Source organism: Nyctibius grandis, chromosome 12, assembly GCF_013368605.1.
Source record: "Nyctibius grandis isolate bNycGra1 chromosome 12, bNycGra1.pri, whole genome shotgun sequence".
NCBI lineage: Eukaryota > Metazoa > Chordata > Aves > Nyctibiiformes > Nyctibiidae > Nyctibius > Nyctibius grandis.
In genome coordinates, this window is record NC_090669.1 from 19,581,014 (window position 1) to 19,702,801 (window position 121,788).

Sequence of the window (121,788 nt, forward strand, 5' to 3'; positions counted from 1 at the left end):
TGGATAATTAAATTGACAGTAAAGGGCTAGATTCACCTCTTCATTATTCAAGTCTTACTCAGTTGCAGCATTATTGATTCCAGTAGAATAATGCTGCAATCACCCAGGAATATGTGGTAAATCAGGCAGTGGACACCCTTGATTTGTTAAGCACTTTTTATAATGTATTGCTAGTTCATCCCAGCCCTTAGAAAGCCCAGCCGTGATCCATGCTCCTGTTGTGCCACAAATTGTCTTGGAAGACTGAGTCACATATTATTGGCAGTGTTTTATTCTTTATTTTCATCTTTGTCTGTGTAAAAGTTGTTTCTCTTTTCTTTGTCAAGTTTCATGAAAGCCAAAAGGGGCCATTTCTCATTAGGTGAAATACCACTAAAGCAAATGAACTATTTGGAGCATTTCTTTGCTATGTGAATGTAAAATAAGGTTCATGATAAGTAACACACATGCATGAAGACTGAACCTAGGAATTAACTTCGGATAAGTTTCCCAAAGTTTTCTGTGCTCATTTCCTCTGAACTGTCTAGAAAATTATACCTCTTAATGGACAGTACCCAAGGAAACTAATTTCAAATGGATAATCATTCCTGTGTCGATCCAAATGAATTTTGCATAAGGGCTGAATCACTTAGGTTTGAAAGGTTTTAGGGGATTAAGATGTTGTGTGGCGTGGGCAGAGGAAACGGAGAGCTGAATGCCATGGCTTAGAGCTGAGTGCTATTATCTTTCCACGTAGCAAGAGATTGATTAGTGAGACATGCCCAGGTAATGCGAGAGTCATGCTTGAGAGGAAGACAATCCCAAGTCTTTCATAACCTGATCTGGAGAGTAATTCCCTCCTAATTGCACTTCTGGTGATCAGTCTCACCCTGAGCAGCACCACACACAAGTTGAGCATTTGAGGAATAAGTTTTTCTACCGTCTCTGAGCACTGATCCATTCAGAGGTGCCAAAACTTTTTATGGGAAACACATGCAACCTTCCCGTCCTTGAGTCCAAACCAAAGGGCACATCTGTCTAACTGCCTGCACATCAGGAAGAAAATTTGGTCAGCGTTTTTGACCTCCCCGAGAGCCTGGCAACTGAGGGAATTAAAACAGAATCCCTGGTGATAATCAGCATGAGGCTGTTGCTGATAAATGGAAGTTTTCTTCAAAAGTACAAACTTGCTTTTTCTCTCTTACCCTGCAGGCAGATTTGGACTGTGCATTTTGATGTTTCTATCAAAGTCAAAAACATCTTGACAATGTAAAACCTTTTGTGAGATAAAAATTGGAAATTATATAAATATTTTTCTTACCAAGTGCTTTTCATTTTAAAATTCCAAAGCATTTACGAATCACACCATATTCACAACTTATATTAAAAGAGTCATTTCAGTGATCCACCTCAGGATCACTGAGGTACCACAAATACCCAATATATAGTATTGGGTACAGCTATACACACATAACATCTACTATTTCCAAAGACCCTCTAAAACCTGATACTGGACTGTCCTTTGAGTGTCTAGGTTGGGGTTTTTTTTCCCATTTTCATGCATTTCTACAGTCGGTAACAAGAGATGATTAAGAAAGAGAAAGCTTTGCTTCAGAGTGAAGCTTTCTGAAAGGTGTCTGCATAGGGATAGGTAACAGAGAAATTTTTTCTCTGCCACCATGTGTTAGGGAAAAATAACACACATTTCAGAATATGAGGAGGGAAATGGGCAGAAGAAGGTGTTGCAAATTTGCTGGGAAGGAAAACTGAAGAAACACTTAACCAGATGTTTCAAGTAGCATGAACACTGTTCTTACGTGCTGAGGAGAATGCTCACTCGGGGGATATGTGTGTCTAGAAACGCCATTTATTTTGGAGCTCACGCGGTCGTGGGCATCTATCTGTGTGCACAGACACACACCTGAGTTACTGTGCACGCTAAAGTGTCTGCCATCGGGCGATGCACTATTGAAAGAGAAAAGGTAATGTGGTTACAGTCCAGAAGTTCTTTGTTTATCTCTTACTGTTGTAAAATTCTTTCTTTGTCATCCCAGGCATATCACTTAATATCTCCGTGCCTTGGTTTCCTAGTCATAAATCAAATAAATATAACTACTGCAGTCTTGTAAGGAGAACTCTGTTTATAATACTAAGATATGACAGCAAGCTCCCATTCGGGGGGAAGGACAGGAGGTATTAAAAAGTTGATCTTCAACTAACTATGCTGGAGGAGATTGTTTTTTAATAGGTGGATAAGTTACTAGTAAGACTGATTATCGAAAGTTATGTAGCTCAAGAATAAAATACAGCAATGCTTCCAGTTTTCAAATAGAAAGGAGAAACAGTGTTAACATTACATTAGCTACTGTGATGAACTGCCAGATTAAAATGTGAATTGCTAAGCAGGTGAGGCGGGTTTGAATACTGAATGTTGTTGATTTTTTTTTTTCCCCCCCTCTCCCGTTAGGATTTATTTCTCAAATCATTTAAAACTAGTGAAGGAAGGTATGAGATTTTTTTTTATAGTTGCTACTGGTGAGATTGATTACTTCATCTTGTTTTTTCTAATACCATACTGTTCAAATGAATTACCATACAAATCCAGTTCTCCACTTATGATGCATTAAATGTCAAAAAAAAAAGAATCATTCCAATTATATTTCTTCCCAAGTCTTGAGAGCTTATGTTAAAAAGCAATATACATAAAAGACACTGTTGTGCATATAGGACCACCCAGTTGTTAAAAACTACCCTGAAGCTCTTCTTAATAACTTAGCTGATTCCTCATTGAGATCTGTGTGTGTTTTAATCAATGAAATGTTAGCCTCATTCAGGCTAAAATACGAAGATATTATGTTTTGGTCATACTAGTATGAAACTAGTAGAAAGAGACTATGTGCTTGCATTGCTGTGTCTGCAAACCCCTGGGAAGATCCCCATCCCCTGGCCTCTGAATAACTGTTTCACTTTTCCATTTGAGAGGAAAGGAGAGAATTTTTCCTCCTTGTGCTGGTTCTGGGGATTCCACCATCTGCTTTGAGGACAATTATATTAGGCTGACACTGAACATTTTTTAAAAGCCCACCATCAGGACTTGGCGTGCAATGGCACAGGGATTAGGAAGGTACAAGTGCCCCCTGCGAGCTTCCCCCCCAGAAGCTGACATTCTGGGCCATTACCTCTTGCAAACTGATCACTCTGTTCTCAATTTGTATTCCCTACCTCCTCCTATCCTACAAAATCAGGAGAGCTTATCAGCTGCAAGTGCTGAGATACTGGAGGGTAAAAATAATCAGAAAGTGTTTCATTCACTGTAAACTTAAAATTATCAGCATACTGATTCGGAAAAGGTCAGACTCTGAGAGGCTGGGCAATGGATGGATATGTGATGCACGTTTATAACCCAGCTCCTGTTGTAAACACTACAAAGATGCATTAGTTAATGATAAAATCAAGGGAAATGTCTGGCAGGATAGATAGAGAGACAGAGATGGAGCTAGAGATATTAGAGAAAATGGTAGGCATTAATAAAATTAGGCTGAACCTGGGGAAAAAGAGACTAATATGTCCACTGTGGGGGACTAATCTAAGGGAAAACAGCCATAAAGCAGGAAGAGATATGAATGCAATGAAAAGCAAGTGTTTGGAAAGCAGAAATGCTGTTTGGTTTTATAATATGATGAGGTAGAATAAAGCAAAACATAAAATCACTGCATTCATGTAGTCCATCCACCAAACTAATCAAAAGGTGCTTGTAGAGATATTTAAAAAGGTGATGCTATGGATCATGGATTAAATGGAAGTAGTGTTAAGTTTTTAGTTCTTGTGGCTTTGGATTTCACTGTTTGAAAAAGATTTGCAGAATTTGAAAGGAGTGGGGTTGGCAAAGTCGTTTAAAGACATGAAAGGTTTGTCTTATAAAAAAAAGGGGAAAAAAAGAAAATAAGAACTTAAAATATTATCAGTGACATGACAACCATCCACAGTTGTTGAATGGGTTTTAACATGAAGCAAAAGGAAATATTGCTTTGAATGATTCAGGTAAAGACACAAAATTTCAGTCTGAATTCTTGGGCTAGACAATAGAAAATGTCTTAAATAAAAAGGTCACTTAGGGTTCTGAAGAGAGGGGAGCTTTTCCAGTGTAGCTGCTCTTCTACCCAGAGGTTTTGTCCTGCCAGGAGGCGTTAGCAGCCAGCGGCTGGTCTGGGTGAGTGCAAGCCCTTGGTGTAAGCAGGAGAGAATGTTGTCTGACAGAATGACTTTTACCCTTGGGTCAAGTAAGGGCAAGATACACTGCTGTGAACTGTAAAAGTAACGGTCCTGAAGGGCCAGTCAGACAGAGAGGAGGCGCTGGAAAACAACAGTATCCTTCAGTCCTTCTGAAGGCACTGAGGTGCCTCCTGAAGCTGTGATGACAGGAGGTAGCTGTGTAGAAGCTGGCAGCACGTGTTGGGTATTCCCCCAGTATTGGACCTCCCCGTGCTGTGGAGAGGTAAGTTGTGTGGGAACTCAAACACCCCCTTCTCTCTGTCAGGCAGTACAAACACCAGTCAGAGCATTTTCACATTCACTGCTCTCATTTGTGCTTTGAAACCTCTTACATGGAGCTTAAATGACAGATACTCCTGTTTCTGCAGCACTTTTTTCCTAGTCCCTTTCAATAATTCAGATTCATCTACACCTCATTCCCATCGTCCTTTTCATTCCTCCTTTGATAATTAAACAACAGGACATGAAAGATATGTGAGATGCTGAGATATTACCGTGGCTCAAAATACACCTGACGTTTGAGTGAGGTAATTTAATTACCATTTGGTCTCTTATTGCTTGCCTGGGAAATAACCAGGCCAGTTGTGTTATGTATCAATATATGGCAGCAAGCAAGAGGGAAAAGAGAATTTTCACGCTCATTGTGGCTGCAATATTTCTTCCTGTATTGAAGTCAGAATTCCTGTAGTTCATTTTAACCATTTCACATGGAAAAATACAATAAACATGTCTCCATGCACCCCTTTTCTCATGGTTAGCAGAAATTATCATCAGATTTAGATGCAGTGTTTTTACCCTCAGTAAAAATTCCTTGGTTTAGACATGGGCTGCAGAAACTTTAAGTCCCTGGTAATTTCACGTTAGTGCATATGTTTTGTTCACAGACTGTGCCCAGGACACATTCTGTTTCCAAGATGTGGCTGTTTAGAACTTCCCTTTTTTAACAGTGTTGTAGAAGGACTTAAGTAAATGGCAGCACTTGGCTTAGATCCATCTCACTTAACGAAGGAGACTAACTTGAAATACATTCATTCCGGGCTATTTATTTGGATAGCAGAAAACAAGGAACTACTTAGTGGGTGATAGAGATCTCGGAAAGGCTGACTCCCTCCTGTTGCTTGTCCTTCTTTCCTGGGTATATAGCTGGCCAAAAGGGACTGTCTTTCAACCTTAATGACCTCAAGTAGGTAACTAAACTCAATGGATGAGTCCAGGCTTTGTGTGTGGGTGTTGATTTTCCTTCTAGCAATATTTAGTCTGCTAAAGGGATCAGAAATATGAAAAGATTTTGATTAGAATGAAATAACCCGAATTGTTACAAGCTCATAAAGTACTACAGGCAGCAGAAGTATCGGTAAGCTTTCTCTAGTATCACTCTTGATGGGCTCCTTCAACTCCCTGGTTACTAGTCACATACCTAATGAGTTTTCAGAGCCCTCCACACTCCGATTGCTGCTGTGGTTTGTTGGTGCTGCCGTTTTGTACTACTACTGCGGTAATTGTCCTTTTCAGAGGAACTTTCACCAGCCCATTTTCCTCTCAGGAGTCATCTCGGTGTATCAGTCCATGTTGATGGAACCAGGCAATATAGTGCATCTTTGTGTTCACTAGGTGACAGGATAGTGTAGTATTGCTTGTATTTCTCCTCTGAGCCCTACTGATCATATGCTACTGCAAAAGCTTGTAAAATCAGTGCAGATCTTACTCCTTTTGTCTGTAAATGCATCAGCAGATAAAAACAGGGAGAGCACTTGAGGTGATGTGATCTAAACACAAGATTAGCAGAAGGCATCAATTGAAAGCACAGTCTACTCTGAACAATGACTAAGGAAAAAATTGTACTGTTTTACCTCTGATTCCCTACTTGAACTCAGAGTCAGAACTGCTGCTCGTACTGGCGATGATGCTCTCCTCCAGCTTTGGGGAAGCAATCCTGCTAGCAGAAGCTATCTGCTGAAGCAATCCTGCTAGCAGAAGCAATCCTGCTAGCAGAAAAGCAGCTAAATCATCTTCCTTTTTGTGCATTATCAACAGAACTGGTCACTGAGTTCAGGCAGAGTTTGGTGATGAATGAGAGCTAAAAGGGACCCAAGGGCATGGAGGGCGTAGCTTGGACTACAAGTTCTTCATTACCAATGATATGAGAAGGAAAGACTAAAGCTGACTGGAAAAATCAAAAGTGGTATCGTGTTTTTCTGGGTTTAGGATGAGATCTGAATTTTAAAAAACAGTTTTGTGAAGCTTTGTATTCCAATGTATTTTGGCTGGCTGCGAGGCTTTGGAAGGACTAGTAGATTCCAGATTCACATTCTGGTAGGGCTGATAATTATTTTACTGTTACAGACATTTTATTATTTTCATGTAAACTGATATTATCTCACAATTTATGTTCCAACTCGGTATTAGAATACAACCACCTCTGCAGCGTGTCCACCTTGCCATGTGTTTCTCTGATGTTTTTGCTATATTATGGCTCTGATTTTCAGCAAAAGCCAATGTTCTGTTATATGAATACTGTCTTGAAATCAACGCTGGCTCTCTGGTATCTGAGACAAGATTGTTTTTGCTATTACTTGGTCATTAGTGGTGTTGCAGCAGAGCTTAAGAATCCAAGAAAAAGACTTGAACACTCTCTTGTTTGGTAAAAACACAGGACAAACAGATGGTTGTTGTCTCAGAAAACTCACCATTGAAAAAGATGCAAGAGCCTAAGCCAGGCACTGTGGGTTTGTTTGGACTTCAGTATCATATGAAAACATTTACCATTTTCAAGGCAAAATTAGGTCTCTGGTTTCACTGACTCTTGAGTGAATTCCTATAATTGGCCAATTGCCTGATACACATAATTTAAGTTTGCCTTTCTCCCAGGATTATTCTGTTCATTTCAGTTAGATGCTATCCTGTTAATTGTGAGTAGAAAATGTTCATATGGACATGACAAGCAAAATCTGTCAGCACTTGTTCAAGCAAAAGAGGGACCATATGTTTTCAGGCCAAGGCGAAAGCTGAATGTTTTAGACTACAATGAAGTAATGCTGAGCTGCAGATCATATGTGGAAAAGTCTGTAGAGAAGAAGTGTTGGTATCATTCATATCTTCAACTTTCAATTCACTTCAGGCAGTAAAAGAGTCTTTGGCTGATATTAACACATCTTAAGCTAATGAGTCTTTTGAATTGTGGTCCCTTCCAGAATCTATTTACAATGGACTTAATTGTCTAATAGTTATATGTTTGAACTTCATCCTTTAATAATCAATTCCACTGATAATTCTTTGCTTTTCTGACGCTTTGTCCTATTAGATTCACACCAGGTATCTTTTCTAGGGTCTCTTTATAGTACGAGCAGATTGCAGTTATGTAGTCAGAAGCTACACACCTTAATAAAAGATTCAGTAGTCTTCAAAATACCTTGTTTTAAAAAGATTTGAATTTCATTACATTTACAGCTCTAATAAAAAGTTATGTGTGACACTTAGTGTTTGTTCAATAAGTCTTTTGATTTTATGTGCCCAGTATATGGAAGCTGGAGTGAATTTGTTATAAGGGACAAACTCTTTTGGTTGGACATGCAATATGGAGATACAAGCGTTCCCATATCCTTGTGATCCCATTAAATTCAAGCTTTTAAAAATCAATTTTTAATTACTGATCCCAAGCATGCCCAGAATACAGAATGCTGATTTCCTAATGGTCCTTTTAGTGTTGTTGGCATAGCAAAGTGCTTGTGACCATCTCACCCAGCACCGCTGCCCTGCTTGTTCCTCAATTCAAGATGGTCCTTTATCATGCCCTTCATAGGATGAGGCTGTGGGGGACATGTCACAATATCAGCACGTTTTCCGTCTTTTCTTCGGATATACTTTGCTACTGTTAAGTTTGTTTAGGCTGACTTAATGAAGAAAATAGAACCTATCTGTCCTTTTGATTTTACAAAGAGTTATATCATTTAGTATCAATGTGGACTCTTCAAGAATAGTCTCATGGCTAACTCATTTGAGATGCTATATTCATGAGAAAAACCCCAAAAGTGCCACTTGGCTTATTATTAACATTTTCATGACATTACTCGTAAAAAAAAAAAAAATCCAAAGCAGGTTTTATTATTATTATTATTATTGTGTTTGATCATTTTTATGCAGAAACCGTAACCTCCTCAGTTAGTTGCCTCACAGTTCAATACATAATTATCAGGAAAGTGATTTTATTGCTGTGCCTTGTGGCATGTGTTACAAATTAAGAGGAAAAAAAAAAGCCAAATTCATTTGTGCATAGATTAGCTTTGAGAGTACATGAGACTATTCCCATAGTTTCATCTTCTTAAAGCAGTTACCTGCTATGCTGTTAATTTGTCCTGTTGGGTGGGGTCAAGGAAATCTAGTTTTAATCCTTCAGTGCTTAATCTACGCCGTAGCTTTCCTTTGTTACCTGAGGATATCAAATAACATGTTTGGGCTTAGCCTCATTTGTGCTTCCTGAGGCTCCTGCTCTCCCAGGCATGCCCTTAAATGAAGATCCGACCCTTTGTGCTTTGGTTTCCCCTCTGTAGACTGATGATGTTTCTTCTCTCTGTAGATTTACAGCCTTTGGGAGATGATCTGTCTCTCAGTATGTGTCTGCACAAGACCTAGTACATAAGGGGCTGCTGCTACTAGGAAACTCTAGGAGATCCTTGACAAAGAAATAATAAGAAAATAACTTTTGGAGGAAACTCTGTAATATTTATGAAAAGAGGGGGACTCGGTACCTCTGAATTTGTCGAAGACAGCAGTACAATAAACCAATTAAAGCGATATACAGTGACTTCAATCCAAACAACCTAAAGCAATCAGGTATTAGGGAAGTTTGCGTTTGATATATATAGAAAAATGTGTGATAAAATTTGGTGCAGAAGCACTCACCCTGCAGTCCAACATTATTTTATTGTGTAAGTTGCACTTCTCCCACACCAAAGTCTCTCCATAGTAGAGCAGGAAATACTGGGTTTACACTAGTGACACCAATATTTGATTTTTACACTAGTGTTCACTGCTGAATCTTTCCCTTCTCTGTGCTGGTAGGTAGCATTCTCATTTTAGGGAATTCATGCTGCATGAATAGGTGAGCCGCAGTCTGATCAGAGATTGAACTCTCATGCAAGCTAGCTGCAGAATGACAATTAACATTCTTCATTTAAGAAAGACAATTTCACAGATCTTGCCAAAGGGTGATTTTTCTAGGGTGGATGCTACTGTCAATCAATATTTTTCATTGCTTCATCCTTTGGCAGTTTGATTCCACTGTTGCTAATCTTATCGTTTGAAGGAAAAGTTGTTTCTTACTTACCTGTTATTAAAGTTGTTCTGGGTCATTTGACCCATGACGGGCACCCTTCTCTTTCAGAGGGGGAAAGTTTGGCTTCTAAAATGACCTAATCCAGTGATTTATCCAGCAGGAACTAAGTGGGCATGTTTCCAAAGCGTTTGGGAGGCAGTTACCTCCCAAACGTACCTGGGTTACGCCAGCTGTGGGTAGGTACCTTCTCTGGCAAGAGTTAGCCCTCATCTCTTAGGCAAACAACAAGAGGAGAGAAGGCTGGAAAGTTGGGGTCACCTCAAACACCTGTTAAAACATCCTGTGCTGTGAATTTGTCATTTTTGTTTGGAATCAGTAGAGCTGCATGACAGAGGATTAGTTTTCTTCACTGGCAAGTCTTAGTTTTGCTCAGTTTTTGGAACCGTTCTCGTCTGACGTTTAATGAAGGAAAATACCTCTCTTCCTAAAGGCTGTTTATCTTCCTTTTAATATACAGTCCTGCTGCTGTCAAACATCTTATTAATAGCTTAATTAAATAGCAGTGGTTTGATTCAGGTCTTCTCTTGGGTCAAGAGCAGCAAGAGATCATCATTAAAACTAGTGACTCAGTCATGGAAAGAATCATTCCGGGAGAGGAGGTTTAGACGTCTGTCGTCAAAGAGCCCATCTCTTCAGTGGTATCGGGTTTGTTTTGAGATCAGCCTGGTTGGTGTTGTTTGCCTAGCAGATGATCTTGCTCTTCTGCCTTGCCCTTGCATCCCTCCTGCGTGCCTTTGTGCCCCATAACAATGCCGAAACCCGAGGCTGGGGCTTCCTTCACACCCTGTCAGTGCAACAGCATCACAAGGTGTCGGATCACAGTTGCTTGGTTTGCAGGAGAGCAGCACTGGGTTTTGGTAGCAGTCACAAAATACATCCAAAGAAAACAGGTAAAGAAGCATTTTGTTAGAAATGAAAATGTTTTTCCTGCCTTGGCAAGGATCAGTTATTTACTGAGAGGAGTATGACAAATACTCATATTTATGTCATTTCCAAAGCATTTTATTTTTGTGCAGTGTACATACAGAATATGATGTATAAAGAACATTTCCTCAGAGCCGTTTTTGTATGGATCACTTTCATGCACGTTTTATAAGGGTTGTTGTTTACCTCTGCTGTGTAACTCTGCATGGCTTTTTTTTTTAATTCTTATTACTTATGTTGATCGTATCTGTATGTGTGTGTAAATAAATACACATATGCATACCCACTGTAGGATATAGACATGTCACAAATGATGAATGGTAGATCATAGCTGATTTTGAGAAATGCAGGAGGCAAAATCACTGCTCTGGCTCCTTTAAGAAATCTTTGGGCTCTCACTAGAACAGGAATGGGGAATTTTCTCTTTAACATTTCTGCAGGACTGATTCACAAAATGCAGAAATCATTTTCTGCATAACATTTCAGTGTTATAGTTTCCTGTAAAGAGATTTAACATCCTCCACAACATTTTCTATTTCAATACCATTATTTTGAGAGAGTGAATGCTCTTATAAGGTAGAGAAATCAGGGGGGAGTTATTTAAATGGCTGATGGATTATTCACACCGGCTTGTCTGGTGCTAACAATCAAAAGGGTTGTACTGACTGTGGACTCAGAGCTCACAAGCAGCAGATTTCAGGCTCAGTCCTAATTTTGTCCTTTCAACTTCCATGTTCAATGAAGAGTTCAAAGTTCCTTGCAAAACTACATCTGAACTTTACTAGTTTAGATGTGCTAGCAAAACACCAGCCAGTGCAATTGGTGAGGCTATGGCTTATGGCTAATATTAATGTCTCATTCAGTAATTATCTTATGAAACAGGCAGATTAAGCAATCATATGGCCACACAGATGCAGAGCGCTGTCATGTGGGCGACATTGGCAGATTATGCTTGTATTAAGCATTTTGTCTCAGGAAAGGTGAGGAAACAGAGTCAGTCATGTAACACGGCTCCTCACCCCTTTTACTTTCCTGTGTTAAGTATCTCTGGGGCAGAGCGTGGAAAGGTTTTGAAAATTGCGTAGAAAGTCTTAGTGAACGAACTGATGCTGTAAAAGCTAAAGCTTATCTTTGATAGAAAAGGGAGTCGAGAGAGATTGCTGTTCTGAAATGACATTCTTCCAGTCTAAGTTGCTTGTCTGGGTCTGTTATCACAGGATCTGAGTATCTCGCCAACTTTAATGCAAGTACCGTTGTGATCTCAGGAGGGATAAGGAACTCTTATCCCCATTCTTTCTATAGAGGATAGAGGTGCAGAGGTTGCACCTTTCCTTGCCTACTGGAGTGACCTATGGTGCACTCCAGGATCCTCGTCCCCTCACTATCCAGACCACAAACCCTGCGTAGAACATGTTGTACCTCCTGCACGCACAGGTTTCCTTCCTCAGGAGCCATGGTGCGAGGAGGAGTCCCCCATGTTGCCAGCTCTTGCTGCAGTGCAGCCAGAGGGAATACCTGGATCAAGGCATGTGGAAGTGCTCCTGCAGCCTGTGCAATAGGCAGAGCGCCAGGGCAAGAAAGAATGATACCGCTGCTGAAAGTGAGACTGAGGTGGGGGGGATGGATGGTGGATGATGGAATTACAACCCTAAAAACCCACACTCAGTTTTCGTCCCCTTTTGGAGGTAGCTGCCTTCTGTAGGTACTTGAGTTCTTAAGTCTCCCAAGGAGCCCAGTGCTTTGCTTCTGCGTCTTCACCCCATGCCAAAGTCCAACAGGGACCCAGAAATGAGATGCACCTTCCACATGCCTCTCTGCAGAGCATTTCTCGGTTCAAAATATTCACGTGACCCATCCAGTTCAAACTCATCACAAAGTGTAAGGGTGGGAATCACTTTTTTTATGCAGAGGGTGAGAATGACTTTTTTTCTGTTGCTGTTGATGCTAACTAGCTGTGTTGAGAAACAAAGTCATGTCCAATGGTTGGGTTCCTGCCATCATGTTTCAGTAGGGTCAGGGCTGAACATGTGGCTGCTTGCTGCAATCAGAGTTGCCTTGCAGGATACTACTTATCCCATCAGCTTTTTCAAAGATCAGTCTGTTGTTTGGCAAAAGCTGCTTTCCTGCCTATGCCGTACTGGTCAGAGCAAAATCAGCTCCAGCAGAGCAAATTAAATGAAAGAGCAAAAAGCTTCATGCAGGCATGAATAGTGTTCACTCTGGTGCAAAGGTCAGTCCTCCCTCCTCACACGGCTCTGCTCACACTGGGTGCGTACTCTGACACTCTGTGGGTGCAAATGTGAAACACGTGGCACCATAGGACTATGCAAAGAAAAACAGCAAGCATGACATTCAAAGTAACTGTGTCTATATACATATTTTATACGTTTTATAATGTATACGTTTTGTAGTCTAAACATTTGATAAAACACGTGGGTTTTTAAATTTCTAAATATTTAGATTTAAAAGTTTGTAATGAAAATTCCAAGGGTTCGTATAAAACCCTAAAAATTAAATGATCTCTGAAATTTCATAACTTGGGGAAATTTGCCCTCAGTGAGTTCAAATTCTAGGAATTGTATTTCTAAACCATTCTAGAAAATTGCTTACTCTTGATTAATTCTTCCTGATTAATTCTTCCCTATGAGCTCTGAGTTCTTGTTGCTGTGTGAGAAGTAATAGTACAAATTTTTGGTGCTGGTTGCAGCTGTATCAAGGTGAATCTTTGAAGATCTAAAGGATTAAAGTAAGTCATATACCCCAGGATTCTAGAAAAGAGAATGGGGGAAAGAAATAAGGAATAAAAAATTGTATTCAAAGGCCTAATGTTGGAGGAAAGCCTTTCAAATGTGACCTACATATTAATTCAGCATCACTCATGTGGCTGGAAGTGAAAGAAATGCTCCATTTGTTTTGAATGCTTTGGGTTTGCATTTGAAAGTCAAACTGCCAAGGTTAAACTAGCCTTTTATTTGCTTGGCTTTTTTGTGTCTTTATGTTTTCAGAGTCGGGTAAACTTTGTTACTTTAGTTTTAATAACATATCTGGAAGATGTTTGCTCATGTGTTTTCTATATTCAGCGTACCAGCATCAACATTTTTTCATGGATTTGTGGATAATTCTGACTCCTGTGTTTCTGGAAAACATAAAGGCTGACCAATAAAAATCAAGTGTGAGAGGGGATCTGTATGTCTCAGTTAATAAGTATCTAAAGAGAAGAGGTGATTTTGGACTCAGTCCTTAAAATGTATTTCATAAAGTAAGTGTTCCCTGTTAAAAGGTCACCCATCAAGACTTGAGAATATCCTTCTTGGTTGAGAGAGGGGCAGTTCCCTTCATAAGCAAGTACTCCCTCATCTGAAACCCTGCAAGCTGGCTGAAGTCTGGTTTGAAGCCTGCTCCTGGGACATGGCAATCACCAGTGCCTGGCTTGGGAATTCCCATCGAGGAGGGCTTTCTGTATCTAGGTGCTCCAGTAGCAGCTGTTTTTAATGACTTGTCTCACATCTCTCTCTCTTTTCTCTCTCGACTTGCTGTAAGTTGCTTAAAAAGAGGGAAAGCGCTCTCACCTTAGGGTCTGTAGCTTTATATTTTCAATAGATCTGCCCTCTAGTCAAACCCAAATGTGACTGGCCCGTTGCCTCTTTGTGAGTTTAACTAACACCTTCCATCCCCCCATTTGGATACTCCAAGAAAGAAAAGTATGTGGTGTTAATAAAACACAGGAAGCCTCTGGCATGTGACTATATGACCCTGAAGTTTGAAGAGCTCTAGAATCAAATCTGGGTCTAAATTTTAAATCTAACCCTTAAGGTCTGTAAAATGAGCTGACCCTGACCCTTAGTTCTCTGTGTGCCACTAAACAGTGAGAAAGGTAATTTCTTATTGTCATGCCTTTGTAAGATATTCAACAGGGAATGCTTTATTACCATTCGACTAAAGCTGTTATTTCTCAGTACTCACCTTTTTGCTGAACACACATTTTTTTCTGTTTAGCTTTTTATATATGTTTTTTGCATATGTTAGAACTCTCTTTTTCTCTCTCTTTTTTTGGTGAATGTAGAAGTATCCAGGCCAGCAGGGTGGAAGAATTTAAATATTTAGTATCATGAATATTTTAGTATCTTCAGGATTATATTTGAGTCTGAAAAGAATGAAAAGGAACATGTACTTCTGCCCATCTCTCAGACTGTCATGAGCCTGGGCCCAGGAACTACAGACTTGCTTAGCAAAAGAATCACAACATTTTAGAGTTTATACTATTAGGTGATATTTGTTTAACTGTAAGGAGTTTTAGTCGTGCAAGCTGTAGTGTGTAAGATTGTGACAATGTACGTGATGCATATGTGAATGTGTTATGTATATGTGTATATTTTAAAACATAAACCCAGTAAAACCAATGGAAAACTTTTATTGACTTCAGGACCACTGAGAAACTGGAGGTGACTTTGTGGTGCTTCTTGGATGGGTTGTCTTGACCAGGGCTCGGTCTCACTTTGTACTTGTGTTCCTGCCATTTTTCACCCTGTTGCACAAAATATTCAGAAAAAGATATTTCACCTTCCAGACCTCCCTCCCAGTTAGCAGGAGCCTGGGGCTTCACTAGGTTGAAGATACGCTTTTTGGTGTGCTCCTCTTGCCCCATCCCTACCAAGGACCTCTGTGGAGATGCTCTGAGCACGTTGTGGTCACCACAGGTGTGAGCCAGCACCTCCAGGACCCTGCACTGCGCCCACGTTATCCAGCACTGATCAAAACAAAAAACATCTTGAGGACTTTTAAAACATTCCCAGTGTTTTTTATTATGTAGCTTTTCACAGAATCACAGAATGTTAGGGATTGGAAGGGACCTCGAAAGATCATCTAGTCCAATCCCCCTGCTGGATTTTGTATCTATCTGTCTTTAAGATTCAGTACAAATTGGTCACAGGTTTTAAATTTGAAAACAAATTCAATAACTTCTTCATTAAAAAAAGTGTCATCTGGTATATTATCATTTTGAGGGCTAGGAGCAAGTTAATAGCTGTGTAGTCCCCTAGAAAATTGGTAATCTCTGCTCATCTGAAGCTGTTGTTCTACCCAAGAAGGACTGCAATAATGACACCTCAGAGACAGGTGGTTGTTCCAAGCGTGGATATTAGTCAAGCTGCCATCGTCTTAAGTGGGATTTTCTAAGTGTTCAGAAGAGAAGCAAACTTTACTGGTGCACTCGTTATGATTTCTAGTGCTCAGAGATTTCTAATGACACTAGCAGTCTCAGGAACAGCAGAACAGTGAGCAAGGCAGAAGTTAATTAAATTACTCTGTTTGACAAGTTCATCAAACTCCTACATTACAATAAGTGATGTAATGAAACCCAGTTTCTGGTCTGAATGCAGAGTTCTGAGCAGCATTGGAGTCCATTTACGTGGTAGTGTTAATATTCAGCCTTTATAATAACTTAATGTGGTTTATTTCTTAGTGCTAGTTTTTGTTTGAAATCAGAGGAAGGAGTTATATTTTTAACCATTATTGTCCACTTAAGATAAGATCTGTGAAGGAAAAAGGGAAAGCAGGTGCACAAGCAGACTCTAGCTATATAAGCAGGGAGCAAGACAACCCGTGACTGCACTGTTAAGTACTGGAACTGCTCAGTTACAGCCTGTCTTCACAGGGCAGTGGGTGTCTTCAGGTTACTTGCTGACTTCTGCTGACCCATATTGGACGTGGAGCTGATCTCTAGATTGGTTTTCTGTATACCTGACACTGGCAACACAGTGCTCATTAAGCAAAAAGAAGCTAATCCTTACCTTTCTCTGTCTGACGTGTTCTTCTGACGGTTCTCTGCCATCATTAAACATAAAAGCATTTGTTTCGATGACGAGGAATTATAAGGGTGCCCAGGCATTCATTTGCAGTTCAGTATATCCACAGGCAACAGTTACTGTAGATTTTGAATGGAGTCGTGTGACTACAGCTTAGTCTAAGAAGTATAATTACATCTGATACCTTATTATGCCACTCTTACCTGTCAACAGGCTTCTGCAGGGCATGATTCAGCCAACATTTTCCTCTCAAATGCATGGTGTTCCTGCAGCATGCTAGAGTTTAAGTACTTACAATACAGAGTATATGACTGCCTCCCAGCATCAGTGCTATTTCAAGCACCCATACTGCTCTGTCCTCCATTCTGAAAGCCGGGCTGAGAAACTTCAGCTTGCTCCATTAACAGAACTGTGAAATACCTGTCTCTGTGTCTCCGTGCGTACATGAGTACCAGAGAGAGCTTTATAACCGAAGCGATCTGTAGCATCTATTCTGATCTGTGTAACAGGGTCAAAACTTTGATTCCGTTGGTCTTGTGTCAATCCCACTAGCTTGTGGCCACCCAGAGCATTCACTGCTCTCACTGTGAGTTTGCTCAGTGGTTAGTTTTCTCACTATTATAAATCTCCCATTGGATTTTGTTATGTCTGTTCATGTATTATATCAAGAGTAAATAATGAAATTGTAAAACAGAAAGAGGTAGGTAGATCAAGAGTACATTGTCTGTTCCAGTGATGTGCTCCAAATAAAAAAAATAATTGTTTCTTTTTTTCCACTCCTTCATTGTATGACTTTCTAAAATAAGTGACATAATGGAGCAAAATGAAATACCTCGATTATAATTTCAGCCTAATGTGAGTACCTCAGAGGGACAGAACAAGGGGAATGTGATAAATTTTGAAACGCCAGCAGTCTGGCAAGTACCCAGATCCTAAGCTACATGCTGGCAAAAACTACATATGCTGGGGAAAAATGTGCATGTACTGTAGTTTTTTTCATTAGGATGGAGGACAGTGTGACTGTGGAGGTTTATAAACATCAGGTGGGACTGAAAATTACGTGTGGATTGGAATAAGTAGGAGATAAGTCTTATTGTAAAGCATTTTAGTTTTAGACTGTCCCACAGACCTCTGAGTGCCTAACAATTTGCTTTTACAACAACCACTTTCGTTAAGAAACCGAGGGAGGAGGTACTTAATGCTGCACTTCACATGAATTACTTCCTCGAGGAAGACAGGAATAGTTAACACAACCCATATATCCCCTGTTGCTGGGTGAGACTCTCCTTGGGAGAAATACTGTTGTCTTTGAGCAGTTGCAGATTCATCTTTGCCTAGAGGGACTGCAGAAATCTTCCAGCTATACTTAACGCAGAGTAACAAAAAATAAGGACAGAAAGAATATCTAGAGGCCACATAATCCTGACTCCAAAGCAGGCTTGAACTGTTTCTATCCCATTGTTAACAGATACTTGCCTAAGTTGATCCTCTTGCTGGCCATTCCCCCTCCCTTGCCATAATGGCAAATTGAGAAAGTCCCGTGTTGATCCATTCCTGTGCTGCAGTTGTTGGGTTTTTTTCTAGTTCACAAACTCGTTTCTGCAATCCAAGCCTGCTTTTTCTTGCCCATCACCAGTGGATGTGGAGAGCTGCAAAGAGAAGAGCAGTCAGCAAATCATCTTGTGTAGCTTAAGGCTGTTGTAACTTCTTTCAGTGTCTGGACTGAACATTCTCAGTTCCACATCTTCCTTGTAAGTGATGTTTTCCAGCTCTCATCAGCTTTATTGCTCTCCTCTTATTTCATGAGATACGCTATAATATTCTTTACACCCCTGGGCTACAGCGTATTTTTTTTTCCACGGATACCAAAACAGTTCAGATTGTAAAGATGGGAACTTGTGGTGTTGTGCAGCACCTTGCACAGCAGATTGGGAGCCCACAACGAGCAAACCAGAGCTTTATCCTGCACTTTCGGAAATAATGGAAATTTTAGTACCAGCTTAGGAAAGGATCAAACCCTTGAGGGTGTTTGCCGAGTGTTTGCAACAGTTCAGGCAACCCAGTAATATGCTGAGTCTGCAAAGCAGAGGCTGGCTTGCATAATGTATTATTGTGGTTAGGAATAGCTGTAATCATTTTTGAACACAGAATAGCTGGCAGGAAAACGCCTGGATTGTAAATGATCTTTATAAAATTAACTGACCCCAGTCCAATTGAGAATGTATGTTGTGACTGCATCTGGAAGCACTCTCAGGGGTACTCTTACTTCTCACTTTCCCAGCCTCGAAGACATTAGCCTGCATATTGTTGCCAAGTATCGTATATGGAAGACAACATAAAGTCTCATTCATTCATTTCGTATGTCAACACAACTTTAATGCGAGCACTGGAGCAAGATTTAGAGTCATCCTTTCTGGAAATCCAGCAGAGGAACTGAACTTGTAAAACTTTTCATTTAAAGTGTACAATTTTTAGAGTGAATATGAGTTAAAACTAGCAAAAGACTTCAGAAACTAGAAACCAGAGTTTCATGCAACTTGTGTAGCTGTCACTCTGCTTCAAGGTACTTAACACACATTTTAGTCCCATCAGATTATTAAAATAAATTGGACTAACATGCCAGATAGGAATCTTAGTATCATGGAGATACTATGTCACCCTACTGCAGTGGTTTATATTATCAATGCAACATATTTTTGAGGAATAAGATAAATCTCATAATACCTTTGCTATTCGCAGGAAAAAACCTCATTCTTCCCACATGGAAACATTGTACTACCTCCAGCAGTACGTGGTATGACCAGTTCACATGTAGAATATGACATGGTTTCCCAGAGAAAGCAAATACTTCAGTGAGCTGAAGATGTAAGTTAAATGCAAGGTAAAAGGCAGCAATAAGGAGCATCGGCAGCAAACACAGTCCTGCCTTGCAAAGTTGAGCCACCCCGTGAGATGGGTGCTTTTACTCATAGAGCTCAGCATCTTTGCAGGGATCCCAACTGGCCCCTGCTATGTGGACAGGAAGATACAAATATCATGGCAGCAACTTTTTGTCTGATCCTTGTTAAGTTTAGGATATGAAAATTATCTGTATGTGTCTGCTTCTAGTAATAGATCAGAAAATAGGTTATTCTTGTTACACAGTTATGTTGGAAATAGACATATTTTTACTTAATCATGGAATAAACCAGTGCAGCCACAATTTTAGGTTTTCTTTCTGCAGAGATGTTGAAAGGTTTTGTGAAAAACCTGTTACTGATCAGAGCTGCTAAATCACAAAGCTAAGGCGGGGCTGAATTTATTTTTCTGACATTTTTATTTCAATAATATGAAAGTTAGGAGAAAATTTGGCTCTAGGCCTGTATTTAATGAGAGGTACCAAGGCACTAAAATCTTGATAGCTGATTGCCTGTCTAGGTATTATTTCTTTATACCTATGTACAGCTTTTCATCTAGCCATTAAATGCAAGAAGCCCATAGCATCTCTTTATATATTTACTATCATTTGAGCTACTTGTGTAATACCACTTCTTTGTGTAGGACCAATTGGTTATTTTGTCATGGAGCGGAATGTGTCCACTCATTGCCAATGCTGATAGAAATGTCCTTCAATATTAAATTAAAAATATGTGATTCTGTCATAATCTGTCTAGACCAGTGACTTTCATCCTTCTGTTGTCTGCTGCATCATGACAGTTTTCACATCTTGCCACAATTTCATCTCCATTTGAGGTATGCGCAGCAGCACACGTGGCAACCAGAAATAGCCCGACTGTCTTCCAGCAAAATGTCAGTCACCCGACAAAGCTAATAAAAAGCCCAGTACCTCACTTTTCCTGCGCTGCAGTTTCCATCTCACACGTCAGGAGAATGTACATCCAAGGCTGTAGGACTGGCCATCTGTTCTGCTTACACAGTACTAGTACTTGGGAGTATTGAATTACTCAGTTGCTCTAATTTTTATAGACATCTGGAACTGGTGGCCATCTATTAAAAAAAAATGCAACCACGTAGAAAAAATGAAATTGTGCTGAGTGCCCTCCCCAAGGGGTCATGAGAAATTGCAGGACCAGCATTTCCTGGTATCATCTATCTGCCTGGTGATATGATAAACATGCAGCATAGTCACTGGGGTATTTTTTTATAACAAAGAATATTTTTGTCCCATAGTCTGCCTCAGGGCATCTTCTCAACATTTCAAAGAAATTAAGCATTATATTTAATTCTAGGGAAATTAAATATAAAGCCAGAGGGGATGACATCAAAGTTCGTAGGTCTTACTAGTTTGTTTTCTCAATGACACAATAAAGCACATGATGAAGTAGCAGAAGACAATCAAGAGACTGATGAGTGCAGAAAGTTAGTGAAATCAAACTGAGTGACCTCAGTTATATACAGACAAACAGGTCAGGCTGTCAAAGCCTTTATAATGGAAGTACTGTAAATATATTTTAGCACTATAGTATTAATTGGTACAAAGGAACCCCAAAGATGTTCTGATGCAATAAGACAGTTCTGTATTTCATGTGGATTTACCAGTGAGCCAAGGGGACTTTGGCCCGTCCCAGTGGTCAGAGGAAGATTTCATGTGTCGGATGACATGATAATTCAGGTGCCAGCCCTCCTCTGCCCAGCTCCGCTGGGATCAGCTCTCCCTGGCCTGGAACAGAAATGGATGTTTGCGACTATGGAAATATCTGCTCACAGTGAATAGTTGTTCTTCCTCGGTGAGGAGTGGAGGAGCAGGCAGGTGGTGTGGGCTCCCCGTGAAACACGTTCCTCAACAGTCATCGGGTCAGGGCTTCCTTTGGAAGTACGGCAGGAAGAGGGCCCCGAGGTAAAGTGCTATTTAATGTCAGTGCGAAATCAGGGTGGGAGAAGAGGGTACAGCAGCAGGATGACTAATAACTCTTCGTTAATTGCAGCTTCAGTAGACACACTCTTGCAGGAGCACGCACAGACACTCCTGCAGCGAGCAATCAGCGTGGTCCCTTGTCCCATCTCACTTGATGTCACAGTTTCCTGGGGAATCGAGCATCTGCCGTGGGCACTTACTGGATAAAGTTGTTATCCCTTTGCATGTCTGCACAAAGGCACGTTTGCACTCTCACAAGGCGTCTAGAGAGCACTGGATTTAAAATACGGAATAAGCACACGCCAATATAAAGAACAAGTACATTTTTTGAGTATTGAAACTGTTGGAAGGTGTTTGCAATTTCCTCTTCAGTGCTTGAAACGATCAAAATCATCTACAATCACTTTTCTTTCTAATACAGAATTTGTTTCAGTTTGACTGTGTAGGCAAGTAGAGCAGGGAGTTTTGTTGGAGAGGTTTGGACATAATTACCTTAAAATTCGGTCTTGCTGGGATATTTCCTGCCAGCAGCTCTGGTTTAGGAATGTCCTTGTTCATGTACTTAAATTTAAGTCAGCACGTCAAATGAGCCAACAGGATTTCATATGGATGGAGCAGGTACTTAACAATAGTATTGCCAACACCTGCTGTTAAATCACAAATTAAGCTTTCTAAATTATTACTGGTTTATAAAAAAATGAAGATATTCTCTTACTTGTACCTCCGGCTTGGTCTGAAAGGCATATTTAGATTTAAAGATTTAAAAAGATTTTAAAATCTTTTCATTGTAACCATGAAGTCTTAGTTTTGAATTTTTTAAAAAATTTTTTATTTAATATAGGCTAAAACTCTCACGCCACCAACTTACTGGACCTGAAACTTAAAGAGAGGAATGCACCAAAGGGTGGAAAATAAAATTGGAAAGACTGGCTACATGGCATAATCTTGTGTGCTGCTCCTGTGAAATCTTAAAGCACAGATTCTGTGCAATGATGCTGCAATGAAAATGCTGCTTGCAGGCTGGGCAGGTGGTTTACACCTGTGGAGCTGGCGATTTCTGCCTTTTTCCTTTATTTAGCAGCAATGGCTTTAGCTGAAACATTTTCACACAAAGCTACCTCCTGTGGAGAGAAAGTGGACACCTGGGTAGGAACCTGTGAGACCTCAAGAGGTGGGTTTTTATGTTTCAGAACTGGCATTTCTTCAACTATGTTGCTGTGCAGAGCAAATGTTTACATGGGAGCTCGTGAACCTCAGAAACACGGAATCCCCCTTTACGAGAAACATTGCTTGTGGGGGCTGCTAAAATAATCATATTAGAAATTCACGTCCAATCTTTCCTCTGAATTACCATAATTTTATTGCTTCAGGTTTAAATATTAACTGTTGTAAAGTAAGACAGGCATCTATATCTACTGCAGGATATTAGTCCTAATAGTGCAAATTCGAAGTGACTTACCACTTGCTTTACGTAAGGAGGTGCTTGTTCACATATATATTAAATATTCATATATAGATGTTAAATTTTCAGTTTACTTTTCTGCCTTTATCGTAGCACAGCAGTTAAGTACAGGCTTAACGTTCCTCATGTGAGTTGTTTCTTGGGCTTGGCTGCTACTACACATATTTAAAACTAACGGCTCGCTCACATGCTTTGCTGGATCCGGGCTAAGGCGCTCGGTGCATTTGAAGACTGAACCCTCCGTGAGCAAGCCACAGATGGCAGTTTGTGCCAGAATACATGGGTTTATTACTCAATATCTCAGATGGCTATTTAATTTGTTACCACTTTTGGCTGGAAAACTAGCTGTTAGTGTAATCAAACGCCTGCTTTCTGTCAGGCCCAAGACATTTATTTTCATTACTGTGGTTGCCTCAAACAAACTAGAGGACAAGTGTTGGAATTAACATCTTTGGAGATCTGTATGTCCATCTGGTGTGTCAGTTTGGAATAGATCGTTTCTTCAGCGTGGAAACAGGGCCTGACGCGTCCTTCAGGAGGTGTACGAGCAGGATACTTAATAATAGTCAGGGGAAAGTTGCCTGCCTGAGGACCGGAATATTTAACTGAATTTGGAAGGGTCTGAAGGAATTGAGGAGTCCAGGAGGCACTGAAATTAAATGGAAGTTTTCACCCTCAGCCCCCTCAGTCTCTCTGGTTATCATTTTTAGCTATGTTTTCAAATTACGTTCACAGTGTGTTCATTTCTCAGGGCTCCTGTCCCGCACAGTCCTCGGTGGGATTGCCCACCTCTGGCTCCTGCCTTCCCTCTTGCTCCCCAGCACTCCATCGCAGGGCTCTCATCCCTCCTGCTTTTTTCCTGGCTGCAGCTGCAGGGATTTGAAAAACAAAAGCAGCTGGAAGGACCTAGGGTATTGCAGACTACCTGCAGCTCAAGGCAAAGGGGAAAGATAAAGACGAAAGAAAATCAAAAGAAACATAATAAAATGAGAAGAGGAGGAGAAAAAATCATATGGGATAGAGAAAAATTAAGGAAAAAAGATTAACATTGAAAGAGTCTGAGGGATGCAGTCACCTTTCTGCAACATCTTTCTTTTCCCTAAGGCACTGAGTAAGGTACTGCTAACTGGGGAATGAAAAAAAAAAAGGCAAGGGAAACAAAACTGGTTAAGATATTTGTTATTTCTTAGCTGAAAATGTAATTCTGTGATGTTATTCTAAATAACTCAATTTAAAAGTATTAAAAAATTAGTTTGGATAGAAACAAAGGAGAGGTCTGCCAATGGTTGCCTAAGGCTGCAAAAGCCTACAGCCATCCAAGCTCAAGAAGGCAACATTACAAAATAAAAGACAAAAAGCAGGCAGGACATGGGGAGAGAGGTAGAAGCTAACACCAAGTCTGTGGTGGCCAGCAGAAAACGTTTTCAGTTGCTTTCTGTAGGGAACAATGTGTATTAGGTGCAAGTATCTGCTGCACAGGCACTGACCTCCCTCTCAGTTCCTGGAGGGCAGCTGGAGCCCGTGATTTGTCACAAGATATTGAGAGTCACACCTGTATCAGCATGTCCTAAACCCCTGCACTGAAGATTAGTTGCCTTTTATTTCTCCTTTCCTTCCATCCAAACCGGAGGCTTTGCACAGATGAATGTGCTTTTCTCACTCAGAGCAGTGACTATAAAGCAGGGGCGGACAACGTGACGGATGCCAGTTTGTTTGTAAATGGGAACAGCAGGAGTATCTGCTCATCTATTATTTCACACGCTTATCTAGGAGAGAAGGAAAGTTCCCTAGGTAAATCCACTCTGTTGGCCCTATTGACTGAATGTTTTATCTGTGGGAAACTGTCTCATGTTTACAAGTATCACGGACAAATGTAGTAGCTGTAGAGTTAGAAAACAGTGAACGGGGATGAGATGTGGCTTCATTAAGCTCTTGAGAGCTTTGTAACCTATTTCAGCAGTCAAAGCTTCGGAGTCTCAGGCTGAAATGCTCATCACGGAGCGGTCTGCTAAGATCAGCTTCAATTCCCTTGTCATATGTGTGACTGGGAAGAGAGGCAGCTTCTCTGGGGGTGGCCTCCGGCTTCTGTGGAGGAGGAGGTTGAATTGCACAACGTTACCATTCCTATATTTAATCATCTACACATGACAGATGCCTTCCACAGGGTTTGGGGAGCCTGTGCTAACTAACACAGGGAGGATTTCTGTAAGGTGGCATTTGAAACATATAAAACATTGTGGTCTGGGTTTCACTGTAATTAAGAGAAAGTATATAGCAGGGAGCAGAGTCCCATCTCCTTGACTTCCTCAACAGGAAGGGAGCGTGGGTTTGGTATTAAGGTGCTGGAGCAGCCTTTCCCAGCATGTAGCCTCTGGCCTTGCCCGTGCTGTGGATGTGCTAACTTGCATGCCACAAGGCAGAGAGCTGTAACATGTGTAAACAGACCTTTTTTTAAAAAGAATCAGCCTCTGAAAAGCTAGAAGGAAAAATATCCTCCTTCCAAAACTGATCCCAATTAACTACCAAAGAAATGTGCAACAAGAGATGAAACAGAGATGAAACACATCTCTGTTGCCCCCAAAATCTTTCTGCAAGACTCGTGCCAACTTTGCGTTTCCTTTTTCTCTGACCACAAAGATGAAAGATTAGACCCGAGCTGGACAAGCCAAGCACTGTGCTAGAATAGGGATCAGGCCGTTCCGTGCCATAGGGCACTACATTATTGCTATTTGTTGACGTGTTCTGTGTAATTTAAGAAACCGACTGGTTTCTCTGGCAGTGAAGTCATATGGGTGTCTGGGATTTTCTGTCCTGTACTTGATTATTTCTTCTGTCTATGCAGTAAGAATCCAGTCTGTCACTGGATTATGTAAATTTACTTAGCAGAGAGATTTTAAGACTGAAACAACTGTGTGAGAACTGTCTGCTGAACTCCTAAGGTCCTTGGGTCTGTGAAAGTGAAATGTTGTTGGGGGGTTGAATAATATATAGTGCACAACACAGCCAATACACAAGAAGCCAAACAGTGAAGACGAGTGACTCGTTCCTTTCTGTCTTTTCCTATCATGCCTGTGTTATAACAGCGATTTTTTTTATAATACAATTTGCTGAGGAGTTTCTCTGGGTTGTTTCTCTTTTTACAGTGTAATGCCCATGTTTACTTTTTTATGTCTATCATTGGCAAAAGACGCTGGAAAATGAAAACGCTCGGATCCCGAAGGAATGTTTGAGGCTGAACTAAAACACTGGGGAAAATCTTTGGCCGGTCAGGGCAAAGGGCCTTCCATAACCCCCAAAGTGGCCTGTGGTGCTACTTGTTGCTCTTTCCTATGAGTTTCACTGGGGTTGGAGCCTGACTAGGAAGGTCAGGAAATACTGTGCGTTCTCCAAATCCATAGCATTTATAACAGCACAGCTGGAAGCAGCCAGAAAAAGCTGCTGATGGATCTCCTACAGTTTATTTTCTTTCACAGTAGAAAAATAAGCAAGAAGATGACATGAATATACCAAAATATACAGCAACTGGGGTTTCTTTTATTTCTGTTTCCTAGTACGGATTCACAGTCTTCTCTCATCCCCCTCTTAGCTCAGGAAAGTCAATTACCGTCCTCCAAACATGACCCATATCGCCATGATCCTTTGGAGGAGGAAGTGTAGCAAATAGCACAGATGTTTGTGGGATGACTCCACAGCCAGAGCTTCTCCAAGTACACTCATGTATTTAGGTGGGAGTACGGGGGTAGCTGTGAGTGACTGCATGGATGTTTTGACCTACCATGCAATGTGATGTCTTCCACTGAGCTCTGGTCGCAGTCTTGCTCTACCTCCCAGTCATTTGATGGATTTTCTTGTTCTTGGAGGTTGTTAGTAGAGGCAAAGATGGAAAGGGCAAGACCTCGGCAACAGATGGTGGCTTCTTCATTCCAATACACCCAGGAGTTTAGTAGAGCCAAACCAGACAGTGATACAGCAGATGTTTATAGCTCTTTCTCATTTTAAATCAGATTGTGGTGATGCAGTGATTCACTCCGCTAGGGATTGTCCTAAAGTAACAAAGGATATTGTATGTGATAGCTCGTTCAGGCAGCACCGTAACAACAAGAGTCGTGGCGTCTGCTTCCAGCTCTTCCCAAGCCAGACTTGCTAAGCGGGCGCTGATTACACCCCCATAATCTCTTGCTGCATCTCATAATTGTTTGTTCCACCCTTTGCTCAAATGACATTCAATGCAAAGCATGGGAAAACATTTTACTTGACCTTTCAAAATTAACCAAGTGTTTTAAAAAATGCACAAGTTAAATCTGCAGCCCTGTAATGTAGAGACAACCAAGGACAAAGCACACAGAGCTCTCTAGTTCCATTTAGCTGTGCGACTAATTCATGGTAGCTGGGACACACATGCCGTAGGTTTGAAATCCCTTGCAATGATTGAAACATGATAATGGCAAAGCCTGGACTTTCAATGAGAACCACAGGATTTATGAAAAAATATCCCAAATTAATCACCTATAGAAAGGTTGAAGCACTGGTCTAGAAGGTCAAGAGATCAAAGGTCAGTCTCCAGTCCTGCCAGCAACCCTTGTTGTATCTTTGCCCAAGTCCTATGAACTATCTGTGATGTAGTTATAAAAATGTGGATAAAAGTAAAATGAGCGTTTTTTTCTAGTTAAAGAGTCAATATGAAAAAATTTGTCAATGAGACCAAATTAAATCTAGAGGAAGTAGCTAAATCACTGAATGAACTATTTTCATTGAGCAATATTGCATTTTCAGGATTTTCTGGTTTCCTAGAAGACCCCTTTTTGCAATCACCCAGGCTGTCCGTGTGCCCCGGCTGGCTGGATGAACCCACTGATGGAGTCATGAAGCTTTCACAGCAACTCTGGATGGGCAGGGCATGCGTCAGACCTGTGCAGGCTCTGTCTGTGGCCGGTCACTGCAGAAATACTTGGTCGGACAGGATGGGAAGGAAGGTGTGAAGGAAAGACATAGTATAGGTGTAGTCAAGAAATCCCAGAAACGCTCTCTGGTTTCAGTTATAAAAGTCAAACCCAGATACATATATTTCATTAATGCTTTTATTTGTAAAATCCCTTGGTGTTTACCCTTCTGACCACCTATCGAGTGGGTGTTTTAAAGAAATATTTTCTTTTAGAAAAGTTGTAAAGAAAAGATGTCACTTTTTTTAGATTGAGATTTTAGAGAGTAACGGGAAAAGCCAAAAACATTACAGTCGATATGGGGACAGCTTTTGTCTCTGTAAACTTCCAATTTCCATAAAATAAAATCGTGTAGCAGTATTTTCCTTAGTCAAACCACGAGGAATGTTTCATATTTGTAAGATTCCTGTGTAGAAACATACGTCTACTTTATTAAACAGATAACGCAGCCAGCTGCCCTCCACTGTTCCCTGCCTTCCCCTGGATATCGCAGGGGTAATACAGTGCCAAGGTGCAGTCCTTCTCCCTGGCTCTTGGTCAAGTTGACTCTTTTAATTCAGACGCTGTAATAGAGGCAACTGAGTCCACAGACCTATCGATTCCTGAAGGAATAGTCACTCGGAGAAATTCTGACCTGAAATTAATAGAATTTTTCCTTTGGTGAATGACACATTTTAAAAGTAATTTCTTGGCTTAATTTTTAATTGTTTTTAAGATCATTTTCTAAATAAGAAAATTGGTGTTGGTCTAGAAGGCATTAATTTTTCATTTCAAAATTTTAGATAAAATCTCCAGCTCAAAGAATTTAAATGCTTCAAATAGGAACAAAAAGTTTTCAAATTACAGGAGTGAAACTTTTCGGCTGCACAGAGCGGATGACAAGAAATCTGATTTCTGTTCCTTAACGATTTTCAAAGTGTTGATAGATTGTCCTGATGCACAACATGAAACATTTCCAAAATCTTACAGTTCTTCAGGGAACAGGAAAAATCTTCCCACTCAGTTCTTGTCACAACGGAGGTATTTCATATTGGACTTTAAAAACACTGACAGATTTCTTCCTTCAGTCAAAGGAAGGCAGTGTGAGTTTATATGTTTCAAAGAAAATTGATATTCTGGCAGACTATGTCTATGTGTGTATCTTTCAAAAATGCAGTTGTCATCCGATGCAGTTGTACTATGAATCATATCCTGAGGAGTTATATAAGGTCTGGGCTATGATTAAGATTTAATTAAAATTAATTAAAATTTGAAATTTGGGGTTACTTCCAGGGAAAATTTGAATCTAGTGAAAAGTTAAATATATTATTATTTGCGATTTAATTGCAACAATTGCTGAAAAGCTGAAAGTCCTAAAATTAGGAGCCTAGTTATCTGAATTCAGTATATTTTATTTATAAACACCAGTGTACAGTGGGTGAGTTTAGAGAACAGCTTTTCTGGCCTGAATTTAGAAAACACTCGATGCTGATAATAAATAAGAAAGGTCCCCTTGGTTACGTAAGAAGAGGGAAGCGTCTCACTGAATAATCCCGACGGATTATACAGTCCCAGTGAAAGTCCAGTATTAGCCACAAGCCAATAGCTTCACAGCTGGAATGAGGAGCCGAAAGTCAGCTAGTGGGTGGCACTCATTAAAAATAGATCTGCTGAACAGCTAAGACGATTATTGGTCCTGATTTGCAGGATTAGACACAGGGAGCAGTCTGTCAGGCTATTTCTTCACTTGACCACACAAAAAACTTCTTCAAGGCGCGGACAAAAATTGATTGTCTGGCCGAGGAGGGAAGAGGGCAGCGTTTGGGAGGAGGAGAGGAGAGACACCTTCCCTCTGCTCGTCTGACTTTACGCTCCCTTGCATGGCACGGTTTGAAGCCAGAGCTGAGCACATAATCAGTCCTGCAGAGATTTATACGGCTTAAACACTGTAGATGTAAATTATTAACATGATCTGCCTGCCTGATGCTGTGAAATCTTTGCAGCTGGGTTTATATTGAGTTTATTGAAATTGCAGGTGTAACAGGGAATTGGCAGGTTCATTTCTTGGACGATGAGGATGACTGAGGGGAGGAACGATCTGGATACGTGAGATAGGCTGAGCGTAGCGGATGCAATTCATAGCTTGAAATGAGGCCTGCCAGCAGGACTACCTAGCGTAGTGGCTAGCTGAGCAGAAATAAAAGTATGCAATAATCCAACTGGGAAACCCTTCTTTTGCTTGTTTCTGTTTCTTCTTTATGCTCATTTGCAAAAGTTCGTTTTGCAAGAATGCACTTAGCAAATATTGCAGAGGAAGAACAGATTTCCACTCAGGAACAGAAAATGATGCACTCTTTATGACTAAACATACAGACTGAATAACCACAGGTATTTATTTCCTAACAATCCATTTCCCTTCGTTTGCTGAGACAATGGTAGAACAAACAATTTAAAATAATAAGAACATTCAGAAAAATTACGTGTGCTCTTTGCCAAGGAGGAAAAGTTTCATTCATCAAAGAAATTACTACAGGTAGTTTGCCCAGATCTTGCTAATTTCAAGAGGTACAAGGAATTTCTCATCTACTCTTGTGTGTGTTGACCAATGGCAGATGAATATTCTGTTGAATCATTTGAGCACTGAGCTTCCAACTGGCCATTAATTTAACTGCTGGACAATCCCACCTGTACGTCAGAAATGCAGATTCAGGCAATTTATTTGGTAATCATTTCATCAACACTTCCTGCTGAATTGCAACATGAATTTTGTTTTACCTGGGTTTATGTCATCCATACGTACAGCTCAGACTAACCTTTCAGTTTAAGTGGGTGTAAAAAATGTACTTTTCTAACTGGGTTTTTAATGCTACCATCTGTGGCTTGGAGAAAATATTGAAAGATCCTTTCCACTTTAATTCAGATACTCTCTCCTGACAGGGGAGTGTTGCTCAAAAATACCTAGCCATCAACAGCAGTTGATTCCCCCATGGCAGAAGCAGGTGGATGCGAGGGGGATCCACATCTCAGCGGCACCGATAATAGATGACAAGCCCGCAAACCCGGTTGTTGAAGCCATTACAGGCAAGAGCACCTCCTAAGCCTAATGGCTGCACACAGAATGTGATTTGGAGACAAAGTCACTCAGTGCTCTCCCTGTAAATAATAATAAGATACAAAGGATCTGTGGGAATTAAGTTCTTAGGAGGCACTGATGTCATCTCTGCAGATTCAGGGCACTGTTCACTTGCTTTTGGGAAACATTTTATAGTTATATAATGTTCCTCAATCCACGTTCTGGATCAGCTTTGTTCCATCAGGCTTTTCCCATTACTCTAATAACTTCTGTCCCCAGCTTCACAAGTTTGTTTGAAATATGCAAATGGCTTTTAAAAAAAAAAAAAGCCAGGAAAGCCAGCGTCTTCTAAACCATGATCGTTGCTCACATGGAGATAAATAATAGGGGCTGTTTAACTGAGGGCAGCTTATTTCTTATCTGCAGAAATATTAATGCCCTCCCTGTTATCTAATTCAGCATAATGTAAGGGGATTTAGTGGAGATTAAGAGAGAAAGTGGGAGAAGGATTTATATTCTTTTGGGCCATGCCTTATGCTCCCAGGAGTTTTGGCATCACTTCCATTAGAAGAGGTGATTGCTCTCTGAGGAGTTAAACAGAATTGGAAAGAGAGGCATGCTCTTGCACTGGAGTGAAAAAGTCCTGCGGAAAAAAGAAGCAATTGTTCAAGTTTCAGACTCCCTGCCCTACTGCTGGAGGGAAATGTCTTTGTTCTCAGACCTGGATCCTGAGAAAAGGCTGGTACACCGACAGCACTTAATTTTTAACAGCTCTGTTCCTCTGCTTGGAACAGAAATAAGCTCTGCAGAGGTTCACTCCCTCTGGATCTTACAGCCTGGCCAGACAGTGACAGAATACAATTCTATAATATAATATTATTGAATCAGTAAAATTATATATACAGCTCTTTAGGGTGCTCCAGGTTCTGGGAAAGAGAAAGGCTGTAATACATCCAGGCTATATATTCAATCCATTGCCCGAGTGAATGGATTAAGATTTATGAATATGTATCAATTTTATACAGGGAGAAACTTTACGTATAGATACGGAGGAGCTGTCTCAGAAGTATGTTTCTATTTGTCCTGAACAGTTTGATGTGATTTGTGGTGTACCTAAGGATCAAGTCCCCACATTTACCATTGCAGTAAAGAATTCAAGGAAGTCTGTGTACCAGAGTGCCAATTTCTAGTAACAACATGAAATATTGTAAAGTATCACCTTGTTTTCTGGAGGTTGCATATTTCCAGAAGCATTTTGGAGAAGTGAGATGAGTCTTTTCGTTGCAAAAAAAGTACTTATCAAGAATAAGTACTTCTTAAGCAGAAAAAGGCTTATAGAAGGCCAGCCACTATTCTGTGTTTTAGTGAGTTTTCAGCTGATGCCAATAACAGACTCATGTAAATTGTACGGGACCCTGATTGTGTTGAACAGCCTACACAGTTTTCTTTAGCATCACTGACAGCTTCTCAGATTGTGTGTAAAATGCAAAGCTGACATTTTTCCCCGTGGATGTGACATTGGTAAGTATGCACAATTATACCTTGATGAGGGTAAAAATATGATACCTTCAGGGCAGAATGAAGGCACTGGGCTATTTATGACATTTGATCTTACGGTTTTGCTGAATGTCATTGCTCATTTTGATTTTAACTGAGCAAAAGCAGGTTGGGAACTCAATAGTTCTCATTCTAGGCTGTAGAGTGAAACAAATACCCGCTTTCCACACCCCCACAGATATAGCAAAGGATGTTTGAAGGGCAGGAACAATCTTAAAATGTGAATTTTCATTGAGGAAGACTACCTATACGGTAATCCTTCTGCATCCTGTGAGCGTAGAAGTCTGAGTGTCCTTCCTGGGACTGCAGCAGACTTCTGGCCATGGTCCGTTATCGCTGTCATTCGTGACCAGGGGTCATGAACATTAGCTGGTTTGAAGCAGGTTGGGGCTAAATCCATCCCGAGCACTGGATTTTACAGCCTACTGACTTTTATTCCTTATTATTCTAAGCAAAAGTAGTAATCCTCTGGGAAGTGAAAGATAAAAATAGTCCTGGATAAAATAATACAGCTGTAACTACGCTGTTCACTCGTTTGCATTCACAAATGGAAACTATTGTGCTTTGTAAAAGTGAGGGCTGCAGCCATTCGCTGGTCTTCTTAATCCACACAGTGATCCCATAATCCAGGTTGTGTTTACTGGCTTCTCTTTCTAATCGGTTTGGAGTCGGCATGATTTCTTCCAAACGTTAATGAAAACCAGAGAGCACTTACTCAGGAAAGCAAATGGAAATAAAATCCACGTTTCCAGCCATTAGTACAGCTAGTGTCCGACTTTGGTTTTATGTCGCAGTATTATGTCAAGCTCAGCTTCCAGTCTTTGTTCTTTTCTGACCTGGAATATTAGAGGAGTTTGACGTGACCAAGAAAATACTTGCTTAGGAAATCAAAGAAACAGCTTCCTATGGAATCCTCAAATATAAATAACTTGTTTTGTTTGTGTTTTCTTTCCAAGAAATATGTAAATTACATGCCAGATTTCTGAATTTCCTCAGTTTATCACCCCCTTTTCCCTCTTCTTCGAACAAGGGCAACCTTCTTGTTGGGCTTATCCCACGAGCATCTTTTGTACCAGCCATGCCACCCCACTCCACTGTTGTTTATTCCTTCCCCAGTGCATGGACGTCCCTGCATGGACCTGCAAAGCCACTGGGTGGATTCTCACCAGAATCCCTTTTCTGGAGCAATCTCTGCTGTAACTCCAATTCAACATCTACTTCTGTGCGCATTTGTATGTTTTTATTGCAGCTCAGTGTCAGAAAATAAGTGAGATGCTCTCCTCTATTCAGTTTCTAATACCTGGAGGTCCTCAGAGGAGAGGTCTGGCAGACTCAGTAAATGAAGTGGGAATTCAGTGTTGTGATAAATGAATATAAGGCTCAACTAGCCTCACTATTGGGGTAAGCCAGTCCATGACCAGGCAGTGGTGTGGCACGGCCTTGCAGAGTGTGTATCATTACCTTGGCCTCTATGGGTCCTGTCTAAAGACTGGAGACACATTTCTGGTGTACTCACAGCGGAGATTTTCTGAGGGGTGGACATTTCCCAGGAGCACAACCTCATTTAATATGGCTGAGGACACAGTTGGCAAGAAAAGCGGTCTGTGTTCATTAACCTGATGGAAGAAAAGAGGTGTTTACCTTTTGCCTAATTTCCTCTTGATGTATTTTCCATCTGAAGGCATGTTCATGACTTGTGGTTAATTTGTAATCTTCTGTAAAGTACCATATGTGAAGTAATCTGACTTTCATCGAATCTGAAATGAGAACCCTAAATCATGCCTCCATTTCAGTAGTCCGCAACAGGTTTCTTCAACACCACCTTATTTTAGTCATTCCTGACTGAATTATGTGTGGAGACGCTGAGTTTAATTGTGATATTCCTGGCAAAGAAGGGGAAAAAAAATCAGAGGAAAACTAGTTCTGACAATCCAATTTGTGAATTATAACTGTACACTCTAATCTAATCATGTTTCTCTTTCCCCAGATGTGGAGAATTTTAAGAGTGCCTCATTACCGACCACTAATTAAATCCAATGTGAAAGAAATGTTGGCTGAAATCTTGCCAGCGTTGAAGTTTCTGGCAAAGCTCCCATTGACTTCAGTGGAATTCAAATTTTGCTTTTTCGGTTTTGGACTCTTCTGAAGATAATCATTATAATTAGTTATTATCTGGGATCTCCAGTTAAAGCTCAGGCCTCGTAGCGCTGGGCAGGTAAAGTGGGTATTTATTTTTTAGATCATTACACTTAATGTGACAAGCAGAAGAAGCTGTTGAATGAAACAGCTAGGCAAGGTGGGAAGAGGAGGAGAGAGAGAGCTGACCTTGAGACTAACAAAGTTTGTAGTAACAGTGAATAGTTTATTAGAAAACGTAACATAGTGCTTTCCTTTCACCGTGGGTAAAATGTTCAGAAGCGCCTGCCTGTAACCAGATGATTTATTTCTGGGGCCAGCCAGCCCTCTTTGAGGACAGAGGCTTTTAAGAATGTGTGTTTGGGTCTAATGAGAAGAATTATCAGTCCCAAATGAGAAGGGCTCAGTGGTTCATATAGGAGCCAGACATCCCAGGCAATCCTGGCTGGAGTTAAGGTGGTGTTCACACATACAGATGTTACGACAGGAGTGGGGGCTCACACAAGAGGGATCTGTAATAACATCCATAACACATATGAGAAACGAGTAAAGAATGTGGGCTCTGGCTTGAGGAGGATGATCTGCATGGACATCTGTAAGAGCTGCTGCGATATATGTGAAAATCCGTTATATTGTTGTACTCAGATCTGTGATATTTACAACTGTGTCCTGGCTTGATTACATCTTTCTTAATTGCTTTCTAAAACTCATTTAAATTCCTCACTGGTTTGTTTTTCTCTTCCCCGTTGCACTCCTTGATCTGTGTAATTCAATTAAAAGGCAGCACGAGGGCAGTATCTGCAAGAAGTTTATTTCTGCACTTTGTTGCAAACAGAAGTTCTCTAAATGCTCAGTTTCTGAAGCAACATGTTTTCCACTTCTTTTTATTTCTCTGCCCCTTAGGCTGCTAAAACTTTGCTTTAAAACTGCAGTGTGGATTAACAAATGTGTGCTCAAATCCCTGCCTGTTGGTATAAACTCAGTTTTCCATTAGTGACAACTCAGGCTAACAGGACAGATACAGAGCGTGTCAAATTTGGTTTCTTGGTTTTCCTACTTTGCTCATGGTAGCACTGCAATGAAGGAGGTTTTTCTAGCTGTGTTTTACCTTTCTCTTTCATCAGCACTTTTGGATTTCTTGTTTCATCTGTAAGGTTAATGCATATGGAAAAGGGTCTCATTAGGTCTCCTTTCATGGCACCACAGTGTGTTTGCCACCGTTGTTGGTTTTTTGTATGCAGGTTTCAATGTGTCCCTATCAGCTTCTCCCGTGTTGTACTCGGAGATGAAGGTCTCGGGCAGCATCTCCTTGCTGGCTCTGTAGGGTGATGAGGGAACCTGGGAGAGGCAGAGGAGCATTACCATTCTGTGATTAGTTTGAAGAGCAGATATGTTAGGCTAGGACTAACTTTGAGAAAATGCTTTGAAAGTCTCCACCAGCTCCAAGGAGCTTGTGAGAAGGTATTTCCTCGGTGATGCTGGAGGTCAGACACCTCCCATCAGTCGGTTTCTCAGAGACTTAGTAAATATTTTGTTTCTTACAAGCTCTTTCTGAAGTGCTTTTCCTGTATTTAGTGTACATCATGATTTTTTTCCAATTATGCTTTAAATATAACTGACTGCTTGTTTACATCATGGGTTGAAGGGATATGTGTGCCCTTAACCTGTAGTGCCTAGTCTGGCTAACTACAAACCTGTTCAGTAATTCCCTTTCATTTGTGCTGACTGTTTCTATCTCTGAAGAACGATCGCTCACCATGACGATGTCTGCAGCACTCGGCTGTGGAACATCACTGCGTGACCATCAGAACAGGCCTTTCATTTCAGCTGTAGTGTGACTGCTTCCTGAGGAAGGGTAATGGCTGTGGTAGAAATTTATCCTAAGTAGTTTTTGATGATATTGTGTTAATGCAGCAGCTGTAACTGCTATAGATTTACTGCTTCTGTCTATCATAAAAGTGTGGATAGATTTTTCTTTTCATGTAGGGGAGGCCATGGGAGAAGTCCTTTGTCTCAAGCAGTTCATATATCCAGCTGATGTTAAGAGGTCTCCTAATGTCTGTGTAGTGTCTTCTATTCTCAGGTTGATATTGAGTGTTAAAAATGGCAGTACATCAATATCAGGTTATACATTTAGAAGAACCAGTATGCGATAAAAATAAAAAAAGCCCATTACCTTTCATCTGTCCTATTTTATGTCTGTGGAGACAAATCTGAATCAGAGGTTGTCAATGGGATGTCAGGTGCACAAAGTCAGTGCAAAGCTTTTAGCTGACATTAATCAGTGCTGTAAGAGGCAGAAAAATAGATGATGACCCAAGTACCTCATAGTGTCTACACTGGGAAAGAGTGCAGCAAAACAGGAACCAACCTGTAGAGCTGAGCTGCGGCTAAGGACCCAGATGTTGCTGGGGACCCAGTCTCCACACCATGGGACTTTATGTATGAGCTGCCATTTGGAAGCAGGAGTTCTCAGAAAGCTGCTTAATCTCAGCTTGCCTATCCAGATGTTTTCATAAGTCATTACGTGGGCAACTGTATTCAAGCAGCAAAGACTGTACATCTTCTTCCTCCTATTAAGGAAGCATCATATGCATGAACATTGCAGTATCTTCGTTTAAAAAAAATTATTTTGATTGGGACAATTGCATTCTTTAAAAATGACTAAGACAAATGTCTCGGCAGAGATATCTCCCAGTCTAACTCTAAAGTGGGTCTGAGCCCCCAGGCCAGTCCCAGTTTGCAGTGCGGTGCCATGCTTTCAGCAGGTGGAGGATCCTTGTATTCTGGAGCAAGGCTGTTTCTGTTGTGACATTGTGTGCACAATAAAACCACTCATCCTTTCAAATTAAATCAACAGTTGTAGCAAAATGGCTAACAGAATTGCAGTCAGATTTTCAATTGCCTTTAAAAGAAGAGAAAATGCTATGACATTTGAGGATGACACTAACAGCATCGCTAAAATAAATTAAATGAATGTTATCTATTTTTCTGAGTGGCTTTTAGAGGCTTTAGAATGCTTTCTGGGTTGTTACTGCTGAGTAGTATTAACAAAGTACCAAACATCTATTTCCACATAATTCATCTTCTGCAATATTTGATAGTCCTGAAGTAATGGAAGAGTCAGTAGTAACTGAAAATGGAAGAAATGGAGCATCAGAAAAGATAGGATGCTATCAAATAAGAAAGTAAACAAGTTTCTGAAATTAGAAAATGTGAGTTTGCAGCTTCCAGTACGTTACTCAAACAGGTGTGATAACGCTGTGCGGGGTTACAAGAGATTTAACCATAGTTGTTAAGCTGCAAAGAGCTTGTGTAAACAGATTTAGGGAGCACGGAGTGACAGTCCTTGTTGGAAGGGGTGGTATGGGGAGGGCCAGGACGAGAAGGGTGCAGGGCTGTTGCCCCAGGGAGATGTGGGCACGCATGGCAGGACAGCAGGACCTGCAAACGGCACTTCTCTGGTGCAGAAGTTCACCCTGTGCTGCTCCTCAAACGTCTCTGCTGAAACCACTCAATGGAAAAAGGCAGATGAACAAAATTGAAATCATCTGCAAAGCAGCAGTAATTGAGGGATATTTTAATGCAGCAGTTTTAATGGCTTCCCATTTCCTGCTAGGGAAATGTGTAACTAATTAAGTCTATGACATTCATTTAACTCAAACAATAAAAAATGCTTCATGTCATCAGAGGTATTTACTAAACATACATTTTCCTGATGAGGGGAGGGGAGAGTCTGTAAATGAAACGTGAAAATATCTGTTTATCGCCTTTCTGGATTCCAGCTAAAGCTGTTGTTGACACCGACTGGGACTAGTGGCATTGATTGGGATTAGTGTCTGCAATAGCAGGACTTCTTTGAGACTAGGAAATAATACTGATTTTAAAGTGAGGACTTGTGTTTAAAACTAGTCAAGGGAATAAGTCTTGTGCCTCCAATACCAAATCTTGGATAAGTGTGTGCTTAATTGCTCTGTTGCTCACTTGTACCACGAGAAGAGACCTCAACGTACTGCGGGACTGAGGGGGAGGAGAGCTGGGATTGCCCAGTGCTGTAAGGCAAGTAATGCGTTACTCAGGCCTACAGTGGCCTCTTACGTGAGGGCTGAATACAAAGTACCAAAAAAAAAAACCACCTGTAGTATGAAGTCCTGGAAGTTTCAGAATAAACAGTCTCCACTTGTAATCTGAAAATTACAGCAGCGTCTAGGGTTGAGTGAGGATTGTCCCTGCCTTTGTACGAAGCTGAGGGATTTGCTTGGTGTCTCCTCACATTACAGGGCAAGTGTGCCAAGAATTTGACACCTACACTTCACTGCTGGCCCACGTCACATACCTCCCAGCAAATCTCATCATGTCTGGTCATGCAGAGTGGCAGGGGACCCTTGAGCATATATTTTGCTTAGTCTGACCATTTAGCTTCGGTGCTCGGCACTTCCTGATTTATGTCTGGTTTCCCAGCAGAATCTCTTGTGTCTAATTGGAGATCATTCCAAGTGTCACAACAGCGACCAAATCTGGCAGTTCAGCTGAGCACCAAAGTAATGAGTTAAATAATGCACCTTGGAAAAGTTAATCCTTAAAAATCTGTTATCTTGTTTTCCGGGTCAAAGCAGAACTATATTTAACCTTTTAGAGGAATTCAAGAGTTTGGGGATGGGGGACAAACAGAGGGCAGAGCAGTTATTCTGTGGGGTGTGCAATCTCATCTCATGGTGCAAAACAGACTTGCTCCTACTGGGGAAGATGCAACAAAAATTGGATTTTGTTTCACTTCTCCCAGATCTTGTCGCAGCAGGTGACAGCCAGACACAGAAATAAAACAAAGTACCATACTGAAGAGATATTAAATCCTCCTGCCAACAATTGGCTTCATTTTTCTAGTTATTGATTGCTGTCAAGGTGCTGTCTGGGGAAGGATACAGAATCCTGGTTTATGGCAGCTCACAGAAACACCGAATCTTCACATTCTTGCTCTGAGCACATTTCTATTTTGCCACTTAAATTCTCCCACAAACACCGTTAATTTATTCCCTAGATCAAGTGGTCCAGGTAGGCACAAAGTTATACCCTACCTCCTCTGGGACAAGAAGGAATGCTGATGGAAATGTCCTGCTGGTCAGGCCATGTCATCTGGAGTTACGTCACTGAGAACGTGTGTCTGTGAGTCCTTTATGCGAGGAGCAAGGCAGCATGTCACATGCCTACAGCAGAGACACTCCGAGCAGATCAGAACCCTCAAAGCCAGCTTTTTCTTTACTCTTTGGTTTTAACAGTGACCTCAGAGAGACACACAATTTGTCACCTAATTCCCTAAGCCCTTTGGGTTGTCCTATGCCATATGTGCCATACAGATGTGAATATAAAAGCCATCCCAGTCTCTCCCATCTGGAATCACTTCTGCCTAACCACTTCTCCCAGGAGGCTAAAAGAGCCCTTCTTCTCCAAGGAGATGAAAGAAGTTGGCAGCAAACTAGTCACGCCAGTAGTTGTAGCAATTTCAGGGGTTTGTCTGAAGCAGTCACAGGACAGCAACAAAATTCCTGCATTCCCCAGTCCTCGCTACTAGCCGACAGGCAGAGCCTTTTCACCAAATGCAGGGAAACTTTCATAGATCAAAACCCCATTCACTGTTTTCTTACATTTGTTCCATTTTCCTCGACCTGTTGCACACATGGAGACACAAGCTAGCCCCGTGTACAACTCTTTCTTTGATCTGTGCACCAGAAAATCCGTGTCAAGTCAGCTGCACATTTCTAAGGAGATTAAATTTGCCCTTGTGGTTCATCTGAAGCCTGGCAGATCTCCTTTGTGTGTTTTGTGGTCCAAGATCCCAATCCAGCAAAACCCTACAGCCCATCTGTAATTTTAAGCATATGAGCCCTCCTTCCATGGGACTTACTCCTTTAAAGTTAAGCACACGCTTAAAGCCTTGTGCAAACAAAATGCTCTGCTTTTGTACACTTACGAGTGACCTTCACCTGAAGATTACTGAAATGCTCTGGGCTTGTAATTTGATTTTTTTCTTGGGACTGCTTTAGAAAAGTGAAAAATGCCTGCAGTCTTCATGTGAATAGGGGGAGGCCCTTTGATGTTTATATGCGATGGAGACATAAGGACCTAAGGTAGCACAAAAAGCATTAGTTCTAAAGGCAAGACAAGGACATAGCTTAGAGGTTTTGGGAAAGTTGTAAGAAATTGTGTGTGGCAGAGTATCTCCTCTTTGGCTCCATGAGGTTACAGGTTCATTTTCTCTTTCCATGACTCAGCCTAAGTTCAGAGGAAGATACGTAGCAAAGAGAGGGACCTGAGGTGCAGGAAAGTGCAAGGACTTGAGGGAGGATATTACCAAGGGTCGAAGTGACATGGGACTTGTGGTTGCAACCAAAACAGATTGCTTTTCCCAGCAGTAATTGGGGAAGGTCTATGTGGGGGATCTAACACCAATCCCCCGGTTCCAGGAAGCAGCTTTACCACAAAACCAACTTCTGACAGAGGTAAAGGCTCTGAACCAACTCGAGGTCTGCCAGGCTCAGCTCCCTCCCGTAATTAACAACAGAAATGCAGTGTTCTCTTCCAGATCTGAGCTATTTGCCTACGTGTTGTTCAGCCTGGAGAAGAGAAGGCTCCAGGGAGACCTTATAGCAGCCTTCCAGTACCTGAAGGGGACCTACAGGAAAGCTGGAGAGGGACTGGCAGTGTTCAAGGCCAGGTTGGATGGGGCTCTGAGCAACCTGGTCTGGTGGAAGGTGTCCCTGCCCATGGCAGGGAACTAGATGTTCTTTAAGATCCTTTCCAAACCCAAACCATTCTATGATTCTGTGGCAAGGAAAAGAGCTAGAGAGACCATGTAACATTACCACCCAGTGGTCAACATCATAAGAATGTGTTTGTCAGCTAATTTGTCCAGACTTTTTATTGATTGCAAAACAAAAGTGAAAGGCTTTCATGCCTGCTGAAATGGATGTCTTGGTACATTTTTATAAAAACACCTTTTTTGCTTTGGGGTGCTATATGTAGCCAAGCATATCCTGCAAGCTATATTTGAGTGTCATTCACAGTTGAAAATAGTCTTGTGAGGTCAGTAGCCAAACACAGAAAGGAACCACCCTCAAAAGTATTCTTCTGGACTGTGCACATCCTCTCTCATCAAGGGAAATATTCCAATTTTGGTGCAAATCATTTATCTGGTAAATGGCAAATGTCAAGGTAAAATATTATGAAAGGAGTGGGAGCAAGAGGAAACTGTGTCTACTTTTCCTCTCCTTTTGCACTGTTTTGTCGTCTTTTCGAAAGCTGAAAGTTCTTTCAAAATGTGTTTCCTCTGGATAAACTGCATGTTTATTTATGGTTTCTGATGAGAATCTAAGCCACCGATAGCTTTGATTTGCACATTTATTTGGGGTTTTTGCAAGAAAAATCGAGAGCAGTTGCTTGTGTGAGTCTGAAATCTATTACAAGCGTCTCAGTTCTTGACTAGGGGGTGTTCAGTGAAATACTTTATCTGAAAAATGAATTGCTCCTTTTAATCCTTTTGACCTGCTAGGAAAAAAAAAAAAAAAAAGAAGAAAAATGTGAAGTGAAATGAAATTAAATGAAATGAAAAGCGACAAACCACTTTTTTTAGTTCAAATGGGACTGAGGGAAGTCTAAACTGATGGGGGAAAAATCCTGGCTGGTGTTATTTGTGGGATCTGCAGCCTGGGAAAGCTGAGGGAGATAATCTCAAGAGGACATCTTTGATTTAGGTCCTAGGGCTGAGGGGATAAAGGGATCTCTCTGCTAACATAAAGTTAGGAATAAGAAGGGATTTTATATCATTTTGATGATATTGATAAAGCCATTTTGACTTCTTGTGCCAGTGGCTTTAATTGCTGGAGTGAGACAGCCCCGAGGGCTATGCTAACGCAGTGCCTTCAACATCGATCCTGCCCTGATGCTCCAAAACCCAGGTCTAACCCCCTCGTCCTCTCCTGTGTCTGCACTGCCGTATTTATTCACCGCACAGAAGTAAGTGGCACTGTAGCTCTGAGGAATCAGGAGATTTGTGCGTGTTGCCATCGATACTACATTTGGTATTGAATCTTCAGCCCATAAAAGTTGCAACCCATCCTTCTGAAATACAGTGGCAGGAGCTGACCTGATTGAGCCACCCCTGCTGCACATAGCTAGAAAGGAAGGGAGGCAAGTTGCCATGTTTTGTCACTCCTTCCCCCTAAATAGCCTTTGCTTTGATGTTTCAGGTGGCCTTAACATCCATCAACAGCTACAGCGCTCAATAACTTATTCAGTAAGCTGATGTTTGTAAATAAAGCGGAGATTTTAATCCACCGTAGCAAAAGGTCAGTTTGAAGAGGAGGAATGATTTACACACAGATTCCTTCTCTGGTCTCACAGAAGAACTGAGCAGCTGCTCAGGCTGTAAAAGTCACAAACTTTTTTTTTGCACAAAATCAGAAAAAAAATTAATTAGCTAGATTACGACATATTGCTGTGATATTGAGGAAGCAATGGTGGAGAGGAATTTCTGGCAATTGGTGTTCTCTTTTTAGTAAAGCATCTTTTGTAAACCACTCCCATGGTCTTTATTCACAAACCTTTAAAACTCTGGGAGCCCTCCTTATCCCCAAACATCTCTGCCATTGCTCTCGATGACCTCCACGCGGGAGCTAGCTTGAGCACTGAAATACCATTCTTCCTCAATGATTTCCTGCCAGAGGTGGAGGTCATGGCAGGGGCCCCGCAGGGAGAGGTGCTCCCAGCAGCTGCCTTTTCTTTCCCTGAGCCACAAGCTCTTTGCTGACAGTTTTCTAGCTTTTGTGATCTCTGGAATTCATCACTTTCAGAAAAAAAACAGCATCTGTGCAGGAAACGTCCTTGGTAGCTCAGTGTCGAAGGGCTGCGTACACATAAACCACGGATAACCGCAGTAAGCGACCCAGAGCTTTCCTCCAGGTCTAGCCCTGATGACAGGAAAGGGAAATCTCCCATAAATTACCATCGTGCTTTTAAAAGTTTGTAAGCAAACAACCATGAACCTCCTTTGTTCTTCACAAGGGCCTGCTTGTGCAGTGGTCCCGATAGCTGCTGTGTGGGGAGGGCAGCCCTTGAGCAACAGAGGATGCCCATGTTCAAGGTCTTCCATGAGTGCCACAGCTATGGGGCAAACAGACATCTCCCCAAAACCAAATGTTGTGAGGAAGAGGGAAATGGCAAACTTCCTTAAACCAGGTTGTTTAAGAAAGAAGTCTGCAGTTGGCAAGAAGGTGGTTTGTGGGGACGAGCAGTGAGCCCAGTGTTTTGCTGGCGAATTCAGAAAGGTTTGTGTTGGTTTGTAAAGCAGCACAGGCCAGCGAAGGAGCACCGGGGTCCCTGCATGCCCATGGCATCTGCCTGTATGTCTGGCCTCACTACCAAAAGGTTTATGCAGGTTATGTCTCCTCCAACTCTGAATGGCCATGATGTCCTCAAAGCCCATGCAACTGCTGATGCCGTGAGTACCCAGCACTGCCCTGTTGTTTCCTTCTTCTTGTACGTCTGTCAGCAACTGTGTCACTGCTGGTTGTGGATGGCGAGGAGCAGCATGGAGCTGTCTTACTCTACAGACTCCTGCAAACGTGATTTAGCCAGCTCTGAAGCATGGGAACCGAAGGGCCAGATCCACACCATACTGCCTGTGTGGATGTTACAACACATCCCTGTAGCTCTCTTCGCTGTCAGAGAGGAAACACAGCTCTAGTGCTGGCTGCTAAGCCCATTTTTTAAAAAAAAAGTCATTATTTTAAGCAGTGGTTATTTTATTACTGTGCTCAAAGAGATTGTGGCCATTTAAAGGATCATGACAGAGCATATAATATAATTAGATGATCCTGAAAAAGCAATACTGGCATTCAATCACTCTGAGCAATCCACATGCGCTTCCTGAAGGTAATCAATCCCTGTGTCAAAGGAAGCCTATTGTTCTTCATCCCCCAGGGTCTCCTTCTCTTACAATGTACAAAGGGCTTTTTTGTCAGGACCAACAAATCTACTTCCCCAGTTTAGCTGAAGATAAAAAAACAATGCCGGACTATCCAAACAATTTGTCTTTCATTAGGCACGTTGCTTTTCTCTTTCTAGGTTTCACTGTTTCCCTCTTTCGGAGATTGCTGACCTACAACTGATAATACTTTCCCTGGGGTAGGGCTCTGCTGATCTTTACACCAGTGTAAAACTGGAAATCAGTGAAAATCATTCTGTGTTTGGAACAGGGTACTGAAGGGCAGCGTTCACATCCCTAACTCCATGGCTCACACAGAACTGACAAAAAGTTATTAAAAATATAAGCCAGCATCCAGGCTCCTCCTTTGGTGGCCCTAATGTGGAATTAGGCTTTCTATTGTCCCTTCCCTCCTGTGCACTGTGAGATTTGATTTGTACACACTGGCCCAGGATTCAGCATTCATTCATTAATTCTACCAAGAATGTTCTGTTTTGTAACCAGAAAAATGAATTAATTCCTCTACTTAATTTTAGTACTTTCCACCTTTTGGCTGGGAAATTAAATTATCCGGGTTGGTTTTCTTTTTTCACTGTGTAATAATACATAACTCTTCGGTGTTAAAATATATACGATGCCCTTCCAGCAGGTAAAATTCCACCTAATTCATACCTGTCCGAGCTTGTTGAGGTTAATAGGAGTTACATTAGTGAAACTAAAGCCAGAATTGAGTCAGTATCTGTCTTCTGTGGAAGGCCTCCAGGGCTCAGACAACCTGGGAGAAGTAAAATGAAGTGTCTGACTCAATGAAGCTACCATTAGCTAATGGTTCTCGAGTGCAATTGATGTAATTTTTCTAAAGGGGAAGCTTTCCTTAAGAATCACATCTCCCCAGCAGCCGTGAGAGCCCCAGTCAGCACCCTCCGTAACCACGCAGTGCCGCAGCAGTCAGAAGAGATTAACGGCGTTTCCCTGAGGCTTCCCAGAGGAACCAAGGCTTGCTAATCTTTAGAAAATTACACTAACGAGCTCCAGGCCTGAACTGCAGGAGTTCGGAGCACTGGCCTCTGAAATCACGCACCCGCCGTTAATGTATCAAGGCTTTAATGAACCAGAAAATCTCTGCTAAGCAGAAGCCAGGAGGATGCTTTAAGGTTCCCACATCTCCTAAGCTGGTCTTATGACAGACAGTCAACTGTGAAAGCAAAAATGCTACTTTTGGGACTGATCCAATCTGGGGAGCAGCCCCAGGTCCTCACAGGTATTTCGGCTTTGAAGTCCATGCAGGTGATGAATCAGCAGCTCTTGAGAAATCACGAACTCCAAAATCCTCGAACGGCAAGTTCAGGAAAGACTGCTGGTTGTTCTGCTATAGATGCTGCGTGTAGTTTCAGGAAAAAAACTTTCTCCTCCTCTTTCAAACCACCAGACAGAACTAGAAGGTGTAGCTGGCCAAAATGTGATTGCTAGAGAAGCTGGCAACTTGAATGAGGTCTTGCTATAGCCTGCATTTAAAAAAAAAAGCTTTTTTTTTTATCAGTCATGAAATCTACTTATTTCCTGAGCAGTGTACTAATTTACTTGATGCTTATGAGATATATTGCCTCTTTTCTACTCTGTTTCCTATTGGGCAGTCTGCAAGGTTGTCTAATCTCTAAAAGAAATAAGCATCTGTTTCCTTCATGGTCTATGTCTGATTTAAGGTAATTATACTCCTACGCAACATATCCTAGAGAAAATAAGAAAAAACGATGCTTTTTTTAATCTAAAGATATTTTAACTTGCAGTCCAAGAGGAATGCACATTGGATCATTCTTTAAAAGAAGCAGCCTGCAAACTTTTGTCCCCAGTCTCTGGGGAAGAGTTCGGTGAGCCAGCTCCGTATCATTGCCATGGAACAGGTACTGATGTCTGTGTTGGCACCCAAGGGGCTCCTGCCTTCAAAGTTCTCACCACTGGCACATCCTTGTCCGTCCCGATGCACCAGCAATGTGAGCAGCCCGGGGCTGTGAAGGTAGAAATCAGAAAGCTGTTTTTTCAAGGGAGGGGAGAAAGGGTGACAAAAAAAGCGGAAGGAAAAAGCAAAATGTTGGGAAAAGGACAAAGTGCCAGAGGCAAACTCTTGGAGCTAATCACATGAAGGTATTTTCTCTCACTCCTCTGTATTTTGGAACACTTTGAGTACAGCTCTCTGCATGTGTTGACACTGACAATGAATGGCCCACCAGAGGTTTTTGCAGAGCATCAATAGGCAGACTACCGTGTCTCCTCATCAGGAAAGCCACGTGAATCTGCGTCTTTATGTGTGGTCCTTATATTTGCAGTAATTAAAAAAAATAACATCTTTATGATTGTTCTTTGGGGTCAAGTATTTGACTTTGGAATCCCTAGGGGTCAGTTCCTCCAAAACAAAAGGCGCTCGGTCGGTGTCTCCGCTGCCCTGGCGTGGAGTCTCAGTTCCATTTTTGTTCTCAGATGTGGGGCTTTTCTTCACCTCTATCAGCAGCCGTTGTTTCCCTTCTGCAAACCCTCTCACGTAAAAGGCTCAAACAAAGCAACTTTCCCATTCAGACAAAAACAACCAGACATGCGTCTTAAGGATTTCTGTTTTCCAGAGCTCCTTAACCACTGTGACCTCACTTCTCAGGTTTTAACAAGAAATCTTTTGTCTTTTTTTTTTTCATATTACTGACTCTGACATGGGGAAGGATATTAACTTAAATTTGGCTCTGAATTAAAAACCTTGCAGAATCAGCATTTTTTTAATGCAGCCTTTGAACAATTGGAATGTTTCCTTGCATAAAATCCTCAATGAAAACTGTGTCTGAAGCCAATATTTGCCCCCCTGCGGAGTGTGAAACCCACAGATTTCAGCACAGATGCTGCAGTCCCTGTGCCATGAGAATCAATAGCAATTTCATTTGTAATGGGAACAGGATTTTGTCCTAAAATACAATGGTCCCAGAGCAGTTTACCCCAGCTTAGGATCTGCTACTAAGTGGGAAATTTAAAGCAGGAGGGACATAACTTGAAACCTTGCCACTTAAAAAATGAATTAGAAATAGTTTCAGGTTCTTCTCTCCCTGTTGTCAGTTTTCTGACTTTACACTTCCCCCATTCCTGCTTTGTAGGGTTGAGGTTTTTCTTTTCTCTGTTGTTTTCTACAACATACACCCAAACTGCAGGGGCAGTCAGTCGTAAATGAGAATCAATCCCAAAATATTCCCCATGTATGAAGTGGGAGGCCAAGCACAGGCAGTTGAATGTAGAGCCCTCTGATGAAGCTCGATTTCTATAAACTAGAATTTCACTCATACTCTGCTGTAAACCCTTACTCCCCATCCTGGGTGGAATGGGGTGGGATTGTGTTACATTTCAGAGTGACCCAGAGAAGCCCTCAGAGCCTGTAAACACAACCCTGGCTCATCCCTGCCTCTTGGAAACACTCATCTGCTGTCAACACTGGTCTGCTGTCAACCATCATTGCTCTTCTAGCCTTTCACTGTTCCCTTTCTACCAGGCCATGACCCCAGCAAGGGTCAAAACTTGCAGACTGAAGAACACAGGATAACTGCAATTCCAGGTGTTAATTGTGCTTTGGGGTGGGGACCGTCGTTGTGTTCGTTTTGTACCGTAGCTGGAACAACAAAGTCTTGCTCTGCAATGAGACCTCCGCAGTATTACGCTCATACTTGCAATGTCAGCAGATAAAGCATTTTCCCAGGGACACATTTTGGGGTGTACCTTGGCAGTGCCATCCATTACTTCTCAAGGTCCAGGCTGGCTGAAACATAAAAACCATCTGCTTTGATTTGAATTGTTCACATTAATGTTTTTCCTTGCCTCATTCCAGACCTAGTTGTAAAACCCTCTCTTAGTTTTTCTTCTTTCCTTAAATAGGAGTTTCATCCCCTCTGAGGAATAGCTGCAGATTCCAGGATTTGCCCTCTTCTCCCGACCTTCATCTCCCACTGCCTCCTGGCATGGTGGGACAGAGGCAGCATTCACCATACAAGGACAAACAGCAGCAGCAATGGGGCTGATCCAGCCCCACTTCATTCGATGGAAAAGCTCCAGCTGGCTCCAGCGGGAGCTGGATCAGTCCCATACCAGGAAGGGTAATGATCTAGCCATTTAGCCTGGCATTTGTTAGACCAGAGCAGCAGCAGAAGTGCAGACATTACTCATGTCCCGAGATATGCAGGGCTAAGGCCAAGATTTCTTGTGGATCTGCAGGCTCAGTGGGGCTCCTTGGGGCCCTTTCCATATCTCACTGGCTTTGCCAGTAACCCCTCGTCTTCTGGGCAGTGCATCAGGGCACTCGCTCATCTCTGATCAGCAAGCCTCTCTTTTCATGGTGACCTCAAACCTCTGATATGGAAAGAACTAGTTTACAAAGCCCTCAATCAAAAATACGCTGCTCATGTTTCAGAGAAACCAGCAATTATTCTCTACATCTGTTCTCCAATGAGTATGAAAATTTAAACCACTGTGAGCTAGTATGTAATGAGGAGAAGGTGAAACCAGCTGAAATGTCTCTGGATGAACTGGTTGGGACACGCTCAGCCTTTCAATTTTAAATTCCCATTCCAGGCAAACAGACCTGAATTCCGTAGGATTTTTTTTTTCTGAAAATTTGGAAACTGATGAAATGTATTGGCATTTGGGTTTGTGATATACCTGGTGAAAAGGGTTTTATTAAGAGTGAGTATTCCTACCTACAGTGTGTGTGCTTAGGTGGTTACTTTATAAGTAGTGACAACTTACAATAATTACTCCCCTTTCGGGAGGAAAAGCCATTAGTTATTCCTGTGTTGAACATGTTTTTTGCATGTTTCCAGAAGCTGCTTTGTTTAATGAATCACTGTTCCAGTAGATGTATTGTGTCTAACGCGTTTGCTTACGCATTCCTGAGACCTCGCATTTGTCCCAGCAGCCGCTTGGAAATCGCTGACTGCGACTCTCACTAACGGGCTGATCTTGCAATCATTCACTTGAAGGAAGTTGCTTGTATTCTCAGTTATTATCTGTTCTAATCTCTTAGCAAACAATTACTTGCAAAGCAATCAGGATGATACCGTGTTACATGTAGTTATAAATCTAAGTTGGTGTAGAGGAGGCAGAGCAGCATGTTTTCTTCCTAAGAGAGAGAGGAAGAATGTAGCAGCTTGGCTGTTGTGCCAGGTCATGTGTGACCTGTATGTAAGTTATGGAATTTCTGACCTAAATTCCAATGTTTTCTCATGGATATAATGGTGCCTTCCTATAGCATAGACTGCAGGAGTGGTTTATTAGTCTTCCTTCTCCCTTAATTTGAGTAAATTCCTTCTGTTGGTTCAAACGACGTTTAAATCTGTTTTCCTTGATAGTTCTTTGAGAATGAGGAATTGCTTTGTAATACTTCACAGTTATTGTATATAAGCTGATTATTGAGATACTTAAATATGCCAGTTTAGGCTCATAACAGCAGTGTGACAAACTGCCTGTATGGGAATTCAAGGCCACAGCTCCAAACAGGACCTCTCCTTGAGGCAGCTCAGCAACAAATCCTAAGCTATTAGTTGGGAAGAACGTACTTCAGCCAAGTTTTGCAGCTTGCTTTGTCAACATGGACACAGAATGAAGGGTCCTCTGCTCAGGCAATTGTTGGCAAGATGTTTGAAGGAGGTAGAGAACTGCCTTGAAGTTTCTAGAAGTAGGACTATCCAGTGATCCAGCTGGTAGTCGTCCAATAAATAGCTATGCAGAGAGTGCTAATTGTTACTCACCCTTTAGAACCTTATGTTCAAATTAAATGATACTTTGATTTGCAACAGCTGCCTCAGACTTGTGGCTGGCAACAAGCTCCCAAAGGAATGAGCTAGAGGAATGGGAACCTAGATGGACATAGACAGGTTTTCTACAAAGCTAATTGAGAAGTGTGATTTTACCCCTTGAGACAAAGACAGGAGGCTTCACATCTGAGGGACATGCATCCAGAGATGAAAAGACACAACTAACACTTCCACTATTACATTTCAGTTGAGGATCTGGAAAAGCTCAGCTGTAAATGCCATAACTTTTCAGTCACAGTCTGAAACAGCTGTTTAAGTCTGCACAGAACAGTAAATCTACCCTGCTGCAAACAGCATGTCCTGGGTTTCTTTGGCAGAAGTGTTGAGTTAATTGAGACAAAGTTTGTAATAACTGCATGTTCTGCAGAAGTGAAGCCCCAGATGAAAGAGGTTGTACAGCATTTGTCTCCATTACCTTGTCATGAGAAGGATTTTCCCTCTACATATGCATATGTGCTCAGCAAAGTGTGGATGTGGGGCTTGGAAACCTCAGTGGCCCAAAAAACCTCAAGCAGACTCATTGCTCCAACACCGACTTTCGACATTGCAATGCATTCTTCTTACAAGGAGCCTTCCCATGCCTACAGCTGCTCCAAGGAGCCGTGGGAGGTGTCCTTTGGCCATCAGCTGAATTAGCCTTGCTGTTTTGTCTCTGAAGGATTTGAAGGGATAAGAAATACTTTGAATCCTCTACGCCAGCTACTGAGCCTCCATTTACTCCCAGCACATGGGCTTTAACCTGCCTCACTCCTTTGACGTGAAGTCTGAAGGGAAAAAATGTACAGAGGAAGAGGCTTTCACTCTGGGTGGAAGAGATGAAGTTCAGGGCACCCAAATGTATGTGGACGATAAAGGAGTTGGTATTTAACCACTCAAGAAGCTATGATTAAATTAATCCATTCTCCTTTTTGCAGCTCTTTGGGGGAATTAGATCAAGAAAGTAACAAAGGAATGCCACAGTCTGCCAATAATGTAATTAAGGAGTCAAGGCTCATCTGGGCTTTCTCTTGCCAAAGACCTTGCTGGATGTAACTTGGAAAAAAAATCAACTTCAAGACTTTAAAGAGAAGATGGAGAGACACTGTGAAAAAGTATTTGAATATTCAGCTATTTACTTCCTCCAGTTCCCTTAACACTCTCAGAATGCAGAAAACATGAATGATGAAATAATGCAGCTACTTTGGGAAGACTAGGCAGAAAAAAGTGATTTGTTAGGGCTGGTTACACTCAAGAACAGGCTAATGGCTTTGAAAGACAGGTAGACTTGGAAGGGCAAGGCCTGTACCCACTGTGCAGGCATTAATTAGCCTATATTAGGAAGAGCTATAATGTACCAAGCAGAGAGATTTGGTGATGTTGCTCCATTAGTTTTTGAGGGAGCTGGCTAGGGGGGCATGAACAAACAAGAAACATGCTGGAGATTAAAGTTTATGTCTACGTAAGCATATATAATTATATAGAAATATATATAAAATTTATCTCTATGTAACATATATAGTTATATAATATATAATATTTAACCAGAACATTGAACCAAAACTGAAATAAGCATTTTATAGCATATAAAATTCACAGGATGAATGGCAAAAGCAGCTGTGTCGTGCAGAGCTGGGAGCATACTCTCATGAGAGTCAGAGATGAGACCACCTTCTGTAGCCACATTCAGCTCTGAGTAATGACAGGACCCAGGTCTGTAATGCAGTCTGGTTTTTAGCACGGCTTTTAATCTCTGCCTGGTGCTAATAGGGTGGTTAGAGAGTTTTTGCTTTGTGCTTAGCTAACAACATCCAGATTGTTTTGCTGCAGAAGTAGGAACGCCCATTGCTGAAGTCTCCGTGCAATATTCAGAACATTGACTTTATAATAGAGATGTCACCATTTCTCATGCTGCTGTTCTCCCATAATGTAAATATCCTTCTCTGTTCTCCTCTCTCTGCCCTGCCCAAAGGGTTTAGTGCAGCTGCACGGGAGCGGAGCGGGGAAGCGAACTGACCGTGGCAGCGAATGCAGAGCATTGATTGACTGGCTGAGGCACAGTCAATCCATTGAGCGCTTCCAAAGTGCCTTCACGTTTCCCCATTCTGTCAGGAGTGGGAAATGTTGTAATAGGCAACATTTCTGGCAAGATGCAAGTTACTGTCAGCCTAAAAATGAGGGGCTCACTGGAGGGCAATAACTTTCCCGTTAAAGGGACTCTATTCAGATGGAAAGTTTTGTGCTAAGATAAAAGGTGGAAACTCTCCATGTGTCTCTCCCAGCCTGCTGAACGATTCAGAAGGAATTCAGCTGGAATACTAAACCTGGCTGTTCAGGACCTCACACAGAGACACAAGGGAAGGAAACCCCTTCCGTTATACTTCTTCCAGCACCTTCGTAAAATTAAGCTATGTCTGACTGCTAAAAGAAGTCCCTGCTCAGCTGAGGAATGACATTGGCCAAGATATAAGCTGTGAGATGCATCCTCTTAATTAGGGGTACATACATCAAAAAAGGACACTAGAGGTCTCTTGTGTTTTCCTGCCACACCGAAGCTTGTAAAAGCTGTCTGTCTGCCCAGAGGGCTTTTGGAGAAGGCTTATCCCCGGGTGTTCAAGGGCACGTGTGGGTATCAGCAAGCAGTTTTCAGAACTCTCTTGTAGGAATTTTTTGCTTTGCAATGCCAGTTTTGCATCTTTTGATTTCTGATTTTGAAATGACATCTAATTATATTTAATGCCCAAACCAAGAGAGGATTCAAAACGATGCCTAGGGAGAGTGCACGGATGGAAGCCGGAGTCTGAGCTCGTCTGGGTAGCAGGAGTCAGTGGTGAATGAGATCCAGCCACTTAGCAGAGCTGTTGGACAGGAGAGAGCCTGCATGTCCCCTTCAAACCAGGTAGATGATGGAAACACATATACTACTTCCAGACACTCTGCTGAAGGACATAAAAGAGAACACTCCCAGATAAGCCCAGTCTGCAACAGCTCCAAATACTGCTGTCTATCTTCAACCAGCTTTAGATAAGACTTTTATCAAGAGGTCAAAAGCAAGTGGGATTTTCTATAGCTTGTTTAACCCTGCTCCTCGGATAAGAGAAGACAAGCAAAACTATCTGCCTTCTCATAACAAACCCCTGAAGGGCAATGGGATGTTACAGCAAATGTGACTCAGGCTCCAAAATCCTTGGATCTCTTCTAAGAAATGCTGAAGCAACATTTCTGACTGTAAGTCTTAATATCCCCGTATGGCTGATGAGCTGCAGTGATGCTCCCTGCCCTGCCAGGTCCCTGCACAGCTGCTGGTTCCTGCAGAGTGCTGAGGCTGTGCTGTGGTAGAAGCACAGCTCGATGTGCACATCACCAGCTGTTCTGGAGAGCACTGACATCCTCAGAGCTGACGTAAGGAGCCGTAGTTTTTTCAGAGCTCTTAAGACATTTGCCTTGTGGTTGGACCTGGAAAATCACCTAGTGTCCTTGCCAAAGTGCTCATTGCCTCAGAGCAGCCACAGCAAAGAGTGGGGGAGTTCACTTGTATGTGGGAAGTGGAGGTTAAAGGTTTCATAAAGGAAATCATAGGCAAGCACAATGCTGATACATATCTGGCCCTTCATCTGCCTTGTTCGGTGTTTGCAGGTGCTACTGACAGCACTTGAACTATTAGATTGCTATTTCTGGATGTAGGCAGGACGCTTTTGTTATGGGACACCATCCATCTCTGGGGCTACAGGCAGGCAGATTTCAAAGTGAGAGAGATGCAGCCCCCAAAGCAAACTGCTTGGCCCTGGCCCAGGCTTGGTGGGTCAGTGCAGGGAATCAGCCACCAAATAACCCCTGTTTCAGTGTCACGTACAAAACTGTGAATTTGCTAATGGCATGTGCTTTTTATATGGTTTTATTAGTGTCCATGCTGACATGACTGCATGGTCGCTGGCTTTGCATGGTCCAAGGAGGATACGTGCCCCATCCTTCTTTGGAGCCCCCAGAGCACAGCCCTGGTTTCTTAGGGCCAGGGTCCCTGGGTGCAGTCTTGCTGCCCCTGGGGAGTTTGATCCGACTGCTGTGCAGAGCATGGTAAAGGGCTGCGGATTTGCTGTAAAATCCATGTGAATCCACAGGGACACTAACTCCCCATGTCTTTCGTTGTAGGGTGAAATCTGTCCTCCAGGGAGAGTTCTCTGAGGTTTCCAGTCCGTGACAGCTTCTCTCGGCAGTCGCAGTGTGAGAGCTTCATGGTATGTGTCCCCACCCAAAATATACAGCAGTCCACACTGGCCTGAGAGGGAAAAGACCCCAGAGTGAGCTGGCACAAGGGACTGTGTGGGCAAGGACCGCAGCTCTGGCGGCCCCACTCAGAGGAAGTGCTGGGGATGCGCAGCCGTCTCCCCGGGGCACACGGCATCGCAGCAGGGCACAGCCACAGGCTTCACCCCAACGGCGAGCCTCCCCCCAGACTAAGTACCTTTCCGTCTCGTAATTAATACCATGTTTTGATCATATATTTGAAGACTTCCTGCTAATTTTGTTAGTGGGATGCAGCACTCATGAGAGTGCTTCTCTAATAACATTCATCTGCTTAATTTATATCTCATACGCAATAAAGCTAGTTAAAAGGAGAGACACTTTATATTCTTCTTTATAGGCCTTTCCAAATGGATAAGGGCCACTTAACATTGACCTCTGCCAGCCTTTGCGAGGGCTTGAGGCCAGATGCTTAAAGAGAATCACCTGTCTGTGTTTCGAATTGCTTTTGATCTTTTATTTCATCCTATAAATTCCCAGTGGAGTTCACTGGTAGCAAACATCTGGCACAGACACAATAGCCAGATTTTCCTGCTCAGAGAAGGAATGAATCCATATGGAAAACCCAGATTTGGTATCTTCCTGTAGAGCTGGCTGTAAAATAACCCCCTGGGCGAGGGGCTGTTTCATCTGCATTCGGTGTCACCCCTCAAAATGCTGAAGTTTCTTTTATTTGTTGTCACATTCGCCCACCTGGGTGGGCACAACTAAGGGGCTCCTTTTCCTGCTAGTCCATGCAGTGACCAATCCCAATCGCTGGCTGGGCTCTCAGGCAAGAAAAAAAAGTAACAATTATAATATTGCTGCTTTAGGATGTCTTACACAAAACACAGGTTGGAGGGGTGACCATACAGATAAAAGCCATCTGTCATTGCTGGGGAGCCCAGCACTTTCTATAGGCATGAAGGTACTGTGATTATATCATGCTAAAATGAGTCACCTCGTGCTGCTGGAGTTGTGCTCTGAGGAAACTCTCTCTTTGACATAATCTTTCCTTAAAAGTCAGATCTTTCCTCTGGGAAAGGGGAAGTCTTGGCTTAGGCTGACCTACCTCACTTGTTTTTGGCTGGAGAAAGGCATTTTTCCTTGGCTGCACAAACACCCCGTGACTTTCACTCAGAACCTCCCTGAGAACGTTTTTAAGAAACCTTATTTAATTTACTCTAATCAGGCAGCATGAATCCTGGTTCCAAAAGTGATTTTATTCTCCTAGCCTGATAAAATGCCCATCCTTTTATTCATGTACATCTTCCTCGCTGTAACAAATGATGCTGAAGGTTTCACAGGTCCTGGGGCGGTGCTCGAGTCTTGGCCACATTCTCCCACTATTGTCTGACTGCAATTAATGTTACTGCAGAATTTGCCTTATTGAAACCATTTGTGGAATGGAAATTTGCACAGAACCATGCATAGAAGATGACTCTTTGCTTAGTGACGATGTATGAAGTGACCTCATTTAACATCCTTGAAGGCAGCAGGTTTTGTGTGAGGAACTGCACCACAAATCCTGAAGCAGAGAGATCTTGACTTAGTGATGTGCTGCATTCCCTGGACGAGCCTATAGAAAAAAATCATTTTATTATGAATGAGAGAACGAAGCACACTGCAAACTTTCAGTAGTAGAAAGTGTGCCTACCGCTTGGTTCACGCACGCTTTGCACCTGGCCAGACGTGATGCCTGGGAGCGTGGCTTTTCACTTTAACGCTTTCCCTGGGCTAATTGCTCAGCGTGGATGCAGTTATGTATGTTACTATCCTGGTCGCTTTTCTCCAGCTGTCAGTCTAACTGCTTGCCTGCTGAATGGCCATGATTTCAGATAAGCAGGAGCCAAATCTAGCCAAGACATTATATAATGCACAGATGTCTTATGCCAGCATCACTGATTCCACTTTGCATAGGACAGCCATACAGCAACTTCATATGGAGGTAACTATCACCAGAGGGAGTTGCTCTGCTTAGAATAAATGACTGTGGCCCAACTGTTGTGTGTAGATAAGATGTAGTTTAAGGGAAAGTGGCAGTTAATTTTCTCTCTTTCTTTTAATAATAGTTTAAAAAACATCACACGTCATCTAATACTGAGCATTTAAAGTAACACAACTCAGAAATATGCTTAGCAGTAAATTTTATATTTCTAATTATTGCCAGTGGCTGTGTTTGCTAAGGATTTGTGCCTGATTTGTGCCTGATTTCTGTAATTACTTCCCAAGCTGCTAAGAATGCTTTATACTAATAGTTGGAGCCATAAACCTGCCGAGAACTGCTTTGTTAAACAAGAAATCCTTCAGAAAGTCAAAGTGCTTCTCTTTTTTTTTTTTTTCCTTTTTTTTTCTGAAGGGGCCATTTAAAAGTGAACTTGATAAGACATGAACTGCTCTGTAGAAGGAGCAAGGAGCCTCTGTAACCGAGTGGACTAAAGTCTCTCTTGGTTTCGGTGTGCACTGGGCTCCAAATGGGAAGGCAATGTGGATATGAAATGGGCTAAAGCTGTCCTGCAGTTGTCCTGTGATGCCCCAGCCCTGCTGGGGCCCACCAGGAAGAAGAATATCCAGAAAAGGTGAGAAATATATTCTTTCCAATGATACCAGTGAAAGAAGTTTTTCTTAATCCTATAAAAAGTGTAAAATCCTTTGCCTAGTTTCCCAGACAAACTGGAGGTAGAAGCATGTGAGGAATGGAAATGGGTGGCATGAAGAATTCCCTATTGAATGTGAGTACAGAGCATTGAAACACAGAGCCCTGACCTAGGCTGCGCTGTTATAACTCCAACAGTTCAGTCATGCAGATGGAAGGTGGTCTAATTTCAGCAAATCACCCACCCCGTGCCTCAGTTTCCCCAGCTGATAGTAGGGATAATCCAGTCCAGGCATTGCATGTGGTACTTTGAGAGGTTAAGGTGAAATGGTTGCGTGCAGGAGGCCTGAGTGTTATAACATCAACGTTCATTTTTATGTGAAGCCCATGACCAGTGTTGAAGTTTTGTCCTGCAGAATTCTCACTTCTTCAGTATACAACCCAGGAACTACAAGGCACAGACCCTAGTTTCTCCCGGGTAAATGTCAAAGCTGTATATCTGCCAAAAGAAAGGCCAGTAAATGGTGTCTGAAGTAGCTATTAATCTTTAGAATTAGTTGTTCCAAGTCCAGATTGCAAATATATGAAACAAACAACAAAAATAAAATTAAATTAGGGAGATTTATCGTGAACAGTTGTTGTTTCATGCTGGTTTGGGTTTCAGCAACAGCACAGACAAGTGAAATATCAGCACAAAAACATAAATTAACTAGAAATACTCTACGAAAAAATCCTGTTTATTCTGTGCAACCAGCCATGTCATTTGTCACCTTATAACGCACGAGTCAAGGCATTGGTGGGAGCTCCTGGTTGTGCCCAAAAGGTACTTTTTCAAGGTGCAGATATTAATATTGCAACAAACAGGGGATATTTGTTTTTAAAAGGAATTGAAGGCATCCTGTTGCGTCAGACAAAGTTCTCTGAGCTATAAAAAATAAAGCCACAAGTTGAAGTCTTACAGTAGTGATAAATTCCTCTCTGGATGTACTGAAGATGCCTGAGTGTGCCTTTCCCTAACTGCAGCACAGCTGCTGATTTCAGATGACATTTGGGTGAGATTTGGGTGGAGGTGACAGTGACCTGTAGGTGCTGGGCTCTGCCTCCAGCTGAAGGTAACACTTCAGTCATTAGGGAGTCACCTTGTATAGCCGTAGACTGAGCTGTGGACATGAGTTGTCCACAGTTGTCCTTATTAAGTGCAGAAGAGAAGACAGCCTCAGGGAAATGACCTGTTTAAAGGAAAACTGGGATAAATACTGTTTTAAATGGGTGACTACAGCTCTGAGAGAGAGGAGAGCCGGCAGGATGGTGCAAAGCAGGTGACAGGGACCTGGAGCCATGTTTTCTGCTGAGACGGGCTTCTCAGCTGCCTGGTGGAGGGTGATGAAGCCTCTGTGCCATGGAAGGCTCTCTAGCCCAAATGCACATTCCCTGGCCCCATCTGTGCCTGAAACAACTGTGCCATGGGGTCCCCCCAAATCCTGTCAGCCCCCCAAAACCCCGCTCACACCTTAGGGAGTGACTGTCATGTTATTGCAGGAGCAACCTATGGATCAAGCAGTGATGAAGATTATACTAACACAGAGCAATATATGGGCATTGCACCTCCATAGAGATCCCTTCCGAGACACTTGCCATCAGAGCTCATTTGGGAGTCCATAGACCATGCAGAGGCAAGGCAGCTTGCTCTGCCAGTCCCAGGAAGACCTTACATTGCTGCATCTGTGAGGGAGGTGACCCTCCCCGGTTCAACTCTTCAGTCTCTTTCCCCACCCTTCTTTCTCTGCTTTCCTCCCATAACAGTAGTCCCTGCTTGGCTTTTCTTACCAGCTAAATTCCCTGGCATGAACTGAACAGGTTTTGTTGCAAAGAAGCTTTCTACAGCAGTAGAGATACAGACAGGACTGTCCCAAAGCACCCTTTAAACCCCTTATCTCTAAATAAAAAAAAATATATTTAGTTAAATACAGAGCTTTTAAAACCCACACCTCACTCGTTCTTCAGATTCCCATCACCATATTCTGGCAAGTTTGGAGATGAAACCCTTTGCCTACCACCTACATGCAGCTGTTGACACTTGGGCATGGATCAAAGTGGTTTGCCACAACTTTCAGGTATAAGGAAGAACTGGAAGGTTTTTTTGTATTTGTCCACAGGGTCTAACACTCCTGTGCAGACCCATTTTACAGCAGATCTAAAATAAATTCCGTGCATCCAGCAAGGCTCCCCTCTGCTCTACCTAGGCTATAGAGCAGGGCTGCAGTCAGGCTAAACTGAAGGCAAGCAGGGCTTAGTGCTCGTATCTCAACTGGCTTTGTGGTTCCATTTCTTCCTTCATTCCAGGTGGACACTGGACAAGCTGCTGGAGGAGAAATTCGTGGAGGATTATAAAACAAACAGCCCCCACATTTGGCTCAGGAAGCCCTGAACAACATTACTGAAGGCTGTGAAAGTGTATGCATGCATACATATACATACATATACACATATCTATACTCGTGGGTATGTAACAGTTGCCCGTTCTCGTACTTTTTCTTTGGCACCTGCCTCTCTCCCAGGCAGAACGCTGGAATGCTCTCAGCCTGATTTCCTAAGTCCATTCCTGTCCTTCAGGTGCTTGGGTGCCTGAATGTCCATGTAGGTGTGTAATACCCCCTGTCCAGTCTCTCCATCTCTCCCATTGTCAGGCACAGCCTGACTCACGTCCCCTTCCTTGCTTTCCATTTGGTCATGTCATTTCTAAACCACCTTCCTTCCCCATTCCCCATGTGTAGGGATTTATTTTTACCCAATGACCACGTCTTCCCCTTCTTGGAAATCATTTGCGGAAAGCTAATGTCAACTTGGTTTAATTAAACCCCCTGCATGTTTATCATGTCTTTAAATCATTTCCTTCAAGCAATCTTCATATGAAGTTATCACTTTGTCAAAACACGATCCAAAACAACAGCTCAGGGCACAGTGGGAAGCACACAAAGGGAGAGACGAGTAGCTTGGAAAGTTTGGGTGAGCTGTTTGCTAGAAGCTGCCGAGCCCACCCCTCCAAGACCTTTATTTCCCCCTGCGGCAGCTGTCATCTGATCCCACGCTTCAGCTTTGAATGGGGCTCTCTGAGGATGCCAGATGTTGGGAACAAAGGTCTAAAAATAATCTTTCCAAATAATCTTCCCATCTATCATGCAAGGTGAGCGTGTGCTTTGTGTGAACATGTGAGCCGAGAACCTGATCTAACTTTGAGTAAAGAAGTTCAACAGCAGCTCCTGGCTTCTGCTTGTGGGCTCTTTTTTTTTTTTTTCTTTTTTTCCCCCTTTCCCTTCCCAGAAGCTGCACAGCGAAAAGCGGCTTTCACCAGCAGTCAGCCCTCGCTCTCCCTCCCTCCCTGTCTCCCTCCCTCCTTGCCAGGACTCTGAATCGTCTGGATCCCGAGAGCCAGGCTCCTTACTTGATCCCTCCTTGGGAAAATGGATTCCAGGGTGCTGTCAGAGATGCGTTTCTGTAAAAAGATCTTCACTGCAGCCTTGTGTGTCTTCGTTTTGCTGCCAGATTCGGGCTGTGCGAGGACTATCTGGAAGCGTGCTCTCCATCTGAAAATGACGGAGAAATATGATGTGAGTAAACTGCTGTGGGGTGATTTTGGGGGGAGCTGGGTACACTCACCGTGAAAGGGGAGTTTTCTTTGCATGTGTGTATCGTTTTAGAATAAGAAGTATTTGAATCCGCAGGCTGTCTCTTTATAACAGAGTTGCATTAAGTTTCCCAGGCTGTACGAAACTTTTGCCACCTAGCTGCTGCCACGGGAAACTTGTGCAGCACACTTGGCACAGGGAGGACATTGGTACTGCCGCCGTCACTGCTGCTCCTAGGAGCTTCGTAGGGCAGCCAGGGGAGCACGAATGGGGAGAAGGGGAACGCAAACCCTACATGTCTGGGGATAGATTTAGTGAAGAGAAGGTAACGTGATTTATTGCTTAGAGCAGGGAGGAGGGTTCCCTGCCCAGTTCCCCCGCTGACTTTTGGGGTAACTTCGGTAAATGTCTCCAACTCCTACTGATAACGTGTACTAGAGGGATGGTGGCATTGCCCAGGGTTTTGTAAATCACTGGAGCACAGAGACCTCCAGATCCACAGTGTCAGAGTAACATGCTGAGCGCACGTTAAGCCACTTCTTAACCTTAAGCCATCGCAAGAACAAACCAGGAAGGGCAGGAGACCTGCTGTGCAAAAAACAGCATGGAGCCACAGAGGCTCCAGTGTCCCCTGCGTGCCCAGGGAGCGCTGGAGCACTCGATGTGTTTCCAAATGTGCCGTGGTACTTTGAGCAGGACTGGAATTGAAACTGAAGCAGCAACAAGTTACTGTTGAGTGGAGAGAAGGATGGTGCTGGGTCTTGTTCTGGTGCATCTGGGCCAAAAGACTGTTAGAGATGGACGTGGAGGAGATTAAAAAAAAATAAAGGAAAATAATTTGATAGCTTGACTTTTAGGACCTGCTGTTTAGAAAGAAAAAAAATTGAATTTTAAACTTTTACTTACTCCACTAAAGTCCCCTTAGAAGCCAGCACTGACCCAAGGCTTCTGCCCCTTGAATTGCTGAGGTGGAAGCCCTAGCCAGTCTGTTTTCTCATGCTCGGGTTTGATTGCATCTTCCAGCCATTGCCTGTGCATAACAGCTCCTTGGTGTCACAGAGGGATTCCTCCACCTGTTTTCTGCAGCCACATAGAAAAGCTTTTAATTTAAAATGGATGCTTTTTTGCATTTATTAGTATTTATTAGTATGTTCTTCTGTCATATTTTAGTGCAAAGCTCAAATTCAATAGGAGCTGTGAAGTAAATGACCCAGAGAGATAAGACAGAAGTGGAACGGGAATTTACATGTTGATCTTCGGATAATGTGCTCTGTAGAGGCACAGAGCCCGCTCTCCTGAGGATATATCCTCTTCTTTCAATCTGCAGTTCTTCAAAGGACTGTTTTTTCTGGCAGCCGTGAATCCAGGTGCTACTGATCTGGCGAGCTCAGCTAGAATGGCTCATATTGACAGAAACATCTTATCTACGGAAAACAGAAAATGCTTTTCTTTTTCCTTCTCCTCAAAGCCTTGTAAGGAGGAAGGCATCCACTCTCCATCCTCTTATCCACCAAGAGTCTGTTTTGGCAGCCCCTCTTGTTTCTCAGAGAGATGCTTTCTTTTCTACCAAATGCTGTATGTTCCTTACAGTTCCAAAATCAGAGGCTGTGGGTGGAACAGCCAATTTGTGAGTCACTTGGATAGAGGGGTAACAGATGGAGGTGCTCACAGCAACATGTGGCCATACAGGAGATGAGCCATAGACATCCCTGTGGGACCCCCAGAAGGACACGGGCAAGGTCTGTAGGGGGAAGAGGCAGTGAGGGGTAGGGAGCTGCCTGAGAGTGATGTTGTCTGAGTCCAAAAATTCTGAGTCCACAGTAGGAACAATGCATCCACCAAACTGCTGGCTGCAGAACGCCGAGCAGGTGTTCCAGTGAGGAGCTGGCTTGAGGTCTGGCCAAGAGTTTTTCATTAAGGACTCTGAGGAAGGGTGTTGGTTGGTAAGGACGGGTCAAGTGGGAACAGAGAAGGGAGAAAGAGGAAAGGGAATGCAGTGAGAAGAAAAAACTGGCAGTCACAGTGGGATGGAGGAGCTGGGCTTCCAGCTTTTTTAGACCCAGGGGGACGCTCATCAAGTGTAGTGATGTGCAGGTGGTGTTCAGCAGCCCTGCACAGGCTGTGGGCTGTTCCCAAAGGGCAGAGGGAGGGAGCTACCTGGGGGTGCTCTTTAATTCATTATCAAGACACCCACATGCCTATTAGAAAAACCTGGGGCACTCTTGATTTTATTCCAGTGTCAACTGCATCAAGGATTTTAGAAAAAAAATCCAGCCTTCTTTTAAAGATGTCCAGAAATGAAGAATTCCTTGCAGCTGCTGAAATGTTCTTCCAACAATTTATTTACCCTCCAGCCATCTGTCATAAATCAACACTGAGATACCCTCTTTGTCTACCAGATTAGCACACCTCCCATGAGAGTTCTGTCCCACACATGCCTCAGAGTATTATTTGAGCAGAGCAGCCTTCAGCCTCCCCTATAGAACCTGCATACGCACATATAAGTCTCACACTGTATCCCCTGCTTTCCAGTCCTCTAATCACTATCGTGAATCTTCTTTGAGCCCACTCTAATTTTGCTATAATCTTCCAGTATTGCAGACACCAGAACCAAAACTACTAATCCAGAGTAAATAGCAGGAGAGTATTATTCCTGTTGTTTTGGTCTTGTCCTTCAGATGGCTTAACCTTCCTTCAGTCTGATACCTGCAACTTTGATCACTGCTGATCTGTGTTTTTCCAGGTCTTTGACAGAAATGTTGGAGGGCTTATAATTCCTCCTATTGTTTCAGAGAAAAGGTGGTTTATGACCAGTGTCTGGAAATACTTGCCAGGGCCAGAACTAGTGACCAGAGTCTGGGAATAAACCTCACGCATGGTCTTGGGGGTGGCCACACAGAATATGAATTAGCAGAGAATTGTGCTTTGACACAAGCCCAGGATCTAGTTTCAGGCACAAATAGTATAACAGATCTGGGATTTTTTGGAGGCAGACCGCATCCCACAGTCACTGTTGAAAATATGGGTTGAGAATGAGTGCTTGCATTCAGGTTTTCCCTAGTCACCTCTGCTGACCTCCAGGGTTCCTCAGCTGAACTCTGAACTTTTCCCCTTTCTTTCTGTATAACTCTAAGGCAGATATTGTCATTAAAATGATTTAATAAGTCTCCAGGGGAACCAGCAATTTGCCTCCTGCATTGAAAAATATTCTTAAAGGAAGAAATTTTGACCTTTGTCACAATCTGTAAAAATAATAAATCAGAGCTCTGCTCAGAGCCAAACTGTGAATCCTGGGAGAGCTTTTAAAAAGACCTGCTGACCCATACCTGGAGACATCCTTAACCAGGCTGGTCTGGGAGTGAGGGAATCCTGTTTCCCACTGGGATTTTAACATACCTAAACAAGTGGCAATGGTTTTATTGGATCAAATTCACAAAAAAAAATTTTTTTGACCATGAGGTTTTGAATGAAAGGGGTTCAGAGCAATATGTGAACAGAGAAAATGGGCTGGGAGGTCATGAGGTACAAAGTTATTTGGCTAAAAATGCTTTATTGTTCCCAAACGGAAATCTCATTCATTGAGCAAACTGTTCATTGCAATTTTGGCTTCTTGGTTTCTGAATCATCTGTGAAGCAACTGCAGTAATTGTTTGGGGTTGGGTTTGGTTTTTTTTTAATGTATCCATTATTTGCCAGTATTATTTTGGTCACATTTCAGTCTGCAGCTGACATTTCAATTAATAGAATAGAAAACTGTGACCTTCCAGAATGAATGCTCCCTCCAACAAGGAGACTAGTTAAATGTTTGGAACTGCATAGATTTACTGTTAAATGCCATCTTATAGCTCAAAATTATACCTGGTCCAAGCATTTTCTCTATTTAAAATCCAACAGCAAAAAAAGTTGAACTTGCAATATCTTCAATTCAAAAGTATGTTATTTCAAAGCTGGAGTGTGTCCAGCTTTTGAGGCATGGGATATGTGATAGCTTACACCTTGTTTCACGCTTTAGCATTGAAAACTTCATCGAAATTAGGAAATGTTTTTTTTCAAACCTATTTTGTGGTTCAAACAGCTTTCGTGGGAAAACAACCTCATGGGAGGATTTTTGAGCAGTTTCTTGTTCACTGAATGGAAACAACTAAGGAAAAGGCAGAAGAGAATTGTTTCTTGGTATTGGGAACAGGGCAGGCTGATACTGGGACAGGGCAGAAGGCTGTCGTTTGTGGAAATATTAGGAATTCTCTGTCTCACACACAGACACACACACACAGTATTTAACCAGTTATAGATATAACCAAAATCCATACACCTTGTAACAGAAATTAAAACTTGTAATCACCCTGACTTTTCTCTATGCTTCTACATTGGCTGACACTCCATCTCCACACAACCACGCAGCGGAGAAGCTTCACCGCTCGCTGTTTCCCCCTAGCTATGGCCCAAAGAGCGGAGGTCAGCTTCGGTGTAAAAACCACCACTTCATCAATACGATTCTACACTATGTATAATACATGGCAGAACATGGAAGTAAAATTTCTCACATTAGTAGCATTAGATAGGCATTATTTCTTCCACTGTCCCTTGGGATTGCCTTCATTCTCTACGTTGCAAATTATCCCAAGGGAATGAAGATGATCTTGTTGTTACCGTTACTGCTAGCTGATTGCTGCTCAGTCACTTGTAGCAGCAGAGGCTGTGCAGGCCAGCGGTCAGTCCCCAGGGCAATGGACCTCCTGGGGCCTCTGCTAGGACATTCTCTTGGACAGTACACGTGGGGACATGCTGTTTCGCAAAGGCACATGTGCTCCACAGAAGCCGTTGGGAGCTTTCAACAAAGAGGATGTAGCAGCATGTAGATAAAGAGGGATATTAGTCTAACCCCAAATTTCTCCATAGCTTGATGGTGAAATTTCCTAGAGACCCCCTCGGGGACGGTTGCACCATATTGTTTCTTGGAATAAGAGCCCCAGTGGTTCGTCACTGATTTTGAAACACAACAGTGATGAGGCCAAGTATATATAAGACTCTCAAACTCAACAGCCTGCTAGCGAGTGCATAGCAGCACTCACCTCATACCTTTGGCCAGATGCTGATCTCTTTTAAAAGTACAAATCCAGAATACGGTTTTTTATTTGACTAGTTTACTAATGTGTATTAATTAATCTGAGAACTGATTGCCCTTTCTGAGTACTTCATGCTGCTCTGGGGAGCTGAGCTCAAGCCCAGAGATGAGTAGTTTAGCCATAGGTGAGAAAGGCGTGGGCCTGGTGATTCACCTCTCTGTCGCAGGGAGTTGGCTTCTTGCTAAAATGCCACCAGCATGAATAATATCTGAATGCTGCCTCTTATAAATGTTCCTGGTAAAACACTGTACCTGTTAATCCACTTTAAATCTCCCTTGTCCTTTCAGTGTGCAATGAGCAGCTGGGCTCCTTTCTGCTGTAGTCAAACACAGCCTCATTTTCTTTGGGATTAACTGACATCACCCACACAGATCTCACCCAGATCATCTCGTGGTTTAGAAATAGTCTCTTAACACCCCAGGGCCCCACAGTGGATAAGCTTGAAACACTTTGTACCACTCTTCTATAAGTTCTGGTCCAGAAGAAGATGATGAAGGTAGAAGGAGCCTATTAAGGAGACAGGTGCTACCTGGCACATTAGTTCCAGGTCCCAATTGGGGACGTAACCTCAAAACAATACAGTGTCGTCGTTGCCACTGCTTTAATATCAGTGTTTTGTCTTGCTTGTCATGAGGATGCCTGGAGTCTTTCTCTCTGTTTCCCAGACTAGTATAAAAGACTTTAAAGGATTGTTTTTAACCTCTTCCTTGTCATTACAATAACCTTAATTATGAAATGAGTTCCACACAATAATTTGGTGGTTTGGTGTTTCCAAAACAGTGAGCTAAGGTGATCATGTAGCTCCCTCTTCAGTGTGCTGAAGACAGGGCTGGGGGACCTGAACAGTTAATTCTCCTCTCTAATGAATACTTGAAAACCACTTTGAAAATCCCCCTTCTTTTTCAGATGATGGGATGTTTGGTATTCACCTTATGCCAAACCTTTGTTTCCTTTTCTTTTCTTTGCAAGGATTATGAGTACCCTCTTCATTCTCACAGTTCCCACTACCAGAAGAACGACCGGTGCCCGCCACCACCCCAGACTTTGCCTGACCGAGCCTGCGAGGTGCCCAGCTGCCGCTCGGACTCAGAGTGTGAAAGGCACAAGCGCTGCTGCTACAACGGGTGCATCTACGCCTGCCTGGAGTCCGTACAGCCACCACCAGGTAGAGTGGACCCCACGATCAAACTGTGGTAGAGAGAAGTATGCAGGAATGATGGTAGCCATCCCCATGTGCATCAGGTCTCGGGTGGGAGCCACGGTTTGAGCGTGAGTCGAGGATAAAGCTTCAGTTCCACTTGTCTGATTTCTGGGTTGACTGCTGAATTAAGAAGTTCTCTAAGGTCAGCTGGTGGTGCAAAATTTCCACCAGCACAAATGGTAGAAATTATTTGAGGCCAGTTCTTTTCCTGGGATTTTACATTCAGGAAAAGAAGTAATCCCAATCTGAATTAGTGCTCACAGAAGCCAGGCAGCCATCTCATCTGATCCGTGCCATGGGAATGGAGGATGGGAAACAACAGCTGCTTTGGCCTTTATCCTTTATGACACCAGGTTCTTGGGGTCCTGGATAACATCCATGGCTCTTGAACCACGGGGACAACAAGGGTATGAACACACGTATCTTGCTGAAAGTTCAAATCCATCCTTCGGGAGCCTGACATTCTCGTCACTGGCTGTTAGAGGAAATCTGTGACCTTTCCAAACCTGTGTGCCCTATGGCTACTCCACCTTGACTCTGTGGTCTTGTTTCTGTCTTTCACAGTTTTAGACTGGTTGGTTCAGCCCAAACCCCGCTGGCTGGGAGGAAATGGGTGGCTTTTGGATGGCCCAGAGGAAGTCTTACAAGGTACAGTACCTTTCACTGTCTCCTCTGCCATATTGGTAATTATACAAAAGGCAATAAATAACATATTCATCACACACAGGGCTTGCCAGGGTTGTTGGGATGCTGGGGCTGCTGGTATTTATCTGGAGTTTCCATAGGAATAACACTGTATTGTGCGTTCACTTCAGCGAACTGGATTAGTATCCATTCTTGAAATAAGTAGAAATATATAATTTTTTAGAAAAAGGCTTTGTCAACATATGTAGATTTTCTGCCAGATGCCTGATAGACTGTGAGTGGATTTGGATTCTTTTGGAGATCTTTTAATCCAGAGTGGCCTCATCGCACAGATGCCTTGGGCTGGGGCTCTAGCTCTTAGATCTGAAGGCTGCTTTGAACGAGAGCCCTGGCAAAGTGCTGCAGAGTTGTGTCAAGCTGACATGGAGCTGGGAGCATCTAAGCTTGGGGACTGCTTATGAAATTGGGCTTCTCAGGTCAATTCCATAGAGAAAGGTCTTTTAATTAATTTTTTCCAGTACCTCAAAGTGAAACAAGGAGGGAGTGGGGAGGTGGAAAGAGAAGTTTTCTTCTGTGAGACATCCCAGATGTATGTATGCCTGAAGTTCTTAATTTCTTCATGGAAAGGCTGTTCCAGCTTTTGATCAGCTTTAGTCAGACACAGGTAGTGCCAATAAATTACCCTCTTTGGTCTTAAACAGATGGTATCAGACTTGCTGAACCTTGACTCTCATCTATTATGGAAACTCCTATTTCTTGAAGAGAAAATTCTGCCTCCAGCTCATTGGAGTTAGAGTTGCACTGCTAGAAATAAGATAAAATAGGTTCCTCCTCATCCATCCCTGTCATGCTTATATTATTTGTTCTTATCTTAACACCTTCATCTCAGCTTGAGGGAGTAATTAGTGAAATAAGAACCATCAGTCATGGCATGAGAATTACAGCAGAGGTCCTTGAAATTAAAATCCTGGCAAAGGAAAGGGTGGAGTGTCCCTGCATAGTCTGTATGTTTAATGGACACAAACACTGCCTGTGAGTCCTGCTTTACTTTCTTATTCTGCTCTGCACTTGTTGGATATCCAGGGTCAAGGTGGTTAAAGCCTCCATTTATAGCAGAGGGCGGCACTGCCTTACTGCATAGTGACTCACACCTGAGGTTTAAATTCATCAGTAAGTTAATGGGTGTGGAGCAAAGAACAAAGCAGCAAATTGCCAGCTTCCTGGTCACGTTTCCCCAGTTCCTCACTCAGCCTGAAACACTGGCTGGAACAGACTTATGGCTGCTTGGAGGGAAAAGCCACATGGAGGGACCACCCATCAGTGCAAGCGTGGTGGGCAGTGGTGGTCCATCTTCACCACTCTCCAGCCCTCGCACAGACCCTGCACAACAGGCCGTGGGGAGGGTGTTGCTACACATTAATTGGGCTGACCTGCACTCCCCATATTGGGTTAGACACATCAGGTTTTTTGTGTAAGGTGTGAACTGGATCACCTGCTCTGCCAGACTTCTTCAGAGGTGTTAGCTCCTTGGTACCCTTGCATGGGAAGTAGTCTGAGATCCTGCCTGGGGAGGAGATACAGAAGAAGGTGGCCTTGTTGTCATATTTTGGTTACCTGTGGGTGTTAAAGCCATGATTCATGACCTGCAGACTTCTTTTGCAGCTGAGGCCTGCAGTACCACTGAGGATGGAGATGAGCCTCTGCATTGCCCCACAGGCTATGAATGCCATATCATCAACCCAGGTAACACGGCTGAAGGAATCCCTAACCGGGGCCAGTGCATCAAGCTGCGTGGAAATCCAGGTCAGTTGACTGGAAATCTCCCTTCCTTTCTGATCTCAAGTCTCTAATGTCCTCGCTGTTGGCTGAGCTATGTGAAATACCCAGGTAAGGGGACACACTTTTTGTTTGCTCTGTATGCCAGTGTGCTCTGGGATTGTGTAAGCGGAGCAGGTAGTAACCTGCATGTGCCATTATTACACAGCAGAATAAGTAGAAATATTTATATATTACTACACACTTCACTAAGAAGTTTCAAATTCTGGCTCTGACTTCTGACCTTGTTTTCTGCACCCAGAACATTGTTCCCTTTATTTTGCTGACACATTTGCCCAATAAAGCAACTTCCATAGGCCAAGCTATTTTCCAGGAGAGCTCATAACATGTCTAGGTATGTGTAACTTCATTGAATAGTAGGATATGTACATCTGCACTGGGCTACAAATCATCTCAGTGTAGAGATATCAGACATCAGTTTTGCCATTTGGTCACTGTAAAAGCCAGAGGAAGCATCAAACCAGATCTCTGAACTGCTTCCATAAAAGACTAAGAATTTTTCCATTTATAATTTTTTGGCCTTCTCTTTTATTCTTTTACATATTTTGCTTTAATAACGTCTGTGGTAACGAATGTAATCTATAGCTGTCTGGCTCTTAGACACTAGGTATTTCTAAGAGTTTAAATAACAGTATAAATGGTAAACAGAAAAACCTAGCTGGAACTTGAATTATGTAAAACACTAATAGATGGTCTGAAGTTTACCCAAATTTTCTTTTGTTTGAGAAAGTCTAGGATTCCTTGACTCATAGCTACTGCAAAGAACACAACATGCTAGTGGCCAGCAGTTAACCACTCTCAGGGCAAGTGAGTTGTGTCTGCATAGTTCAATAATCTAAACAGTTTTATAAGGGGTTTATAGCAGCCTACACTACGTCAGCTCCAGGGATCTTCTATTTTCCTATCTGTGAGGTTATTATTTCCATGTTTATAATTTATCTGTGCTGTACACAGAAGGCTGGAGTTTAAATAAAGGCTGACTGGGTATGTTCTCTTTATGTACCTTCTTTTTCAGATGGACGCAACCTGAGGCATAAGTATTACAAGGAATATTTTGGTAAGCCGCTGGCATTTTGCTATTTGTAGTTATTGCATTGCTTACAAGGACTTTGCTGCTTATGAAATGAAGGTTTGTGCATAGCTGAAAGACATTCTTTAGCCTCAACTCTCCATGCCCTGCTCAAAAGGTCTTGTTTTAAGATCTGCAGTGCCCTGAGTATGGACTCTTGGGGATCAGTATCTCCAGCTGTGACACAGCCTTCTGCCAGGGGTTCCCACCCAACATGTGAGAAACACCCGATGCAACACCCTTATGGTATTTTTAAGTACATTTTTGGAGCTTTGCTCATGGCCCAGGACTCCTTGCAGATGAACACAGAACTCTGTCAAAAGCTGGGTCTTTTGCCAAGAGCTTGTGTTGTGGTATGTGATACGACTAACAGACTAACTTAAAATCTCCCTTTGCTGATACTTGTTTTACAGGAAGCAATTCCAACAATGTGGTCGGCTATGTGAAAAACCAGCAGAAGCATTTAGGCTAAGCAAAGATGTGCCTGGGTAAGTGTCCTGTGAATGAAGGGTAACCTGGGTGAAAATAGTTGGTGCTTAGTACGCAACTATTTAAAGTTGTGGTTGTTTGAGGGTGAAATTAGCTCTCTTACACCAGCATAAGGACAACACCTTAAAACTATGTACAGGTGCATACCCCAGGCTCCATGAATTGAGCTGAAACACCTATGCTGAGAAACAGACGGTGCTGTGAAAGTATCCCAAGAGCCTGTGGCATTGGAGATTGAGCTCTGCAAACTCTCCATGGAGAAGTTAATGTCTTTCCTGGCTCTCATTCTACCCCTCCCACTGTTTATTCTAATTTCACACGATACACCTGATTTCTTTGAAGAACCTTTGTCTTGTGGGTGTTTAGAGGATTAAGTGATTTTCAGGATGAAAAATAAATGCTGCAAAACTTTGCAAGCCTTAAGACTTTAAGCTTCTTCTAATGCAGGTGTAAGTGCTCCTGCAAGACAAATTAAAAAGCTCTTTATTCTGGGCTGATTGCAGTAAGGGTCAGTCTTGCAAATACTTATGCATATGGGTGATTTTGTGGGGTAACTTTATGTGTGTGAACAGTTGCATTGAACAGTGTGACTCACTCATGTTAGTAAATATAATTGTATCTGGCCAGAGCGAAGCCAACTGAAAAAGCTCCAGTCATTTTATCAGGCTTTGAATTAGGCAAGAATGAAAATATTTATTATACCAAAGATTCTGTCCCAAGATGGTTTTCTCAACACTTTCAGCTTCACTTTAAAACTAACTTGAGTTTAACTGGCAGTTATGAAAACAAAGCAGTTCAGTGTGTCTTTTATGTACCTACGTCAGGCTGACTGTTAAGATTACACAGCTACATAAGGACAAGTTCTGTGCAAACATCCCATGAAGGATAAATATTTTAATTCCTTTTTTTTGTTTGATTTTCACCCAGCTGGACCACTCTGTTAAGCAGCTGTCAAGGAATGCTTTACCCAACAGTTTTCTGGTTTGGAAGAATTCTGGTCCCAAATCTCCACGAACACATCTCCAGCATTACCCCGATCCCTGCCCACCAGTGATAAAAAGACTTTGCTATTCAAGGAACAGGATGAGTCTAGATTTTAAGCCTAGCAGCAGGGGGAGAAATGTGATCCCCTGAAAGAAACCACATGGTTTATCAGCTGCCCTTCTACCAATGAAATGTAAATACCTCTGAGCAGATCCCCATAAGCCACAGTGCCTTTATCAGGCTGCCAGAACAGAGCCTGCCCTTTGTGTGCGTGTTATGTGATCCATTCAGATTTCACGACCATGAAGGTAACTTATTATAAAACTGAAGTGACGTCAGAATTGTACCTAAATATAATCTCTAAGTTGCATTAAAATAGGCAAGAATGCAAAACTGAAGAGGCTCTCTGGATCAAATCCAGTGCCTGCCTATCTCGAACAACCACTTTAAATAAACCTTTTCATAAGCTTGGAAGTTTGAAGAAACCTGCAGGTTTCTTCTTTTCCTATTTACACCTAGGGTTCACCAGGTTTGACACCCAGTCAAGCCTAAACCTGAAATGTTAAGAATTTGAGGAACTCTAAGCTAGGAGCAAAACAGGTTTTATAAATGTGTTTTTTTAAGTTACTTTCCTTTAGCTTCTCAGTCTGGTGAGCTGCAGATCGAGAGCTAATGATGGAACAGATTTCTTGCTACAATATCCAATCAGACACACATGCGTGCCAGTCTTTTTAAGTTGTTGGTTTTAGCCAGCACAGTTAATTCTCAGAAAATGTACATCTGTGGTTTTGTACCTGCAAAACCTCAGCAAGGAGGCTGCAGTCTGGATTATTTGTTGCACATATTAGAAAAGAAAAAGCAGGATAAATTTGTGTGATTAAAAGGATTGTCTGGCAGATGGGCAACTGCTTTTTACAAGTCCTGTACCTTTATGTTGACTTTCATAAATCCTTAAGGTCAAGGTATTTGTATTTGGACCTTACAGCTTCTTTTGGCTGTTTAGCATTATAAAATGGAAAACACATTTTCTGTCAACGTTTTCCTTTTCTGTGGCAGTCCTAAAGGGACAGTTGCATTTCATTTTGAGAAATCTGCCAGAATTGCTAGGCAAAAGAAGCCGTGTTTGCTCCCTTGTTTAGTACGTGTCCCTGTCTGCATGCATAAAATAAACATTTTAATATGCAGAGTAGTAGAGGTGTATATAAATACCCAATTCACAAATACAAGTGCCTGCTTCCACCCCCAAACTACGGGATTTTTTTCCACTCACCAAATGTTTTAAGCCAAAGCTAAGATGCCTATAAAACACTTGATGCTTTACATATGACATTTGCAGCTGGAGAGATGAAAGATGCCAAACTGCTCTTCTGTTTTCTGTCGTAATCAGGCACGCTCCTCGGTGCTTCACAGAGCAGAGGAACAGCTGAAGGGCTCCACATTTTCCTAAATATCTTCATTTGTTAAACTCCATCACTTCTTTGTGCCTTTGTTCCAAGTTGTAGGTATTAAAAGCAACACTATATTTGGACAGATCTATTTCTAGAATTTTATCATATACAACTTCATAATACCTTAACTCCTGCTGAGAGACAGGAGTCCATCCGTAGTTTGTAGTTCCAGTTCCAGTTTAGGCCAGAAACTTGCTGCTTTGCCCCTGACACTATTTGATAACTTAAAGCAACACAGCTCATAAGGAAAGTCTTAATGCAGCCTTGCTTCTAGGTGCTGCTCAGTGAAATGGGCTCATCTTCTTCAGCATTACTTTTTGCAGAAAAATCAAATTCTGATTAAATGAGCAAAGCCTTTCAGTGGTTACTGCTGAGTCCCAAAGAGCAAATGCCAAATTGTTCAATTTTAAAATAAAAAATTCAGTGCCTAAAAACATCAGAGGATCCAGTTGAAAAACACGTGTTGAGCATTAACAAATTCGTAAGATTAAAACTTCAGAGCTCAACCTGATCTTGCAAAGCATCCAAAAATGTGCTTGATTTGAGTGGACACTTTCACTTCAGTGCCTGCTTTTTTGTAGCTCCAAAAGCACATACCCGACCACCTTGCTGGATGGGATGGTAAAGATATTTTCTATTTGCAAAAGGAATGTTTAAAAAAGAAAATTGACAAATTAGTGATTTGTTGATGAATTTCTGTTTACTGGGTGTTATCAAAGACATCACCCTTCCTCGTGGTGCTATAATGCTTGGGGGTTTTTTCAAGTTAATACTTTTCAAGTTATTAATTGTCAAACTCAGAAACAAAAAACACAGAAGAGGCTTGTCTAAAAGCTGTGTTTTCAATACTGACATCCACCACATGTGGAAAACACAGACCAAATGAGTTGTCCTCAGCTTATCTTCTCTCCAAAGACAAATGGCTTGACAACAGTCTCGTGACGCACAGTAGGAAATCACTAATGTAGGTTGTTTTTAATGTTCCCGTGTACACTTTAAAGCATGGTTGGTGCTATAATAAACTTGAACATGTATCACTGTGCGCTAGCAATGTTCATGGCCTTCCGGATCCTCACGCGCTGCCGGCGGTGCCAGGGGAGCTGCTCTGCCCTGCGGCAGCCAAGGATCTGTGGCAGCCCCAGGCAGACCCTCCCCGGTTTGTGTCCCTGGTGCTTAGACACGTGCAGGTTCTGCCACTTTGGTGCTCAATAAAAAGTGACCAGTATATTTTTCAACTCTGTCGAGTTTCAGTTGTGTGTTCTTGACATGCGCTTGGCTTCGAATTATTAAAAAAAGGACAAATCTTTTAAATGTTAGTTGTTGGGAGAGCTCAGAAAACATAGGCACAGGAGACAAAAGTCATTTTATCCTCTGGAAGGGAGGTGACAGATCCCCAAAGCACATCTACCACCAGTGTCCCCTTCCAGAGGGGCCACCTGTGTGGGTCAGAAGCTCACTCAGTTCTTGGCACCTTCATTTCTATTGCCCAGACAGGAGCTGATGGACAGTACTGTAAAGAGGATAGTGATGGTGACCAAGTAGAAGGTGACCTTTTGATTTGACCAGGCATTTTCCGTGTTGATTCAGAGCTGTTGTTTGCTGCCAGATGGGTTTGAGCTGCCAGCTCAGGCGGTTTGCACTGCACAAGCAGCTGCTCAGACAGCTTTGCAGGAGGCCAGGGCTTTCTCGAAGCGTGGAAAAGCAAACCAAGTCAGAGGCCAGCGTTGGGCTGGTGCCCACTGCAGGATACCAGAGCTGAAAGAGGAGCCTCGCACTGAGGCTGGGCTGCTCAGCACTGCGTCTCCAGGAGCAGACAAGACTTCACCATCCCACCAGCTCCACCCACACTGGTCTTGCTCTACCTGCTCAGCTGGAGTAGGCAGGAGTCCTGCATTGCTTCCCTTCTGCCCTGAAACCGTACCAGAGAAGTCACACGGAGAGAAACTGCCTGTAATTTAACCCAGGAGGAAAGAGCAGTGGGTTTCATTCCTTTGAGAAGGTTTTCTGTGGTTTTTGAGAAGACACCAGCTAGCGCTAGGTGTCAGGGTAGCTCTTCAGTCTGGCAGTGAAGTCATCCTTGGGATCACTAGAGCTTCTCATGGCAGTGGTCATCTGGCCTCTTTGGATGGGGAGATTACGAGATGTCGGTACACAACTCATGCCTCCTGATGTGAAGTGTAACGTGGACTAAGTACCTTGGCTTTCAAAAGAAGGATCTATTTGGTGAACATCACAAAACTATGTTTTGATTTCAACTTGTGTCCATGTTAATGCAAGCAAATATAGCTTCTGTTGATGTAGCTCGCTAATGGTCTTTGTAGAAAAAACATTGTGTGATCTAAGGCATCGTCTGCAGATGACGCTGAAGTGCTATTGGTGCATCCATGAACTCAGCAGCTGGAATCAACAGGACAAACATTATAATAGATCTTCAAGAAGTCAGAGGCCTGCGTTAAAACCACGGCACGCATCTCTAGCTTGGCAGTCTGCAGAAGTTCTAAATACAAGAATAAAAAAAAAAATGACGTAATTTTGACATGCGTTGTTCAGAGCTCCATTAAGCTTTCTGGTGCAGAAGTGTTTTGGTTACCTTCAGGAAGCTGTTCCATAGTTTCACGAGCAGTGAAGAAACCTACGAGGTTGAGACAATCCATAGAAGAGTCTTTGGAGACTGACAGTTTCGCTTTGCCCACTACATAGCAGGGATTTGTTCGTACAAGGGCTTGTTTCCTTCTCCCACCTCGCACTGTCTACACAGGCTAGATTTTTCTCTGGAGGTGGTGTCAGGTGAGCATCAATTGTCTATGGCAAAAGGATTTACCGCATCATTGAGCATCCTTTAAAGATAAACAAAAAAGACACCCTTTGCAGGTGAGTCTATAGAGGTAAGTCCTATTTCTTCCCATGATTTTCTCATTTTTGTTACCTTTCTATGTAGACGAAGGAGCAGGAACCACGGGAGAAATAAAAAAGACCATTTGACAGTTTCCATGACAGAGATGTGGGTGGTGGGGCTCAGTTCACCCACCAGGTGAGTCTCCCAATTTCAGCAGTAGAGGCCGTGCAAGCAGAAACCCAGAGATTTAACTGAATTTCCCCTTCCTTCCTGGTGACACACCTAGGGACAGCCCGAAGGGTTTCACCTAGCCTTTATCAGTAGCGCTGACAAGACAAAGGAACCGTGGCCCCAAACTTTGTCCTTTGCTTTTATAACGAGGAGCAGAGGGTGATCTGGGCAAAACCCAACCTGAAAGCAGAGTATCTGGATTTTTGGGTAGCAGCACAGATTCTACCCATGCAGCAGAGTGAGTTTCCCTCAAGGTGGCACAAGAGGAGCAGAAGTGGGACGAGCCCTGGTTATGGCGAGGGAAGCAGGGGAAGGAGCTGTGGGTTCTGAGCTGAAAGCAGCACCCTGCCATCAGAGCATCAACTTCGTGGGCTCCAGAAATCTCACATTACAGCTGCTTTGCTGTATGCATCTTCATAACAGGTATTTTCTATTTAAAAAAAAAAAGGTTTCCCAAATAAGTTACTTAGAACTAGAGTCTGACCCTGAGCTTTATTATCCAATTAAATAGGAAATACTCTAAAGGTACCATAACTGGGCTGTGTGTTATATTTTTATAGTGTGAAAACTATGTCTTATACCAGAATGAAGAAATACAACTTGTATTAGTGTTGTTTTCTTTACATTATAGTCTTGATTCAGTTTATTCCCAGCATTTTCTGAGCCATGAGATAGCAAAATACATGAATTTTCCATTAGATTTCCTAACAGGCAGAAATCAAAAGCAGCAAGAAAATGAAACTTCAGTCTGCTCAGCAATTTTGCAGAATATGAGGCAAATAGCAACAACTACATTTTCTTTCTGCTTTTATTCAATTTCATTGGTGCTAAAGTGTAATTTCACATTACAGAACTGAATGAACATAAAGATGACAGACTGGGCTATGGTCCAAAACACACCAATTATTATGGTGCATTATTTTGCTCATCAACTCATATTTCTCCTTCTCTATGTCCTGTTTGTCTCAGTATTTTTGTCGGACCCCTCACTGTATCGTTCCCCCCGCAGCCGAGGCTGCGACGCCGGCGCACAGCGGGTGCCTCCACGCCAGCCCAGGATGTGGCACCTTGGCCTGTGTCCACACCGTGAAGATTCTGGATTTTGTTCTCCTCCGGATTGTGTACACAGCACTGAGCTACATGTGTTTCCACAAGCAGCAGCTTTTTGCCAAGAGGAGGAAGTTAAATAAGGAAACCGTCAGCGAGAGCCTGTTGCTCAATCAGCCGCGTTGTCGGCGGCGCTTGGCTCGGGATGTCGCAGTCCACGCACACCTCGCACGGCCCCAGAAGGACGCCCGGGCTCCTCGCGGGCAGCAGCTCCCCTTGCGCTATGCCAGTTGCATGGATGATGGGTGATGTTTGGGGGTGAGAAAAGCAAGAACAAATCCAAGCAAGTCTTTTTTTCCTGTCTGCCTAGAGAGGGGGAAGATGTTTTTCACCATTTTTCTATCAGAGGCACAAGGGACAACTCAGTATGATCCCAGGGCTCTGACTGCTACAGCCCCGCTCAGATGAGCAGAAGAATGTGTTTCCTTGCCAGGCAGTGCCTGCTCTGCCTTATCAGACCCACGGCGGAGCCAGCTGGCTGCGCTCCAGATCCTTACAAAAGCTGCAGAAGGAGGGGACCAGTTCACAAGTGTATGGGAGCTGGGAGACGTTTTGCAACCTAATTCCTATACATTTCGATAGGGTCTAAATCTTTGTGTACCTGTGGGAGCCTGGGCTGCCTTCGAGCACTGGCTAAGCACCTTAACCCTGGGCAGGGCCTGGATGTGAGCTGCCCCAAAAATCAGTGCCCAGCATTATCCATGGATATTTTCCCATGGGAAGGAGGGCTGTTGCAGCAATGCAGGAACTTCCCTCATCTGCCTGACGCATCCAGCTTGGGTCATGAAGAAAGCATTTCTCAATCAGGAGCTGAGGGAGTTAGGAAGCCCCAGCTGTGTTTTACGAGATCCTGGCTATTTGCAGGGTGTTTCCCAATCACTTCATTTTCTCCTCAGTCTGGAAAGAAGCCCTCCTCCTCCACACCGCTTCAGTGGGACACAGTGTGTTTTCTGTAGTTGCTAGCTACATCATGCTGGTGGGGTGTCCCACGGGGCTCATCAGCTTTTGCTAGAGCTGGTGGGACCTGGGAGATGCAGATAAGCAACACTAAAATGCTCCATGGGAAAACATCGGTTTGATGGAAGCTGGCCAGGTTTTGGGTAGCTTGGGCTGTCACACATGTGCAAGTCTGGGATCTTGGCCCCATCATGGTCAGGTGTCACCACCTCCGCTGCTCTAGAGCTGTGAAGTTGGCACCTGGATGTCTTCTCCTGCAGAAATTTGCACATATGTTTTTCTCTGCCTGGGAATGACATTTATTCCCTCAGTGCAGTTTTTACTGTCAAAGGAGGATCTCAATCTCATAGTTTACACCATAGAGACAATTGAGCCGAAGTGAATGCTGTAGTCAGGGTGCCTGGGGGAGGATGCAGGTGTCCTGCTGCAAACCAGAGCACAGTGCTGCCTGACAGGAGGCTCTAAATGCTCAAAAAGGCTGTAACTGGTTAACTTCAGCCATACGGTGAGATCCACCATGAAAGCACTCCCATCCAGCGAAGGAAGGACTGTGTTTTTTTAATAAATGAGCATCACAAATTCGCACATCATGCATTTATGCCCTCTCCCTGATGTAAATACTTATAAATACCAGCATTATGCTGACTGTAGCGTTTCTCAGGGAGGATTTCCTCAGCCTGGAAGTTTACGAACAGGCTCGGCAGTGCGTGTAACCTGTCTTGCCTCTGCACGGCAAAACCACCTCCCTATCTGTCTGCCCGAGATGTGGCACCCGCCGACGCTCCTCCCGCAGCAATTTTTCAGAGGGCGGAGAAAAACATAGAGCTGCAAGACCTCAACCTGCTCTTCGGGTGCCGGTCGCGCACACACGTAGGGCCACCCCACACCTGTATCAGCCACGGTCTTAAACACGGACAGGCTTCCCCCGGCAGGGTTTTATGGGCGAAGCACCCTGCGTGGCTGCTGGCAGGGCGCGCAGCCTCCCTCCGGCACCTGCGGCCGGAGGCGTGACTGGGCGGCAGGTGAAGCTGCCTCTCCCTGCCCGTAACCATCGCCCCGCGCTCGCAGGGGAACTCGAGCCAGCGCTGCCGGCAGCGAGCAGCACCGTCCCGGTGGCCCCCCGGGCGCTTCCCACCGCCGCACAGCCAAGATGGTAGAAGGAGGTTTCGCCAAACTCTTCCAGAAAAGGTCGTTTTTCCGCTTCGCGCAGAAATACCAGCCCCTTGGAAGCAGCGAGCTGGAAGAGAAGGTGAGGATTGCCTGTGCCTCTTGCCTGGACCTGCTGAAATAGTTTGTGTAATTGGGGTTAATTTTGTCTCCTTTGCTTTGTCCCACGGGTAACTTGATCTTGCCGCCGCTGTGCTCTCCTCTGGCTGAGCCGAGTCATTCCCTGTGCAACAGGGGATGGGATTAATGATGTTTACCAGGCAGCGAGGTGAGATGGGGATACTTGTTTCTATGCGATACTCCCAGGACGTATAGCTCAGGCCAAAGTCCTGGCCAGGAGCGTTGTTCTCTGCGCTGAGGAGGTTCAAAATGAACAAAACGCGGAGCAGAGCGACTGCTGTGCGGTCCGGGGGCGCGGGGCGAGGCTTTCTGGGGTGCTTGCACAAAACGCAGGCGCTGTCTCCACGGAAGGGTAGATGAAGAGTGAGGCTAAGCCTGTCCCCAGGGGTACCCCTGCCACCAGTGCTGGTCACCAGTGGATGGGCTGTGACCCCTCGGGCTGTCCTCTGTGCTGTGGTAATGGATGGTCAAGAAGAGCTTTAGCTCAGCCCTGCGGAGTCCAAAATAATGCTCTTTTTTCTAGAAAAATGCTGATATATGAACACTGATTTCCCCCTCCTGCTTTTACTACCTCTCCTCGGTGCAGGTGGACCAAAGAGTGACCAGTGGTGGTTTAGGTGACACATTTGCTGTTCTCCTTGTTTTTTCACCACAAAACATTCAGATCTGGGATTATCTTCTTACCACGCTTGCTCAGCTCAGGGATTTCCATTGCTCAAGCCCCATTTTTTAATCCCACATGACAGATTGGTTGGGTGCCCTCCCTGTAAACCCAATTTGTCTAACTCCTTCAGCATGCGGGGTTAGCCCTTAGTCCTGTCCCAGCAAGCACCATCCACACACTTCAAAATATTCATGTTCTTTTCCGTGACCATCTGACTGAGGTCTTTCCTCCGATGTCATTTCAGCTAATCCTCTGCTCTCTTCTGAGACTCGTCTTTCCGCTATGGGGGTTGGTCAGTGCTCCAGGGAGAAGAAAATAAGACATTGAGCTCTTACCCCATGCACCATGCAGTGCGTTGTGTGATGCTGCTCTGCACTACTTGTAGCTCAAAATCCCAGGAAGGGAAGATGTTGTTGAGGTTACAGAAAGTGTCTGTAATCTCGTTTGATGGGAAGCTGAGATTTCTGGTCGTACATAGGCAGGAGGCCACCAGCAATTAGTATGGCTCGTTCTTTGGCGGTACCATTTCTGTTGCACCAAAATGAATAATGATATATATTTACTTCCAAATATAAACCCTTCTTGAATTTTAGCTCTAGTCCGTGCAGAGTGTGATAGATTTATAACAGGACAGGGAAACGACCAGCGTTTTGGCTGCAGACGTAGGTGAGAAATGACAACAGGAACTTGATAAGTCCAGAACGTATTCCCAGGTGATGATTTAGGCTGGCAAATGACACATTTCCTCCAAGGATGGTATTTTGCTTCTTCATTTGAAAATAGTTGCAGAGCAGTTTCAATCTTATAGATCTTAAAGTAGTTTGGTCAAAGGGTTGTTGTGGGCCTTAAAGATGTGGGTCCAGGTGATCCAATGGGACTCAAGCCAGGATGAGTACACAAATGATGGGGAGCGAAGGAAGAGCCCCAGTGCTGGTAGCTGCGAGGTGGTAGCCAGCTCACAGGCTCTGATGTTACCTGGAGAGGGCAGAACAGTTACCTTTCACATCAAAGCACAAGCACAGCCTCTGTCTAGACTCCGCCGTATACGGTTTCAACTCTTTTTCTGCAGTGGCCCGTTCAGAATCACAGGGAGTTTTTGTGGTGCTGATGTATGGTTTACGAGGCCCATGTGTTTCCTGTGGAAATCTGGAGAACATCCAAAGATTTTTCTTCAGAGCATCCAAGTGTGCGTGTGTGTGTGTGTGCACGAGCACACGTACCTGTGTGTGTATGTGTGTTTGAAAGTGACAAAACCCCCTGTGCACTGTGTGGGTCACATCGCCTTTTCCCTTTGCCCATGTACCAGGGCGACCCCCGTGGCACCCAGTGCACCCGATGGGTACAGCCAAGGGCAGATCTCCCAGGGGGCTGCAGCCCTCTGCTCCCAATAGTTTTTAGCCTGACAAGATGGGTGGGTTTTGTAACACCATCCGGGGCAATCTGTCCATCCCCACACTGTGGGTTGGCCTCCATCATTCCAAAATAACTGAAGCCTGGGGCAAGATGGAAACACCTTTAAGGTCTCAGAGAGCATCAGGATGGGAGAAGAGTTTGTCATGGAGATCTACTGCCAACCTACCAGGGACCTGCTGTGATTTAGGGGCTTTTTCTCCTGTTAGCTTTAGAAAGAGCTGGCTCCTACCCCAGGCACATCTGGGTAGGAGATTTCAGTGCTTTAAGATCTTCAGAATTTCTTTGGAGCTGCTGGGACTTTTCCTTTGCAATTGTGCTATTTCTCCTTCCCAAAACCCCTTTTGATCCTTTCCCTCACAACACCTGATCCATTCAATATTCAGTAGCAATGAGACAGAGTACGGGTATTTCCCAGCCCTGTCCTACGTTCAGGGCTAAATTACTATTCCAGTTTGGCTCGAGGCTTTTTTGCATTTCAGGTTTCACATCAATGAACATTTATCTCCTGGAGACTTTCACAGGCTCCATACCCAGCTGAATACGCAGAGCATCCTTATCAGAATAGTTCTATTATCATGCAGGTACCTATTTTTTTATGTGCCCTTAAAAGAAACTAAATAGTGCAGTTTTCCTTCCAGGTGAAAAAGGAAGACCGCAGGATGTGTTGTCAGCCCTTAGACGTGTCAGGCCCAATTCCTCGCTTCTGAAAGGCTTCCAGCGGGCACAGGGTTAACTCCCTCTCTCCAGCTCCCACAGGTTTTTGGGCTGAGGGCTGCAGCACCTCCCTCCCACCAGACCTTATATAGGAAGTTGCCTTAAACGCTTGGCTTTTGGGTTTTTTTTGGGCCGGGGTGGGACTGGTTTGGGTGGGTGAGGAGGTTCCTCAACTGGGATCGCTGTGGGTTGTGGAGCTGCAGGGATGGCAATGTCAGCTTTCAGGTCAAGGGGCTTTGCTTTAGATTGAAAGGAGATGGAAGATCTTTTTTAATTAAGAAAATAAAAAAAGCCAGGTTTGAGCAGGAGGAAGAGAGCAGTGGGGGTGAGGGGAGGGGGACGTGCAGCTGGGGGCAATGAGCCCGAGGTTTGGGCACTGCCCACCCAGCTGGGTCAGCCCTCACACACCCCTGCGGGCAACTTAAAATCCAGGGAATAGTTTTAAAGCAGCTTTTCTGGAAAGCTTGGCTTTTTGAACAATCTAAATGTCGATTTTGAGGCTTATATCTGCAAGCAGGGAGACCAGAGGCTTTATTTCCCATGGAAAGTCTGCAGTTCTGCGACAGGCATGCAATGGGGGAGCGAGAAACTGTGTGAGAGGAGCTGAAGCCTCGGTGGTGGGTGGGTGGGCAGTGGCGGGGGGCTCGGGTGAGGCGGCCTCGGCCTTGCAGGGTGGGGTTTGCTCTGGGTTGGTTTCCACGTGCTGCCCGCACCCCTGAAACGCAGCTCCTCCGCCTGCCACGCGCACAGCGCAAGCAACGCAAAGGGCTTTGGAGGGAGTGGTTGGATTGATTTCTTTTAGTAAGGATGAAGAATATACAAGAAGAGGGTTTCTGCTTAATGTTTTAAAGGGCTTCTTGTTAGACTGAATAACCCAGCCTGCTTTTGACTGGATTACAATATATTAGCTGGTCCAAAGTAATCTAAGCCGGCAGCAAGAAAATATGCAAAACCTCAGTAAAGGCAGAGGTGGGGGGGGAAATCCCGAGAACTGATCCCTTGGGCTGTTTGCCAGAGCGAACAGAAAGGGCTGTGTACTCTGCAGAAGGGACTCTGTACTCCGCAGAACCCCCCACGCTTTCTTCTTTCCCGCGCGAGCTGCTCGGTACAACAATTGCTGGATTGTTTCAGGGCGAGGGATGCGGAGGCAGCGCGCAGGTACCGGCAGCGCTGGGCATGCTCCGAGGTGGGCTGGGGCAGGCTGCTGTGTGGCTCCCAGCCACCGCCACCTGCTCTTTACAGCCTCCAATATCCCCTGATCTTAAAAAGCAATAGATAAACTAATAATTTTTCTTTTTTCTTTTTTTTTTTTTACTTCTCCCTGCCCTGCTGTATGGAGTTGTGTTCTCTTGTGCTTGAGCTATGTCTAAAGGATAAAGGTTGAAAATCTAAATGGATAGTGTTGATAGCCCATGTCTGCTTTACAATGTAAATAAAAAAGAAAGTAACACACCATGAGAGGTTAGTTCATGAAGAGGTTTGCTCAGGACAGATGTGGGGTGGGATGCATTTAGGGGCAAAGGGGCTCTGCAGAGGAGGAGGGAGATGGGGCTCCACCGATGCATTTCCAACCTGTGCATTGCTGGAGATGTTTGGCTGGTAGGAAAAGCTGTGCCACGTTCTTCCAGGGGAAATCACTTACAGGCGTGAGCTAATCAATGCAAATTAACTCATGCCCATAAAGCTGTTCATTTCACGGCAGCCCCTGGCCGTAAGGAGCACGGAGCTGCCGGCGTTGCTGTTGGTGCGCAGCCAGCGCTGGCTGCATACAGCTTGGGCACATCCACGCTCTACCATCGCTCCTTCCCTCTGTGCCTTTTGGAAGGTAAATATTAGCGATAGAGCGGGGCCCCAGCTGCCTCAGGGGACTGCAAGCATGTTACCCTCCTGCCTGGGTCTTTCCCTGCCCTCCAGCTCCTTTAATTAAAATTTAAACTCCTTCAAGGCAAGGCTGTACCTTGATACCTGCATGTGTCACCAGTAGCCCAGAGGAGCCTGTAGAAACCACATTAATCAAATCAGCCCAGTAATGAATGCAAGGTGTGCTTCTATACATGACAGCCCTGGGTTTCCTTCCCAGCAAGTCCTTCCCTCTCCTTACATGCATGGGTGGCTTTCGGTCCTGCAGCATCTGGGTGTCAACAAAGTTACAGGGAACTGATGGATTTGCACAAATAGCAATAAATCATCGGTTTTAAACATGAAAGGACATTTTTGTCCCTTCTAGGGATGTCTGTTAAGGAGATGTTGAAATAAGGGTGATGACCGGTGCTAGTACACTTCAGAACAGTGGAGAAATACTGCAGCTTCTTTGGGCAAAGTGTGGTCACCAGCATGAGGGAAACATGGAAGCAGGAAAATCCTTGGAAATCTTGGGCAAATTGCTGGGGTTTTGGAAAGGCAGCTTGTTCCTGGGGCAAAATGGCTTCTAAATGAACAACACACAGACCAAGGGACCACAGCAAACTCCTCTGTGTTTCCGTTGGGAGCAGGTCGGTGCCGGTACCTCGTGTGTTAGCGGCTGTGCTGTGGGGCAGTAAAGAGCAATAAAAAGGGAGCTGCAACATATGAAAGTGACACAAGCCTTTTTAAGAGGAGCAGAGCTTAAAGATGCTTCTGTCTCATCTGCTATGAGCTCTCCAGAAGCCACAAGACAGAAACCAATTCTGTGTACTGGCACGAGCGAACAGCCAAGATTTTCTGCATTTATCTCAGGCTTTGGTTTGCAAAACAACCTAAATTGTATTCTAGAAATATCTGAATATTCATAGAAGGGCCAATTCTCCAAATACCACTTCAGGCATCTCTGAAGAGCTCCAAACCCTTGCTTGGGTGCTGATGAGCTGGACCTGAACGTTTCTGCCAGCAAACCCCCCAGGGTGCTGGTAGCGGGGACCCGGTGCCAAATTCCCCCTGCACTGCCGAGCGAGAGCCGCGGGGCTGAGCTCTGCCAGGGGCTGAGCACCACGCTCACTCGGGATCCTCTGTGATCCTGAATGAATGAGTGCTTTATGAATGAAAGCAAATGGGAACAGATTTTCCTGTCCCTTGGGAGGGGTGAGATTTCTCCCTCTCCATATGTGCCCCGCAGCAGCGGTCACACCACCTCCATTGGGTGCCTGGCTGAGATCTCAGGCGATGCGGCCACTCTGGAAAGAGCATTTTGGAAAAGGAGACGAGGGGTTTCAAAAGGGAAGAGAGGTCGGGGTGCTGAGCCCCTGGTGCTGGGAGCTCGGCGGAGGATGATGGGTCAGGAAGGGTTTGTCCTGCTCAGAGGTGTTTGCAGGGCCAGCGGAGGGGGAAAACAGCTGTGGAGACTGGAGAGGAGACTTTTGCTTTCTCCCCCTGGCTCAGAGATTTTTGTAGCTCACGTTTTCTATTCATTTATTATGTCTTTAACAAGGGAAAAGTTTTTTTCCTTGCTCTGAGCATTGAGTGTGCACTGGGCTGTGAGACACTGGCACGGAAAAATGCTCATCTGGGGCAGGACACCTGCAGAGCCCGGCATGCTTTTCAGGCCACGGCAGGGGTGGGCACTTCTCTTTGTGCTATTCCAGCTCATGATGGCCTTTCTTTTGCTACAACAATGTGCACCTGGCTTTGAGGCTGTAATAAGGATTAATTAGTGGACATTATAGAGCACTGTGATTTAGGCAATGTTTTAGCTAACTGTGAAGTCACACGGCTGGCAAAGTGAGGGAAGAGGAGGGGATTAAAGGAAGAAGCAAAGAGATGCTGAAATGCTTTTATTAACTGTGCTCTCACCTAACAGCTGCTTTATCTCATTTACTCAGACCCATGAGGAGTGCGAGCTGAAAATTATTGAGCAGGAGAAGGAGGTGACATTTCTGCCCCCGAAAGACGCCTGTAAATGCCATAAAGAAGACTTGGCAAAAGCTTTAAACGTAAGGGTTTTATGGGTCTGTGTGAGCACAGCGAGGCAGGCTGTGTGATCTGACTCTGGGAAGAGACTGAATTGGTCTTTGGTTTCACATGCAAACTCCTGGAGCGCCCAATGCCTCTGCTGAGGGCTGTGTCCGAGGCTCGGCGTTGGGCATTTGTGCTTCACTTTGCCCTGGAGAAGGGTTTCCTGAGGGCAGCGGCTCTGTGAGCTGCAGGTGGAAGAGCTCAGTTGTCCAGCCTGGAGAGCGAAGGGCTCGCCGTGCTCTGCCGAGGCTGGCGCAGGCCGCACGGCTCGTCCGCGAGTTATCGGCACCTCCTTGGAAAACTGTGCAAATGCATGCAGCACTTCTTCCCTGCTTTCGTAGCAGGTTCCATTTCAGAGGCAAAACTCATCACATCTGTTGTCCTAGAGGACTTCTCAAAGGCTTGCTCGCAGCCTCGATTGTTAGATACACATTCACCACGCCAGCCCCAGCCCACGCAGACAGCAAAGCTGTAGCCATCACCCGGTTCAGCTCAAGTGCTGAGGCCCGTTTGCCCGTGCAGAGCGGGGAGGTCAGGTTTGCAGGCAGGACTGGCCACTCCGCCCCGGCCCCGCTTCAGCTTCCCCACAGCTGCGGCGTGGACGGAGCCGGAGGGACGGAGGGATGCTGGGCCTCAGGAGGGAAACTCCGGTTACATGGTCTGCACTGGAGTTTGCCCTTGGGAAAAGAAAATGTGATGTTATAACTCACCCTGAGCCCCATGTATGAAAAACAGATGGAAGTTTAGAAAGGCTGAGTCCCCATGACCACGACAAGCTGCAATACTTAGCAATACTTTAGTGTCTGACCTTGCTATTTTCTTAAATCCAGGCAAAACAGATCTTATTTCTTCCCCATTTGTTCTCTTTTAATTTTGTCAGGGTATTTTTATTTTTATTTTTTTCTTTAAATGTACAGTGAAACCAGAAATCAATTCTTTCCTTTACTATTTTAGATTTCTAATTTGTCATCTATTACATGGTTTCTCACTTGTGGAAATAGGGTTTTTTTTTTTAATTAACTTGTGCTTACTCTATGGGTTTCTGTGCTGGTTGATGGCGAAATTTTATAGTTTAACGAAAACAAATGCCTGAACAGAAAAACAGTAGATAGCTTTATTTTTTTTTTGTGTGGGACTGAACCATGAACATCTTGCCCAGTCTACTTACAGTTTTTTAAAATAACTTTGCCTTAAGCAGTTTTCTATAACTATTCTACAGTATGTAATGTTTGTTGTTTTTTTTTTTGTTTTTTTAAAATTTCCCTGTAGGTTGATTTACAAATTGGACTCTCTGAGTTTTCTGTGCTACAGCGCAGGTTAAAACATGGCTGGAATGAATTTTCAGTGGAGAATACAGAGCCAATATGGAAGAAATATCTAGACCAGGTAAGGATTTTCTGCACAGATGCTGATTTCCTGGCAAAAAAAAACCAACTCTGGCTGGGTTGGCCTGAGCGTGTCTTTACATTGACATATTCAGGGTTTCTACTTCCATGGATTCAGCCTTGGAACAGGATGTGCCCCAGATACAGACACTGCCTGTCCCCCAGGAAAGCCCTGGGTCCAGCGCAGAGTTTAGCAAATTAATTAAAGAAAAAAAAAAAGAAAGAGGATTTCTGGTTTCAAATTCTAAAAAGACAATCAAGTCTTTGTACCTACAGTGCCTCCAAGGAGGTTTCAGAGTCAGTCCTGCGCTGTATGTCTGCAGAGGCGAGCCTTGCTGTGCGAGCAAGGGCACAGAGAGGGAGGTCGTGTCTTTTGGTGGGAACCGTGTCTTGCTGGTCCCCGCTGCTGTCTGCCTGCTGTACGGGGGCAGGATCCGGCATCAGCCCCACCACACGTGCTGCACCCACTCGGTCCGGGCACAGTGACGCTGCTGTCACAAGCAAGGAGGGTCCCTGCAGCAAAACCACATGTCTATCCCTTTGTCATGAGATCTCAGCCCAGCTCAGCTTCAGCAACTCCATATTTAATTTTATATTGCAATTTCTTTTGTTTTCAGTTTAAAAATCCCCTCATTCTCTTGCTGCTGGCTTCTGCTTTGGTAAGCGTCATCACGAAAGAATACGAGGACGCCGTGAGCATCACCGTGGTAGGTGGTACCTCTCCTGCAGCCCAGCCTTTCACTCTCCAAAGCTGCTGTGCCCACGCCTGTAATGCCTCTTTGTTCGCAGGCGGTGCTCATCGTGGTCACCGTGGCCTTCATCCAGGTACGTCAGCTGGAGCTCGGCTCCGTGGCCAGGGCTGTCATGAGCGAGCCCGCTCGTGTAACTTGGCTTTCTTCTCCTTTCTCGTTTCTAAGGAGTATCGCTCAGAAAAATCTCTGGAAGAACTTAACAAGCTGGTGCCCCCCGAGTGCAACTGGTGAGGCACGCCTGGTTCGGTGGGCTTTAGCAGGGTTGGGGTTACGAGGGCAGAACTGACCGGTAAAGAAAATTACTTCAGCTTGTCATGCACATAGTGGAGTCACCATCTCTGGATGTGTTTAAGAAAAGACTGGACATGGCACTTAGTGCCATGGTCTAGTTGCCATGGTGGTGTCAGGGCAATGGTTGGACTCGATGATCCCAGAGGGCTCTTCCAACCTGATTGATTCTGTGATTCTGTGTAATGAGAACCCGGTGTCTGGAGGGGTGGCACCATGTATGGGTGCAGCTGTAAGGCACGGGGAAAGGGGACGAAATAGCTCTGAATTTTAAAGTAGGCACCCAGAGGAATTGAATCCTGCTGAGAGGCAGGAGGGTCCCAGAAACGTCCCTCTCCACACCGTGCATCAGCGCCCCTGCAGACTCTTGCATGTCGCTGACTCCCTGTGCAGGAAAAACCTCACCTGCATCTTTTTTTGGCTTTAGGGTAGTTTTGCCCTGGTCAATTGGCACAAAAGGGCTTATGAGCGGAGGTGCTCGTGGGCTGGGTTCCCTCGCCCACGCCTGCCCATCGCTGTACATCCATGCCGGGCACGGGCACACCAGGCGTTTGGGCGCAGATGGGGCACACGTGAGGCAGTCACGCCGTTGCCCGCGGAGCAGTTGTAGGGTGTATCAGATACTGCCTCCCTGGCTGCTTTGATGTTCAGTATCAGTGGTTTAGATTACAGGAAACACTTCTCCTATTTATGTCTTTGCAAATGAGTTCTGTCACGGCCAACATAAATAAGCTGTGAGGCTCAGGGAAACCTTGCACTGCAAAAGCAGCGTGGGGTTTTCTTCTGGTCCAAAGTTCACCCAGGTTTGAATCTTACCGACGTCACTCTTTGTTCTGTATTTGTTTATGATATGACACCATAAGCATCTAACCGCTTGAAAGGTGGTACTTCTAATACAATAGTGAAATGCCAGCAGTAATTCCAGCTTTAAAAAGCTTCTTTTTAGGTTAAAGAATCTGCATTTCATTATTTAAAGCATGAGCCGCGGGAAAGCACACCATCTTGTCACTCTTATCTACTGCATAAGTACTGTTTAAGTCACTTATCGCTGAAATGCAAGTCTCCCATAACCTGCCTATCTGTTTATGAATTAAAACTGAGCCCAAAGTGAACATAATCATCTTTCCTCATTGTTATGAAGATTTTATATTCTTATTTACTTTGGAAGCTCTTTGGGGCAGGGCTCTTGCTTTCTTGCCAGTCGCATTCCCAAGCCTGTAGAAGGAATAAAAACCTCACAGCCTGGTTTCCTTTCTTCTTTTTCCATTTGTCTAATGTAGCCTAAGGGAAGGAAAACTGCAGCATCTTCTAGCACGAGAGCTTGTGCCTGGAGATATCATATATCTGGCTGTTGGTGACAGGGTTCCTGCAGACCTCAGGCTGATAGAGGTAAATACAACTGTACGTACAAGAGCCTGTTTTGGAAATGTCTCCTCTTAACGGTGCCAGAAATGTGCCTTTTTAATTAGGTTACAGATCTGCTGGTGGATGAATCGAGTTTTACCGGAGAAGCTGAGCCTTGCAACAAGACTGACAGTGTCTTACTGGAAGCTGGAGACATAACCACGCTGAGCAATGTTGCTTTCATGGGGACGCTGGTGCGATACGGGAAGGGAAAAGTGAGTCCTGTCAGCCTCAATCTTTTCCTCGGCATTAGTTACAGAATCTCTAGATTTTTTTATCTCCCCCTCTCTTTGTCCTTCTTTTCAGGGCGTAGTTATTGGGACAGGGGAAAATTCACAGTTTGGAGAGGTGTTCAAAATGATGCAAGCCGAAGAGGTAAAGAAGTCTCTGTGTCTCCCTGGAAATGGATGTTCTGGATGAAAGTTTGTGAGGAACAGCAGTTCCAAGAGTTAATGCACTGGGTTCATTTCTGTTTCTGCTACAAAACGCCTGTGTGACTGAGGGACACCAAAGTGCTGTATCCAAAAAAAGGAAGGTTATAAGCAGGATTTAGGCTTCTAAATCCAGACTTGTGATGCTCTGCTTGTGTCTAACTTGGTAGTCACACAAACGTGATGGTTTCTGCTTCCCCCTACCCCCCGCCTTTCCACTACGTATATAAAATTTTACTTCTATATGTGCCAACATTTTATGGGCCAGAGCTCTGAGCTAACATAGATGAGGGTCTAGAAACTAGTTAACTCTTCATCCATTAATGCAAGAAATCACAGCAAAGCAGAGGTAGACACTTCTGGCTAATGTGTGTGCAAACCCTCTGGGACAGGGATGGGGGTCCAGACTTTTTGTCTGTGTCCCAGAGGCTTTGCATATGCATTATCCAGTCCTGGACTCAATTGCTAAGGTCTTTTTCTGATTTAGCCCCTAGTCTGTCTCTATCTTGGCTCCCCAGCTGTAATTGAATATAATTCGGCTTTTTCTCCCACTTTTTGCCTGTCTTGAGTGCATTGAGGCAGAGACTTCTCTCCCTGTGGGACAGTCTGAGCCCAGCAGACCCCACTGGGGGTTTGGGGTGGGTAAGCTCTAGGGTATATGGGGCAGCTGTAGGGACCACAGTACTGATAACCAGGACTCTGTGGGTCAGTCATTATGGGCTGTCATCTTCTTATCTTATGTAATAAGCAAAGCAAACCAGCTATTCTCTAATGTTTCCAGACTCCCAAAACACCTCTCCAGAAAAGCATGGACAGACTGGGAAAGCAACTCACTCTCTTTTCTTTTGGCATAATCGGTGAGTCAGATGCAATGCTCATACCTGCATGGTCAGCTGTGAAAGCCCCCGGTGCTCCAGGCCCACTTTTTTCAGAAGTACTTGTTGATGTGGGTTACCTGGACTTTGGGGGTTCAGGCAGAGACACCTCAGAAGGAGAGATATGGGGGGGGGGGGGTGCTCATTGCATACTCAGTTCCCCAACAACAGCTAAAGCAGGTTAGAGATTTATGAATTTCTTGAAGTTTTTTAATCAGATGGTTTTCCCCCACCAGGTTTAATAATGCTCATTGGCTGGTTACAAGGGAAGCACCTCCTCAGCATGTTCACGATTGGAGTGAGGTGAGGACTGGAGAGAACCCTCTCTTTGATTTCTAATGACAAGAGTCCCAGGGAGTTCCTTGTTCAAAACAATGGACTTTCACAAAAGAGAACTTGAGTAAGACCCTTCATAAATACGTATTGATCTTGCACTGGTGAAATTAATGTGAGGTTTACAACAGAGTTTAGTAGAAAAAAAAAGTTTGAGGGTTTATTTAATCCTGTAAATCAGTATTTTGAAAAATGTCACTGGCTTTTCCACCTCATTCTGCTGTGAATGTCCCTTCCTCTCTGTACTATGAATTTAGTGGGAGTGTAGCAACAGCAAATATTGGTCTTTGCTGTTCTTACTGGATTTACGTCTAAAGATAGGAATGTGCATTTTATGCAGCATAAAAAGCATGCACAACCTCTTAATCAAACATAATAAACCATGTGTTTCTAGCAGTACCCATAAAACCTGTTGTTTGGTGTTGTCATGGCTCTAAAATCAATCCTTTAAAAAAAAAAAAAAAAACAAACAAAAAAAAGAAAGTAGTTTTTAGGGAAATAAAAACAAAACCAAAGCTGAGGAGACAACAGAGAAGCCAGACAGGCTCAGTGCCCACCTTCCTGTCTCCTGGGGAGACGTGGTGGCAAAGAAAAGTGGTTAAGCCTGAGTTTTGGAGAGCAGCCTATGGTTTCAAAAGTCTTCCTTGATTACTTTTTGCATATACCTAGAAGTGTTCAGAGTTACCCAAGGAATAACTAAGGGACAGATACCGACTAGGGTTTTTCTAGCATGTCAGGTGTTGCAGGTTTTGATGCTGCTCTGATTCAGTGCGTGCAGTATGGGGATGTCTGAGGGGCTGATTCTGTCCCGCCATAGCTTGTACCCACATGTAAGAGAGGAGATGAGGGGCTGCCTGTGGCCAGGAGCCAGCAGCTAACATGTGAGCTGTCATGCCAAGGAATATTCAACTTCCACCCTGAGAAAGTTAAATAAATGAAATGAAATCCAACCCCTAGATCCCTGCTTAGCCAGAAATTAATGCTCTTTGGCAATGTAAAGAAAGAAAAATAATTGGTCCGTCAAAATCATCCAGAACAAGGTTGAGGGTTGGATAAATATCCTGCTTTTGTAATTTACGGTGTGCCAGAAGCCCCAGTGGTTAGTACTGCACGCTCCCATTCAGATACACATGTATAAGCAGGAAAACTCACCCCATGGAAATGCCCCTTTGACGTGTCTTGCTCAGTACTTGCAGTTTGACCCTTGGGTTGAAGCTGTTGTGTCTCTGCTGTCCCCAGCCTGGCGGTGGCTGCCATCCCAGAGGGTCTTCCCATCGTGGTCACCGTAACACTGGTGCTGGGCGTTCTCCGGATGGCCAAGAAAAGGGTGATTGTGAAGAAGCTGCCCATAGTAGAAACCTTAGGTAAGGCTGCAAAGGGGCCACGCAGGTTGGTCATCTGCCCGGCTTCAAAATCTGAATAGCAATGGGCTGGCCAAGTGAGCCTTGGTCTGATTAAAAAAAATACATTTGGAATATGTTTACTTGGCCAGAGCCACCCACTCAGACTTAAATACATTTTCTACCCTGTGTTTCACACCCTTTTCCCTTATTTTGGTGATATTAATGCAGGCAGGTGCTAGGAATGGTGCAACCCAACCCATGGGGAGCAGAGCTCCTCTGCAGACATGCATGCCCTGCTAGGGTTGAAAGCCTTGGTTTCTCCTTCCTCCCCATTCTGTGGGATCATCCTGCAGGTCCACTCTGTCCACTTCTTCAGCGTCTGGCTAAAAAACCTTGCAGCCCCTTAAGTGGAGCCTGGTGGCATAAACAAAACCATTTGTCCTTCCGCAGCCTCTGTGGCCATCTCCCAGATATCCAGAGAGTCAAGGAAAACAGGGACAGAGAGGACCCTGAGAAGGCGTCCAGCCCATCCTCACACCTGCAGGGCAGAATGAACTCCAATGAAATCGTTCTTCCACCTCCCCTTGCCTTCAAATTGGCCCTTCTTCCCAGGTCACTGCATTCCAGGCTTTGCTCCTCTGCCCTTGGTCAGTATGGCAGCTCTATGAAGGAGAAGGCATGTTGTGCTTTTAGCACCACTCATTAAAAAGCACACTAAATGCCAAGCCTGGCCCGTGCAGTCACAAATAGCACAGCCAGATCCTTCAGCTGAAATGTTTTCCTTGGAAATGCTGCTATTGTTTGAACTGCCCTTGTTTTTTTCTGCAGTTAAGGAATCTTATCACCCTTCTTTTGTTGTATCTGCCCTGACCCAGGACATCTGAAACGGCCTTATCTCGTGAAGAATTTCGTTCTGGTAGGGCTGAGCCCAAAGAGGTGTAACTGCCAGATGCCCGGCTGCTCTGCAAGATAGTCTAAGCACGGCAAAAACTGTACTCTCCCCCATGTTAATTGTGCCATGTCTGTTCAACTTCTGAAAAGGAGAAAAATAACCCTTTATCTGATTCTTTAAATGTCAATATCTAAAAATGAAAAACTGGTGGTTATACCTTTGCTCTGTACTAATCCTTCAAAACTGCAATTAATTTAATTGCAGCCCAATCTGCTTTATTCTCTCCAGGCTTTTACCTGGTGGCCATCACGCTCATGGGGTCTGTGCCTAAGCAGTGTGGTCATCTCCAGAGCCAGGGAAGACATTCAGACTTAGACGGGAGCTGGAGTCTGATTCTTTTTTTGCATTAAAGTCATTTTTCCCCTTCTTGGGAGTAAAAAGTAGCCTGAATGTGGTGACTCTGCTAATTCACTCCTTTGCTGTATTGTGGTGGAAGACATGTGCTTTACTGAAGCAGGATTGTCACAAAGCAGAGCACAAGTGGGGCAGCTTCTGCTCTTAGCTGTGAATTTTTAAGTATTTTTTTGTAAGTCTTTAACATATCTACCCTCACAGTCCCTTGGTCAGGCAAAGAAGGGCTGTTATTCCTGATTTAGAGAAGCAAGGGTTCAGTGGCCCATCTGAGGAAGCATGTGGCAGAGTGGGAATTTGATACATCTTTTCAAAATATAACAGCTGTTCTGTTGTGTGATATCGCAGCTCGGAAACATTGATAACTCCCTGGAGATCAGTGCCTTCTCTGATCGCCCACCATATGATGCTCAAGATGATGTGGCCCTCTTCAGATGTCTCCTACCACATCTCACATCCAAATTATGTGCACAATACCCGACGTACACTCAAATCCCTTCCTTACAACACTCTATTAGGAAACTCATCCATTTCTTGGTGTTTTCTCCCCTTTCTCACCGGTGCAGTTTAAGTAACATTAGGGAAACATGTTCTCCCTCTTCTGAATCTCATTGTTCAGTTGCATTATTTATTAGTTCTGATTAAAACCTCCCCTGTATCAGGTTGCTGCAATGTCATCTGCTCAGATAAAACAGGCACTCTGACAGCCAACGAGATGACGGTGACTCGGCTCGTGACCTCGGATGGGTTCCAGGCAGAGGTATGGGTGAGGCATTAATACAGACTTTCCTGTTCAAGTTCATCAGGGCCAATTTGCTTTTAGTTCAATTAGGCCCAAATGAAAGATGCTGAGTCAGTCCCAAAACAAGCAGTTTCTTGCACATCACCAGTGCCATTAAAGAGAAGGGACTTTTGCAGTGCTGGAGGCAGGCAGAGGTGGGGCTGACCGTACAAAAGCTGCTCAGACACCATAAACAAAGATTTTCATTGATATCATCTGCTGTTCTCTGCAATTACTGTAAATGTTGAAACCTGCCGCTGACCCTTGTGTGTCCATCTTCTGTAGGAATATTTATTATACGAGTGACTTGATCCTTCTGCTTGGGTTTACCTGTGTGCAAAGTGGGTGAAAAATGCAGGCATACAAAACATAAGGCAGTGGAGACACAGGCCAGTCATCAGCAGGGTAAAACCAGTGAACCCACTGCTGCCAAAGGGCTGCATCTCTTGACTGAGCTGCCAGAGACTTCTGAACTCATGGCGAACAAGTCCTGCATAAGACAAGCTGATTCTTTTTGTTCCTATACAGCTATTGTAATATTGCACTTTCATTATCTGCAGCCATTCCTATAAGCATTGCTTGGACCTAGAAAGAATAATCTCAGCATGCCTTCGAAACCAGCAATGTGCTCAAGGGCACCCCGATGTGTAGAGATGTAGTATCGTCCTGCCTGGCACTAGAAAATTTGCTCTTTCTGTCTCTCCCTTCCTCAGGTCAGTGGGGTGGGCTACAATGGAGAAGGAAACGTTTATCTCCTGCCATCGAAGGAGATTCTTAAAGAATTTTCCAACGTCTCAGTTGGGAAACTAGTGGAGGTGAGTATAAATTACGAACCAGCTTGTCTTAATTACATTCAATTTTCATTTGCACAGATCACTTTGGGTTATGAGCATGAAAAAAAAAACCACTTTTGTAACTCTAAAATGAACTGTCTTGTTCAAGCATTTTTGTGGAGAGGCTCTGAGTAATGGTGATATAATACCTGAAGCTCATGGGTGAAAGGTAGCAATCATATAAAGAGAGACCAGAATCATCAGCTTGAAGTGTCAGTGACTTTTGGATAAAAATACAATTCTGGCAGAGGAGAGACCAATTAATTTTACCACACTGAGGTTTTTAATGTGGACAGATTCTAGACTTTAGCTAGCTACACAGACAATTTATAAATGTACTGTGATGGTCTCTGAGTTTCGTGTTAGCATCAAATAAAATCTTACACATCCAACTGTAGGCAAAAGCAGAGTGTTTGAGTAGTGAAATGATCTGAGCTGGAATCTCAAATGGAGAGTAGGTCTTATTTTATCCGTACTGCACGTTAGAAGCAATGGCAAGAGAGACTAAGTTTTCTTTTTCATGATTTATCAAGCTGGTTAGATATATATTCTGTTTTGCTTGATGTTAATTTATCCAAAATGTAACATTTTACCAAAATATTGGTGTATCCTATGGATTAAGCAGGTTTAGAAAGCACAAGAACTGACCTCAAGGGGTGCTGCTATGGGGAATAGCACATCTTTTGGGATGTGGCTGCTTTCGCTCTCCAATCTCTCCCTATTTCATTTGAAGAGATGAAAAAGCTATTAATTTAGTTATGATAAAATAAACCATGTAAATATGTACCTTTCTCTAGGCTGGCTGTGTAGTCAATAATGCCATTATCAGGAAAAATACTGTGATGGGACAGCCCACAGAAGGAGCTCTCATTGCCCTTGCAATGAAGGTGAGATTGTTAAGGTTTAAAATTTTTCAGAAATTAAAAAAAAAAAAAAGAGCTGGAATTGTTAGGTCTGACAGCAGTGATCAGACTTCTAAAGTCCCCAGACTGGTTTTAGTCTTTCCTTGTCTCTTCTCCCCAAGGCCAACAGCATCCTGGCTTGTATCAGCACTAGTGTGGCCATCAGGACTAGGGCAGGGATCATCCCCCTGTACTTGGCACTGGTGAGGCTGCACCTCAAATCCTGTGTTCAGTTTTGGGCCCCTCACTACAAGAAAGACCTTGAGGTGCTGGAGCGAGTCCAGAGAAGGGCAACGAAGCTGGTGAAGGGTCTGGAGCACAAGTCTGATGAGGAGCAGCTGAGGGAACTGGGGTTGTTTAGCCTGGAGAAAAGGAGGCTGAGGGGAGACCTTATTGCTCCCTTACAACTACCTGAAAGGAGTGTGTAGCGAGGGGGGGTCGGTCTCTTCTCCCAGGTAAACAAGTGATAGGACGAGAGGAAATGGCCTCAAGTTGTGCCAGGGGAGGTTTAGGTTGGAGATCAGGGACAATTTCTTCCCCGAAAGGGTTATCAAGCACTGGAACAGGCTGCCCAGGGCAGTGGTGGTGTCACCATCCCTGGAGGGATTTAAAAGCCGTGTAGATGCGGTGCTGAGGGACACGGGTTAGTGGTGGCCTTGGCAGTGCGGGGTTGGACTTGATGATTTTAAAGGTCTTTTCCAATCTGAACTATTCTCTGATTCTATAGATGTACACCTCTCCCGTGTAAACCTCTTGTCATGGTCAAACACCTTCCCTGAGCTTCTGTGCTAACGGCAATAATTGTTTTCCTTGGTTAATCTCTGCAATTACACTGCATAAGGGATTTCTTTTGGGCTCAGACTGGACTGCCTTTTTTATATTGTCTGCACATGCCAATTAAGAGTTCAGCAGGAAAACAAGAGTGAAAAATGAGCAAGAACTGGCCATGCTAGAAAGCACGGCAGAGCGTCATGCTTGATTTGGGTCATCTGCTAGCTTTTACTTTTTTCTAGTCATGATTATGTAAAACAAGATTTTTTAATGAATATTGCATCCAAGCTCATAGGCAGAGGGCTGTAAAATACTCCAAGGTTTCATCTGATCAGCATTACACAGGCTGTGGTCCACAGACCTCAGGTGGGCTGTAAAGCACAGAACGTGCCTGATGAAATGACGCACCTGCAAACATCTGTTCTTACCTCCTACTTCTAAAGCTTGTAACTCTAACAGTGAGACCACGTTTTGGGTTTTTTTTTAAAACAATGACATTTTATTTCCCGAAATGTTAAATTAAAACCTTCCTTGTGTTCTGCCATTCAGCAGCCAGGGAACAGCAGAATACAAGGGGGGGTTGATTCTTTTATTTTTTTTTTTAAATTTTTTAGTTTGGTGGGAGCTCAGGGAGAGAGAGACTGGAAGGTACTTCTGATCACTGCTACTTCGCCTCGAGCCCCACGCGCGCTGCTAAAGCAGGAGTGTGTTGATTTGGGCTGTCGCACTTCCTAGCTGAAGGGTCTTCTTGTGGTGAATTGCCTTTTGAGTTTAACTCATCAGGAAATAATTTAAAACTACATCCACAAGTGACCATTCAGTTATTTGCAGTTTTCCTTTTTCTTCCAAGTAGGGTGACTGGGAAATAACTGAGCTTGGGCTGGAAGAAACCCGCTCTGCCCATCGCTTTGCCGCAGGTGTAGGGAAAGGACTTGAGCCTCCTTTGACCCGAAGCCCCACTGAGACAGCAGTGCAGCTCCCTTGTTCTTGCAAAAGACAACAGGGAGCAAGCTTCAATCTGCAGTTTAATTTATCCCATATCAGGTACCAAAAGGAAAAGATGGGTTTGAAAAATGAGTTTTACTCTCCCCGTGACTTCTCTTGAGCTCTGGGATACATGACTGCCTGGAAGTACATGGTCAACAGTCTATGCTTGTAATATGCAGAATATACACATTGTTCAGCATTACAGTGCTCTTTTTGTTTTACCTTAATTTAGATGGAATTAGCTGACATAAAAGATATTTACGTAAGAAAGAAGGAAATTCCATTTAGCTCTGAACAAAAGTGGATGGCTGTGAAATGCACACTGAAAAATCAGGTAAAGCAAACAGTGGTGGTGGCTGGTTTCGTGTTTCTAATTGTGCCCCTCAACAATGGGCATGAAATGGTATCTCTTTAGCAAATAATGTTTTCAGCAGTTAACTATGTCAGGAGAAAAACCGAACAGACCTCAAAATTCCCAACTTGGGTGTAATTTTAGCTTGTAAAGCTGTGTTTGAATGGGAGAAGATAATATTTTTCACATAGTGGTTTGAGCAGGAAAAGAAAAGCTTTTCAGAGATAACTGACAGGGGAAGAAAGATACGATGTTTGTAAGAAAATGTGGGCCATTTTTCCCTCCCTGGGTTAAGCAGCTCGTTTGGGCTGATATTATGCTCCGGTTTAAAAACTCACCAACTTTTTCATTAGCATTCTGCACATGAAAAATGGCTACAGCAAACGTATTGTATCCCTATAAATAATACATGCACCTGGGCATTTTACAGGACAGGTAAAAGAGCAAACAAAAGATCTTTTTTTTATCTAAGATGTAAAGCCTCGTGCAGTCAGTATTTTTAAATGTCCTCTTTTCATTTTGTTGCTGAAGTATATTATCTCCTTACTTTAAAGGATCAGGAAGATATTTACTTTATGAAAGGAGCATTTGAAGAAGTTATTCGGTATTGCACTCTGTATAACAGCGGTGGCATCTCGTTATCACTTACACCCCAGCAGAAAGTCTTCTACCAGCAGGAAGAAAAAAGAATGGGCTCCTCGGGTCTACGGGGTCAGTCATTACTGTCTGTGATGTCCCTTAAGCTTACAAGTTTTCATGCCCTAATACTTTCCTGCTCTGTTTTGGTCAGGATGGACAGATCCTCAGCATCACCTGCATGATCTCTTCATAATCAGAGTTTGCCAAGGGCCATGTCTGGGGCCTGCTGGCTGCTTGCTTTCCACTAATCTTTTTTTTGCTGGGGTTAAATTAGTGAGATTGAAAGGAGCTGAAAATAAGCACTGGAAATGGTGAATGTTTTTCTTCCACGGAACGTTGTGATTGCCTCGGATACAGCATGAATGTTGCATTGAAAACCTTCACACTGAACCCCAGCTAAGCGCTGCTCTGCCAAGTTTTGCTTTTAGAGAAGCTGTTTCAAGAGCAACAAAAAGCAACTTGGAAAGGGGTTCAAAACATGGATTTGGGCACTGAGATTTTTGTTTGAAGTTTGGTTCAATTCTTTATTAGGACCAAATCTAACAATCTCCTTTTGATCCTGACTGCATGTCAGCGCACAGCCCACAGAAGTTTTTATATGCGTGTCATTTCCTTCATCACTAGAAACATCCTTTCAGAAATATCTTAGTCTTTCACACAATAACAAAGACACCATCTCGTGTGTGTGTTCCCAGGATGGAAGTAGATGAGAACAAGTCTTGGCAGCCAGGTCTGGAAGATGGTATAGTTAATGTACATATTCTCCAGCCCTGTGTCTTGTGGTTAGTAACTCATGTACAGAGCTTGCTTTACAATATCTGAATGATCTGCCGTTGTGAATGGCAAATTACAGCTCTGAAGAAAAGCGATTAGCTCAGGCAGCTGCTTGTGATTCAATCATCAAAGCAACACTGACATGAACCCCTGGCAAAATATCCTTGAGTGGTTTAAGAAGGATTGAATGATACGGTTAGGCACCAAGAACAGAAACAAAATGTTCAGAGCCTTGATGTTTACATGATGGAAGTTTCACTGGTTTAACACAATTTACATTTCCCATTTTTTGATTAAAAAAAAAAAAGTTTAAGTTTTCAGAGGAGCGCTGTTGTTTAAAACAGTAGTTTAATAGTGTCTGGTCTAACATTGCACTGTCCCTATTTAATCCATCTGCATTTAGGCAAGACTTGGTAGACTTAAATTAGACAAATAAATCCTAAGAGAAACATGTGGAACAGAAATGCTCTGATTCAGATAAACTGGTATTATTCGAGTGGACCAAATTTTTGTGTCTATACAAGATCTGAATATAATGACTAAAGATCTGGATTTAATGACTTTTTCTGCTGGAAAACTACCAATTTAAGATCTCCTCTAAATGTTCATTTTAATGTATGGAAACACCTTATTAATAATTTTTTGTTATCTTCTTTTTTTTCCCCTCTGTTTCTAGTACTTGCTTTGGCTTCAGGTCCAGAACTTGGCAAACTAACATTTTTAGGTCTGGTTGGAATAATTGATCCCCCAAGGGCTGGAGTGAGAGAAGCTGTTCAAGTCCTTTTGGAGTCTGGTGTATCAGTAAAGATGATAACGGGAGATGCCCTGGAAACTGCTGTGGCTATAGGTAGCAAACTTAGCTTCTTTCCTGTGGATCTATATTATGTCTGTCAGATCAGTTAAATCTTATGTCACTTAATAATCAACTTTATCATTCTTTTTGTGTGTGCAATAGAGGCTTTAAAATGCCACTTAACTGAGTTCTTGCTTTTCCATTGAAACAAATCATATTAAATGCAATAATAGAGTGGCTATGGACTATGGGCCAAATTCCGGTAACTTAATTTCCCTATTTTAGCACCAGAAATGGCAAAATCTCATTGTAAGACCCTTAAATGAGACAGATGGCATTGCTGGGATTACAGACTCCACTAATGTTCAGAGTGTGACTATTTCTGCACTTCCCATTTTTGCATTTTGCCATTAGAAATACACAGAGCGAGCAGCAGAGAGCGACAGGTTCAGTATCAGCTCCAGTTCTGGGTATTGTATTACTTCTGTAACTCCAGCTGAGTAAGGACAGGGTGACCGGCCCCGCTCAGAGCCCGATTGCTGTGTGCCCTGTCAGATGCCCCTGGTTCAGATATATTTCCCAGTAAATTCTTTAATTGCTGCCTCTATTCTTTGAGTCAGGAAATAGCTGGCTTTTTCCAGAGCTGATGAGCAGATCTCATTTTGGGCTTTTCTTTGCAGGACAGAATATTGGTCTCTGCAATGGGAAGCTGAAAGCCATGTCTGGGGAAGAGCTGGACCAATTGGCAGAGGCAGAGCTATCATCTACTGTCAAAAATGTAATGGTTTTGATTACAAAAATAAGGCCTATTTCCAATAGCAACCCTCTAACACAAGACAATATTTTTTGTTTTTCAGGTTTCCATTTTCTTCAGAACAAGTCCAAAGCACAAACTAAAAATCATAAAGGTACTAAGAGTCTCTCAAATCCATTGTATGCCTCACAAAAACAAGATGTAAGGGGTGAAGGGGACTCAGTTCTCTAGACCACCTGGTCTTCCAAAGCAGGATCAGCTCAAACTAAAGGACCGTAAAACCCAGGCCTAGAGCACTGGCACTATTTACACTGAAGGTATTAACGTTTCTCTTGCAGATCTGGCCCAAGTCATTTCAAAGACACTAGTGAGATATTAGCAAGCATAATATCAGGAGAATAATTTCTGAGGACTTCACTCCCTTCTAACTCCTGCTGGAGTTGTGGGATTCTCTATACTCCTGAAAACCCAGTCTCTTAATTCTTGGTCTGAGTTTTGTCCTCAGTGGGCTGCTGAGTCTGCTTTACCCTCAAAGTCACATAGCACTTCTGCTCTGCCAATATTACGTGCAAATCCTGTGATTGTCAACAGGACTTACTTATCTTCTGGCTTCAGAGCCTCTCATTTCTCCACTCTCACAGGCTTTGCAGAGGGCTGGTGCAGTTGTGTCAATGACAGGAGATGGTGTTAACGATGCCGTGGCCCTTAAATCTGCCGATATTGGGATCGCAATGGGACAAGCTGGTACAGACGTCAGCAAAGAGGCGGCCAACATGATTCTCGTGGATGATGACTTCTCAACAGTCATGTAGGTTCAGCCACCCCCTTTCTATCAGACACTTTCTTACTTCAGATGCTTTCTGGCTATCCATTGCAACAAGTGTGTTGTGTGACTAGCCCTGGAAATAGCGCAAGATGCAGGACATGTAAGTCAACAGGCAGAAAGTGGAGATATGTAGTGTGGGTCTGGCTTATTTTCAGTTGCGTACACAGCAATGACTTTTTTGTTTCAAGTGGTGGTGACAAAGCTACCTTTCATCTGAAAGCCCTGGTTTCTCATTGCTGTAGCTAAATGGGGATTTGAAAGCACCTGGAAGTCTGGGTAGATCACAACTTGTGCTCTTTGCCTCATGCAGGAAGCTCAGAGGAAAGACATAATTTGCAATGCTCTGTTGGTTCATAACGACAGAGAGAGTAGGCAGAGTAGAGTGAGGATATAAGTAGGTCACATGCCTGCTTTATGAACGAAGACCTGGCCATATAAACCAGGCTTTTCAGATCCCCTGGTCCTGATAAAGTCGTTTTAACTGAGACGCTGCATGGAGGTCCTTCTCCCAAGCTAGGGTCTGAATTTCATCTGAAATAAGTGCTAGAGAAGACAACTTGTACTTCGAGTATCACAGGGAGCTCAATGTAAAATAGTGCGAGTGCGAGGTATTTAATAAACTATCCTCTTCCTTCCAGGAATGCAATAGAAGAGGGAAAGGGAATATTTTACAACATAAAAAATTTTGTTCGGTTCCAGTTGAGCACGTAAGTTCCTGTTTGCTTTGATTCCCTTGAAAGCACCGTTTGGGTGAGGCCATGCAGAATAATGTTCTTCTGTGCTTTGCAGGAGCATTTCAGCTTTGAGCCTAATTACTCTGTCAACAGTGCTCAACCTACCAAATCCACTCAATGCTATGCAGATCTTATGGATCAACATCATCATGGATGGACCACCAGCCCAGAGGTGTGGAAGGGTCAAATGGCCAAAATATTCTTGTTTTTAATAGGTCTGAATTTGGCTTAGGAACACAAGCTGTTATGATTTCTTATCAATGTGCCAGTCATTTGGGGGTTAAATTAGTTGTAGTTTTGTCCCCTCCTGGTCCCTCCAAAAGCATTTACTTCAGGTTTACTTGAGGTTTTACGTATTTCTGTTTTGTGGTGAAATCACTTAACTATTCCACTTTTTGACTATGAACGGGCTGTTGTCCTGAGCGTATCACCTGCTAGTAGCCCTGCAGATCTGACTGGCAAGGGAACACTGTATACATGAGGGGGTATATGCCCCAAAATCACAAGCCTTAAGAACCTCATCCACCTGCTAATTACAGCTACTGCTAATTACACTTACTACTTCCACAATGTGGAAGAGATGTTGGCCACAATCTCCCAGCTAGCTCCCCCTCTGGGATGGGATACCGGTATAATGCACCATGGTAGTCTAATATATTATTTTAGTAGCTCATTATGCAAAAAAGACCTTTGTCATAGGTATCTTGGAAAAATCTGGGGCCGTGTGTAACCCTGCCAGAATAGTGATACCTCTCATGCTGTACTTCCAAGAACTTCATCCTCCAGATCCATCCTGTTTTATCAGCACTACCGTTTCAGGATGATCTGCATTAACTAAACATGTTCCTCTGCTTCTCTTTGAGGCAGCCTGGGAGTTGAACCTGTTGATAGGGATACTATCAAACAGCCACCCCGATGTATCACGGATACTATACTCAGCAAATCATTGATCCTGAAAATCTTCATGTCAGCTATCATTATCATCAGTGGAACCCTCTTTGTCTTCTGGAAGGAGGTGAGGAAAATCCACAATCATATCTTGTTTTCATCAGGGTGGAGAACAAAGTGAAGGGCAATTTCTGAAGTACTTGTGAAGGACTTTCTGAAATACATCCAGTGGGGAGTGATCAGTACGGGCAGAGGGTTAAGAAACCAGGGTTAGCTCCTAGCTCTGCCTCTGCCTTCCTGGGTTGCCTCTAATTTGGACCTTCCTATCTAGAATGGGAAAAATGTTACTTGATGTTGTATCAATGCTTTGTGGTACTTTTCACCTTTAGATTTCCATGTAAGTAGAAAATACCAAGTACATTAGTACTACGGGTTGCTGTTAGTAAGTAGTGACTGTTACTATAACAGTTTAAGTAATTTAATTTAGAATAGTCTTTACTCAAATTGCACATCAGTTTAAGAATTAAAACATTGTTGATAAGATCATAAACTCAACAATTAATGCTATTTATAGTGGTTAGAACTAGATTTATTCCTTTGTTTTACTACTCTTCGAATTGACTGGAGTCCTTAAAGGGAATATTTAATTCATCTGTTGAATTGACGTATTTTTGTAAGGCTTAACTAACCTCTGAATTTTCACATGTGCTTTCAGAATCCAAAAAGCGGCATAACTCCTCGAACCACAACAATGACTTTTACCTGTTTTGTGTTTTTTGACCTCTTCAATGCCCTGACGTGCCGCTCTCAGGTGAGATCGCTCTGTCAGCAAAACACTAACATAAACATCAGAATATCAGCATTTTGCATAGGAAGGGGTTTTTAATGTCCTTTAAAGCAGCATGATTTTTATCATCTTTACAAAGTTATCCATCATAATTTAACTCTAACTACACTTTCAGCTATGTAGCTCTGCCTAAGTTAGCATTCATGTAACTTCAAAAATTAATGGAGTTTACACACAAAGAAAGTGTGACATCCAAGGACCAACAGGACATTGGGAAATGTTACATTTCTCCTTTTTTTTTCTTTTTCCCCTTCCCTAGACAAAGCTGATATTTGAAATAGGCTTTTTTCGAAACCGCATGTTCTTGTACTCTGTGCTTGGGTCGTTTCTGGGACAGCTGGCTGTTATCTACCTCCCTCCGTTACAAAAAATCTTCCAGACAGAGAACTTAAGAGTGCTAGGTAAGTTGTAAAGGAAATAATGTTTTTTTTTTTCTTTAAAGCTACTTTAAAAAGCAGATGGGATGATTGCCAAATTGTTACATGATAGCTTCCAACAAATTGCTGGTAGAGGGAATCAATCAACAGCTCCTATATCTATATACATACACATAGCTATACACAAATAGTAGTAGTATTTAATGATATTACCCCAGCCTAGCTTTCAAATTTTGATTTACTGCACATAAATGCATGTAAATGCAGACATGCCAAGATTTTCCAGGAGCTCTGTGTGATGATACTTCTCTACATAAATCTATCTAGGATCATTATGCAGTCACTCCGTTTTGGAACAGCAGGGTAAATGTTTCCTAGCTGAAATGCAATGCATATTTTACCATTTGAAACAGTCTAAGCAAACTCTACCATAATACACTGGATTTCATCTACATTAGGCATGTTGTTAGAAGCAGGGTTCAAGGATCCCACGTTTAACGTAGAGGTTACCAGCCATCAAGGGGACTGTACCAACTGACTGTACGGGTATTCCTTGTCTATCGTAGTCAGGTCTCTAACTCTACCGCTAGCAAAAGCATAGCTAGGCCGTGTGTCTATGGAGTTACACCAGCACAAATACCTACCACAGGAAGGCCCTTGCCTGGGGATTCCTGCCCAGCCCAAAATCCAGCTGTCCGCTGTGTTCACCTCCGTTTCCTCTTGGCAGACCTGCTCTTCCTCACCGGACTGGCTTCCTCCGTGTTCATTGTGTCCGAGTTTGTCAAACTCTGTGAAAAACGCTGCTGCCGACCGAAGCACACAAAGGGATGTCGTAACTGATGCAAACTTCCTCTAAAGATATACTTGGAACGCAGCTGTGATGCTGGACAATCCAAATGCACCGTTTTCTGGCGCTGCAGATCCTTTCTGAAGATACTCAGGTGAATCTGTACCTACAGTCCTTCCTACTCCAGAGTCTCTTCCTTGTACATGCTCCACCTGAGCTGTTTGAGCTGTCTACAGAAACCTCCGGAGCGGCTCCTGTTTTAAACCAAGATCAGGTATATTTTTATAACATTGCTCTATATGTCAAGAGTGCTGTGACAGTCCCAGACAAAATAACGCAGTTTCACACCGGTACAAAAAAATATATTGTGCATAAACTGAAATTTTATTTATTTAAATCAAAACGATTTTTAATAAAATCTACATTTTAAAATGTTACCGACAAGTATCTGAATGAGGGTTTTTATTTAGACCCGTCCTTTAGTATTAAATTAGAAGAATGGAAAAGACCTGCCTTCACTAGCACTTCTTTTCCTATAGTGAATCTATAGTGTCTCTAGATTCCTAGATATCTAGCCTTGATTCAGCAAGACCCTCAAGGAAGCCACGGGGAGATGTCAAACAAAGATTAGAGAGCTCAAGTGCCAACCCTCAGCTGTCAGCTTTTGTCAAACACTGCAGTGATTTTTTGGTACCTGTGTGAGTACTAGGAGCAAAGCAGAAGGCTGATCTGATCTGATGCACAGTAGTGGATGGATTTAATGGGGAAGGGACTCACACACATAGCAGGGATGTTAAGCTTTGCAGCTGGATCAACAGCTGCACAGAAGTGATTGAGAGATGTTTAGATTATAGCTAAGCCTCCTGCTGCCACTTTCTGGACATTTTTAGATGCATGAACACGAAGCACAGATTGCTTAATCATTAGGTTCAGCAAAAAAAAATGTTGAGTGTCTTCCAAGCCATCTTTTACATTTAAAGAACAGTTTTGATTAATCCCGTCTGCTGGTTGGATCAGTAGTTTCCTAGTGAATAATGCTTCACTGATACATTTGGTAAAAGTGCCATAGTGTCAGTTTTCTTCTTGCCCCAACTTAACACCTTCACTTCAAAGTGAAGATGAAGAGTGTCAGATACAAACTTGTCATAACACACAATTTCAGAGGTCAAAATGCTATGCTGATCTTCACAAGATTATACTTAAACAGGATTACATTTTGCATTCATAGCCTAGAAAGACCCAGCTATACTGATACTTATTTTAAATCCAAGAAAACCTGGCCCCTGAAATACTTTTGGTGAAGAGTAGCTTTGTGCTATTCACAATCCCCAGATATAGTCTGCAAAGGTGTCTGCTCACTATGTTTTTTAAAAACACTTGCAAATGCTTTCAGTCCTCAAAGAAAAGTCTCTGCCTTGTAATGGAAGGAAAAGAAAGTCTAGTTGTTTATTTTATGTGTAACTGCAGAAATGCAACTCTGTCCCATGTCTGTATACCAGCTACTTCAAGTATTTAGTACACTTAGTCAGGGCCTGGGTGAAGAATACCTCTGAGACTTACGGTGGGAGTTTGAGAATGTTCAAACAAAAGCCAGCACCACCACACTTACAGAGAGCATCATGTACTTACTTGCTGTCTACATAGCACTCCCTACTTTGTACCATTTAAAATTCTTATTAAAATATACAGAGAAGAAATTTATACAAAAGTATCAGTGTAATTGTTTTAATGCTTACATTTTTTTCTGTGTTACAAACTTGGGAGACTATCTGGTTTATTTAAGTAAATACAAGACAAAAGGCCATTAGCTCATGCCTTGCACAGCATACTCTGTCCTGGGACAGATAGCAGCCATGCCCCAATCAGTTCAGGTAGCATACAAAACATACAGTTGAGTCCTAGGATGTCTGGTTGAAGTGATTTCTTCATGCTCTCCTTTCAAAGCTAAATTCATATGGTTTAATAACATTTTTAAAAATGGAATCTACATTAAGGTACAAAGGCAGATTTTTCATAGGGAGACAGGTTTGAATATTCTGAATAACATCAGGTGGGAAAAAAAAGACCACATACAAGAAAACACCAAGGGAAAGAATTTGAAGGAAAGCCACATGATCAGGAATCACAGTAATTTTATAGACTGTTACAGCACATGTTTTGCTCTAAGCTGCATGGAAGATGAACTCACGCTATGACAAAGGGGATTTGATACAGTCCTTTTCCTTAGGAGGAGAAAGACAACAATCACATACTAATAACCAAATACAATTTGCTGAGTTAGAAATGAGAGTCCCTGGCAGAAAGTAGGGATATTTTTGACAAGTTAATTACACATAGAATTAGTGAGGTCGAACTAATAATTACTGATAGATGTGAACAGATTCAAGTAGAAAAAGCCCTGAGTATAAAGGACTTGAGAAAACTGGCGTTGACTGGTGAACAGCCAACAAAACAGCAAAAACCCCAACCCACGAGTTACAATTCACATTGTGGGCACTTTTTTTCCATAATACAGTAGCGATTAATTGTGTGGAAATACAGTGTACAGCAGCCGTCTTTAAACGTGCTACAAAGAGATTTGTTTTGTTTACAAGGCATCTGCAGATACTATTCCCAATTAACTGTGGATGCTTCTTACTTAATCCTTTTTACAGCCTGATCTTTTACTCCAGTTTCAAGTGAGGTTACTAAAGAAGGTACCTTCCCTAGATAATTTCTGCTGGAGGTATGGCCCACTCTTAGGATAAATATGGCTGAAGGAATCCCAATGGCTCTGTTCTACTATGTATAAAAAGCAATAGGCAAATTTCTGCAGAAACATCTTAAGTGCACTAAGGTGTAGTGTAGTATAAAACTGGATGCTGTATCCATAGCATTCTGGACATCTTACAGCCCAGATAGAGTCACTTGCTGAAAATCTGACTTAGAAAACATGAAATGTAATGCTATAACTAGAGCTATGCAAATTAATAGCATCCTTCATCTGGAATCATGTGGACTATTCTATGCTTACCAATATAAGACATCACTGCAATTTTCAAGCTTCACTGACTAAGTTCATTGCATGTAAATAAATATGTGCAGTTGAGGTATAAAAGCCTTAATTAGTGTCTTAAACAGTCTTTATATAAATACATATCAATTTGCCAAGTCAGTAAGCCATACTGTCAATAACAACTTCTTTTGTTTTTAATTCTGTATGCAGACAGGATCTATCAATCAGGAATGCTAGCAAATTCATATTCAGCTAGAACTTAGAGATGTCTAATGATTAAGTACTTAGTTAATTTTTCTGTCCGCCCCAAACAAAACCCTTCAGGCAGAGTATTGTATTGGACCTAAATATTACATAAGCACAAGGCTTAAGCTTCGTCCCAGATAACTAGGTAAACGTAAGGAAAAAAAAATGAGGAAAAAGTATCCTGCCCAAGGAACATTAACACTCAAGAGGAAAAAAAAAAAAAAGGTTTTTCATGTTACTGTGATTCTTTTAGTTATCATCATCATCCTCTTCAATGGGTTCTCGTAGACCTTCGCTCTGACGACTTTTTCCAGTCATTTCTAGTAAGGCCTGAGCCTCAGGATCTACATCCAGGATACTCTTCTTACCTTTTTTCTTCAAAACAAAATAAAATATAGTCAATTTAAAACGTCATTATGAATGAATCAATATCAGGCTACAAGAAAGAGACATGCTCAAAAGTCCACAAGTAATCTGGTTTACAAGCTGGTCACAATGAAGCATCTATACTTTCCAAGTAAGGCATTTAAGATTCACTGGGAATCATCAAATGATTTGTATTGCTGCAGTTACACAAAATAGTCATAAACTTTTCCTAAGATGACAGTGAACTATTTAAAGTTTATTCAGGTTACAAGCCAGCCAGAACATCCTGGTTAACCTGACCTCAGTTTAAAGTGCAGATGTGAACTTCTTTTTTAAAGAAGAGATTCAAGTACAATTCCACATTTTCTGTAAACAATTTGTTCTGTTTCTATTTAGAGCTATGTGTCCAGTGAACAGACAGGGCACATGAATTTAGTATGAAAAGAAATAAAATATTAAAAACACCCAACACCAAATTGTTCAGACAGTTTAATAAGAGAATAAATTACAGGGACAGAGGAGACTGGAAAGAGATCTCCTACTCATTCCCAGAAATAAACCAGGTGCAGAAAGACTAGCATAGATCTATTCACAGAAATTTATTGTAAAACAATAGTAAATTTAAAGATACTGATGAAATCTTTTGGGTTCTCTTCCTGAACTACAGATCAGTGCTTTCTTTCTGTTTTACAAACACTGGGTTTTACTGAACCCCTCCAAGGAGGTTCCTCCTGGAGACCATTCCTCAATATCAGAAAGGCCTTTTGAAATTCAGAACAAAGTACTGACTCTATTACCTCATGGCTCCTGATGTTCTTTCTTGTTGGCACTCTCAATAATTCCCCTACTGTTTTGCCATTTGCTTGCTACGAAATATATGGCGCCACAGGGCCAGCTGAAGAAAACATTATTCATTACAATGGAGAGACAATGTTTAATCAGAAGACTCTAAGTCTTGCATTCGCTTCTCCCATTCCAATCAGGACACAGTTTCAAAGGTTTCAATTTTGTTCACCTACCCCCGCACTTTCAGGGAGGTCTCCCACTGCCCAGACTTCCATGACATCCAGTGTAAAATCCTCTTTAGCTGACAGCTGGGGGCTGTTGTAGGTGGTACATCGAGGTTTTGCTTTACTGTGTCCCTTCCCATAGTCACCGTCTATCCAGAGGCCGAAGTACCCATGTTGTCCACCCATACCCTGTAAACCAAAGCAGCACATTAAACACTTGCTGCACATGTAAAACAGACTGGGCAAGTTATGAAACCTAGAGTACAAATTGCTATTTTCAGTATTTACACCTCACTTCTATGGGTAGGTGAAAAAGGGTATTCTGAGTGAACCTGGGCTTCTGTACCCAAATCCAGTATTCCTGAAGACAAACACGAATTTACCTGAGTGATACTGCCTCCCTCTACGCTTTACAGAACACCAGGATCTGCAAGCACTTCAGCTGCATATTGTGCCAGAAATATAGATCACTGGCTTTTGATCATCAACTAACAGTTCAAGTTTAAACAGGGTGAAAGTGCTCGGTTTTGCTGCCTCTTTTCCATTTAGAAAAGTATCTATGGAAACAAATAATGTAATTTGATGTTGTTTGATTTCCTTAGAGCAAATTTACTCCAGACTGCTGCAATTCCCAAAGCAATGGGCACATAATGCCACAAACTGTAAAGCACTTCTCAAAATAGGCGGTGTGTGGTAGCTCTGTAGACACTCCTCTGCATCTGGAGAGCTCATTCGTGGACTTGAGTAAACAGAGCTTCTGCTACTGTAATCACACAACAGCAGCAGCCTACATGCCACTCTTGTACTCTAATTCCATAATTTAAAAAGCAGTTAGTGTGGCAGTGAGAACAGCCAGTGGAAGGATCCTCAATTACATAGATCAGCTAGCTTGTGCTTCTTCAGTGATGTGGATCCACACAGTCAATTCTTCCACACAACAGAGAGGACTGCTAGGAAGGCTGGCATGATAACCAAACCTGGCAAAAAGATTTCTTCCCAGAATCTCCATAAATCTAATTCACCTAAAGCCCACCCCACTTGGGTCAGACACAAATAAATTCCATCTTAGTTGATTCAGTATTTCGATATACATATCAACTGCAAAGAAAAGTACAGACTCTATCAGTACTGTAAGCAGTTCTCTATCGTAACCCATAGCTCACACTTTACACTGATGCTTTAATGCAAAAAAAAAGAAAAAAATCCGTTTACTGAAAGTGTGGCACAAATAGCACAGAGAAGGGATGAAAACTTCCTCAGAGAATAACAAGTGAAACAAATCTGCTCAGAATAACAGACACAAAAACCACGAAACACTTCTGAACACCAGCCACGAATCCAACTTCCAAATTGTCATTTCTTAATACTTACAAGTCCATTTGGCATTGTTTGTTGGCCATGGTTCAAATACATGTAGTGGTCATTATACCCTGTGTATGTGTATACAGCAAGAGAGGGGAAAACAGAAAACAGAAAGCATCTGTTGTCACCTGTAAACAGAAAAGCATCTCAGGTCAGACAACTGGCCAAGCAATAACTCACCTACAAATAAGATAGGAAAAAAATACTGAAGGAGTGCGGCTGAATAAATCAATTGCAGCTGCAATCTCAGAAAGCCAATACCTATCTCTCATCAAGATCTAGACCTATTGTTTATCCTCAGTTAGCTCTGTGCAGGGTCACAGAAATCAATGTGATTATATGGCTGTTGTGACCAAGGGCAGAGTCAGAGGCATGACTAGTACATTATGTTACTATGTAAGGGTAAGAACATATCACAGGCTTGTATTGTACCACCTACAACTGGCCAACCGCTAGACCCATACAAACTAAGTGTAGACATCCTTAGTTCTGATTATATAGATATACAGATCAGTTTAGGGTCAATGATTTAGAGTACAATTTTCATTATGCCCAGTTTGGTGTTCAGAGGGACCTGTGGTGTCATTGTTTAGTACCCTATGTGTGTTATTCTATCAGGAAAAAATACAAGGAAAGTGTTGTGTAATGTAACATAATATCATATTAACTGACTGAAGTGGTAATTAAGTATAGGAACTGGGTTTTTAATGTAGCAAAAGTGAGGATTCCCAGCAGGACAGATTATCCAGAGTGCATAAATTTTTTTTAAACACTTTCCAAAGAGTTACAAAAAACCCCTCTCTTCTCCCAAAAGGTTTCAAGGGAACAAAAAGTTTAGTTTGTTCAAAGGACCCTTTTGCTTCTGGATTTTAAAAGGGAAACAGAGTGCACAAATGGCAACAGGAGGCTTAACCCTGTGTTTGGCTGGGCTGTTCTGAGATGGAAGATTGCCATCTGCTGGACCCGTTATTTAAACTCTAATTCATCGTCTGTGCTGTATTTGCTTCATTTTCATTTCATTTTCAACCCATGCAGCTATAGGGGTTGATGGATTTCACTGAAAAGAAAACTTGTTCTATGATCAATAAGTCCTGCAATTTTAAAAGTCTTATCAAATAACAGATAAACTAGAAACATTAACCAGTAATATGCCTGACTGGGTACAAAGCAGGAATAACTTAGCATGTATTTTATATTTTTCAAAAATTAGTGTTATTTTTGCCACAGGAAAATACACTTGAAAGTGTAAGAAATACTGCGTGTCATGGAAGTAAAATGACAGTATCCATGAAGTGGACAGAATTCTTGTACCTGTACAGAATAGGCAATGTTTACCAGAGCCATGAGATACTACAAAAAAGAAAAATGAGTTTTACCTTGAAACTGTGGCTTCACCTCCCAGGAATGAGATGCAAATCCACCAAAGATATAACCATCTAAGTCCTTTAAGACCACTATGCAAGGACCTTTGTTCACTATATGCCCACATAACTGTGAAAAGCTTTCTCCATGAATCCCAGAAGAAAATAGAAGTCGCCACTTGTGCTGTAGTTCTGCAGGCAGATGGGAGTTGATGTATATGATGGATGGGATGTCAAAGAGACTGACAAGTCCTCTTCCTTTGATGCCTTTGCAGGCTGGAACCAGGTTGACTATGTCTTTGGTTTGGTCTGGGAGAGAATGCAGAACATGGAGGCCTTGCCTGATAACAACACTGAGGAAAATTGAGATCTGTGGAACTCGGTACACCCAGTCCTCAATGACACTTTGATCAAAATTTGTCTCCATCAGCTGAGGACCCACAGGTTTTGTCCCATCTAAATAATAACACATACAAGAACAGTAGTAAGCCTCCCACTCTGTACCTTCCCTCTAGAAAATAATCAGTTGATTTTTAAGAGTAAACACAATATTCCATTATTTTAATGGACATGAAACCACATCTGAAAGGAACCAGAGACAGGAAAGTGTCAACTACATTAAGCAGATGCATCCACAGAACTGAGAAACATTTACCTGTGACATCCATTGGTTGGGCTGACATGATTAAGAAATATGGACTGCTGCTTACAACATATGAGACGTTCTTTGCAAATATATATTTTACAACAGTGCAAAGGTAAACCTATGCTTTGCAAAAGGACACACAGTCATAAGTGCATGCACATGCATCTAAATGCCTGTCACCTGCAAGTCAGGTATTTGTAAACCATACGTGTTCCATGACAAATAGTTTTGCATGTCCACTTAAACCGGGACTTCAAAACAAAGCTCTCCTGAATTTAGGGGAGAAAAATGGTAAGGTAAAATAAATAAAATTCCCAAGTCATTTGCAAAGCACTAGGTTTGAAATACTGGTCTCACCGTTTAAATTCAAAGACGGGACCCAAAGAGAAAAATTGTTGTGAGCTCAGTGATGAGGTGAGCTCTGTGCCATTCTGGGATATACTACATTAGTGCTACTTACCTGCAAGCTTCAATTCTGATAGCAGCTGAGAAGCCAGAGCCTTTACTCCACTTGCAGAATCCCTAGTATTCTCCAAATTCCAACCTTTCATTTCCTTCCTGTAGCTCAGTACATGGACTACAGACATGATCAGATCCTCTGTGAACTTAAAAGGTTAAAACATCACCATTTTGGCATTTCTTAAATAAAATTGCCAAAAGCTTCAAAAGACTTTCTGAAAATAAAGTCAAGTAGTACTGATGCTGTAAGCCCAACAGCAGAAAATGTCTTCTCATGACGAGTCAGAAATAACAGAAATGCTATTTCAGTGTCATAAATCTTGAAAAGTATTCTTTTTCAGGACCTATGACACTGAAAAGTGTCCTTTTTCACGATATTTTGTACATCTCCATAAAACACAGCATGAAAGATGGAGGGGAAGTCCAAATTCTGCAGTGGTAGGAGCTGCTAGTGAATTACTGTTTTGTGACATCCCACTCTTCCACCTTGCAAGCTACGTATTTGATTCACACATCTATCCTGCAGCTAAGGCTCTAGAAAGCATTTTGCTCAGTTCCCAGAAGCGCCAGCCACACCACAACCCTTGCTGGCTCTTAAATATAGCCAGCCTCTGCCCCCTTCAGAGTGAGCCTGTGAACCATCAAACACAACAGTCAGTGCGCTCCCCAAAATCCAGATCCTGGTTCTCAAAGTAGGCAAATCAGCATGGAAAAGCCCACAGCTGAACCAGACATCCCATATAACCTGGTTTGCCTACACTGTCCCAGATCAGCAAGTCAGTGGTAAAGAGATTAAAAAAAAACACAAAAGTCGGGAATCCCTGTCCTGAATCTTGGGCTTTAAAGATTACTTTCAAATTACCCAACCCTCCCTGTTCTCCTGCTGTCCCCCAAGACACATTTAACCGCCTGTTTACCTCTTGGATTTGTTTGCCCTTCACAGGCCCTTCTGTCTTGGAGATCATTCTCATTATTATGGTAATCTTCTCATCTGCATTCCCTTTTAAGAGGTTTGACATAAAAATTACAAACTGCTCCTTAGCAATCTGTTCACTCAGCCCGGATGATTTCCCGGTCAGGTCAATACTTTTCATTCCATTGTATAACCGAAGAGTCATTTGCTCTGGTAATGGCTCCCGGGTATACTCCTGCAACGAGAAAAATAGCAAAGAACATATTTTAAAAACAAAGAATAATTAATAAATTCCAGCTAATCTGTGCTGAGATATTCCACTATGAATGAAGGATTTCATTACCAAGTATTTACTATCAGCAATAAATTTTTGTCAAAGGACTGGTTTTCGAAGAGAAAAAAAACACAACTTTATTTTTATAATATCACCTTTCCAACACAGTTTAGTGATTTAAGTTGATATTGTTTTTCTACAAATGCCATGGAACAAACAAAGAAACCACCATGCCAGCCCAACATTTAAAATTCTGTTTTAACCCTGCTTTTGATAGTGCAGCTCATAGATACTTAAAGAGAAAGTAAAATTTTTCTTCCATATCTCAGTTTTGGCCTCAGGACAATGCAGGCAACATGTTTAGCATGCACGTCCAGAAACAATTCTGAGAAGTTTCCCTCTGCATAGCAACATCTAATTCAAGCACAGAACAAAACCGATCACTTGATGTTTATAAGGCATCCCTGATGTTAAGACAGTCGAAATCAAAACTTATTCATTTAAATTGCGTGACTGGCCCTTTGAACTGGAATCTACCTGGTATACATCATCATATATCACAACACCGTGGGAAAGATTGAACTCTGGATACAAGAAACTTTCACAGCGTTCAAGATAATTACATGGTTTAAAAATAAATCATCTAAAATACACCCATACACTAGGAGATGGTTACGGTGTCTTCACTGTGCAAAGCGCTGCGCATAACATGCTCAACACCCGACTTGACTCTTACATACAGGAGTGTAGCCCAGTGGGGACTATGCTGAAATCGATGGAGCTCCACCTGCGTAAAAGCACTCCAGCTCTCTTCACTGGAGCTGCTATTACTGGCTCGATACCACTCCTACTGAAACCACCAGGGCCGTTCCTGTTCGATGTTAATGGCTGTTGCTGTGCATATAGGGTGAGATCCAATATGCCAAGCTCTACCCTGCTTTGGTTGACGTCAGTGGTAAAACTCCCACTGATTTCAGTAGAAGCAGAATTAGCAGCCGTGGTCTTGCACATTAGAGTGCTTCATATTGAGGGAGGGATGGTCACAGGGGGTCCAGCCTCTTTAAGAGGCTTTCTAAAAGTGCTACAGGAGCCTGAAGTGAGACAAGCAGCAAGGAACATGATTAAAAACACCATACTCCAGGGCTTTTTACTTCACATTGCAGTATTGCCCACCTACTCCCTACCCTTTCCCACCCATCACTAACTTTGTTGCACTGTTTTGCTATGCTTACAGCTATTCCAATGAGCAGGGGGGGTGAGGAGTAGGACTGTAAAAAGGGAAGCTTTTATAAACATCTAACAAACCCACACTTCTAATAGTTTAGAATCCTTGTCTTAAATGGCTTCAAGAAAGTATCTAGAGATACCTGGTTTCCAAGCTATGCAGTGCAGCCTGCTCTGGTCCAGAAGACATGTAGTTTCCTTCTAATAAAGCACTGAGCCTAAGCAGAGTACATGAGGTTATGCCTGGGGCCCCATCAATGTTACCAGACTGTTGCTAGATCAAATCTGCCACGTATCAATCTAGCTCAGGCACGAGCATAGACATTTACGAGGCAGGCATGCCATTGCAATAGTGCCTGGACTAAGGAATTAGGCACCTACAGGCAGCCTTTAGAGAGATTTTAATTTAAGTTGGCAAACAAAAAGGCAGGAAGGGAAAAGACAAACATTCATCAAATGTCACACTGATCTAGGGGCAAAGCTAGAAAAAGAACTTCTTCCAGGTCCCGATCAAATAACAGACACCAAGAACCAGGTTCTTGTTGCACTCGGGTTGAAAAGCAGGCAGCAGCAACACTGCTTCCAAACTGGAGATATCTCATCACCAGCCAGGCTGGAGGAAGGCTAAAACTGGTGTGTACACAGATGCATTGCTAAATAAGTTAAAATACCTCACTTCTTTCCTGGAGTTTTGATTCCATTAACTGCGTAACATATATAAAAATACCACATTCATTTGGCCACTTGGTTCCTGCCTAACTGAAGTTATCAAGTCTTGCAATGAATCATCTTCCTCTTCTTTCTTGATTAGAAAATGAATGCAAAGTTAATCAGAAAGCATAACGTATGTTAATTAGCTAAAACAGGGAGCCACAGCTTAATCAAGCAAAATTGAATTCTCTCCTTTTAATGCAAGTGAAAAGATTAGAGACGGTGATGATGCAATTGAGGGAGAAAGACATAACCAAATACAAACTGACTCTGTGACAGCTTCTCAAGAAAATCTGTAAATAAACACACACTGTAGACTCCAGGGGGAAGAATATTCTTTCCATTTTTCAGGTTTCCATAAAAATGTTTTCATATGTCCCAACTTACTTCAGAATCAAGAAAGCTGCAAATTGATCCAACAGTGCATTTAAGATAAATACAAACCTGAAAGTCACTACTCATGTCAAACTGTAAGAAAAAGTTAAATATCCATCCTGCCCCAAAACATTAAGTATTAAATTGAGACGAGCAATACTTAAAAAGTAACCATTGCCACGTCTTTAGTTTCTTTTGGAATTATGTTCAATGCATGACATCCCAGATATATCAAGAATAGATTGTCTTGCCTGCAGTGCTGCCAGAGTCACAGTTTTCTTTGTAGCTTTGCCATCTTTTGCTCCAGCTGAGCCGCTCGATCCTGATAAGGTATCAAATACTCCATCAATGTCAGACTGCTCCTCAGGAAGAAATCTGGAAAGGTGATTCCGATAGGCAGTGCTTTCTGCATTTCCCATCTTTTCAACTTGAAGCAAAGGAAAAGGAATAAAAAAACCCCCAGTAAACACAGAAATTATCATAATAGCCATGAAAGACATACCAAACAGACTAACATACCAGTGCAAGTTTTACAAGAGGAGCAAATTACTAGCCTTCCAGGAAGCTATTATTAAAACTACTGTTTAGTCTCTGTAGTCACTGAGACTTAATGAACTTGAAGAATACTTGTGAACAGTAACCGTGCTTTAAAAAATGACAGTCTGTCAGCTCTTTGTTAAGACCACCCCATCTACCAATTCAAACCTCATTGAACTCTTAACAAATGGAAAAAACAATATGATTTAATGATTAAATTAGCTTGTATAAAGTGACCATGAGTCTGTCAGCTGGAATACATCAGTAACATGAATGGAATAGCCTGATTATGGATTATTTCTGGCAGATTATGCTACATCTTTCTGATGCATTAATGGACTGAAGCTAAGTCTGCCAGTAATATGTGGCATTAAAACACCATCACTGTAGTCTCTGAAGATGACATGAGAATGTTTTTTCTAAAGATGCACTACAAAAAACATTCAAAAAGCTGCCAAGAAACACAGTAACAAAAACACTGAGGAAGACAACTCAAGACCCACCAAAAACACACAGTTTCATATGAAGTCAATAAATCGTTGGGAGCTGGTACCCACAGAATTAAGGTTGGTGGTGGTGTTGATTTGGGGTTTGTTTGTTTTACACATTAATAGTACAACTATGACTTCTCTCACTGTCCCAGGATCCACCTGCATTACAAAGACATAATTTTTTAGTGTTATCTGGGCCACATGCTCTGGCTTTCTCCCTGGAGCAGCACAGCACAGACCTAACAGTGCCACAGTAGGGCCTGAAATCCCAAATTCCACCATGACTGGAATGACAGTCACCACTGTAAAGGGCATTCCTATCTATCTGGGGTAGACACACTCCTGGGGTGACAATATAAAAAAGATGAGAAGCGGAATAAAACATCCTTTTGTAGTTTTATTTCCACAAATTCCACATCATTTCTGGCACCTCACTTTCGGTTCAGGGTTCCCAGTTCGACAGAAATGTCTTTTTGCAGACAAGCCCATCACACGGCCCTTCAGCGGCCTCAGAAAGACTGTTTGTTTAGCCTAATCCAATCTTTCTGTCGTTAATAGATGCTGACTTTGATAAACAACTGTACGTAAGAGGCTGGGTTGGGCTGCTTTACCTTCACTGAACAGTACAGGCCCAAAGGCTTTGTTTGCCTATGAGGAAGATGTGATCGTGGGGTAAACACCAAAGGGTTAATGGAAACGACTGTAACCTGGAAGACAAACCGTGAGGACATTTATTAATTTAAGCAGCGAACGGCTGGAGCAAGGGGGTCCTTGACCCCTCTCCTCAGCCGAAGGAAGCACGAGCAGGGGGAGGCTCCCGCCGCGGCAGGGCCGGCCCCGGCAGCAGCCCGGCAGCGGGGCCGGGGCCCGGCGCTCACACACCGCTCTCCCCGCACCGGCGCGAAGCGGGATCGGTACGGGGCAAGGCACAGGGCTTCGCGGTTTGCCATTCTGCCGGTTTATTTCCCGGTACGCTTAGTCCATCCCTCCCCACCCGGCTGGCAACAGTCCTGGCGTCCTCCCCCCCGCCCCCGCCATCCTGGCGACGAGGCAGAGCGTGAGGCGAGAGACCCCCGCTCCGGCGCGGGGCGGCACAGCGGGCCCAGCTCTCTGCTTACCGGCAGGGCACCCCCGGCCCCTCTCCGCCCCCCTGCATCGGCCCCTGGACTTTCACACACACCCCGGCAGACTGGGCCGGCGCCTGCAGGCCGCCCGGCTGGGGCGGAGCGCGGCGGGGGCGGGCACCGGGCCGCGGCGGGCGATGGCGCCGCGCGGTGCCGCCCCTCAGGCGGCGGCGGGGAGGGACCGGCGGCGTTGGCCCCGCGACGCGAAGGGGAAAGGCGGGCGGTGTTGGAGCCAGCGGCAGAAAGCGGTGAGGCGGCGGGTTGCGAGCTCCGGAGCCGAGCGAGGCGGCCCTTCTCCCTGAGGGGGCCCTTCTCCCTGAGGGGGCCCTTCTCCCTGAGGGGGCCCTTCTCCCTGAGCGGCCCCTCCTCCCTGAGGCCTGCTGGCCCTAAAACGTGATTCAAAAAGAATGTGAAAATTCAAAGTTGTAGACTTTGAATCGGCAGACCGACCACCCCCGGAGGCCTCTGTCAGAGCTCAAGTGCCGGGGTGCCTGCTGCTGAAGTGGTTTTTAAAGTGCCGGGGCAGGTCCCAGAAGGGTCTGTGGGAGGGTGTTGCTGGCCCTGATCTGTGCTGGAAAGAGCTCTTGGCGTTCAGGAAGGAAAAAGATGTGTGTGTCTGTGTGTAATGTATATACACACACATATATGTCACTTTCAAGGTATACAGTCAGGCTCTGGTGAATTTCCATGGCAATAGGGAGTGGAGAGAAAACACAAAAACTTCTCAATGAACGGGTTAAGCTTCTATCTCGTGGCTGGTAAAATCAGGCCAGTCTGCAGGCTGAGAAGTAAAAAGGCTGTGCAAGGGCTAAGGGAAAACGCAAGGTTACAGGGACAGCGCTTAGGGATCGGCCATGCCTTCAGTCAGAGACAGGAATACTTATGAGAAAAATTACAGCCTCAGTGCTTGCAGAACTGGTCCCAGAACTCGCTTGTTTCAGATAAATGACTTTCCATCTCAGTTAGGTTACTTCAGCAGCAGTACCCTTGTACTTT

The 121,788-nt window shown here is 43.1% G+C and overlaps 3 protein-coding genes across 5 annotated transcripts; 2 read left to right on the forward strand and 1 right to left on the reverse strand.

Annotated features, from left to right (window-relative positions):
* Window positions 1–60,097: 60,097 nt before the first annotated feature.
* Window positions 60,098–74,641, forward strand: WFDC1 (WAP four-disulfide core domain 1). 2 transcript variants are annotated; one of them, XM_068411289.1, is made up of 8 exons: window positions 60,098–60,163; window positions 60,523–60,587; window positions 66,701–66,896; window positions 67,497–67,580; window positions 69,240–69,380; window positions 70,429–70,470; window positions 70,896–70,970; window positions 71,899–74,641. In XM_068411289.1, the coding sequence occupies exons 1-7, from the start codon at window positions 60,157–60,159 to the stop codon at window positions 70,952–70,954; spliced, it is 594 nt and encodes a 197-aa protein (XP_068267390.1). In that variant the 5' UTR covers window positions 60,098–60,156; the 3' UTR covers window positions 70,955–70,970; window positions 71,899–74,641. The 2 variants fall into 2 exon arrangements, with proteins under 2 accessions (XP_068267390.1, XP_068267389.1); XM_068411288.1 differs by lacking the exon at window positions 60,098–60,163 and having other exon boundaries at window positions 60,216–60,587.
* Window positions 74,642–79,684: 5,043 nt separating this feature from the next.
* ATP2C2 (ATPase secretory pathway Ca2+ transporting 2) lies at window positions 79,685–106,751 on the forward strand. Its single transcript, XM_068411113.1, has 27 exons — window positions 79,685–79,783; window positions 86,407–86,517; window positions 87,809–87,925; window positions 88,542–88,631; window positions 88,714–88,749; window positions 88,842–88,903; window positions 90,245–90,353; window positions 90,434–90,583; window positions 90,675–90,743; window positions 91,581–91,656; window positions 91,911–91,977; window positions 93,247–93,371; window positions 95,316–95,413; window positions 96,148–96,249; window positions 97,065–97,154; window positions 99,160–99,261; window positions 99,834–99,990; window positions 101,369–101,539; window positions 102,166–102,263; window positions 102,343–102,393; window positions 102,881–103,047; window positions 103,704–103,772; window positions 103,855–103,971; window positions 104,667–104,814; window positions 105,403–105,498; window positions 105,794–105,935; window positions 106,639–106,751. Exons 1-27 carry the CDS (start codon window positions 79,685–79,687, stop codon window positions 106,749–106,751), a joined length of 2,832 nt encoding a protein of 943 aa, XP_068267214.1.
* Window positions 106,752–107,061: 310 nt separating this feature from the next.
* MEAK7 (MTOR associated protein, eak-7 homolog) lies at window positions 107,062–120,880 on the reverse strand. 2 transcript variants are annotated; one of them, XM_068411199.1, is made up of 9 exons: window positions 120,787–120,880; window positions 120,280–120,375; window positions 118,892–119,067; window positions 116,061–116,291; window positions 115,145–115,289; window positions 114,054–114,494; window positions 112,687–112,805; window positions 111,325–111,504; window positions 107,062–110,314 (listed from the first exon to the last, which is right to left on the reverse strand). In XM_068411199.1, exons 3-9 carry the CDS (start codon window positions 119,057–119,059, stop codon window positions 110,189–110,191), a joined length of 1,410 nt encoding a protein of 469 aa, XP_068267300.1. In that variant the 5' UTR covers window positions 119,060–119,067; window positions 120,280–120,375; window positions 120,787–120,880; the 3' UTR covers window positions 107,062–110,188. The 2 variants fall into 2 exon arrangements, with proteins under 2 accessions (XP_068267300.1, XP_068267301.1); XM_068411200.1 differs by lacking the exon at window positions 120,280–120,375.
* Window positions 120,881–121,788: the final 908 nt, after the last annotated feature.

What these genes read in the sequence shown, in the direction of transcription:
- ATP2C2 (XM_068411113.1), top strand. Translation starts at nt 79,685, where the DNA reads ATGGTAGAAGGAGGTTTCGCCAAACTCTTCCAGAAAAGGTCGTTTTTC. An exon ending in CAGTTGGGAAACTAGTGGAG is followed by an intron (nt 96,250 to 97,064) that starts GTGAGTATAAAT and finishes ACCTTTCTCTAG; the next exon opens with GCTGGCTGTGTAGTCAATAA. An exon ending in GGAAACTGCTGTGGCTATAG is followed by an intron (nt 101,540 to 102,165) that starts GTAGCAAACTTA and finishes TTTTCTTTGCAG; the next exon opens with GACAGAATATTGGTCTCTGC.
- MEAK7 (XM_068411200.1), bottom strand. Translation starts at nt 119,059, where the DNA reads ATGGGAAATGCAGAAAGCACTGCCTATCGGAATCACCTTTCCAGATTT. An exon ending in AGGGCAAACAAATCCAAGAG is followed by an intron (nt 115,290 to 116,060) that starts GTAAACAGGCGG and finishes TAACCTTTTAAG; the next exon opens with TTCACAGAGGATCTGATCAT. An exon ending in GGTGAAGCCACAGTTTCAAG is followed by an intron (nt 112,806 to 114,053) that starts GTAAAACTCATT and finishes TTCTGTTTACAG; the next exon opens with GTGACAACAGATGCTTTCTG.
- WFDC1 (XM_068411288.1), top strand. Translation starts at nt 60,441, where the DNA reads ATGGATTCCAGGGTGCTGTCAGAGATGCGTTTCTGTAAAAAGATCTTC. An exon ending in CCCAGAGGAAGTCTTACAAG is followed by an intron (nt 67,581 to 69,239) that starts GTACAGTACCTT and finishes CTTCTTTTGCAG; the next exon opens with CTGAGGCCTGCAGTACCACT. An exon ending in GTATTACAAGGAATATTTTG is followed by an intron (nt 70,471 to 70,895) that starts GTAAGCCGCTGG and finishes CTTGTTTTACAG; the next exon opens with GAAGCAATTCCAACAATGTG.